Consider the following 122,262-nt stretch of genomic DNA (forward strand, 5'->3'; position numbering starts at 1 on the left):
CGACACGTTGGACACATTAGCTGGAAGTAAATTGTTTTCTACGTTGGACTTGAAGTCTGGATATTGGCAGGTAGAAATGGATCCAGTGGACAAAGAGAAGACGGCCTTTACGACAGGATCTGGATTATGGGAATTCAACGTTATGCCGTTTGGACTCTGTAATACTCCTACGACATTTGAGAGGCTGATGGAAAATGTGTTGGGAGGGTTATCTTGGAAAACATTCCTGGTGTATTTAGACGACATAATCGTTTTGGGGGAGACGTTTGAAGACCACCTGAAGAATTTAGAAGACGTTTTTAATCGACTTAAAGCTGCCCAGTTAATGTTAAATCCCAAGAAATGCCAGCTATTTCAAAGTAAAGTCAATTATTTAGGCCATATAGTCAGCAAAGAAGGAGTGGCCGTGGACAAAGGAAAAATCGATTCCATTAAGGAATGGCCTGAACCAACTGATAAACATCAAGTGAGAAGTTTTCTGGGACTATGTACTTACTACCGGAGGTTCATTAAGAAGTTTGCAGATATCGCTAAGCCATTAACGCGACTTACAGAGGAAGCAAGAGATTATTGCTGGGATGGAAACTGCCAAACGGCCTTTGAAACTTTGAAGAGGCATTTAATTACAGCGCCAATATTAGGGTATCCACTGCCAGAAGGAGAATTCATCTTAGATACGGATGCAAGTAATGTGGGAATTGGAGGAGTGCTGTCGCAGATCCAAGGAGGACAGGAACGAGTCCTTGGATATTTTAGTAAAGTGCTTTCAAAACCTGAACGAAATTATTGCGTCACGAGAAGAGAACTTCTAGCAGTAGTAAAATCAGTGGAACACTTCTATCAATACCTCTACGGAAGGAAGTTTCTAATCCGAACCGACCATGCCGCCCTTAAATGGTTAATGCAGTTTAAGAATCCAGAGGGTCAGATAGCCAGATGGATTGAACGACTTCAAAATATGATTTCAAGATCGAGCATCGGGCCGGAGTTAGCCACAGAAACGCTGATTCTCTATCTAGAAGACCGTGTTCAGCAGAATGTTCCCATTGCAACAAAACAGAGTCGAAGGAAGCAGCAGTACTAAGAACAACAGTGGTCAACGACGAGTGGACGCCTACCAAGATCAAGGAAGAACAAGAAAAAGATCCAGTTTTACAAAAGATTCGAAAATGGAAAGAAGAAAATCGTCGACCATCTTGGCAAGAAATATCAAGCCTAGGCTCAGTAGTTAAGACGTATTGGGCCCAGTGGGACTCATTTATCTTGGAAGACAGCTTGCTTAAACGAGTAATAGAAAATGATGATGGTTCGGTGAGAAGAACACAGTTGGTGATTCCAAAGAGCAGAGTAGCCGAAGTACTTAGTCAGTTACACGACAGTCCATCAGGAGGGTATTTTGGTGTAAAGAAGACCCTTCAGAGAATTCGGGAACGATTTTATTGGATGAATAGTTCCGACGATGTGAAGGACTGGTGTAAGAAATGTACTACCTGTGCTACAAGTAACGGACCCTACCGGAAAAGAAAGGCTCCTATGAGACAGTACAATGTTGGAAGTCCGTTTGAAAGAATAGCTTTGGATATTGCCGGGCCATTTCCAGAAAGTGACAATGGATGCAAATACATGTTGGTGGTAATGGATTACTTCACGAAGTGGGTGGAGATCTACGCAATTCCAGACCAGAAGGCCGCCACTATTGCAGATGTGTTAATCAAAGACTGCATCAGCCGATTTGGAGTACCTCTGGAGATCCATAGTGACCAAGGAAGGAACTTTGAGAGTGATCTATTTCAAGGAATCTGTGATAAACTAGGCATGAAGAAGACAAGAACCACGGCCTATCACCCGCAATCGGATGGAATGGTGGAGCGTATGAATAGGACAGTCGGCAAGTATTTGACAAAGATGGTGTCCAATCATCAACGAGACTGGGACCAGTACCTTCCGTTCTTCGCAATGGCCTATAGATCTGCTGTTAATGAATCAACTGGCCAAACACCAGCAAAAGTCCTATTTCGACGTGAGATGCGTCTACCCTGTGATCTAGAGTTTGGATGTCGACCTGGAGAAGATGTTGCTGGTGAGGATTACGTGAATGAATTACGAAGAAGAATGGACGATATACATGAGTTGGTCCGTTCTAATCTTCAGATCGCTAGCGACCGAATGAAGAAACGATACGATACCCAAGCTGAGAAGGGATGTTTCAAGGAGAACGACAAAGTCTGGCTTTATAATCCAAAGAAGCGAACAGGTTGCTCTCCCAAGTTGCAGCAGTTCTGGGAAGGTCCGTACCTCATTGTCAAGAAAATCAATGACGTTATCTACCGAATAAGCAAGATTCCTAGGGGAAAGCCGATGATAGTCCACCATAACCGGTTGGCGCCGTACGAGGGAGACCACGACGTAGATGAAGAAGCGGAAGTCAACCAAGTTCGAGAAATACCTGACCTTACCTTTGAAGAGTTCATGGGTGCCTACGGAGGTACCGGTAAAGCAAGACATGGTATTACCACTGAAGAAAAGCGAGATCTTCTCGCACTTCCCGATGACTATTCGCTGGCCCATACCATCCCGGCCAGTATCAAAGACGCACGAGGATTGGCATCCGCCTTCCGAAGGAAGTTTGGTCGAGTTGCAGAACTTCAATGCCAACTGCCAGCTCCTGGCAAAGCATTGAAACTCCAAGATGCATCACGTTACCTATTCTATCTGGTAACAAAAGACACTGTCCGTGACCAACCTACCTACCAAGATGTATGGGATGCATTAATTCAATTGAGAGAGCACGTGTTGGAGTCCGACGTGCAAAAGTTAGCCATACCAAAGTTAGAATGCAGCCAATTAGACTGGAGAGTTATCCGAAATATGGTAGAAGAAATTTTCCAAGACACCGAGGTCCAGGTGTTAGTCTGTTGCAATCCGCATAGTTACTGGTGCGGAAAGAAGACCGTCCCCTGTCACTTTTATACAACTGGGAGTTGTAAAAGAGGGTCCAGTTGCCGATACCAGCATCCAGTTCCAGTCCTGACAAGGTTCCAGGAGGAACCATCTTTTAAGGAGGGGGCAATGTGACGAATTTCTAACTGAGGCCGGCCCTGCCCCTAGTAGTCAACAAACAACAGCGACACGTCATCGACGAGTATTGTCTCCGCTAATCCAGAAGTTTCCCCGATGATAGGCGTGGACCCGCCTCAGGCCTTCCTGACTGTTCTCGAAGCAGAGCCGTATCTATATAAGCGGATGATTTTTAAGCAGCAGTCAGTCAGTTAATATATTCGACGCGATATATTGTTTTATTGTTTGATCGGGTTGCTGAAATGTATGTATTTGTAAAGTAGATAAGTCGTATTTGTAAATAAATTAAATGTTAGAAAGTGTAAAATAAATTAGATATTGTTGTTAAATAAGTGTTAATTGTAAGTGTTATAAATAAACAATTTCAAGTAAGTCTTTATTTATTTAATAATAATTAAAAGTCAATTCGCGTAATATTTCCTAAAAAAAAACGTAACACTATATAGAATGTCATTCTACTGGAAAATGTCATCATTGACTTAAAGAGATGGCTTTTGAATGTTCTTGGATAACTGCTATTTGTATAATTGCAAATTATTAATTCAGTTAATAAATGTTAAAATTTTTTCACCAACTATGTATTCAGTGATTGTAATAATTTATAAGTAAAACAAAAACTAATACTCAATCTAGAAAATAGGAAAAGTGTTAAAGTGATTTTTTAATAATATATTGTTACTATGGAACGCTTACAATTTTGAACATCTTTAACAACAAAATAATTGGATCACAGAATATTATTATCCTGATGTATTCTCTGCTTGGATTTCCCCAAATAATACACAATAAATAACTTTTTATTAAGTTTACGTCTTAAATCAATTATTTATCAAATACACTATATATTAATATTATTTAATACACAACTCAAAATATTCCCGATGCCATGTCAAATATTTAAAACTGTCACTGATTGTCACTGACAATATGCTGACAATAGTCTATTCGACTGAGTGCGTTGTAAGACAAAGATAGATTTGGAAAATATTACCACGGACATTGTGTTCATTTTTTTCGAATCCTGAAAAAACTAATAAATACTTTTGAAAAATTTAAACGCAAAATGAAAGACTAAATTATTACCGAGGGCCGAAAGTTCCTTAGAATAAATAAAAATATTATTTTGAATGAGATTTTTGAAATTAAAAATCACACTAAATTTTCTCTTAGTTTTTCACCCCTGTAACTTATTAAAATAAACATTATAGAAGTTCTCAGGGACTTTCGGCCCTCGCTAATAACGTAATCTTTCATTCTGCGTTTAAATTTTTCAAAAATACTTATTAGTTTTCTCAGGATTCGAAAAAAATGAATCCCCATTTGAATAGCATTGCAGCCGAAAATACGTACCCATCCTCTTAACAAGATAGTGAACATTTTGAATTACAAATTTTATTGTTTGCACGACATGCACACTTATTATTTTTACAACCACCTTTGCATATGCAACGCTTGTAACTTTGATTCCCTAAAATGCTATATTCCGTTGCACCCTGTCTGAGAGTTGTTTTCTTATCTTTTATTAAATGAATAATATTTTCAAATAAAAATGCAAACTGAAAATCAAACTGTAGTTTGATTTTCATCCATCCATTTCCCTAATATTTCTTCTATTTCTTTGTTAATTATATAACTGACCCCTGACTTTGGCTCTGTCTGATTTTTCCGTGAAAAATTTTTACTTCCGGTCGCATAGTGTGTAATTCAGTTATAACAGAGTTAACGAATTCTCGTCGATTATCAGAATGTAAAATAAGAGGTGCACCAAACGTTGAGTAGATTTCCAACAAGTTTAGTGCAATTTTTCAGCCTTTTTCGCTTTTAAAAGTTTCAAGATTATAAATTTCGTAAGATGGTTTTGATATACCATTAAAAATCCAAAATCATTATAATTATAATTTTGTGACTGCATATCAATCAAATCGATTTGAGCGCGTAAATTAAATTTTTTAATGCAAAATTGTCTTTTAAACCAAACCTTTTCTTGGGTTATTACTCTTCTTCTGACACTACACAGAAGTCCCATATATTGCACCATTATTGATTCGTTAGTTACATTACAATAAAGTTTATTTATTTCGGAAACCGTAGGATTGAGTCCACCATGCCAAATTGCTAAATTGGCATTATGAATTATATCAAATAATTCATCAGTTGTTGTAGCATAATATTATAATACTTTAGTTACACTGAGCGTTTTCGTCAACTGTCATAATGAGTCGCTGTGTAAGTCTTATTGTAATTACATCAACAACTTTTATACGACGAGTTCTACCCTGGGCACCAGGTACCTCGGAAACCATCGCCGTCATAAAGTTCATGCTCAGCCACCCCAAAACCCACGAGTAATGGTAATTGACTAATTTTGAATGATTATAACATAAAACTCCAGGCGACGAGTTTCACCCTGGACACCAGGTACCTTGGAGACCATCGCCGTCATGAAATTCGTGCTCAGTGACCCCCAAAATCCCCCGAGTAATGGTTATTGACCGATTTTGAATGATTATAACATAATACTCCAGGCGACGAGTTTCACCCTGGGCACCAGGTACCTTGGAGACCATCGCCGTCATGAAATTCGTGCTCAGTGACCCCCAAAACCCCCCGAGTAATGGTTATTGACCGATTTTGAATGATTATAACATAATACTCCAGGCGACAAGTTCCACCCTGGGCATCAGGTATTTTGGAGACTATCGCCGTCATGAAATTCGTGGCAGTGGCCCCCAAAACCCCCCGAGTAATGGGTATTGACCGATTTTGAATGATTATAACATAATACTCCAGGCGACAAGTTCCACACTGGGTAACTTGGAGACCCTGAGTACATAGAAGACAAAATATACATAATACTTAATACATAAACTAATACATACTAATAATACATACATAAGACATAAATAAGATAAGAATAAAATCAAGGCTTGAATACGTCAAATACAAGCAAATCTAATCCAATGAGAGTCTTTGCCCTTTTCCTTAAGGAGCACGAGTATTTTATGGACTGAACGGATGTGGGGATGTGTATTGTCAGACTTCTGACGTCTGGTTTATTGTCAAACTTATTAAATTCTGGCAATTAACCAAAACTGCAACGAGAAATTACTAGCCACTGAGATGGATTTTTGGAGAAAGTCAGCAAGAAGATCTAGACTAGAATACATAAACAACGACGATATTAGACAACAACTAGCAGTTGCGTGCTGGAACTTTTCAAGCGGCCCGGTGATTTTATAGAAAAGCGACCTCCCATCCTCATTTTACCTTCTATTATCAGGATGTTTTATTCGGTATTTAAAAAAACAAAAAAAACAAAAATATAAATTATTTTTGAATCAAACATAAAATTTTGAATTCAATGATTTTTTTCTTTATTTGCTATATTTTTTCATTTAAGAATAATAAATCTTACAAATAATAATTGACATTTATGACATTATTGTATGCAGTAAGGCAGTAACCATAATTCCCTAATTCAATATAATATGAATTTGATGTAATTAAGGTACAAGTAAAATAAAATTGAGAATTTTTTAATTATGTGTATTAAGTTGCATTTTAGTAAATCAATTATAAAAGAGAGTACAAATACTTTAATTTCACAATATTGAAAATGGTAATATAACGCAATAATCCAAATATTCTTTTGGAATTATTTTATAAAATGATTACTTAACTCTCGATCAATAATCTCCGCATTAAAATAGATTTTTGAGCAAATTGGTCGATTATTTCATCATTTTTAAGCTCACACAAAGCTTATTTTTCTATAGCCATTAACATAAAAGTGATCTTGTGTTAAAGTACTTCTTAACTAGATAGATTCTTAAGATACTTGTGTCACTGAAAGAGTTAATAAATGCTTTACATTATACTATTTAGATTTGGATAAGCACGCACTGATATAAGTTGTATGTAATTTGCAAAACAGCGTAACAGCGTGACTATACATACAATCTTTACACTTTTTAGTACCACACGGAGGTGAGGTTTTTACGATATCAACATTTTCATTTGTTACTTCATGTTCAATATCACTTGGATTAATAATATCATCCTGCATATTTTCTGTAGGCTGAACATATTCATCATTAACTCCATCTTGTATAATCTCAGTATTTTGCAAAATCCTATTTTAATACACTCCATTTATCAGCAAAATCCATGAGTTCTTCTCTAATTGCAATCGCAGATAAGGTAGGATAAAACTTTCTTAATTGTTCAGTAAATGATTTAAATGCTATCAAAGGTATACCATTTTTTTATTGTATCAAAATTTCTAGGATATAGAATGATTATATCATCATAAAACGATTTGATTTGTCTTGATCAAATCGTGTTTAGATACTTTCAATAATTCGGTCAAAAATGAGCAAGACGTTTTTCCATTTTTTAATTCTGCAGAGTACATACATGTTTGAAGGAAATTGGAAAACCATAAATATACTTGTATGTATGAAAATAAATAATATTATCTGTAGCAATATATTTATGTATATAGACTATAATCTTCTCATTTACTTAAACTGTATTTCACAATAAAAAAAATTTGATTTTTTAAATGTTTTATTAATATTATTAGCAAAATTAGCATCCGATTAGAAATTAAAAAAATATTTTTTGTTACATCTAAAAATTTTTGTGAAAACCTATTTGACCGGCCCCAAGAGGCCGCGGCCTCTCGGTGATTGCACCGATTCATTTATATGGCCAGCACTCCACTGACAATTAGTATAGTATGGACACGTTACATGAATGGTGGAAAGAAGATTCCCAAAAGAGTATTAGAATGGACCTCCACAGAAAAACGAAAACTAGGAAGACCAGAAACCACATGAATAAAAGACATCTTCAAGGTTGTGCATTAAACATCGATATACGAATGGATGTGATTAACATCTTACCTTCGGACAAGCTGTATCTGATGCATCTAAAAGGCTGAAATAGTACAGTGATAAGTAAACAAGGTGTAAATATACCACGCAGCATTGACTACGTTCCTCATCTGCTGCGATCGGTGAATGTAAGCATAGTTGTTATTTTCACTAGTACAGCCCCATATCTCTAGACTAGGTATACTACCATACTTGTTCCAGCATTTGTTTGTAAACTAACATGTACCTTGTTTTTGATTGTTGTGAGCTTCTACCCAATTACCAGAGAACGGTAGTTGCCTGCAGAAAAAATAGCCGCGGAATAATAGCCCGCCGACAAAATAGCCCCGACAAAAAGCTCCCTTCAGAATTCATCATGAAATAATCCCTTAAAAATACATTTTTTCAGAAATGGTAATTATCCTCTATTCAGATGTTTATCTTAACCACATTAAATAAAAATGGTCTTTTCAGAGAACTCGAGTCCTGTCTTCTCTGCCTCTTGGAAGTTTGAACATTTAATTTAAGCGAAAATCAATGTTTATTTGTGATATAAACATTTTTTAAAATAAATAAATTACATACATTCTTCATTTTTTTTAATAATTTAAATTAAAAAAAGTTTCTGGACACCTTGTATAAATTACTATGTAATTATTTATATTACTAAATAGAGAATTAAATAACCTTTCAAATGAGCTAGCACACGACCCCTATTTTCATTTAAAAAATCATCGATTACGTCATCACGCCCAGATGGACGACGTCACTAGTATGACATATATAACAGAATATCGTAATTTAAAAATAAAAATCGATGTATTTCAGGATTTTTCGTCAACGTCGCGGGTTTGCGAAATAACGAATTTATTTCTCCATTTGCACCATACTGTACGTCTGAATTGCAGATATGAATGAGTCAGATTAAATTAAATTATTAGAAGAGCAACAACATTTTTTTACTGAGCAACAACATTTTTGTTTAATTTATTAATATTTTGTATTTTGACAACGACGTCCGAAGTTGAAGTCGAAACGTTAATAAAATATTTTTTTAAGTAAATTATGGCTTATTTCCCAATTAGAATAGTAATTTAAAATAAATGGTACTCCGGTAAAAGGTACCTAAAACTTTTTATTGGAGGTGTTTTCTAAGAGACTCCTTTAGCCGGGGCTATTTTGTGTGCGATCTATTTTGTCGGGGCTATTTTGTTTGCGGACTATTTTGTCGAGGCTATTTTGTGTCCGGGCTATTTTGACGGGGCTTTTTTGACGAGGATGTTCTGACCGGGGTATTTTGACTGGTCACGACACGCGACACTATATATACCTACACGAAATTTCCGATTTTCTAAATCTGACTGAATTGAAATTAAGCCAACTCTCATCTTAAAGTTCAGGAAAAGACTCACCCATCCATATGTCAACTATCCATTTTGGTCCAAGGCTGTGGATTTTACGGCCTATTTAGGGTCTGTTTTTCGTTGTCGTCCCCAAAACTCCCAAAAATTTCGAAAATTTAAGTCCAACCTTTGCGGCTTCTGATAGTACTGATCATTACCTTTCCAATGCATGTCTAATTTTGAAAATCGGTTATACCAGTCAAAAGTTACCGAGCTCAGAAGTATGACTCAATTTTTATTTAAAAAGGGGAAAATGTTTGTGGATATGTATATGTATGTGGGAAAAATACACCGATTTGAATTTTTTTCTGTGTTTGAAGAGGGGGCGAGGGCCGATTCAGAACCGGTGTAGTTTGTGACTTTTGACCACCCATAAGCCAGCTATAGGACTTAGTAGGTACAAAACCGCATATTTTTTTGGGGTATATCTTCGGTTCAAGAAGAGACAGGGGAATCGCAAATACACCAAATGAATAGTGTTGAGTTATGCTTTCAAACAGTGTATAAGCCGTCAGGATCAGACATACAGACGGCTCAGTATAGCCGAAAATCTGAAGAACTAAATTTTGAAAATTTGGGTTTTTCGACAATTACTCAAAATTTCAACATACGAACTGCGCCAATAACTGAGCGTCTGTAGAAGGACTCTAGACGAATCTAACGATGTGTACCTCATATCCAGGAAAATTCTAATTTTTAAGTTATAGGCTTCATAAATATGATCAAATCTATTTCCTATGGGAAAACGGTTTTTCAAGCTCAATAATTCCTGTAATAGCTTCAGTTATCATACGTGACCTTAGATGCATCAGATACTACTTGTCAATACGTTTCAAACTCATATTTAGTGATCAAAATCGGATAAGCCGTTTAGAAGTTATTAAGCTACAAAAGTATAATACAATTAACGATTATTCCCGAAATGGTTTATGTAGTTGTAGTGATTACGACGCTAAATTTGATCTGGCAACGGGCAATTCGAGCTCATTTACCGGCCATCCCAATATTTTTTTTCAATCTATTTCGAATAGAAAAAAAATCTAGTGTACATTCGATGGACAAAATTAAGAATTATTTAAACAAATTACTGTTTATTAATTAATAAATTTATAAACAAATTACATATTTGTAATGTACGTAGAAATTACATACAAATTAAAATGAGAAAGATCAAAATCCATTGAGTTGATCCGGATATACAGAAATTTGTATTAGTTTGAAATTGATATTTCGGTATTTTAACTCGGTGTTTGTAGTTTGAACTACATTTTTGAAAAATCGTTGAGGGTGCTGTGAAGGTACAATATTTGTGAAAATTTTTTAACAAAAAATAAAAATCCCAATCTTTAAAATGGCATTAATGAGATTCCTTGACTATTATAAACAAATTAGCTGTGAATTAAAAAAACACATGGCTAACTTTGTCCCAAATGAACACATGCTAAATTTTTTTAGTTTAAAATTTGTGTTAAAATACTAGCTTTTCGAACATATAAAAAGATTGTTTCTACGGACAATATTTTTGAACTTGTTCTAAATGTTTATAAACTACAAAATTTCAAAAATTTGGCATTAGGGTTTTTGACTAGGTATATTAATTAAGTTTTTTATCTTTTTTTAATTCATTTTGATACTATCACTCTTCTACTTTAATTTGGCATACTCAGAATGTGGCAAGTCTACTTGCATAGCCTCTTTGATAAGGGGTAGAGACCCCGAAACACGGTGTCAGAGGATGGCAAGAGACTCGAATTGAATCAAAACGAAAACGATTATTTTATTTTCTTTTTCATACCTTACTCGGTTTAGAGTACAAAATAACCACGTTTCGTTAAAGTATTCTGAGACGCATTGATTGGAGTGCTCCTCCTAGCGGCGCCGCTTGGTACTATCGTATCTCGGTTAACAGGATCCTGACTCAGGACCTCATTATACTCAGAATTGCCCAATGTTTATTATTTTCTGTATGTTATTGCAAAATAAAGGTTTCTGGGATAAACAAATAGAATAACTTTTAAACTAATTAATGGATTGATCTCAAATTTGGAGGGTTTGTTAAGTACGAAAATACCAAACTTTGGGTGAAACGTTAAAATTCTAAGTTAAGTTTAGTAAAAGTTATTAACAAATATCGATTTTGATTTATTTTGCAATTTGCGAAGCAACAAATTGACTTTTAACATTCAAAAATCGGTAGTAATCCAGAAAGCCACTGCGCATCCGCTAGGAAAAATATTCTAATTCGGATTTTTTGCACAATCTTACTCAAAAAGGACTCCTTTTAACAAATTTGCATGTTGCCAGGACCAAAAGGTGGTTAAAAATTTTTTAAACGTTTTTTTTTGTTTTTTTCCTAAAATTATTTTTTTTGCATGGAAAAAAGTTTTTTTAGGTTTTTGGATCATTCCAAACAGAAAAGCTCTTTAGTGACTTTTCTCTAAAAATGATAGTTTTTGACATATAAGCGATTAAAAATAGAAAAATTGCAAAATCGGCCATTTTTAACCCTCAAAAACTAGGTGAAAAACTAAAAATTTGAATGTTGCCAAGATAGGTAGATATTCTTTAAACATCGATTGATGAAATCCCGAAGAGGTTTTTGCAATACAATATTCAAAACTCCTTTGTTTTTTAATTGCTAATCAAGTGTGCGCGACACTATTTTCCACCGACAGTATGGTGCAAATGAAAGGAATAAATTCGTTGTTTCGTAAACCGGCGACTTTAAGGAAAAATCCCGAAACCAGTCGATTTGTATTTTTAAGTTATGATATTGTGGCATATATGGTATACTAGTGACGTCATCCATCAGGACGTGATGACGTAATCGATGATTTTTTTACATAAGAATAGGGGTCGTGTGCTAGCTCATTTGAAAGGTTATTCAATTCTCTATTCCGTAGTATAAACACTTACATAATTATTTATACAGGGTGTCCAAAAAATTTTTATTAAATTAAATTATTTGACAAAAAAAGAAGTAGAAGGACACACTGTATAAATAATTATGTAAATGTTTACATTATTGGATAGAGAATTGAAGAACCTTTCAAATGAGCTACCACACGATCCCTATTCTCATTTAAAAAAATCATCGATTACGTCATCACGCCCAGACGGATGACGTCACTAGTATACCATATATGCCACAATATCATAACTTAAAAATAAAAATCGACCATTTGCACCATACTGTCGGTGGAAAATAGTGTCGCGCACGCTTGATTAGCAATTAAAAAACAAAGGAGTTTTGAATATTGTAGTGCAAAAAACTCTTTGGGATTTCATCAATCGATGTTTATAGAATATCTACCTACCTTGGCAACATTAAAATTTTCAGTTTTTCACATAGTTTTTGAGGGTTAAAAATGGCTGATTTCCCAATTTTTCAATTTTTAATCGCTTATATGTCAAAAACTACCATTTTTAGAAAAAAGTCACTAAAGACATTTTCTGTTTGGAATGATCCAAAAAACCTAAAAAAACTTTTTTCCATGTAAAAAAAATAATTTTAGGATAAAAAAAAACGTTTAAAAAATTTTTGACCACCTTTTGGTCCTGGCAACATGAAAATTTGTTAAAAGGAGTCCTTTTTGAGTAAGATTGTGCAAAAAATCCGAATTAGAATATTTTTCCTAGCGGATGCGCAGTGGCTTTCTGGACTAAATATTTTTGAACTTGTTCTAAAGGTTTATAAACTACAAAATTTCAAAAATTTGGCATTAGGGTTTTTGACTAGGTATATTAATTAAGTTTTTTATCTTTTTTTAATTCATTTTGATACTATCACTCTTCTACTTTAATTTGGCATACTCAGAATTGCCCAATGTTTATTATTTTCTGCAAAATAAAGGTTTCTGGGAAAAACAAACTTAACTTAAGTTAACTTTTAAACTAATTAATGGATTGATCTCAAATTTTGAGGGTTTGTTAAGTACCAAAATACCAAACTTTGGGTGAAACCTTAAAATTCTAAGTTAAATTTAGTAAAAGTTATTAACAAATATCGATTTTGATATATTTTGCAATTTGCGAAGCAACAAATTGACTTTTAACATTCAAAAATCGGTAGGTATTTTGAAGCTTTTTCAGTGTTCTAAAAAATCAAATTTTGTAATTTTATGTCAACTATTTAGCTTTTTAATCGTGTGCAAAAAATCGAAAAAATTGCGTTTTTTGCACTAAATTGTTAATAATTAAAAAACTGACGCGAACTCTAGGCAGGAAACAGGTAGGTTTTCTTCTTAAAGATTTACAATAACTTAAAAAGTAGTCTGCTACCTGGATCTTCGATTGCCCTGAGAAAATCCTTATTTAGACGAAGCAACGAAGCATTAAACCTAGGAATTTTGTGCAGTAAGGTGAATCGTCATGCAACTTTTTGCATTTTATTAGAGAGAGTGTCAGACAACTTTGTGAACTAAATCCATCTAGGGCAAAAATTTTTGTGCATAAGCAAATGCATTTTAAAAGTGCATCTCGAATAGGTGAAAATGAAAAATTTAGAACTCGGGCAATATTGATGGAAATGAGTTGAATTTTTATAATCGGAGGTTTTGGGGAACGCTGAGCACGAATTTCATATCGGCGATGGTCTCCAAGGTACCTGGTGCCCACGGTGGAACTGGTCGCCTAGAGATTTACGTTATAATTATTAAAAATCAGTCAATATCCATTACACGGGGGGTTTTTGCGGTCGCCGGCCACGAATTTAGTGTTGGCGATGGTCTCCAAGATACCTGGTGCCCAGGGTGGAACTCGTCGCCTGAGTTTTATGTTAAATTCATTCAAAATCAGTCAATAACCATTACTCTGAGGGTTTTGGGGGTCGCTGAACAAGTGTTTCATGTGGTCGATGGTCACCTGTGTACCTGGTGCCCACGGTGGATCTCGTCGCCTGGAGTTTTATGTTATAATCATTAAAAATCAGTCAATAACCATTACTCTGAGGATTTTTGGGGTCGCTGAAAAATAATTTCATGCGTTCGATGGTCTCCAAGGTACCTGGTGCCCAAAGTGGAACTCGTCGTCTGGAGTTTTATGTTATAATTATTACAAATCATTTAAAACCATTACTCGGGGAATTTTGGGGGTTGCTGAACATGAATTTCATGACGGTGATGGTCTTTAAAGTACCTGGTGCCCAGGATAGAACCCGTCGCCCGGAGTTTTATGCTATAATCATACAAAATCAGTCAATAACCATTACTATGAAGGTTTTAGGGGTCGCTGGGCACCAATTTTATGTTGGTGATGGTCTTCTCTCTTCCGCAATTTCGAAAACCAAAATTATAAAATAGCGCAGCTATAGACTGTAGATAATGAAAATTCCTTTAATACCAATCTTAAACGGCTTGATATTATAATATTATTTATTCTGTAATTAACAAAACTAATAAGTATAAAATATATGACTTTTTCAAAACACCAACATTAAAAACTTACTTTGCTTTAAATACGGTATCACTTTATAGATGTTTCTTTTTGTAATTAATTAAACATTTTTAAAAGAACAGAACTACATAAAAGTGTAGCTTGGAGGTATTCACATATATACTATGCTTTGTTTTTAAACCAGGAGCAGTAAAATAAAAACACAGATTCACACCCAAGAAAGTCAATAGAAAAATCACCATATACATATTCTTTTTTGGTTGATCATATCGGCCTTCGACGGTAATCCGTCAACATTATATTATACTAATACGTCGCTAAAGAGTTCTAAAAACCACTGTCTTTTTATATAAAAGCAGACTAGAAATCTAAAAATTAAAATAATACCGCAGAAAACACAAAAAATCGGTGATATAACTTAATTACCCTTGAAATGCCAATTATGCCAAAATTTCATAAATGTCATTAGTGACAAAATTTAACGACTGCTTTAAATGCGACAAAATTTTAAAATAATTTTTAAATTGGTAATTTTTTAGGATATAATATAAAAGTGTTTTAAGAAAAATGATTAATGAAAAATATATTTAGCGACCCCCAAAACACCGAAGTAATTTTTTTTATTTATTTATTTATTTATTTATTTATTTATTATTTATACATATGACCTGACCTCTAGTGACTAATCCAGGTCGTTTTTTCCTGATGGGATTACAGATATTTTTTTTTATATTTTTACATTTTTTACTCAACTATTAAATCTATTTTTACAATAACAATTTGCCATAATCTCTTAATTACGTATAACAAACAAATTTAAATAAACAATTTAAAATATTTTTGGTACTATCAACTCCCTTCTAAGTTATAAAGACAGTCCCTCTATTTTCAGAAGAGAATTGGTAGTTTTTTTTTTTTTTATTTTTTTTTATTTTTATGAATTATGTATTGAATTATTATTTTTATTTATTTATTTTATATTGAATTATTATTATTATAATTGTAAATATCTATTTTTGAATTTATATTTTATTTTATTTATTTTAACTTTATCTTACTCAACTTCATCAGGGTTGGATTATTGGTTGTCTTCTTCTATTATTATAGATTTCTTGTTGTTTTTTAGATATTATTTGTGCGAGATTGTTTAATATTTCAAAATATTCTTCATTTTGTAATATATCTCTTATTTCAATTCTTTCTAATCTTCTTCTCATTTCTCTGTGTTCTTCATTTTCTATAGTATTTTCACAATGTAACACTATATGTTCTGGTGTACCTAGTTCTCCACATTCACAATATGCATCATCTTTTAAGTTAAATCTTTCCAAATATGTTGGGTACGGTCCATGTCCTGTTAAAAAGTGTATTAAACCTTGTTTTGGATTAAAATAATTTGGAATGTTTTCTAATATTGGTATAAAATTGTATAAACGTCTAGATTTTGTTGAATTTTCCCATTCATTTTGTCTTTTTCTATTTATTATTTCTTTTAATTCTCTTTTATTTCTTATATCTAATCCTATTATTTGTATTATTTTTTCATGTTTTTCGTTTTTTAGCCAATAATTACATGCTCTTTTTTGTGTTTCTAAATGCATTGGCATTACTCCAGTTAAAACTGTGAGTGCCTGTGTTGCAGTTGTTCCAAATGCTCCCGTCATTCTTACAAGAAATCCTCTCTGAGCTCTATTTAATTTTTCTGCGTTTTTTTTATTTATTAATCTATGTGCCCATACACTTGAACCGTACCCTACAATTGATGCAAGTATTGTACTTAGGTATATTCTCATCTGTCGGAACGAAATTCTATATTCCTTCTGTGCTAGACTAGCAATGCTATGCATGATCTTTGTTGCCTTTTCACAGACACAATTCATGTGTTTTGTAAATAATTTTTGTTCGTCTATTATAATACCTAAATATCTTGTTTCCATTTTTCTTTTTATTGTTTTCCCTCTAATTTTTATAATTGGATCTCTTTCTAAATTTCCTTTTATTAAACTATATGTTGTTTTTGAATCTGATATTGTTAATTTTACTTTATTCATCCAATCATTTACTCTTATTAATACTTCATTTGATTTATTTTCTAATTCTCTTCTTGAGTTTGCATCTATGATCAACAACAAATCATCTGCATATGCTATGCTTCCAAGCACTTCAGGATCTATAGTCAATTGTTCCAGCAGTTCCTCTAGCATTACATCCCAGAACATAGGTCCACAAACTGATCCTTGTGGACATCCTTTTGTGATATGTTTTGTCTTTTTTCCTGTTGGACAGCTTAGGCTTGCATATCGGTCTTGACAGTAGTTTCTGAGACTTCCGTACAGATTCTTTGGACATCTCATTCTTCGAAGTCTTTCAAAGAATGACGGCCACCAAAGATTGTCAAAAGCCCCAGACACGTCTATAAAGATCATTAAAACATACTTTTTTATGCTTTCGTTTACTATTTCAAATACTTTATTTATTGCATCTTCTGTTGATCTACCTTTCCTAAAACCATACTGACCAGGATGTAATCCAATTTCTGTTCTTATTTGATTTAATTTTTTACATAGTAATTTTTCTTGTAATTTTCCCATTGTATTCAATAAACATACCGGTCTATATGATTTCGGTAAGGCAGGATCTTTATCTTCCCCTTTATGTATTATTATAACTTCTGCTTGTTTAAAATTATTGGGAAACCTTCTTTGTCTAAGACATTCATTATATAATGATGTTAGTACTGGAATTATTTGTTCCGACAATGCTTGAAGTATTTCAACATGAATATTATCCGGTCCAGGTGCCTTCTTTCTTTTCATTTCTCTCATACTTTCATATACTTTGTAATTTTTCATTACCGAAGTAATGGATATTGACTGATTTTGAATGAATATAACATAAAACTACAGGCGACGAGTTCCACCCTAGGCACCAGGTACTTTGGAGACCATCGCCGACATGAAGTTCATACTCAGAGACCCCATAAACCCCCGAGTAATGGTTATTGACTGGTTTTGAATGGTTACAACATAAAACTTCAGGCGACGAGTTTCTCCCTGGGCACCAGGTAACTTAGAGACCATCGCCGACATGAAATTCGTACTAAGCGACCCCCAAAACCCCCAGATTAATGGTTTTCACTGATTTTGAATAATTATGACATAAAACTCCAGGCGACGAGTTGCACCCTGGGAACCAGGTACCTTGGAGACCACCGCGAACATTAAATTGTGTTTAGCGACTCCAAAAACCCACCGAGTAATGGTTATTGACTGATTTTGGATGGTTATAACAAAAAACGCTAGGCAACGAGTTCCAACCCTTGGCACCAGGAACCTTGGGCACCATCGCCGACATGAAATTCGTACTCAGGGTTCCTCAAAACCACCAGGGTAATAGTTTTTGACTAATTTTGAATAAGTATAACTAAAAACTCCTGGCGAGGAGTTCCACTTTAGGCACCAGGTATCTTGGAGACCATCGCCGACAATAAATTCGTGGTCAGCGACCCCAAAAACCGCCGTTTAATGGATATTGACTGATTTTTAATTATTATAACATAAAACTCCAGGCGACGAGTTCCATACTAGGCACCAGGTACCTTGGAGACCATCGCCGACATGAAATTCGTACTCAGCGACCCCCAAACCCCCCAGGGTAATAGTTTTTGGCTGATTTTGGATAATTATAACTGAAAATTCTAGGCGACGAGTTCCACCGTGGGCACCAGGTACCTTGGAGACTATCGCCGATATGAAATTCGTGCTCAGCGATCCCCAAAACCCCTGAGTATAAAAATTCAACTCATTTCCGTCAATATTTCTTAAGTTCTAAATTTTTCATTTTCACCTCATCGAGACGCACTTTTAAAATGCATTTTCTTATGCACAAAAATTTTTGCCCTAGATGAATTTAGTTCACAAAGTTGCCTGACACTCTCTCTCTCTAACCGCATGCAAAAAGTTCCATGACGATTCATCTTACTGCACAAAATTCCTAGGTTTTGGGCTTTTTAGTGCTTCGTTGCTTCGTCTAATTTCTCTGGTCTAAAAATGGAGATGAGCAGCATACATAGCCAAAATTACAGATGGGCAGTGGACAAAGAAGTTATTGGAATGGAAACCAAGGGAAGACAAGAGAATCGTCGGTCGACCACTTACAAGATGGACTGACATTTAAGAAGGCTAAATAACAACTGGATGAGAGCGCCACAAGATAGACGGGGTTGGAAACACGAGATCTATGATCCAGCAGTGGACTTTTTAGGCTGAATGATGATGATTGAGTATGATAATAAATTATTCTACAAATTTGTCTATCACAAGATTTCTTTATTTTTAACAATAATTTCTATAAACAACCAGATGGTTTAGCAATGGGTAGCTGCTTATCCCCCTTTCTAGCTGATGTTTTTATGGATCATTTAGAATCCAATTATATCATGAAAAATCCTGAAATCCTACATTGGTTCCGTTACGTAGATGATTGACTCATTTTTGTGGATGGTCAGCAAGACTCAGCTAATCACCTTTTATTCAAAATCAATCAAATCCATCCCAATATCAAATTCACTATGGAACTAGAATACCTATCTAATGCCATTAACTTTCTAGACCTATTTATTACCAGACTCAACAACCAGTTCAACTTTGGTATTTACCGCAAGCCTACTCAAACTGATCATGTTATCCATTCTTCATCCAACCATCCACTGTCTCATAAATATTCTGCTTTTAGGAGTTTCATCCATAGACTACATACACTACCTCTATCTACAGCTGAATTTAACAAGGAACTTAATATAATCAAACAAATAGCAGTTAACAATGATTAAAACCCCAATATAATCGACAAGCTCATCCGGAAAAGAGAATCCAATCGCCTTCAGCAACTAGCTTACAATTCAAATCCAGTCATCACACCAATCTATAGGTCCCTACCGTTTCACAATTCTGTCATATCTGAGAAGATCAAACACATTCTCTGTTCTTCGGACAATGCCCACATATCATTTAAAGTCAATAACACTCTCAATAAAATATTATCTAATACTAAAGATCCAATCAACTATATAAATCGTAGTGGTGTTTATAGATTATCTTGTTCTGATTGTAATGCCTCTTATGTAGGAAGAACCTCTATAGATCACTATCTACTAGAGCAGCAGAACACACCAATCGTGACAACACATCTGCTTTCTCTCACCATCTCAAAGTCAACAAACACCACCTTATCATCCCCGATGGTGTGACTTTGATTCATAACATCCAAGATAAAAATACCCTCCGTTTAGATCTATATGAAGATTTAGAGATTGTCAGAGACACAAGGACAAGTCCAAACTGTGTCAACCGTCAACTTTCTCTTAAACGTAACTTCACCCCCATTCATAGACAATTATTTCCGTAATTCTATATTTCTATCCACCTTCACATTGACCTCCTTTTCTATACATACCACTACAAACCTTAACTAAATATAAATCCCAACAATATACTCATTCAAATAATCTTTTAGTATCTTTCAGTTTCTTTCACTCTGTGCTTCTGACAATACTCTATTTCTTTCATCTCATTCTCTAATTATTTTCACTTAACATAATCATTTTCTCATTATATCAAAATCACACCCTGCAACCCTTGATCTTTTCGGATATGACATTCTAATATAGACAATAACCAAAAAATTTTTGTTGAATTTCCAACATTTTTTCACTGATTCACCCTGCTTTTCATTTATATTAAAATTAAAAATAAATCTCAGCTATCAACATTTAGATAATAAATTTTACTTACTCTCAGCATGGATCAATACAATATTCAAATCTAGAATTTCAATAGTGCAATATGTGACATACTTTTTTACATTTACAGCTAACAATCAACAGTTTTCTTTCATTTTTGATTTAAACATGTACATTTCTTTCAGCACAATTTTCCTAATTTAATATCAGTATTAATTCATTTACTACTTCACACAATTTATATTTTTAATAGTATTTCTATTTTATTTATTAGTCCTCTGAAACATATGCAACTAACCTAATCATCAATTTTCAATAATGTTCTAATTTTAAATTTTCAATAATTCAAAATGCAGCAAACTTTTTAATACATAACAAATTTTTTTTAAAGATTGTTCGATTAAGATTTGTACATTTTTATTTAGACTTCCTTCATTTAATATCAGCTCCTTTTCTTTTAATACCTATCATAATTTACATTACAGAACTATAGATTGGTATTTTCTTATTATGTTCGTTAGTTCCCCGGAAGCGTATGCAACCAACTACTCCTTAGTGACAATTCTTTTAAATTCTACTGATGTTACTCAATTAAAATACCATGTTTTTTAAAAATTTTCTTAATATTTCCAGATAATTTCAGTAATATTCATTCATCACAACTCTACATAACTAAATATAATTATTTTCAGTCAGTTACATTTGAAAAACAGTCTATGACGTCACAGCATATGAGTAGATTTTTGCCTTTGATTTCGGTCCACTGATGAATATATTACAGCTCTTTAACCTTTATTTACAACTTAGAATTCACAACTAACATTTTTAATAATTGCATATTTCCAATCTAACAATTCAGTTAAATATAAATTCACTTTGTCAAAAAAAAAAAAAAAAAAATTCGGGTGACATTTGAAAAATCCACCTAACTTCCTTGACATCTTGTCATAAAATTTCAGGCACCATTCTGTCTAATCAGTTGGTTGTTAACCTCTCACCTGAGCACATTAACCTTGTGCAATTTCCGAGCAAGGATGACATACATCTACATGTGATAATATATAATCTTAAGACATCGACTTAAGGTCGATTATTATATAGCTTATAATGTAGCAATAATGTTATTTAGAGGTTTTTACACCTTTTGAAGTGGCTAGTTTCAACTACTTGTACACTGGACGTAAGTAACCACATTTTCTTTTTTCTAACTGTCAAAATTTCACCCTTTTGCATTTCAATCTAAGTGGTTCACTTATATTTCCAGGTTTACACTGATGATGGTCATTTTGACCGAAAACGTTTTGTACTTCCACTCCCTTGTGGATAAATTTTAAGAATTTTAATAAATTAATATACCTACATACAACAGAAGTGTTTACTTCATTCTACGTTGTTTTAACGAAGGTATACAGCCAACTACAGGGTTTACCCCTTTTAAGTTATAATGAATTAGTACTAGAAGAAAATATAGAGAGTGAGGGAGGTCTAAAATGTGAACAGATGAAATCCACAGTTGTTATGAAATGCTTAGAAATCCTCACTATCAACATCTCACAAGACAATGTTCGGTGGACGTGTATTCGAGAGTTATCAAGTAACTCTATGAGAATACGGTAACGTTATAAATAACATGTAAAGTATACAGTAAAATAGCGTTACCGTATTCTCCTAGGGTTACTTGATAACTCTCTATTGAAGAAATGCACGGCAGCTTAAGAAAAAGATGGTTTTGTTTTATTTCCAAGAGAGCAAAGTTTAATAAAGTGAAGCGATAAAGTTGTCAATTTTAATTTAAAAACAAAAATATTATTTATTGTCTTCTAAATCATTGTATTATTTTTATATTGTTTTTATTTTACATTTGTTAAGATATCAAATAATATAAAGACCGCTCGAAATGTACTTAATATATAGGGTGAGGCAGATAACTGGCCTATCAGAAATATCTCGAGAACTAAAGGCAACAGAATCATGAAAATTGGAATAAAGGAGTTTTGAAGGATGATCTATTAAATGAAAATATTTTCATCTCTCTGCAACTTGCGGTTATACCGGAAGTTGCTTATACCTTCGTTTTTTTTAATGGGACACCCTGAATATTTTTACATTTTTGGATTCTCTTCGATATCTTCTTTCTTAAAATATGAAGTTTTGTAATATTATACAGGATATTTTAAGATATATTTACGTTTTTTTATTAATTTCGTAGCAACATTCACACCCTGTAGCATTGTAATAGGTTGACAATAAAAATAATGCGGTTAGGCAAATACAAACTGGACGAGGAAATCTACTGACCAACCGAACGGTTCAACTGGCCGCTTATGGTGATGATATTAATATTATGAGTAGAACATCAACAGGAGCACAGGAAACATATGCAGAGTTAAAAACACAAACAAAAATACTATGTCTGGAAATTAACACAGAAAAAACAAAAATAATGACTCAGACGAGAAGAAATATAGTCCCAGAAAACATTATACATGAAGATGACATTGAAACGGTTGAAAAGTTTACATAACTGGGAGTAAAAATATATGCCGACGGATCAGAAGATGGAGAAATACGGAAGAGAATAACGCAGGCAAACAGAGCTTATTTTGCCCTCTCCCATATATTTCGGTCTAAAAGTGTCCACCGAAATACAAAGATGAGAATCTATAAAACCTTAATTCGACCAATAACATGCTATGGCAGTGAAGCCTGGGTGCTGAAAGAAACATCCAAAAACAAACTCGACACATGGAAAGGAAAGTACTTAGGAGAATACTAGGACCTGTGAGGGAAAACGGAATCTTCAGAAGTCGATACAACAACGAGCTTTATCAACTTTATAAGGAAACGCCCCTGTCAAACTTCATTAGATTACAAAGATTGCAATGGGCCGGACATGTGATAAGAATGGGAGAGGATAGGCTACCAAAACGAGCACTGAATGCTAGAATGCAAGGAAAGAGACCGGTTGGGAAGCCACGAAAGCGCTGGGAAGACACAGTAAACAGCGACGCTCAAGCCCTTTTAGGAGTCCGTGTATGGAGAAGAGCAGCCACAGACAGGCAAGGGTGGAGGCAAAAAATAAAGGAGGCCAAGGCTCAATTTGGGCTGTAGTGCCGTAGAAGAAGAAGACAATAAAAACTCTGCTTACGTTCAAGTGATTTTTAATATAGTCTATTATTGTAAAGAATCATTAGTATAGCTAATTTTGAAATTTTAATATATAGGATTGGTCAAAACTCGGAATGAATATTTTCTGAGTTTTCTTAAATGGAACACCCTGTATTTTAGTACTATAATGAAATCATATTTCATAGTACTTTTTTATTTTATAAGTATTTCCTATACCTAACTGCTTTAATTTGTGAGTTATTGGTGATTCAAGCTAAACATTAATTGCAACAAAAAATACGTAAAATTTTATTAGGTTGGCCGTGAAAATATTCAATCACAAATAATTTTTCAGAAATTAATACATATTAATCCAGACTGATCCTTAAAATTACCAATAATGGTTTAGCTATCAAAATACCTACGTAGTTAAGATTGTTGAGGCGATTAACAATTAAGCACAAATTAAAGCAGTTAGGTATAGGTAATGCTGAAGAAATAAAAAAGTACCATAAAATATCATTTCATTACAATACTAAAATACAGGGTGTTCCATTTAAGAAAACTCAGAAAATACTCATTCCGGGTTTCGACCAACCCTGTATACTAAAATTAAAAATTTAGCTATATTAATGATTCTTAACAATAGTAGACTATATTGAAAACCATTTGAACGTAAGTAGAGTTTTAGATGTCAAACTACTACAATTCTACAGGGTGTGAAAATTGCTACGAAATTATTAAAAAAACGTAATTATCTTTTTTGCACGATTGATCATTTTTGACTGTTTACCGTGACAGATTTTACGTCAGTAGGTGACATTTACTAGCAACTCGACGGTAAGTAATCCAACTCGACGGTAAGTACTCCAACTCGACGGTAAGTACTCCAACTCGACGGTAAGTAATTCACTTACCGTCGATTTAAAAAATCTCTTAATTTTAATTTATTTTTTGAAAGAATAAAAAATAATTTTGAAAGAAACTTATGGTACAATTTGTTAAATTATTTAATGAAATCCCACTTGTTTGGGCTGTGGTTTCACTTCTAACAGAAACTCCTACAGAATCGCATACATTAGTAGTATCCAACATTTTTTCTCTTCAAATACGCGATCAAAGTTGAAAACTTGGAAATATCAATGCCATCATAAAGAAAAACGGTGGATTTAATCATTGAATATTCTGCCCAGAGGCTTCCAGGAGCTTTCAACTGCATATGTCTTTGAACGAAATATGCCAACAGAGTCTTTTCTTCGATTCTTAAATTCTTGCCTTCGCACCATTTTTTAAAACTTTGGTAGGTATTTTGATAACGGATTTTGGATTTTTTGGGAATAACTGCGGAACACCCTTCTTCCCAAACCCGTTCAATTTCTTCAAATTCACTTTCGCTCATATTTTAATTTATAATAATCAAAATTGTACTTAAAATTATTGACATCTAAATAAAAACTCAATTCTCCATTGTTGTTATGCACCCTAGTTACTACCTAACAACCAAAATATATATCTTGATAAAATGAATGAAACTAGTCAATATGACGAAAATGTTTAATTTTATAATTTATAATGGTATCAACCGTGCAAAAAACGTTATAAGCATGTCGAACGTTAAGGGTAACCGATCTCAGACAATAATTGGAGTCGTCGCTCCGCTCCTCCTCCAAACAATTGTCTTCGATCGGTATAAAACCCTTACCGTTCTCCATACTTAAAATACCCTGCATAACATTACAAAACCTTATATTTTAAGAAAGAAGACATCGAAGAGAATCCAAAAATGTAAAAATATACAGGGTGTCCCATTTTAAAAAACGAAGTTATAAGCAACTTCCGGTATAACCGGAAGTAGTAAATAGATGAAAATATTTTCATTAAACAGATGACCCTTCAAAACCCCTTAAATCAAATTTTCATGATTCTGTTGCCTTTAGTTCTCGAGATATTTCTAATAGGCCCTTTATTTGCCTCACCCTGTTTATTTATTTATTTCAGTGAACCGAACAGATTTGTTTTGTGGATTGAGGGTTAACCTCATGGGTTATCTTTGGCTTGATATTATTTTCTAGTAAAATTTCGGTATATTTAAAAAATAGATAAGTTGACCAAAAGTCACATTAATGATTGGAGTTCGACGTTTTTGTCCTGGCTTGTAGTCGGTACGTAGAATCGTTGATTTCTTATCACTAATAGAGGTAAGGTAAAAGCGGTTTTTTATTTAAATTGGTTTAGGTTTTTCTATGTCGCAAACCAAACTGCCTTCACTTCGACAAAATTTTGATCTGTAGTCGGTCAACCTTTGAGGTGAAGTGTCTATTAACAGGTAAAGATTTTACTTAAAAATTATAATTTTATTAGTTGTTTTATATAACTGTTTTAAATTTTTTTGAAATTGTCGTTTATCTAATATAACGGAAACAAGTTATTTGTTTTAACAAGATCAATTAAAAATGTTATACTTTTTCATTAATTTAAGGTAAATTTTCCTCATAAACTATGATTTTATTAACGTTTCGACGCCCAAATCGGGTGTCGTTGTCAAAAAACAAAAAATATTAATAAACTAAACAAAAATGTTGTTGCTTAGTAAAAATAATTATTCTCTAATTTTTTTTTACTAAGCAACAACATTTTTGTTTAATTCATTAATATCTTTTGTATTTTGACAACGACACCCGATTTGGGCGTCAAAACGTTAATAAAATCATTTTTTTAGTAAAAAAGCCTTTAGTAAAAAAGTGGCTTATTTCCCATCAAAACTAGATAATTGCAAAAATGCCACAAGAAAATAATTTCAGAACATCATAAACTATGGTTTTTATCTAGTTTTTTGTCTTACAAATACAGCTTCTGAGTTTGTTCTTTTTATCAAGTTCTATCTTTTGTTCTTATCTTGTACGTCTATTATTTGATTATTATTTTAATTTTTCACGATTAATTTAATTTGCTATTTAGTTGCTTTTTGTATCTTATGTGGACGGTGGTATATAGGTACATATTTAGAAAAAACAATGTATCATAAAAATCTAAATATCACAGGTCAATGTTAGCATTTAAAGTATTCTGATAAATTGAGGATATCAGTTTTATTATCTGATTTTTTTTTCGGATGTACATATAGCTAGATTTTTGTGAGTTATGGTTTTCACTTCATTTATATCGCATTGCAAAGTCAAAAAATTGAAAAAAAAAGTGCTTGTTTTTCGCCACTAAAAATTATGTTGATAGTCTAATAAAATAAAGTTACACTACATATAAATTAAAAGGTAAATTCGTACAGGTTGAAACAAATTTTATATCAAAGTTTAGGTGGGTACAAAAGGTATTTTCAAGAAAGTATCCAAATCATACAAGGGGAACATTGTTTAAATAATTAAAAAGGGGTCATTTTTGCAAAAAAATTACTTTTTTAGCGGCTGAGGTCATTAAATTACTAATGAAGGTCTACAGGATTGCAACACTTTGCAACAACATAAAACTTTAAAAACAAATTTGCAAAAAATTATTTTTAGCGTTTTAAATAAGCACTATAAAATATCTTATTTTACAGGACAAGTTGCACTATTTTATCAGTATTAATTAAAAAAAAATGGTCCAAAAATATTTAATATTTTTTGAGATATTGAATTTGTTTATTAAATGTTACTCTATTTTCAATTGCAAAAACGCGGTTGTTGCCAAAGAAATATTCACCTGTATTAAATCTTATTATTTTTATTTTTATGTATGTTTTCGATAAATGTATTGATAAATTCAAATTTCAATTAAACTTCCCCCTAAAATGGCATTTGAGAATTATTCAAATTTGTTTATATTTTGTTTTTTTTTTTAATAACGTCGCGGAGATCAAATATTTTGAAATGCCGTTTCGATAATTGCGTTCCTGGGATTTTTTCACTAATTAACAAATTTTTTTGTCTTTTTTTCCTCCTCTTCTTTTCTTGGAGTTATATTACTACGGGCCCTTTTAGGGTTAAGTGTCATTAAGAATGTCGAATCTCTAAGTTGTAGATTCTAGACCTAAAAATATTAAGATTTAACTAAAATCACTTAAATAAAATGTGGCTAACCCTGGATAACGGTGGGGCTGATATCGTCAATCAAACGACGAGATTTTCTTAAAAAGAAATTATTAAAACAATTTTCACCAGCACTTAATGCTGAATATAAAAATTATAGGAACAAACTAAATAGTCTACTAAAAAAAAAACAAGAATGACTTTGATCAAAATAAAATTCATGAAGCTGGTGGAAACACAAAAAAAGTGAAATATTATAAATGATATCTCTGGTCGGAATCAAAAATCTAAAAACATTGAACACATATCAATTGTTAATGACAATATAACTGTAAGTAATAACAAAAAAAAGCAGATATGTTTAATAATTTCTTTTCTAATATTGGTGCTGATATGGCAAATAGAATACCGGTGACAAGTATACCTGATAATTTTATTGCTAATGATAAGGTTGAATCTAGCTTATTCTTAAAACCAGTAACTAAAAGTGAAGTAACAACACTAATATCAAAGTTAAAAAATAACTGTGCTCCTGGACCAGATAAATTGTATGCTAAAACAATAAAAAATATCCATGATCTAATCTCGCAGCCTTTAACTCATATTATAAATTTGTGTTTTCAAAGTGGTAAAATACCACTACAATGGAAAGAATCTACAGTCACCCCCATTTTTAAATCCGAAAATTCGAGTAAACTGAACAACTATAGGCCCATTTCTTTAATAAATAATTTTGCTAAAATATTTGAAATGGCCCTAAAAGAAAGGTTGCTTGAATTTTTTCATATAAATAAGGTATCAGATAAGCAATTTGGTTTTGTAAAAAAATCAAGTACAGAAAGGGCTGTAGTTGACCAACTGGAGAAAGTGATAGGAGCTGTGAATGAATCATTGAAATGCTTAGTGGTTTTCCTTGATTTAGCTAAGGCGTTTGACACGGTCTCTCATAAAATTCTCTTAGATAAACTAAGTAATTATGGGGTAGAGGAATTGCACTAAATCTAATAGCAGATTATTTGTCGGAAAGAGCTAAACGAGTAAAAATTGGCCCAGAATTGAGTTCTGAATCTATAATAAAATTCGGAGTATTACAAGGAACAGTATTAGGACCACTTTTATTTAATATTTATTTGAACAATATCACAAGAATTAATACTTTCAACGGCCACATTGTTTGTTATGCTGATGACTCGGCAATATTATTTATGGGGAAACATGGGAGGAGGTTAAAACCAGCTCTGAAATGAACCTAAAACAGCTAAACTTATGGCTAAAATTTAACAAACTGACATTAAATATTAATAAAACAAAATATATCGCCTTTAGCCCAACAATTGTTGACCAAACTACAAATTTTCATATAAAATTGCATAACGCAAAATGTCAAGGACAAAATTGTGACTGTTCTTCAATAGAAAAAGTTTTCTCTATAAAGTATTTGGGTGTCTTCATAGATCAACATTTACGTTGGTCAGACCATATCACTCATGTCAGTAAACGAATAAGGGCTCTAATGCATAAATTTTATATCTTGAGAGATATTCTACCCAGGAAAAAATTAATCATGGTTTATAACTCGCTTGCAGAATCACTCTTAAGATATTGTATTGTAGCATGGGGTGGCGCGTTTAACAAAACTCTTAACATTTTAGAAACAGTTCAAAATACTCTATTAAAAATAATTTTTAAAAAGAAAACTGTATCCAACAAAAAAATTATATGATGAATTCGTTATTTAAAAAGACTAAGTTTTCACTCTAATGGCATATAACATATCCCACCAGAATGAAAACAATGGGAACCTTCTCTGGTTACACCTCCGAGGCTTCTACAATTTGCAAGCCATACGGATGCTGAGACTAAGGAAGATGAGGGAATTCCACAATTTACAATTCACGTCACATCTGCTCAGCGCGGTAAAGTTCCAACGAGACTGGTTCCCTTCATACTCCACACAGAGTAAATGTAAATCAAAAATGAATAACCATTTTCAATTTCGTTGCAAAACGAAAATACAGTCGAACCATATTCCAGTCCAATCAGAGAGTGCCGCAAGCACCTCTACCGGTTTCGAAACTTATGCGAGATTCCTGATGAGAGACTAATAAGTTTCGAAACCGGTAGAGGTGCTTGCGGCACTCTCTGATTGGACTGGAATATGGTTCGGCTGTATTTTCGTTTTGCAACGAAATTGAAAATGGTTATTCATTTTTGATTTACATTTACTCTGTGTGGAGTATGAAGGGAACCAGTCTCGTTGGAACTTTACCGCGCTGAGCAGATGTGACGTGAATTGTAAATTGTGGAATTCCCTCATCTTCCTTAGTCTCAGCATCCGTATGGCTTGCAAATTGTAGAAGCCTCGGAGGTGTAACCAGAGAAGGTTCCCATTGTTTTCATTCTGGTGGGATATGTTATATGCCATTAGAGTGAAAACTTAGTCTTTTGCTAGCAGTTTCCGCTAGGGCATCTATGCCATTTCGTTCGTTGCAATTCGGGACTGCACGCTGGGGTTTGTTTTGGTTGGATCAGGGAGAGCAGCATATGTGCCTCCTGATGAGAGACTAATAAGTTTCGAAACCGGTAGAGGTGCTTGCGGCACTCTCTGATTGGACTGGAATATGGTTCGGCTGTAAATGTTTTGCAACGAAATTGAAAATGGTTATTCATTTTTCAAGATATTTAGTGTCAAATCACTCTACATCTACAACTCTGTTTTAAATGTTTATTTAAACTCAAATAAATTTAAATTTCAAAACAACCGATTAACTCGATCAGTAACAAATATGGATATTAGTATTCAGCAGTTCAAAAAATCAGTAACACAAAGATCCCTAATGTTCTTTGGACCTAAATTTTATAACATAATTCCTATACATATCAAACAAGAACCTAAATTATTTAAATTTAAAAAATACATAAAAACCTATCTAAAAACCCACTTACAATTATTTTTGGACGCAATGTCTTAAGGTGATACAGTAGCGATCACCAGGTAGCAAAAACGCGTTCCAAGATTGCGGCTGTAATTTTGAATATTTTTTCGAGATATTTGGCACACGTATACGTAATATAGTAAAGATGGCGGTACATAGCCCAATTTGAAAAATATATTAATATGTGGATATTACTCTGTAATTAAATACAATATTAAAAAAACGAGCCTGTACCGCCATTAAGAAGAACAAAAAAATACACTTTCTTCAAATAAACTTTTTTATCCGATGCCTAGATTTTGTGTCATTTTGGAACTACTAAAATTTTTTATTTCATTAGCCGGTTACGCCATACTAGTGTAGGAAACAAAGGTTGAACCTTGCAAAATGGACACAAGTCCGGTTTTATTTTTTTTTCTGGTATATCAAGGGGTGCTTATTATAAGACTAACTTTTTTTTAAAAAATTTCTCCCCGGAACCCCCTTTTTCACCCCTTTAAAGGGGGTAATTTGTGGTTTTTGCAGAAGGTAACCCTTCCTGTACCTTTTACAAAAAATTTCTTTTATAGAAATATGAAGAGGACTATATTTTCTACGATTTATTTCCTGACAGTATCTGTCTATCATCCACCGTTTAGCGTGGGTGGCGCCCCAAATTTGACAAGTTTTTAAAAAAGATGTTTTAAAAAAATATATATTTTTCCCTAATTGTGACTGAAATTAAGAAGAAATCCTATGGCGTTTATTCACAAATAATTTACTGATTTTTTGGTATAGGTTTCACTTAGGGTAATTGCCCTTTTTTTAATTACAGGGTGTTACATTTTAAAAAAACCCTTTTTATACCATTTGAACCGTTTATGCTAGAGTAAAAAGACTTTCAGCGATTACCCATGTACTGGTGCTATTTACAAATTTGTATAATGCACCCCCATTTTTCCCCGGAACCACCCAAAAAAAAAGAAGAATTAATAAATAAAGTGATTTTCTTGGAATCCTTCACAAACAATACCCTTTATTAATATGCTTCATATATAATTTTGTGCACCCATGCATGGACACCAAAAGCGATTTCCTAGTGCAACACCTGTAGCCAAAAATAAATAAAATAGGAGGTTGAATTTTTTTTTTGTTTTTTGCTTTTTGATCCATAAGGGCATATGCTTCATCAATAGTGCTTTTCAAAAATATATATGGTTATTGCAATATCCCTGCGGAAACCACCCCTATCCTTGAAAATATACTTCAGAAACTACCCCTATCCCTTGGCGAGGATGTTTTTTACGATTTTCTCATTACCTATGCATTCTTTTTAAACAAAACTTATACAAGGTTAAAGACCACTGTTTACTCTAAAAATTAGGTCCTATTCATTTTTTTCGTATAAGCAACCGTTACGGCACAGTGGCGCCGTAAACCTCATATATGTTTTGGCGGGCTCCAGTTTTTGTTTTTTTTTTCGTCATATGTACGTTTTATTGATAAAGTACTTATGTAAAATAAAACAACACAGTGTAACCTACAAATTATGACCTATGCACATTTTATAATATTTGCGCCGGAACCACCCTAAAAAAAGAAGAATTAATAAATAAAGTGATTTTCTTGGAATCTTTCACACACAATGCCCTTTATTAATATGCTTCATATATCATTTTGTGCACTTTATTATTACCCATGCATGGACACTAAAAGCGATTTCCTAGTGCAACCCCTGTAGCCAAAAAAAAATAAATAAAATGGGGGATTAAAATTTTTTTTTGTTTTTTGCTTTTTGATCCATATGGGCATATGCTTCATCAATAGTGCTTTTCAAAAATATATATGGTTATTGCAACATTCCTGCGGAAACTACCCCTATCCTTGAAAATATATTGCAGAAACTACCCCTATCCCTTGGCGAGCATGTTTTTACGATTTTCTCATTACCTATGCATTCTTTTTAAACAAAACTTATACAAGGTTAAAGACCACTACTTACTCTAAAAATTAGGTCCTATTCATTTTTTTCGTATAAGCAACCGTTGCGGCACAGTGTCGCCGTAAACCTCATATGAAGGGTGTCGGGAGAAAATCATGGATATCACCAATTGGGTGATATTTAGGTAAATACGTCATTCTCCAGATTTTATCGAATACTATCACATCATTCCTTCAAATAGGTAGAAAACGTCGAATGTTCAGAGATTTTAAGCCTTTTAAATTGACCATGTCGGGAGAAAACGATATTTGTCTACGCGTAATTGGGTGAAAACAATGATTGTCACCCAAGCAAATTGCTTGCCACGTCGGCACGCTGCGTGGTAAAATGTATATTTTTCCGTTGATTTGTAATACACACGTGTTTAGATAGGTTAGTCGTTAGTTTGTTTGCAAATTATAACAAAAGAGCAGCAGATTGTTTCATAACTACAAAAACTGTACAGTATTGTTTAGTGTGAGTTTAATATAATATTATCTCATAATGGCTAATAGTGAAAAGAGTGACGGAAAAAAGAAAAAAATGGGAAGGATGTACGAGGTTATGAAGAAAATAATTAAAAAATACGATTTTTTAACTAAAATGTTTTATTTTGTTTTAGATGAAAAGCAAAGAACAAAAAAGCAAAAACAAAGCAGGAATAATCCTGTGACTAAACGCCTGTACTTGGTGACATCCATTGTTTTCTTCTTTAAAAAGTGGACATTACGCGACTAATTTTTTATTTTCTTAAAAACAATTTAACTCTTATGCTTTGTTTACATTAGTTTATATTATCAATACATTTTTCTATCATTACTTTTATCTTTAATACCTTCCAACACATTTTTTTTGTCGTAAATAGTCTTAAAACTTTAAAATTCGTTTTTCTCAAAATCATTTCTTGGTGAAATCAGTGATTTTCTCCCGACACCCTTCATATATGCTTTGGCGGGCTCCAGTTTTTGTTTTTTTTTTCGTCATCTGTTCGTTTTATGGATAAAGTACTTATGTAAAATAAAACAACACAGTATAACCTACAAATTATGACTCATGCACATTTTACAATCTTTGCGCCCCAAAGCCACAGTGGTGGCCCAAAATCAATTTTTGGTTATTTTCACCTCCTACACGCATTTTATTGCATTAATGCTACCTTAATAGCACAATATTCACCCTTAAGTGGTCGCTGAGCAGTGGCGGATCCAGGGAGGGGTGATGGGGGCGATTGTCCCCCCTCTTAAACCAAGTGATCTTATATTTAACGATTATAAAAATATTCATTTATTTTTATAGAAATACTTATATTATTATTTTTATAAGAATGGCGTACTTTTTTGCTTTAGCAACAGTGGCGGACCCAGCATCGTTAGGAGGGGGGTGCCAATTGGCTAAATTTCTATAAGAATAAATGAATACTTTTATAATTTTTCACTCTAATGGCATATAAAACAACATAATGCTATTCTACACCCCACCAGAATGAAAACAATGGGAACCTTCTCTGGTTACACCTCCGAGGCTTCTACAATTTGCAAGCCATACGGATGCTGAGACTAAGGAAGATGAGGGAATTCCACAATTTACAATTCACGTCCCATCTGCTCAGCACGGTAAAGTTCCAACGAGAATGGTTCCCTTCATACTCCACACAGAGTAAATGTAAATCAAAAATAAATAACCATTTTCAATTTCGTTGCAAAACGAAAACACAGCCGAACCATATTCTAGTCCAATCAGAGAGTGCTGCAAGCACCCCTACCGGTTTCGAAACTTATTAGTCTCTCATCAGGAGGCACATATGCTGCTCTCCCCGATCCAACCAAAACAAACCCCAGCGTGCAGTCCCGGATTGCAACGAACGAAATGGCATAGATGCCCTAGCGGCAACTACTCTCGTTGGAACTTTACCGTGCTGAGCAGATGGGACGTGAATTGTAAATTGTGGAATTCCCTCATCTTCCTTAGTCTCAGCATCCGTATGGCTTGCAAATTGTAGAAGCCTCGGAGGTGTAACCAGAGAAGGTTCCCATTGTTTTCATTCTGGTGGGGTGTAGAATAGCATTATGTTGTTTTATATGCCATTAGAGTGAAAACTTAGTCTTTTTGCTAGCAGTTGCCGCTAGGGCATCTATGCCATTTCGTTCGTTGCAATCCGGGACTGCACGCTGGGGTTTGTTTTGGTTGGATCGGGGAGAGCAGCATATGTGCCTCCTGATGAGAGACTAATAAGTTTCGAAACCGGTAGGGGTGCTTGCAGCACTCTCTGATTGGACTAGAATATGGTTCGGCTGTGTTTTCGTTTTGCAACGAAATTGAAAATGGTTATTTATTTTTTTTTACTTTTATAATCTTTAAATATAATATCACTTGGTTAAGAGGGGGGGCAATCGCCCCCATCACCTCTCCCTGAATCAGCGACCACTTAAGGGTGAATATTGTGCTATTAAAGTAGCATTAATGCAATAAAATGCGTGTAGGAGGCGAAAATATGCAAAAATTTGTTGGGCCACCACTGTGGCTTTGGGGCGCAAAGAACGTAAAATGTGCATAGGTCATAATTTGTAGGTTACACTGTGTTGTTTTATTTTACATAAGTACTTTATCAATAAAACGAACAGATGAACAAAAACTGGAGCCAGCCAAAGCATATATGAGGTTTACGGCGCCACGGTGCCGTAACGGTTGCTTATACGAAAAAAATGAATAGGACTTAATTTTTAGAGTAAGTAGTGGTCTTTAACCTTGTATAAGTTTTGTTTAAAAATAGTGCATAGGTAATGAGAGAACCTTAAAAATTTGCTCGCCAAGGGATAGGGATGGTTTCTGCAGTATATTTTCAAGGATAGGGCTGGTTTCCGCAGGGATGTTGCAATAACCATATATATTTTTAAAAAGCACTATTGATGAAGCATATGGCCATATGGATCAAAAAACAAAAAAAAATCAACCCCCCATTTTATTAATTTTTTTTGGCTACAGGGTTTGCACTAGGAAATCGCTTTTGGTGTCCATGCATGGGTAATAATAACGTGCACAAAATTATGTATGAAGTATATTAATAAAGTGCATTGTGTGTGAAGGATTCCAAGAAAATCACTTTATTTAATAATTTTTCTTTTTTTGGGGTGGTTCCGGCGAAAAAATGGGGATGTATTATACAAATTTGTAAATAGCACCAGTACGTGGGTAATCGCTGAAAGTCTTTTTACTCTAGCATAAATGGTTCAGATAGTATAAAAAGGGGTTTTTTAAAATGTAACACCCTGTAATTAAAAATAGGGCAATTACCCTTAAGTTAAACCTATACCAAAAAATCAGTCACTTATTTGTGAATAATTGCCGCAGGATTTCTTCTTAATTGCCGTTACAGTTAGGGAAAAATATATATTTTTTAAAAACATCTTTTTTAAAAACTTGTCAATTTTGGGGCGCCACCCCCGCTAAACGGTGGATGATAGTCATATGCTGTCGGGAAATAAATCGTAGAAAATATAGTGCTCTTCATATTTCTATAAAAAAATTTTTTTGTAAAAGGTACAGGAAGGGCTAGGTTCCGCAAAAACCACAAATTACCCCCTTTAAAGGGGTGAAAAGGGGGGTTCCGGGGCGAAATTTTTTCAGAAAAAGTTAGTCTTATAATAAGCACCCCTTGATATAACAGAAAAAAAATAAAACCGGACTTGTGTCCATTTTGCAAGGTTCAACCTCTATTTCCTACACTATACTGTCATTAAGGCATCCTTCTAATATGTCTATCTGCTCTTTCATTACTTTATTTCCATTACTTCATGGACGGTTTATCGATCGTTTAATGTTAACTTCATCGACTTTCAGTTTAGATCTTACTAATTCTTGACGGATTACAATTGTTTTAGTTTTCTGAATGTTTCTGAATTTTAGTCATGTATTAAATTTTGAGTCGGTCACGACGTCTCAGTTGCAGAGGCGCAGTCGATCAACAAGTTTAGTGGATTTGCGATCGACGGTTCGAGCCTCAGCCAGGTCATTAAATTAATAAAAGACCAACGTCGGTAGTATACAATTCAACAGAATCTACGACTTGGTCTGGAATAAACTGGAGTCTGATCGGTCTATGGAGTAGCGGCACGGCAAGAGTTAAGGGCTTGCGGCTTGGTGATACTCTTCCATAGATCCGTAACGAAGGGCGTTGAAGATTAATAACGGTGTATATATACGAGTATATATTAAATTTTTAAACTAGTTTAATTTCATGATTCCCTATTCCATCCATTTAATTTCATCCCAGGGAAAAAGATCCATCGGAAGGAAACGTAACTCTTGGCTGAAGAACCTTAGAGACTGATTTGGATGTAGCAATAACGAGAAGAAGATTTCCTGTTATGTATCCCCTTCCTTTATTGACGATATATATAATCCACGATTAGATTAAATAGCATCAAATGGCTTAGTGAATCCTCCTGTGTTATTCCATTGCCTGGAAATATAAGCTCCGTAAGTTTTCCACCTTTACTGACTTCCATCTTATTGTTTTGATAGACGTTTTCAATTATTGTTTTTATAATATCCAGCAGTATCTCTTTAGTATAAACGAAATCTATTACATCTTATAGACTAACTTAGTTAAATGCCTTCCTCAAGTCGATCAAACATAGGAATGCGAGTCCATTGTATTCTAATACCGCTCCATTTTAAACCATTTAACGAAGAATCTTCTTCTTCTAGTGCCGACTCCAATAATGAAGGTTGGCTATAACCATTGCAAATTCGTCTCTATCTTCTGCTTTTCTGCAAATCGTGTGTGTATGTTTAACTCGATCCAGTTGCGAATGTTTTTCAGCCAGGATATTTACCGTCTACCAGGACCCCTTTTTCCTTCGATTTTACCCTTCATAATCAGCTGCAATAACTCGCACTTATCATTTTTAAGCATGTGCCCCAAATATACTGTTTTTTTCTTTTTCATGGTGGTCAAATGTTCTCTGTCTCTTCCTATTCTATGCAACACCATTTCGTTCGTAATATGATCAGTCCTGACCAGTCCAAAAAATTCTCCTGAAAAGCCACATCGCAAAAGCTTCAAGCTTTCTCATTATGTCAACATTAATAGTCCAAGCTTCGACACTATAAAGACGAATAAAGTGGATATAACATTTTACCATCCGATATCGGATTTGCAGATCGAGTCTTTGGTTACTCAGAAATTTCCTCATCATCAAAAAGGCTACTCTTGATTGCTCTATTCTTGATCTAATTTCTGATTTCGAATTTAGATCTTCCGTAATCCAGACCCATAAAAGCATTTCCTTTTGTCCACTTGTTCGATATCTTCTTTTTTTATCTGGATCCTTATGATGACTTTACCCCTTTTGCTGATCACCAGGGTTTTTGATTTCTTTTTGTTTTTTTTCTTAAACCAAACTGTTCCCCATCTCCAGTATCACAAATTGTGTTTAGAAGCGTCTTCAGTTCTTTCTTACTTTCAGCGATAATGACTGTATCGTCAGCATAATGAATGTTATTTATATTTTGACCATTTATCTTGATTCCATCTGTGTTGTTTTCAATTACTTGTGTAAATAATTCTTCTCAGTAAATGTTAAATAGTAATGGTGAAAGTACACAGCCCTGTCTCACTCATCTATTGCGCATCCGTGCTATTTTCATCTAATATTGCAACAGCCTGTTGGTTCCAATAAAGGTGTTTCACTATGTCAATATTATTTGTGTCGAGTCCTCTTCGCTTTAGACATTACTTGAGTATGTTTTATTTAACTTTATCGAAAGCTTTCTCATAGTCTATAAATGCGACGAAAAGATCTTTTTGTTGGTGTTGACACTTTTGGTCAAGAGTTGTGAAACTATACAGAGCTTCTATTGTTCCGAAGCCATAACGATAGCCAAAATGTCTATTATTCATATTCGCTTCACACTTTCTCAATATTCTTGCATGTACAACTTTTAAAAATGTTTTCAATAATTGTGACATCAAGCTGATCAATCTATAGTCACTACAGTATTTGGGGTTCTTTGTCTTTGGCAGTGGAACAAAGGTCGATAGTAGCCAATCTCTAGGTGTCTCACCAGATTTGTATATTTTATTAAAGAGTATAGTTATTGCACTTAAATGTTCCCCATCTATAAGTTTAATCAGCTCAATGTGAACTTCATCTGGCCCATGGGCCAGGGCCAGATCAAAGAACGAATAATAATCCCCATTTGTCCTTAACACGTTGACGGACAGTGCGCCAAATGTATAAGCAAGTGTTGTGACACTATATAGGGTGAGGCAAATAATATTGCAATGAAATAATATTTTATGGTACTTTTTTATTTCTTAAGCATTCCCTATTCCTAAATGCATTAATTTCTGCTTAATTGTTAATTGAATCAACAATCTTAACTACGTAGGTATTTTAATAGATCAACCATTATGGCTAATTTTAAGGATCAGTCTAGAATAATATGTATTTATTTCCGAAAAATTATTTGTGATTGAATATATTCACGGCCAACCTAATAAAATTTCATGTATTTTTTGTTGCAATTAATATTTGGCTTAAATCACCAATAACTCACAAACTGAAGAAGTTAGGTATAGGGGATGCTTAAGAAATAAAAAGTACCATAAAATATCATTTCCTTATAATTCTAAAATATCATTAAGAAAAAGTTCCATTTAAGAAAACTCAGAAAATACTCATTACGAGTTTCGACCAACCATGTATACTAAAATTTAAAAAATCAGCTTTACTAACAATTATTATTAACTTAACAATAGTAGACTATATTAAAAACCATTTGAACATAAATAGAGTTTTCGATGTCAAACTAATACAATTCTACAGGTTGTGAATATTGCTACGAAATTAAGAAAAAGAAACGCAATTATCTTTTAAACTACCCTTGTATAATATTACAAAACCTCGTATTTTAAGAAAGAAGACATCGGGGAGAAATCAAAAATTAAAAAATATACAGGGTGTCCCATTAAAAAAACGAAGATATAGGCAACTTCCGGTATAATCGGAAGTAGCAAATAGATGAAAATATTTTCATTGAATAGATCACTCTTCAAACCCTCTTTATTCCAATTTTCATGTTTTTGTTGCCTTTAGTTCTCGAGATATTTCTAATAGAACTTTTATCTGCCTCGCCCATAATATGTATTTTGCAAAGTAGAATAGGGAAATTGCTCTATTTCTTTTAGCGCTTAAAATTTATGAAAACAATGACTTTTATCATTTTTGTAAACATGTGGGTGATGACCATGGACATCGTGACACATTTAGTATGATCTGTAGATGTAATGACACCGAGTTTTGGTCACAACTCGTTATTGTAAAAATGTCTTCTAATAGACGTCGTGTAACATTACACCAATTGAAATTAGACGTCTATGGACGTTATGTCCGCCAACGTGTAGGCTGATTTTATAGAACACAATAGTTCTATAGCTGTTACACTTAGTTGACCCTGTTTCTTAAAAATTGGTGTGATTTGTCCGTTTTTCCTTTCTACATGCATGTTTTCTTCCTTCCAAACTTTAACCATTAATTTGTACATCCGTTTCAGCAGCTCCTCTCCTCCGTTTATGATAACTTCGTTGTTAATTTTTACTGGCTACGGTATTTTGTTAGTTTTATTTACTTTAGGGTATCTATCTATAAATTCTGGATAGACAAGTGCGTATTTCTTTGCCTCTCTAAGTATTCCCTGTTATTCGTTCCTCTTCTGCATATATTATATGTCTCTTGCTCTTGTCTGATTTTGTAGAGATCCGTAATAGCTATTTGTATAACAAGGGAGGAAAGTGCTACTTTTCCTGCCGAGAATGAAGTTTACTGTCCGGCAGTAATCATTCAAGGGAGGAAAAGGCACTTTACCCCCATGTTATAAATATAGTTTTTCCACCTTCCTCAAATTAGTAACAAGTCATTTTTCATTTTTACTTAATTTATTTATGTAACTAACCAACAAAATTTATTAAAACTAAAACTAACAAGTAGGTACAATATAACTACCAACTGTCAAATATAAGTCAAATTATTAATGTAAACATTGTTAAATCAAAATAACAATTTACTGTTTTTTACCATTCTGCAAAATACAGGGTGTTTTATAAATAAACGTTAAAATGTATAGATACTTACGTAATAGAAAATAGATATTGTACAGGGCGTCAGTAAGTTATATTTCATGAATGAAATACCATGACGTCACTTTTACTTTTCCTCCCTAGGGAGGAAAAATATTTTCCTTCCTAGGGAAGAAAAGTACAACTTTGCTCCCTACAATCAGGTCCGGAAAAGTATACTTTCGGTAGAGGTAGGTGGAAAAATGTTTTCCCCAATCTGTTGTGTTTATATTTATAGTTGTTATATTTTTGTTTTATATATTCAAACAGCCTTTTGTTTTCCTTATTATTTATTTCTTACTGTTGCATTTGTTCTAAGATCGATGCATTTTGTTTTGTCTATGGAGTTTCTTTTGACTATAGAGTTGGTTTTCTGTTCGGTACCTATTGTTCTAGTTGTTCCTACCTTCCATTTACCATCCATTTATTTCTCGCGAGATTTTTTTTGTGGCATTCTTCATCAAACCGCCCTTCTATTATTTGTTCTTTATTTTCTATTATGATGATGAGTCTCTTCTTTTCCTTCTTTTCTTTTTTCTTTTCCTCTTTTTCATTTCTTCTTCTTTACATTTTCTTACTTTCCTTTTTCTTTTATTTCCCATCTTCTTTCACATTTATTTTCTATTCCTTTAGTTGTGTGTTTTTCTTGTCTTACCTCATGTTTCTGTCATTTCAGGTCCTACAGCTCTTATATCACAAATTTTTATCTTAATTTATTTAGACTCTCATTTTCTTATTGATAATAGCCCTTAAATCTTGATCTGGTTTACTTGTCTCTCTTTGGAATATTCTCTCTCTTACCACACAATCACTTTGTTTTGTTGCCTGTTATGTCACCTTCGCTTCATTCATCTCATTTAATAACTACTATAGTCAATTCCTTTGGTCTGCTACACATTTTACTATATTTTCTTATTATTTTTTTTATGTTACCTTTTTCTCTTTCAAAATAATTTATTAGACTATACTAAACAATAGGGTACTGCAAACCTAAATCTATTAGCTTAAATTCAGTCTGTTACCTTTTTCATTTTTCCACCTACATATCAGGCAACCCACAATACTTAGCTATTCTAATTTAATTCCATATTAGTTCTTTTACATCATTCTTAATTCTGGTTAACATCTCTGTAATTTAAGATTATAAACTTGCACTAAAATTACATCAAACTTGGTTGAGTTTGTTCACTCCCCTACCATATACCACATCAAACTCATAGTTCGCTATCTCAGATACTCAGTCATTCTAGATTCTCCATTACAAATTGACACTAACAGATAATTTATCCTATATTAGTTAGATATCATTCCATTATTCACCCACACATTAACCACTACTGATGGAAGCCTTCATGGTATTTTTCCTTGAATGATTTTATTCCATCCTAAACAACATAAAGTGTAATTAGATTTTTCTGTCACATATTTTATTTTCCTTTTCGTTGCTAATTCATTACTATTTTATTAATTCCATTGTTTACAATTATTTCTTTAATATTGTCATCTACTCTTGATCTGTATTCTTTTAGTTATTTTAACTTTAATTTTTCCACAATTTCCTTTACAATTTTAACAGACAGAATCATCATTACAACAGTATACAGCCAAATTTAAACATTCCTCATCATGTTAGGCAACCAACAGTACATATATCTATAACATTTAAAATTAAAATCTGCTTTATTTACCATCCAATCTCTCCACTTCAGGTCATTTATTGTTTACATATAGTATATATCTCATTCTATTATACTAAATTAAACTTTCACCTTTAAATTTTACAATCGATGACGTCACGCTTCTAACCGTGAAATATACCAATCTTATTTCCAACAAACCAAAAGTTTTTTCTGGATTAGAGAGTTGCTATTTTAGACTTTACAATAGATTCTCAACATATTTTTTAAACAGTTTTAATTATATTTTCAATCAGTTATTACCTACCTTTACATTTTAATTAAAATCCAAAAATTAAAACTACACTTTTTGAAGTTCGTAACCAAAAATTGACTTTACCTTGTCTTGTCATGTCACTCTTTGTCATTCCTTTTCCTTTTATATCAGTTGGTCTGTGCTAATTGAAATGGCAAGTACCTAGTTTTTTCGAGCAGAGAAGCATGTTGCTCTTTAGGCACATACATAATTTAATCTTGTAACATCGACTTGTCACAATATTTTATCAAAATTTATAATGTAAGCCATATATTATGAAGTTACCACCTTCATTGGTGTGCTAGTTACAACTACTTTGCGGAATGTAAGTATTCTCCACATATTTTTCTCATTAACAGTCACAATTTTAACCTTTTTGCCTTAATCTAACGTGGAAATACTTCATTCCAGGCACTGAAGATGTTCTGTTCAGAACGAAAACGTTTTGCAATCCATGTGGATGACTTTTAGATAGTTTTTAAATAAACGATTTTATACCAAAATACAATTTGAAGTTTTTACTTCTTTATAGGTTTTTTTAAACTATGGTATACAGCCAACTATTGGGATTTTCCCATTGATTTTTTTTTAAATTACTTTACTTTTTTACTTAGTCCTAAGTCTTTCTACCTTTAGTTGTAAGGCTAGTGAAGTTGAGTTTGGCATTGTAGTCTCCATACTTTCCGATCTTGCGTTAGGTTTCTTGCACTTTCCGATGTCAATCCCTTCTTCTCGACTTCTTTCCTGATTTCATCTGCCCACATAACTCTTGGTCTTCCTCTTTTGTTTTTCCCCTGCACTCTCGTTTCGAACACTCGTTTTGTAAGCCTCTCGTTCGACATTCTACACACGTGCCCGAACCATCTAAGTTGTCCCTCCACTATTTTTTCATTAACTGGTTCCCGTTTTAGGTTTTGTCTAATTGTTTCGTTTCGTATTTTGTCTGTCCTCTTTCTGTTTGCTATTTTCCTCAGGAACCTCATTTCCATAGCATTGACTCTGGATTTTTGTCTCCCCGTCAATGTCCATGTCTCGCTGCTATACATGATTGTTGGTCTAACTACTGATTTAACGACTACCCTTTTTACTTTCTCCGGTATCTCTTTTTTCCCCAAAAATGTTGTTTTCATAGCGTTAAATAAGCTTCCTGTTCCTCCCATTCTCTCGTTTATTTCCATGTCTTGTTTACCATTTGCTTCGATTATTACTCCTAGGCATTTAAAATATTCCACTTGTTCTAGTTGTATCCCGTCTAATTCTATTGCATGTGTCTTCCTCGCATTTGAAATTATCATTGTTTTTGTTTTCTCTGTATTAATTTTCATATTTATGTTTGATAGTAGTTCTTCTTCTAGGATTTCAAGATTGTTCTGTAGGTCTTCTCTGTTTTCTGCTATCAATACCATGTCGTCTGCGAATAGTAGCTCCGATAGTTGAGTCCGTTTCATTTGCCAGTATCCTAATGTTAGTTTTCTCATTCATCTCTTGGCTTTCTTTATCGCTTCATCCAGTACCACTGAAAATAGCAGTAGACTCAGCACGCATCCCTGTTTGACGCCTTGACTTGTAGTAAATTCTCTGGATTCCTCGTTATTGGTTCTTATTGTATTTGTATTATTTTTGTACATATCCTTTATTACTTCTATTATGTGTCTGTCGACTCCCCTTTCTTTTAGTGTCTTCCATACGTCCTTTCTTCGGATTCTGTCAAACGCCTTTTCCAGGTCAATGAAGCACATATGTATCTCTCTATTCTTCTTGATTACCTTCTCATTTACTTGTCTTAATGTGAATATTAGGTCTTGCGTGCTTCTGTCCTTCCTGAATCCACACTGTGTGTCTTCCATAGTTGTTTCTATTTGGGTTTTTATTCTTGTCTCTATTATTCTTGCGAATACCTTCCCAGGGATACTTGATATGGTGATACCTCGGTAATTATTACAGTTTCTCTTGTCTCCCTTTTTGTGTATTGGTAGTATAATATCTTTCTTCCAGTCCTTTGGTAATTCTGCTCTATTTATGATATCATTCATTAGTTCTTTCATGCTATCCATTCCCTCTGTCCCCATGAATTTTATCATTTCCGGGGTGATATGATCCTTGCCTGGTGCTTTGCCCAATTTTACTCTTTCTATTGCTTTCTCTAATTCCTCTCTTGTTATGGATTCCACTTGTTGTTCTTCATTCCTTTCTTGTATCTCCCCTATGTTGTCCGCGTCTGCATGAGTTAGCTCTTTGAAATGTTCTCTCCATCTTTCCATTATTTGTTTTTCTTCTGTTAGTACGTTTCCATTCTTGTCTTTTATATTCGGCATCGTGTGCTCTTTCTTTTGTCTGAGTTGTTTTAATGCGCCGTAGAAGAGTTTTTGGTTTTCCCTATAGTTTTTTGTCATTTTTTGTCCAAATCTCTCCCATGACCTTTCCTTTCCTGCTTTCACCGCTATTTTAACCTCTTTCCTTTTTTCTTTATATGCCTCGTAATCTTCCGGGTGTTTTGCACTTAGGTATCTCTTCCATTTTTCTTTTTTGTTCTTTATTTTCTCTCGTATTTCTTCCGTCCACCATTCCGTTCTCCTCATGTTAGTATTTGCTATTTTTGCTTTCCCACAAGTTTCCTCAGCTGCTTTGATTATGCTGGTTTTTAGATATTCCCCTTTTTCTTCTATATTTGTGTTTTTTGCCCTACCTTTCAGAGTATTATCTAATTTTTCTTGGAATTTCTTCTTATATCTTTCCTCTTTTAATTTGTAACTTCTTATTTTTTCGTTTACTACCTTTCTTCTCTTTTCTTCTTTTTCTTCTGTTGTTCTAATTCTCAATATTACTAGATGGTGGTCACTGCCAATCTCTGAGCCTCTTTTCACTTTCGTATCCTGTACTCTTTTCCATTTGTTGCTGCTTACCAAAAAGTAATCTATGATTGATTTTTCGTTTTTGCTGTCTTGTACTCTCGTGTATTTGTGTACTTCTTTATGTTTAAACTTTTTATTTGTTATAACTAGTTTGTTCTCCATACATATTTCTATTATTCTTTCACCATTTCTGTTTAGTATTTCTTCTCCTTCTTTTCCCATGCACTCCTCTATTCCGCTGTTGTTGTTTCCGACTCTACCGTTTAGATCTCCCATTACAATTATGTTTTCTTCCCCATTATCAATTTGCATTTGGAGCTCCTCGAAAAATTTTTCTTTCTCTTCCTTTCTTGCATCTTCATTTACTCCGTAGGCTGTTATTATTGTCCATATTTCTTCGTCCATCAGTTTCATTTTCACCGATAATATTCTCTGGTTAACATATGTTTCTTCTATAACGTGTTGTAGTCTATTCGGTGCAATTATTATCCCGACTCCTTCTTTTGCTCTCTCTTTTGTATCCGCTCCTACCCAAAGTAACCAATATCCTTTGTGTATTTTCTTAAGACCTTTTCCTTTCATCTTCCTTTCCTTTATTCTCAGTATTTCTATTTTTTGTTTTATCATTTCTTCTACCTCTTTTCCGTTGATGCTTCTCACATTCCATGTTCCTATTTTTATCTCTCCTTTCTTCTGCAATCTAGCTTTCCCCTTCTTTTTTATTTTCATCCTTGTTTACTTGTGCATCATCTTTTTCCCTATCGCTTTTCCCATTCATTGTCTTGGTCGTGATTGTTGTGTGTCCGGTCTCATTATTTTCTATTACTTTTTTGGAGTCCTTTCCCCGATGTTTCTGTGAATTTGTATAATTTTCTCATTATTATGGTCCCATTTCCACTCCTTCCCATTAATCTCCAGTTTCATATATCTTATCTTCGTAGTATTACCTTTGTCTTTTTCTTCTTTTGCCATTTTCCTAATTTTTGCTTGTATTTCCCTTTCCTTTCTTGTTAAATCTGATTCTATATACACCTTTTGTCCCTGTAGATTCTTCAGTTTTCCTTTGTTTTTTAGTACACTTAGCTTATCCGTTAGGTTTTCCATTTCTGCTACAAAAATTTGGTCCCCGATCTTCATCGCTCCTCTAAGTTTGACCTGTAATTTCAGATTTCTTCCTATGAAGTGTTCTACTGACTCTACTGGTTTTATGTCGTTAGGATCCAGTGTTAGGCCCTTTAATACTATATTATTTCTTCGTCTATCTTTTTCCAATTGTTCTATTCTTTTGTTTGCCATTTTCAAACCTTCTTCCAATTTTTTGTTGTTTTCTTTTAGCTCTTTAATATATTCCATCGTTTCCTTTTGGTCTTTCCGTATGGTTCTTATTTCTGCCAGCATTTCATCATTTTTCCACATAACTTCCCGCATCATTTTAATCATCTCTTCATTTGTATCGTTGCTTTTATTCGGTGTTCGTCTCGTCATATTACTTTTTTCAAAATGCAATTCATCCCTTTTATATTTTTTATTCTTCGATTCTTCGTCGCTACTATATTCGTTCCTTCTATTGGTTTCCTTTCGAATTGTTATAGATGAAAATATTGTCATTAAATAGATCGCTCTTCAAAACCACTTCATTCCAATTTTCATGATTCTGTTACCTTTAGTTCTCGAGATATTGTATAAATGAATAAAAAACAATGTAAATTAATAAAAACAATATTCAATACAAGTCCAATCAGATTAAAGAGCCAATAAAAGCCTAGATAAGCAGTTGTGTGCATAGGCGTAACCAGGGGGGTTTGGGGGGTTATAACCCCCCCCCCCATTGGGATCTACTTTGAGCTCTATACGCTTAACACCATACCCCCCAGAGACCTTTCAGTATTCTTAACCCCCCCTTAGGATCATCCTGGTTACGCCGTTGGTTGTGACAAGTCGCTACAAATGATTATCTGTGATTTAACAGTATTGTTACTCTAAACTACACGTAAATTGAAATTAAGTTCAAGACGACCACTTAAAATATACTTCACCATTATAACACCGTATACACAATAGATTTAGATACATGGTCAAGTAATTTCATTCAAATACAATTTATCGCCTCCATTTAATTATCTCTATGATAGTAATAAAGTATGTATTTTATAAAAACTCATAGACAAAAGTATTACATATTTTGAAATTATCATGTGAAGTGAAATTTTTGGTGCTGCAATCTTTACCCCCCCCCGTGTCATATGAGTAGTATTTATTTTCCTAATACGATGTTTTAAAGTGTCATATATGTAAATGCTCGATACGATTTTAATCTGTTATGGACTATATAGTGACCAATATCATTTTTAAATTAAATCTTATCAAGGTAAGTATTCACTGTTCTAGCGACATACGCACGTGCGTTAGTCCACTATGACTGGCACATGGCAAAACATGATCTGAAACATTTTTAATGTACAGCTGGTTCCTAAAAAACTGATACGACTCTTAGTAAGATTTGATCATTTTGAGCAGTTTATTTGATTGGTTTGACGTTATATTGTATTTGTTATGACAGACAAATAATAAAATAAACAAGCAAACAACAAACAACTTATTACATATTCATAAATTGTAATAATTATTAAGGTTTAATTTTTGATATTATTTTGAATTCTTGCAGTTTTCGCATCTTCAAAAGGATTCTCTTCTAATCTCTCCAAAAGCGTACGATCTTCATGAGCGGTATTTTTTTAGATAGGTATTTTTGGTCTTTTAGAACCTTGCTTTCTTTCGACAGTTTCTTGTTCTCTCTATCTTTTATTAATATTAAAAACTGTTGTTCTGCTTACGTTAAAATGGCTCTTTACGGCAGATTGTGATCAACCATCTTCTAATTTCGTTACAATTATTGCTTTAGTTCTTTGCTAGCATGTGGAGCCATTTTTTGAGGTTGAACAGAATAAGTTATCTGACAAATTTTTTTGGCAGTGCCAGTGACAGTATGTAAATAATAAGTATCCTTCAAAATACACTGCCTAATTTTCTACAAAATACGCTTTAAGAGTTTTTTTAGGAACCAGCTGTACATGTCAGCTCGCATTCGCTTACTCACCTCCACATTTTCCATAGGCGTAACGAGGGGGTTTTGGGGGTTATAACCCCCCCCCCTATTTGGATGTACTTTGAGCTCTCTACGTAACACCATTACTATTCCATACCCCCCAGAGACCATCAAGTAGTTCTAACCCACCCCCCCCCCTTAGGATCATCCTGGTTACACCTCTGACAGTTTCAGTATGCTCTTTCAAAGCAATATTACTCTAACACTATGCCGCCACCACCAAAATTAACGCTCTGTATGAGGTTACAACTGGCATACCATATTGAAGTTCACCATATTGAAGCAAGATTGACAAAACTTCGTCTATAAAAGAGTTGTCGAACGGTATGCCAGTTGTAACCTCATACAGAGCGTTAGTTTTAGTGGTGGCGATACAGTGCTAAGCAGCGGTATTGCTTTGAAAGAGCATACCTACCGAAAATGTGGAGGTGATTGGGCGAAAGCGAGCTGACATTTACATTGAAAACATTTGAGAAGATAATGTTTTACGATTTGCCAGCCACATCGAATATGAAAGCTTAGTTCTCATGCATGATAACGTAGGTACTTTATGTCACTAGAATAGTGAGTACTTATCTTGATGAGATTAAATTGAAAAGATTTATTGGCGACCATATAAGCCACCATATATATATATCAGATTTAAATCCGATCCAGATGACTGACTGATAATAACATACACAGCGGAAACAAGAGCAGATATAGCGAAAACACAAATACTGCTGGAAACAGCAGAAATCGAAGTCTTACGAAAAATAACAAACCGTACTCTAAAAGACAGAGTAAGAAGTGAGGAAAAACAGAAAAATAAAATAGAATCAACACATAGAAAGAATGACGGAAAATATAATATGTAGTATGAATAGCAAGAGACAAATCGCCAAATGGAAGAAGATCATTGGGACGACCGAGGAAACCCGTAGTAAAACAGGCATTGAGCTTATTTATAAAGTAGCAAGAAGAAGAAGAAGAATCCGATCCAGCACTCTAAAACATAAATTTCACTTCAATAATATGCAACTTTGTCCATGAGTGTATAAGTATTATTATATTGAAATGGTTATTATTTTAGCTATAACCTTTACACGAAGCACGTCGACAGCCATTATGGAACCTGGCCTTAGCCTTCTACGAAGACACTCCGATATTCCTCTTAGCAACTCAACTCTTATTCAACTAATAGATAATAGTCTTAACAGGTTTAAATATAACACCTATATAATTTCCAAAGAACAAAGACTACATGTGACTTACGAAAAAGCCGTAAATGATGCCGACAATCTAGCTGCAGGATTGATAGAACTTGGCATGGAACCGAAGGACAGAATCGGAATGATCATTCACAATTCTGTTGAAAGTATTGTTGCCAATTTTGCATGTATCAGAGGCGGGTTTGTAGCGGTAAGTAGTCATTTTTTAAATGTTACTGTCTGCAAGGTCTTTTTGTAACCCGTGTTGAGCTGCCCCCCCCCCCCACTTGCAAAAATTAAAAAACAAATAGCTCTGATTTATGAGCTATTTATGAGCTTTCATATTCCGCAAACTAAAAATTTTGAGCTCGTTCCACTGAGCAGGAATTTAATACTTTAGTGGGGGGGCTGAGTTACTTAAAAATAGGAATATTGAATCGGTTTTTGCGGCAGAATTACGAGCTATTTATGAGCTCTTGAAATTATATAGTTTCGATTTTTGAGCTCATCCCCTTCACCCCCAAATAACCCTTTATTGATTTAACTTAAGAGAAAAATGCTGAGAAAACTTAAAATATATCGTATTGCGGATATAATTCCTATAGCTTATATACTCTAAGAATAAACTATTAAATCACGTGCATTTCGATTATTGAGCTACAACCCCTTCGCAAGAAAACCACCCTATCTTCCCGGCTTAAGAGAAAGTTGTACTTAAATGCATTAAATTAATTATTTGGCGACTACATATCACTTAATAATTTATAAGCTTCCAAATTACGCGCATTTAGATCAGTAAATTGCAATTTATTTTGCATAGTGCAGTCACTGAAGGTAAAAATCAACGATTACCCTCAATTTCGGTGAACCTTCATCGATTTTCACGAAAATTGGTCAGTGGTTAGAGGATACCTCAAGAAACAAAGGTGACATGGTACCATCTTGCGCCTTTACCCTGGGGGTGGATACCGCCCCTTCTCGGGGGTGAAAATTATTTTATAAAAAATAACTGCACAAATCTATAAAAGAACAAATTATAAGCAAAATTTATAATATAAAGTTATTAAAATAAGTCAATACTTTTTAAGTTATTAAAGATCAAAAATTTTAATTATTCGTGAAAAAAATGCATGTTTTGAAGCGGTTTTTCGTAAATCACTGAAAAAGTGTAAGTTTTTACAAAAAAGTTAATAGTAGTTTAATTCGTATAGCTTATATTCTAAGAATAAACTCTTAAATCACGCGCCTTTCGATTATTGAGCTACAACCCCTTCGCAAGAAAACCATCCCATATTCCCGGCTTAAGAGAGAGTTGTACTTAAAATAATTTAAATTAATTATTTGGCGACTAGATATCGTTTAATCATTTATGAGCTCGCAAAATATACGCATCTCAATTATTGAATTGCCAGTTTCTTTCTATAGTGCAGTCACTGAAGGTAAAAATCAACTATGACCTTCAATTTCGGTAAATCTCCATTCATTTTCACGAAAATTGGTGAGCGGATTTTGATGCTATCAACTTTTTCTGGAGCTCATTTTTGATAGGTATTTCTCAGTACTTTGACAAGTATTTAGTACCTAAGTGTTATAAAATGCACCTCTTTCCCGTTATTTAAGCTTGAATTCTTAGATTTGAACAGTCGCAGAAAAAAATATACATTTAATTACCAATAACTTACTTTAAATTAACATTAAAGGGTTTTTCAAGTAAGCTATTTATTATATTTCTTATTAGCTTCAATTCTAGTGATAAAAACTTTTTTGTAAAAACTTACAATTTTTGAGTTATTTATGAAAAATCGCTTTAAATCGTGCATTTTCTTTCACAAAAATTAAAATATTTGATCTTTAATAACTCAAAAAGTATTGATTTATTAATAACCATTATATAAAAAAATTTACTTACAATTTGTCCCTCTCTCGATTTGTGGGGTTATTTTTAATAAAGTAATTTTCACCCCCGAGAATGGGTGACATATACCCCAAGCTAAAACCGCAAGTTGTTATTGTCAATTCGTGAAAATGAATGGAGATTTACCGAAATCGAAGGTCATAATTGATTTTTACCTTCAGTGACTGCATTATAGAAAGAAAATGGCAATTCAATAATTGAAATGCGTATATTTTGCGAGCTCATAAATTATTAAACGATATGTAGTCGCCAAATAATTAATTTAAATTATTTTAAGTACAACTCTCTCTTAAGCCGGGAATATGGGATGGTTTTCTTGCGAAGGGGTTGTAGCTCTATAATCGAAAGGCGCTTGATTTAAGAGTTTATTCTTAGAATATAAGCTATACGAATTAAACTACTATTAACTTTTTTGTAAAAACTTACAGTTTTTCAATGATTTACGAAAAACCGCTTCAAAACATACATTTTTTTTCACGAATAATTAAAATCTTTGATCTTTAATAACTTAAAAAGTATTGACTTATTTTAATAACTGTATATAATAAATTTTGCTTTTAATTTGTTCTTTTATTGATTTGTGCAGTTATTTTTTATAAAATAATTTTCACCCCCGAGAAGGGGCGGTATCCACCCTCAGGGTAAAGGCGCAAGGTGGTACTATGTCACCTTTGTTTCTTGACGTATCCTCTAACCCCTGTTAATCGTTAATTAAAGTTAATCGTTGATTTTTACCTTCAGTGACTGCACTATGCAAAATAAATTGCAATTTACTGATCTAAATGCGCGTAATTTGGAAGCTTATAAATTATTAAGTGATATGTAGTCGCCAAATAATTAATTTAATGCATTTAAGTACAACTTTCTCTTAAGCCGGGAAGATAGGGTGGTTTTCTTACGAAGGGGTTGTAGCTCAATAATCGAAATGCACGTGATTTAATAGTTTATTCTTAGAGTATATAAGCTATAGGAATTATATCCGCAATACGATATATTTTAAGTTTTCTCAGCATTTTTCTCTTAAGTTAAATCCATTAAAGGGTTGTTTGGGGGTGAAGGGGATGAGCTCAAAAATCGAAACTATATAATTTCAAGAGCTCATAAATAGTTCGTAATTCTGCCGCAAAAATCGATTCAATATTCCTATTTTTAAGTAGTGGGGGTGGCTGACTCAGGCCCCCCCCCCCACTAAAGTATTAAATTCCTGCTCAGTTGAACGAGCTCAAAATTTTTAGTTTGCGGAATATGAAAGCTCATAAATAGCTCATAAATCAGGGCTATTTATTTTTTTATTTTTGCAAGTGGGGGGGGGGGGGCAGCTCAACACGGGTCTTTTTGTACACGTGAGCAGTTAATTTATCATCATCATCATGCAACCCCTTCCGTCCACTGCTCTTCAATTTTTGCCACTCTCCACGGTTCTGTGTGCCTTGTTGCCATTTCTTAGACATTCGTTTAATGTTCGTCCATCGAGCGTGTTGGTGGTCGTCCTGTACTGCGTTTGTCTTCTCTTGGGCGCCAGTCAATTAGTTTTCTGATCCATCTTGAGTCTTTTGGTCTCGCTACTAGTGCAGTCAATGAGGGTACTTGGCTCCGAATTCCATCCTCCTACATCGATTTACTTGATTGGTATTTTTACCAGTAAGTAGACAATATCATATCTCAAGAAACAAAGTTTACCCTATATACTATTGCGCTTTTATCTTGGGGGGCGGTTCTTACCCCTCCAATGAGGTGGAAAATTTTTTTATCAAAATAACCACGGAAGTGGCTAGAAGACCTAATTCTAAACAAAAACTGTTCTACAATAATTTTTTTTCGGAAACTCAATACTTTTTGAGTTATTCGTGGTTGCAAATTGGCCATTTTCATTAAAAAATGACACGGTTTTTTGCGAATACCTAAAAAAGTATGCATCTCACTAAAAAACCTATATAAACCATTTTTGTAGCTTATAAAAAAACAGAGATTCCTTTCCTCATAAATCTTCTAGTTATAATACAAAAAGAGATATGGTAAGTGAAAAGAGTTGTTTTTTAATGGTTACTCAAATCGGTGTATTCAACTTGAAATAACAGAGAAACGGTCGATTTTAGGTGTATAATGCTACCAATACCTTTTGTAGTGCTTAAAAATACCTTTAAAATATGTAATATTAAATGTCGATTACATTTAAACTAAGCGAGATATCCTGCAAAAAAATTGTAGACTAATGTATTTTAAGAAAAAATGAGAAGTATATTTAACCCCAATATAGAAAACAAAAAGGACTCTACTATATGCAGTCACATTCCGTTTTCATTCGTCCAGGAAAAGGATAGAAAGAAACTTCCTAGTTCTCCAATCTGAGTAAAGATAGAAAAGTAAAAGAAGGTTTTGCTTGTTTTCGATTCAGAGGGATGCACAATCGCTGGACAGCTGTTTCTGCCATTGCAGGTTTCCTCAACAGCGCTAGAGTGCACACCTCTAAATCGAAAAACCGCTAGCCCATCTATTTAAGGGAAATTTCAAACATCTTTGAAATCCCCATTGGGGTGCGATCCAGCGACATCTTTTAAACAAATTGAAAAGTCTCAGTTGCAGAATTCACCATTATAATAAAATTAAAATGGTAAATAGTTATTTAAATCTGAAATTTTTCTTGTTGAAAGTTCTTTCTGGTACACCCTTAATCTGCGACTTTTACAATTTATAAGACAGCAGACGACGAATATAGAAAACAAAAAGGACTCTACTATAATATGCAGTCACATTCCGTTTTCATTCGTCTAGAAAAAGGACAGAAAGATAGTTTTTTAGTTAGGTCCATAGTTTTTAAGGTATTCGCAAAAAACCGTTCGAGAAGGTGTTATGTTTCAATGAAAATGGCCAATTTTTACCACGAAAAACTCAAAAACTATTGAGTTTTCAAAAAAAAAATATAGAACAGTTTTTGCTTAGAATTAGGTTCTCTAGCCACTTCCGTAGTTATTTTGACCAAAAAAATTTTCCACCTCCGAGATGGGGTTGGAACCGCTCCCTCAAGATAAAAGCGCCATAGTATATAGGGAAGACTTTGAATTAGGAGATAAGTAGAGGCTATTCCCAAAATTTCATTAAAATCCATACAGTAGGATAAAATTCGCCGGTAATATCCTGTTCTTGCTCTCATTGACTGCCTTATACGTGACCTGCCCAATTCCATTTCAGCATGGCTATGCGTTCTACGACATCAGTGATACCTGTACATTTCCTCAGATCTTGGTTCCCTATTTTGTATTTTTTTGTCACGCTGAGAATCGATCTTTACATAGTCATTCGTGCCACTCGCATTTTAAAGTGTTGTTGTTTTTGTGAACGTGAGAGTTTCTGCTCCGTATGTCATAATGGCAAGAATGCATTGGTCAAATGTCTTGCGTTTCATAGCTATCGGGATGTTACTCTTAAAGATGTCTCCTATTGAACCATACGTACATTTATGTACAGTCCCATTTTCTTCGCTGCTTTTACTATTTTTTGTACTATCTGCTGTAGCTCTTTTTCCTGTAGGAAATCTGTTGATTTTCTCTTCTCGCATTATTTTTTCTAGGCAACTTGAAGCTCTTATGATGACAACAAATGATGATAAAAAGTCCTTCGTTTGCTAGAAATTTGTCCAATGGTTGATTGTTTATTTTTACCCCGTTTTCTCTAAAGAAAACTTGTATTTTCCTAGTTCTTCAAGCGCCTGTTTTAATTTTTTCCTCTTTATTCGATCCTATGCTTGCTGGAAGTCGATGAATAGCGCTATCATTGGTAAGTCGTATTCACAGCTTTCTGCTTGAAATAATTAGAAAATAAAATTAAAATAATTCTCTGATTAGAAATACTTGATCCGTTGTTCTTCTCCCTCGTCTAAATCTGCACTCATATTCGCCTATTATATCTTCAACTCCTTTTTCATGTTGGTTTCATTGATTTTGATAGGATTTTATTTACGGTAGGCGCCATATCATAGGCTGACTTAAAATCAATGAAGAGGTGGTAGAAATCCATATTAAATTTTCGTAATTTCGTAAAATTCATAAATAATCGTATTATTAATATTTATAGTATTAAAAAAGTATATTGTCTAGGTTAACCTGAATCCCGCACTTCAACCCAGAGAACTGGAACACTGCATGAAAATCACACAAATGAAATGCCTGATAATAGTAGACCGCTATAAGGTTTTTAACATTCTTGGTATACTACAAAAAGTTATTCCTGAGATCGAGGACACAGTTTATAACCCAATTGAAGCCAAAGAGTTCCCCCACTTCAAACGGGTGGTTATGATTGATGATCAACTCCACAAGTAAGTATTCAAAACTGTTACATATTTATATTGTACATAATTGTCCTAAAATTAGCGCGTAATATCGATTTCTTCTTCCCTTGTATAAGCAGTTTTGAAGCAGAAAAATTCGTTAACAGGGTACAGGCAAGCGTCAGTCAACTATCAATATTCGTTAAAAGCACACGCAAAGATCTTTTTTCATACGCCGGCTTCTTCCTTCCTCACGCGCCAATTTGCAAATAAAGCGGGAGAGTGTGGAAAAATGTGTTGTGACGGTTTTATGGTAGTTGTTAACTCAAATGTTCATATATAAAGTTCTATTTCTTGCCCTTTTAACTTCATTACGGTCATAGCAAAATAGAAAGTGTTTTATTTACATAACCAATTTAACAGGCCAGAATTACAGCATCTTTCGGTTCATTAAAAGTTTCTCCACTTAGTAATCGAAGGCTTAGCGGCACATTGAACTTAATGCAAGTGAAAACCGCTGGAAAGAGAAACTGGTAACTACTCCAGACTCTCCATGAAGGGATGTTTAGACACCGGCATCCCTCCACCATCTATGGAAGATTATCACTCCATATCTTGCGCGGTAGGTCGATAATTCTTCTACCATTTTTTAATTTGTTCCTTGATATTTTAACGACTCTTGTGACCGCCATTCTATAGATATGATTGTCCCATTCATTTTTTATTTAGTGTCCACTCGTTTGTAGCCTTAACATTACATTTGGTTTTGATCTCGTCAGTGTTTATTCGGCCTCTCACCAGGTTTTCTGTAATTCTTCTGGGTATTCTCAAGGCTGCTGTTTCCAGCATTCTGGGTATTCTCCAGTCAAACTTTGTATGACTTCATCCATGATTAGATTGAATATTATAGGTCTTTTAGAAATCAAACAGAGCAAAAATGGGAAATCTCCAGGCCCTGACCAAATACCACCAGACTGGCTCAAACTTCTGGATGACGACAATGTCTCACAACTAACAAACATTTATAACCATATATACGAGACTGGAATAATTCCACAGATATGGTTAGAGTCTACATTTATTCCACTCCCAAAAAAAACCTAATACATCATCATGTAAAGACTTTAGACTAATTAGTCTCATGAGCCACTCTCTCAAGCTACTTCTTAAGATAATTTTTAATAGAATCAAGCAGAAATGTAAAGAGACAATGGGAAACAAACAATTCGGTTTCAGAGAAGGATTGGGAACAAGGGAAGCTTTGTTCTCAATGTTAACATTACTTCAACGATCATGGGAAGTACAGAAACCAATAATTTACGTCTGCTTTATAGATTTTGAGAAGGCGTTCGATAGAGTTCAACATGATAGGTTGTTTGAAAATCTAGAAATGATTGGAATAGATGATAAAGATCTGAGACTTTTACAACATCTATATTGGAATCAAGAAGCTTCTATTCTGGTAGACGGCAAAGAAACAGACAAAATTTGCATTCAAAGAGGTGTCAGACAGGGTTGTGTGTTATCCCCAACTTTGTTTAACGTATACTCAGAAATAATTTTTAATGAAGCCTTGGAAGGACAATGTGGAGTTCGAATCGGGGGAGAAACTATTAATAACATCCGATATGCAGACGACACCGCGATCATGGCTGAAAATATCGAAGATCTTCAATTTCTTATAGGTCGAGTCACTAGAGAATGCTCCAATAACGGACTTAACATAAATGCAACAAAGACAAAGTTACTTGTGGTTAGTAAACAAGACGTCGGCCCTATGCAACTAATTGTCAGTGATGAGTCAATAACAAAAGTTAACCATTTTAAATACCTAGGATGTTGGATAAACGAGACACTAAATCCGGATGAAGAAATTAAAACTCGTATAGAAATTGCAAGAGGAGCATTTATGAAACTTAGCTCTATTCTGAGCAACTCTCAGCTGAACTGACAACTAAGAATCAAGTTCCTAAAATGTTATGTGTATCCTGTATTACTATATGGATCTGAAACCTGGATCATGAAGGTTAACATGATGAACAAATTAGAAGCCTTTGAGATTGGTCGATCGTAGAATGCTCAGAATATCTTGGGTTCAACGCATTTCAAACAGAGAAGTCTTAAACAGAGTAGGTCAAGGCGAAGGTGACTTAATGAAGATGATAAAAAAGAGAAAACTTGAATGTCTGGGGCATATAATGAGAGGTAGCAGATACAGGATGCTGCAGTTAATACTCAATGGAAAGATCGACGGAAAAAGAGGAATTGGTCGAAAGAAATATTCATGGCTCCAAAACCTTCGTCAATGGACTGGCTTATCAGCAGATCAATTGTTACATGCCGCACAAGATCGAGAAAGATATCGGCAAATTGTTATGGAAGCTACCCGCGCCTAAAAATTTGGGCACGGTACTTAAAGAAGAAGAAGAAATCCCTTGTCTGTCTTATTCCATTGCCTGTGTCTATAGGTTCCATCAGCTGTCCATCTATTCTGTGTGTCCCCAGTAAGTTATCATTCCATAGATTTCGTGGTCTTTCCACTGATCATATTTTTATTGGGAACCGTCTCTCACCGTATTTACTACTCTATTTGCTGTCATTTGGCTAATACTTCTTCTTACCTAGTTCTTGATATTCTTCATTTTGCATTTCCGCCCTATATCTCTACTTATAGTTCTGTACAATAGTTGTCGCCGATTTTTCTAAGCAATTTCATCTCTGCTCTTTTTAGCATTCTTTTTGTTCTCTCTCACTGTTTCGAGTTTCACAATCGAGTTTTGTCTCTGCTGCTTAGATCCTTACAGATCTGATGACTAATCATGCGACATTGTTTGCTGGTTTTACTTGTTCTTCCTTTTCTCTTTCGAGCTTTCCTTATCTAGATAGATAGATAAATGGTCGAAAGACCCTTTACATGAATAAAATCTTTTGATAATATTTCAAACACACTACTTCTTATTTAAAGTATAGGAATTAAAGATAGAAAGATTGGAAAAAAATATAGAATAATTAATTGAAGATCCACAGAAGGAGAAAATACAAAACGTAGATATAGAAAGATATCGGCAAAATAACCACATACAGAATTGCCGAGATAGTACAGAACAAAATTTATGCGAATAAAGCGCTGCTGAGGCATCTTCAAATTGCGATTACTTACCAGTTGTCAATCAATTTCATAGAAGTTACTGCAAAGAAGCCGCAACTATTCAGGCAACGCTTTCTTACATTTTTTTTTCCAAAGAACAATTTTTGCACAGATTTCTAAACTATTTTCGACTCACTGAAAACAATCTGAACAAATAAATATAGATATAGATAGAATAAATACCAATATTATATTTTAGGGGAACTTGCTGCTTCAAATCAGTAATAGCGATGGGAAAAGCTACCGCCAAAAATAAACTAAAGGAATATCAAGCACAGGTTAAACCAGAAGATTTATCCCATATCATATTTACATCGGTAAGTAACTAGATTTATTACTTGGTGCATTAAAAGGAGAGTTAATGTTGTATTTATAACAAGATTGAGTTTTTTTGTAATAATACTTCTTACACTGCTTCTTCTTTTGGCTAAATTTGCTCCAGTTGACACTAGTTGCTTCAGTACATACCGAAATTGTCAGAAGGCAAAAATACAGCTCCTGGTCCAGATACCATACACACTAGATGCCTTAAACACCTTCCGGATACCGTCTTCCCGCTGCTAGTCAAAATTATCAATGCTAGTCTTCAGCTGGAATATTTTCCTACTTCTCGAAAAATAGCCAGCATGTTCATGCTCCCTATACCAGAGAAACCTCTCACTAGTACTGAATCCTATAGACCAATTTTCTGCTAAGCACTCTGGGCAAGATCTACGAGAGAATCCTTAAGGAGGAACACCAAGAGAAATAGCACATCATCCTTTGGATTTTGGATTTGAAGCTGGTTACTCCACACACAACACATTAATAAAAGTAGCAACTTTCACGTCTCAGGCAGTCAATGAACACCACAAGGTCTGATACCATATTCCAAATTGTATTAGTTCCTTTCATGTTCAAACACATTTTTTCTGTTATACTTATTCTGAATAGATCTTTTCTCTCATCTCTTATCATCCACCACTTGATTTGTTGTAGTTCTCTCCGATATTTTGGTTTAGTTTTAACTTTTTATTTCGATGTCGAGTACAAGCAAATTCAATCCAGTGTTTTCTATTTTGAGCCACTTGTTTCCAGTTGTGTCCTCCAAACTTCTTTATGTCATCAGCCCATCTCATTTGTGGCCTTCCTCTGCTTCTTCTTCCTAACCACGGTCTCCATTGTTGTATTTCGTGATTCCATCTTTTATCCTTAAGTCGGGGATTGTATCCCGCGAACTCCATTTTAATTTGGCAGCATGTTCTCTTTCGTATTTTACTTTGGTTTAGCTTCTAATCCATTTATTTGTTTTTTTTTGCCTATAAGCCTCACCTTGAGCATTGATATTTCCATCGCTCTTTGTGCATTTACTATTTTATCCATATTGGCATTGGTGAGTATCCACGTCTGTAAACCATAGGTAAGTATACATATAGACCTGGATCCCGCGTACCTGAAAATTTGTTAATAGCTTAACGGTGTCTAGCATAGGCGTAACCAGGGGGTTTGGGGGTTATAACGCCCCCCCATTTGGATGTACTTTGAGCTCTATACGCTTAACACTATTACTATTCCGTACTTCCGAGAGACCATCAAGTAGTTGTCACCCCCCCTTAAGACCATCCTGGTTACACCTCTGGTGTCTATTCGGACAAACTTCGATGTATGGGAACACTGGGACAGGGGAAGTTTTAATTGTGGAACAGGTTAAAAATTTGGAACGTCAGACAACGAAAACGTTCCATGTATTTTGTCGGACAGAACTTCCAATTGATTTGTTACCACTTTATTAAACTCTCATGCAAAAATCAGACTTGTATTTATCTTCAACTGGGTATTTTAATGAGTCCAACACGAAGAACATGTCAAATGACAGTTCAGTAGGTGATAATTTGCATGGGAGTTTAATGAAACGGGAACAAAGCGATTGGAAGTTTTGTTCGACAAAATACATGGGGCATTTTCGTAATCTGACGTTCCAAATTTTTAAACTGTTCCACAATTAAAACTTCCCCTGTTCCAGTGATCCCGTATATCAAAGTTTGTCCGACTAGACATCGTTAAGCTATTAACAAATTTTCAGCTTGATATTAATCAACTTTTTTTGGTACGCGGGATCCAGGCCTAATAGGGAGAATACACTGATCGTAAACTCTGGTTTTCAAATATTGTTCTATTTTAGTGTTTTTCAAGATCCAACTCAGTTTTCCAAAACCTGCCCACGCTAACCTTATTCTTCTGGTAATTGCCGCAGTTTTATTTTCTTTGTTGACTTTTATTATCTGTCCCAGGTAGATGTATTCACTTACTGTTTCTAAAATGTCATTCAACGTTATTTTTCTAATGTTGGGTGTATTCGTTATTATTTTTGTTTTTTCCAAGTTCATCTTAAGACCTACTCTTTCCGAAACTTGAAATAGCTGCGTCATCGTAGTCTGTAATTATTCGAAACTTGTAGCGAATAGTACAATGTCGTCAGCATACCTCAAATGACTAAGTTTTCTTCCATTAATATTTATTCCTTCGTCTACCCAGTTAATGTCTTTGAACACGTCTTCCAGTCCCAGTTTGAATAGCTTTGGTGAAATAACCTCTTTCTGGCGAACTCCTCTGTTGATTGGTATAGCTTTGGTTTTCTCATCATATTGTTAGCTTTTTCTTCTTCTACGGCACTACAGCCCAAATTGAGCCTTGGCCTTCTTTATTTTCTGCCTCCACCCTTGTTTGTCTGTGGCTGCTCTTCTCCATACACGGACTCCTAAAAGAGCTTGTGCGTCGCTGGTTATTGTGTCTTTCCAGAGCTTTCTTGGCTTTCCAACCGGTCTCTTTCCCTGCATCTAGCATTCAGTGCTCTTTTTGGTAGCCTATCCTCTCCCATTCTTATCACATGCCCGGCCCATTGCAATCTTTGTATTCTAATGAAGTCTGACGGGGGTGTTGCCTTTTAAAGTTGATACAGATCGTTGTTGTGTCGACTTCTGAAGATTCCGTTTTCCCTCACAGGTCCTAGTATTCTCCTCAATACTTTCCTTTCGAATGTGCCGAGTTTGTTTTTGGATGTTTCTTTCAGGACCCATGTTTCACTGCCATAGCATGCTATTGGTCAAATTAAGGTTTTATAGATGCTGATCTTTGTATTTCGGTGGATGTATTGTTACTGTTTCATTATTTTCATGAAATAATCACAAGATTACACAAGTACGATAAACTTAAAACCTTGGATTTGAAAAAATGTAGTTGTCCATATTATTAAATTTAAATATATCGCAAAAAATACATTTTTCTACGAGCGTGCAAAAATGTCTACTTTTGCGCACGCATTTTAGTTTAGAAAGTTTCACTTTCCCGCACGCGTGTTACTTTTCCGCACGCGTGTTACTTTTCCGCACGCGGTTTTTACTTTTTCGCACGCGTGTTAATTTAGATATGTTAATATGGCCTTAAAGTAATTATAATACATGCAATAAACTAATATTTAGATATTATTTACTAATTTATTTCAAATATATCTTATTGTGTTCCTGTTTTAATGAAATTAACGCGACAATTCGATGAAATAAAATTATTTTGACATAATATTCGAAAGTCAAATCGGTAGACAATAACAGTCGTTTTGAATAATCGTCATGGAAACCAAGATCGTCGTCATGCTAACTAATTATATTGAAAGTTTGGTTTTGACAACCTTGTCAAAGAATTAATTTGTGTATGTATATTCATATTAATTAAATTAATTGATTAAGATTTGGTAATTTTTTAAAGACTCTTAGAAAAAAGATTGTTCCTAACTCTTGCAGAAAGTCTCTTTTCCGCACTCGACTGCTTGCCGAACTCCCGCTTGGCGTCGTTCGGCAAACTGCAGTCGCCTGCGGAAAAGAATGACTTTCTGCACTTGTTAGGAAAATAACTATTTTCTACAACCGTGTTAAAAATGCAATTTATAGCACTCTATAAGGAGCGTTAAAAATGCTACTTTAAAGCACTAGTGCTTTAAAATTTTTAGGGCACTGCAGTTAAAAGTGGATTGTCAAATTGTGAAACGTCAAAATATTTATTTTTCATTTATTAACATTAATATTAATAGTACAACTTGCGCAATTTGAAAAAGGTGGTTTAAAAGGTTTTTTAAAATTTAATTTAAACTGTATTATTGCATGTTTAAAATGTTTGTAGAAAAAAACTATTAAAATTTGTTAGAATATACAACAATAAAAGTAAGATGTTATTCTATAGTTGTTATGATTTACGTATTGACAGTATAGGCAGTTTTGATGTAATGTCAAGAAAAATATAAAAATGGAATGTCAGTCAAGTTCAGGTAAAAGTTTTTGTAGATATTTTCGTGTAATTGAGAATGAATAAATTATAATTGTTGATATACAAGACGTTTGTAGAAAAAATATTGTATGATATACGTGTTAAAAAGTACATTTTTAAGGCACTCATGTGAATTGCAGAATTCGCTTCGCTCATTCTGCAAACTTTCACATGCGTGCCTTAAAATTGTACTTTTAACACTTATATCATAAATGACTATTAAGTGGCAAAATGTTTTTGTGTTTTATTTAAATTCATGCAAAAATCCAAAAATAGTTATAAACCTTCTCTTATAATTCTCAAAGACTAATTTTGTACTTACTCTTCAGGGAACCACCGGCAATCCAAAACCAGTTGGTTTGACACATTTCCAAATTTATAATACAGTCATATTTTTTGGTATGAGAGTTGCTTCAGACCGAAGACCAACAAGAGTTTGCTTCGTCTTACCCCAATTCCATGTATTTGGCATGGGATTCACCTTAATCAGCCTCAATTACGGCAACACATTGGTGCTGCCCTCTTTTTATTACAACTCAGAGAGTACATTAGAGGCGATTAGCATCGATCAGTAAGTTTTTTAATAATTATATTTATTTATTTAGCGCACGGCTTACATCACCGAGTAGGTAAATAAATTTAGATTGATTTATGCATTATAAAATACATCACAAACAGATTCAGGGGCGGTCCGTCAGGGTAGGCAAGGTAGGCGCTGCCCAACCTCTTCAAATGCACAATAATAAATTATTTATTAATGTAAATTACTTATTTCAAACTGTAATTTATAAATTTTGATACAATACCTAAGTATCTAAAAATCTAAAATAAAACAAAGCTACTTTTTAATTCATCTCCGAAGTTGTAATAATTTTTGTACGCTCCCCGTAGCGTAGCGCTACTACGACGGCTCTACCCTAGGACAGGCGCTTTTAAAAGTAGCCGAACAGAATTCGCATTTGTCTCACTCTTTACGCTAAGCACAGCGCTGTAATATTGTCGCTTGCCTGGCCGTGGTGGCGAGCATTTCCAATATTTTCGGGCTATAGGTAGGCTAGATTTTTTTGCCCCTTTGACATTGGTTGTGCCGAGCTGCATTTCGGACTGCCAATTGCATATTTTAGAATCCTAACTACCAATTCTGAAAAGAACGAAAAGTTCGAATTTTGTCATGAAATTTCGTATGTGGGGTTAGAATAATATTTATAACAATTTTCCGAATAATTTTTTGCGATATCTCTAACGCGAAACAAAATATTGAAAATTCGTCCTGTTTGTGAATTCGTAGTAGGCCGGGTTTACAATTAAATTTCAGTTGACTATCTTAAAAAATGTATATATATATATATATATATATATATATATATATATATATATATATATATATATATATATATATATATATATATATATATATATATATATAATAATCGGTTTATAACGTTCTACGACGTCTTCCGATTCCCAATCGCCATTGCTCTCGATCGTAGCACATGTCTTCGTTCAAGCCTCTTTCTCCGATTTCCCTATGGATTCCTTCTATCCAGCTTTTCCTAGGTCTTCCTCTCTTCCGCCGTCCTTTTGGTGCCCATCGTAGCACTTGCTTGGGTAATCTGTCTTCTTCCATACGTTGTACGTGGCCAAACCATCTTAGTTGCTTTGTTTTTATATCGTCCATTATTGTATGCTTTACATCCATTATCTCCAATATTCTTGTATTTCTGATTTTTTGTATTCTTGATATACCAGCAGATCTTCTCCAGAAGTCCATTTCAGTTGTTCTGAGCATATTTTCGGATTTTTCTTTAAGTGGCCAAACTTCGCTGCTGTATGTTATAATGCTCTTAACAATGCTGTTATAGATGTTACGTTTATTTTCTTTGGAGATACTTTGGTCCCATAGGATTTTGTTCAATAATGCGATAGCTTTCCTTCCTTGTGTGCACCTTTCTTGGATATTCTTGTCCAACGTTCCATCTTGTGTAATTGTAAGACCCAAGTATTTATATTCCTGACAGTGATTAATAGTTATTTCATTTTCCAACGCTAGATCCTGCTGTATACCTCCAACGCACATATATTCCGTTTTCTTGGTATTCACTTCTAAACCCCAGTTCCGGTACTCTTCTATGATTTTTCGGGTCATATATTCAATATCGTGATAATCCTGGGCCATAAGAATCTGATCATCCGCAAAACATAGAGTGTATAGCATGTTATCATCATTTAGCGGTATACCCATATTCTTACATCTCTTAAAAAATGTAAACCATCAAAATGAATGACTGCAAAATTTCAAATCTGTATTTATTTTGATAGCCGAAATATAAGGGTGTCTTCATCTTAAATGCGACACACTGTATACAGGGTGTTTGGCTTAACCCTAGATTCCTGTGGTCAAAATATGTCGATTTAAGCTAACTTACCTTAGTACGAAAGTTGATAATAACCGAAATACAGGGTATCAAAATTAAACTTTTATTTTATTTATTCTTGAATATTTCCTAACAGACATGGGATAATAATACAAAATTTGGAAAGCGGGGATTTTTTGGGACAAGAAATCTAAATTCGCCACCAAAAATGATGTATTATCCAGAGGGCGCCACATACGCCTTTCAGCGCTCATTTAATAGGTTCAATTTTTTTATTACCCACTCTACATACTTTTTAAATCAAAAATTTTATTCTGTTAATATTTTTACTTAAAAAAGGTATACTATATTCATCTCGCTAAACTCAACCGTTTTCGAGATAAACGCATTTTAAATCTGCGAGGCAACATAATTTTTTGCATAATATCAGTGTCGTTACACCCGAAAAATAAATTAAAATCATAAAAATTTACAAAAATGTATCTCAAATTTCTTCAAATGGAATTTACGATGCAATGACATAAATATGAGAACTGGCACAATTATTATGGTTTCAAGTTTATTTTTCGGGTCTAACTACAATGATATGCAAAAATTATGTTATATCGCAGACTTAAAATGCGTTTATCTCGAAAACAGTTGAGATTAGCGAAATTAATGTAGTCTTCTTCTTCTTGACTGGCTTTACAACTCGGGGTGAGTCTTCGCCGCATCCACTATGGCCCTCCATCGTCTGCGATCTTGCGCTTCGATTTGCCATTGTTGTACCCCAATCCTAGATAGATTGGTTTCAACATCATCCTTCCATCTTTTTCTGGGACGGCCCACTGATCTTCTACCGTCTGGTCTCTCGAAGAACACTGTCTTTAGCACTCTGTCTTCCTCTGATCTTACTACATGACCTGCCCATCTTATCCGATTAGCTTTTATATGTCTGACGATGTTTTCAGTACCATATAGAGTCACCAATTCAGCATTGCGGCGCCTTCTTCATTCTCCTGTCAATTTATCTCTTTGAGGACCAAATATCATTATGAGGACTTTCCTTTCAAATATCAGCAATTTATTTACTTCCCGCTGATGTGGAGTCCATGTACAGTCTTAATTTAGATTGTCTTTTCAGCAGCTTAGATCTTAATAATGATGATAGGGAGTATAATGCTATATTTCCCGCAGCTATTCTTGCTGAGACCTCTTTTTCTATGTGATTGTCCTCTGTGATTACTGCTCCCAGATATTTAAACTCTTTTACTACTTCAAAGTTGTGGTCATTAATAGTTACGTTCTGCCTAACTCTTGGTCTTGGATTTTTGGTCACCAGCATATATTTCGTCTTCTCTTCATTTATTCGAAGGTCCAGGTTACCTGTTTCCTCCTCGAGCTGTGAAAACACCTCTCTTACGTCTCTTGTAGAATGAGCGACTGCATCTAGATCATGATGAATGTAGTATACCTTTTAAAAATATTAAGAGAATAAAAATGTTGAGTCAAAAAGTACATGGAGTGGGAGATAAAAAAATTGAACGTATTAAATGAGCGCTGAAAGACGTATGTAGCGCCCTCTGGGTAATACATCATTTTTGGTGGCAAATTTAGATTTTCTCATCCCAAAAAACCCCCGCTTACCAAATTTCGTGTTGTTATCCCATGTTTGCAGCAAATGTTCAAGAATAAAAATAAAATAAAAGTTTAAGTTTGACACCCTGTATTTCGGTTATTATCAACTTTGGTACTAAGGTAAGTTAGCTTAAATCGACCAATTTTAAGCTCAGGAATGTAAGGTTAAGCTATGGCCCATTATTTACCAAACACCTTGTACCTATATAGGTACGTACTGTTATATTCCTATTTGACATAAGAAATAAAAGTCTATAGTTATATTTAAAATTCAAATAAAAATAAAGGTTTTCGTTTTTCTCGACCGCGGTCATGTAAATTTGGAACACCCTGTATAAAACAAATTTTGTATAGGTAGTTTTTAAGAAAGTGTTTCGGAGAAGTGTTTACGAACCCCAGGAACAATACGACTCAAGAAAACAATTAGAGTGATGTTTAAAAAGAAAGTGTTCTTGGAAAGGTTGTCAATAACCACCGATAACTCATATTCTAGTAAATAAGATAATAGGTTATTAAATTTGTAAAGAGGATTAATGTGGAAAGTAAAATTGAAATGGGGAATATTATTTTTTCTTGAAATCCATTAAAATATTTAGAAAAAGGAAAGTTTGTGTTGGTAAATACGGATAATTGAAAGTTGCTTGGGATTGGTTGATTTTTGAATGCTGGAAGGGGTATTTTGGAAGGAGGAGAATGAATGAGCAATGAGAGTCAGTGTGTTTTTAGCGATGGAGAGGCGAAGTCCAGTTTTCGAGAAGAGTGTACAAAAAAGTGAAACGCCGGGTTGGTTAGTTTTGTCTTTAAAAAAATAAAAAGTAAGATATCGTGGAACGAGTGATAGGCCGAGTCGAGATAGTATATAACTTCTTGAGTCTAGAGTATCCCGGTTTTGTTGAAGTGTTTGAAAAAGGTAGAACACGGCATCAGGAGAAGGCAGGAACGAGGGCTGTACGAGGCTTAGTTTTCAAAGGAGCAGAGGCATTACTGGAAGACTTGGACGAGTCTTTGGATCGCGACCCAAGCCAATAGGAAACGTGTTTTGTGTGAAGACATTGTCAAATCATCAGTAAAGGTCAGTCTATTTTGTTATGACATGAATGTATGGTTTGTGTATTAAATAACACATTGAAAATTGAGCTACACAATCACTATAAAAATTTCATCAAACCTCAATCAATTTGTTACTGATAAATCATAATAGTTCATTATAAATAAAATAAATTTGGAGACAAAAAGAATTAAGATTCCTATTTTTGTAATTGTTGTATTAAATAAAGATAAAAAGATAAGATATTAGAAATATTAAGCAGTTATTGCCATTTAGAAAAAAAAACGATTTTTATAATTTCTAATTGAAATCCGTATGTGTGTATTATTTTCCTCTCTTTTATCTATCCCGATTAGGAACCCACTGAGAAATACTTTGAAGCCACGAAAGTAAGTAATTGATATTATAATTTAGCCCTGAGATTGACACTAGATTGGTATTTGATCTGTTTGATTAATGAGATAATTATTGATTAATTAATTAAAATAAATTACATCTGAGAACATCATTAGATTTCAAAAGTAAGATCACAACAGTACATATATTATACACTATATGTGTCGCCTACCCGTATACTGAGGTCACGAGCCGCCACTGAAACAGATATCCAGTTTTTTATACATTCTATTGACCCTTGGGTGTCATTACAAAGTCTGTAGGGTCGCCTGTATATGCTCTACGTGCGCAGTCCTGTACTATGTGCCTGATCATCTGTCTTGTGGCACCACAGTCACAAGAAGACGAAGGAATTTTACCCTATCTGTAGAGGAAGTTCGCAAATCTTCCACAGTTTGTTCTGATGTTCTGATGAAGGACGTTTAAATTCGCCATGTTCATCTATGATGTCCGGTAGACTATGATAATGTGCATCTGTCTTACTTTCCTATTCTTCTCTTTATCGGGCATTTAAGTCAAAATTGGATTGCTGCAGAGCTTGAATGGATTTCAGAGGAGGTAACCTGGTTCTGAGACGGCTTCCAAGAATATCGGGGATGTCGATGTGGACTAGAAGCTGAATATCGACCAGGTGGGTACGCCTGCTATTTTTAACCGCACCGGTGCACAGGATTCTGCCACCGGATATATCAGGCTAAGAGTAGAGGATTTTAAGATTGATGTTAAGGAACAGATGCTTGTAGTGCCGCAGAGTTTCTGTAGGTAGAGTAAAACCTGTCATATGCGGATCAATGTGGTGACAGACCGATCCGGATATGAAAAAATCCGGATATCAAGACCACTACTTCTTTTACAGTCTCTGAAACGTTTTCTCCTTCATACATTCCAGTAATCAACGCCGTCAATAACTTTCGTCGATATACACGTTTTATAGATTTTATAATACATTATTTCGCCATCTCTTATATTTTTTTAGTGCGCTGTCCAACAGCAGGATTGCCTTTCTCGGTAGATTTCAGTAGATCCGGACGGCGCAGAACCGTCAGGATATGGGGAGGTCCGGATATGACAGGTCCGGATATGGCAGGTTGTACTGTATTATTTATATTGTTACGTGTTTTTAGTGTTGTTGCTGTATTCGTCTGGTACCTATTCTCTGAATGTGAGCGTTCTGTCTAGAGCCTAGAGTAACCCCAAGGTATTTCGGGTACATATTTATTGTGTTTGTGTTTCAATAGTTTGTTGTTAAAATACACTTTTAATTCTCTGTTTGCCAGCCTGTCGTTGAGATGAAAAGCTGGTACTTCAGTTTTTGTAGTACTAGATTTTAAAATGCTATCATATCAAATTTATTAATATAATTATTATTCTATATATTTATTGAGTATATTATAACCATATCATGTATTCGGAGTGATGTTATGTGGATAAAGAAAAACTAAGACTAAGTTGTTTTTGTTTCTCAAATGTACACTCAGGTGCAAAAAAATCAATCCACTTAAAAACTTGGTCATTTTTGATGTCTCCTTTTCCTAAACCTGTTGTCCGATTTAAGTGATTTTTTTAACATGCTGTAGCCATTCATTAACAATATCGTAATAATATGTATCTGTAATAATATTGTCGCTAGACAGGTAAACTGTCATTGCATACCGGGTGTACGAATCAAACTGTGTTTTTTTCTCAAAGTTGCATCACCCTGTGGACTATTCTAGCAATTATAAAATACTGAAACGTAATCCCAACTATAGCCTCAGGTTTTCATAACATTCTGTTTTTAGATTCACTCGCTTATATTGAACAATAAAAAAGTTACGTACTTTAACAACTGGCCATGTTCGTCATCAGTACAGTGTGTTTCTAAATAAGTGCGACAAACTTTAAGGGGTAATTTTACATAAGAGAATAATGACAGTTTGCTTAATGACGATTTATTTAATGCTTTAAAACCAGTTGAGATATGCAAATCAAATTTGGTGGGTTTTAAGACATAGTTATTGCACATTTTTGACATACAATTAAGAATTTAATATTCATCATTGGCGTGCAAACGGGTATTATGACGGTTCATATTACCCGTATGCACGCCAATGGTGAATATAAAATTCCTAATTGTATGTCAAAAAATGTGCAATAACTACGTCTTAAAACCCACCAATATGAACCGACATAATACCCGTTTGCACGCCAATGATGAATATTAAATTCTTAATTGTATGTCAAAAAATGTGCAATAACTACGTCTTAAAACCTACCAAATTTGATTTGCATATTTCAACTGGTGTTAAAGCAATAAATAAATCGTCAGCTTGTAAAAAAAATTGAACATCCCGTATCTCGGAAACGAAGCGTTTGCGGACATATTATTATAAAGCAAAATGTCATTATTTTCCCATGTAAAATTACCCCTTACAGTTTGTCGCATTTATTTAGGAACACCCTGTAGTGATGACGAACATGGCCAGTTGTTAAAGTACCTAACTTTTTTATTATCGAACATAAGCGAATGAATCTAAAAAAAGAATGTTAAAAAAACCTGAGGGTATAGTTGGGTTTTAATTTCAGTATTTTATAAATGCCAGAATAGTCCACAGGGTGATGCGAACTTTGAGAAAAAATCACAGTTTGATTCGTACACCCGGTATACAATGACAATTTACATGTCTAGCAACACTATTATTGTGGTGTCCACATCTAAGAATATTAAACAATTTAGACGGCATGAAAACCTTTATTCATTATACTAAATGAACATATGCTAATATCTGAATTACATATTGTAGGTTATCTGTGAAGTTGGTCATAGATAGATTTGTAGAGGTGGGAAGTAACATAACTGTTACAGGTAGCATACATTACATCCCTCCACACCAAGATCCGAATATAAAAACCACATTGTCATAGTCTTAATCATAAATCTAAACGATCAGGCGGTCTGATGGTTCTTCTCAATCTTTCCTTAATATTAGGTGACTGCAACCCAACGGTTGATTGTGATGCACTGTCTTTAATTGACGAAGGAACCGCACTGATATCTTCACTCGAAAATTCGGTTTCAACACTACCGGACACTCCTTGGGTCTCACTGGTATTTTTTAAGGTTACCAAAGCTTCAGTTTCACTTAAAGGTAATGGCGAACTTACAGAAGTACTTGGAACTGAACTTAGTGGATCACACGTATCTCTATCCTTTTCATCAGAAATTTTAGATATTTCTTCATCGTAAAAATGACCACATTTAACAATTTGGTCCAAATGTCTTTTCCATTCAAGACTTGGATTATCTAAAGGCTGACATAGAAATGTTTGATGTCCTAATTTTCTAACTATTTTACTCTTTGCCCATTTAGGCTTTTGTGCATTTACCCTGTAATCCCTAACATAAACATCTTCTCCTTCTATAAATTCTACCACCCTATTACCTTTATGGTATTTTATCTGTTGTTCTCTAGCTCTCAATGTCTTATCGTTAAATGTCAAAAAGTCAAATCTGGTTTTAATTTTACGCCCAAACATGAGATAGGCAGGAGTTTGAAATGTCACTGAATGAGGACTAGTTCTGTAAGAAAATAAATATTTTGAAATCAACTCAGATATACTCTTGCTCTGGGAGCCTGTTAACATTTTGTTTATTGCATATTTTAGGGTTTTAACTGAGTTTTCGGCCGCTCCGTTTGTCGCTGGATGATAAGGAGCTGAAGTTTTATGAATAATGCCATTATTTTTACAAAATCGCTGAAACTCCTCTGAATTAAACTGTGGACCATTATCTGAAATAATTTGATTTGGCAACCCAAATCGGGCAAAACAGTCTCGAAGTTTACCGATGGTATGTTCTGAGTCAGTCTTTGACATCTCATATACCTCGGGCCACTTCGAGTATGCATCTGTAATAACAAGATAATTCTTCCCATGATACGGTCCTAAAAAATCAATGTGAATTCTATCAAACACATGAGCTCCTTCTTGGAACTTAATTAAAGGTGCCTTCCGTGGAGTTGTAGTATTCTTTAAACATGCTTCACAAGATTTTACAAACAATTCAATATCTCCATCTAAGCCAGGCCACCAAAAATATTGCCTTGCTACTGTCTTCATTCGAACTATTCCGCTATGAGTACTATGCAATTCCTGTAAGATTTGTTTATGAAACTTGGAAGGTACCACTACCCTATACCCCCACATAATTAAATTATTATCAATGGTAAGCTCATTAGCCCTGTTAGCATATGCTTTCAATTCATCTGGAACTGTTTTTGGCCAGCCATCTCTTACATACTTAAAAACTTTGCTCAAACAGATGTCTGACCGTATTCCTTTAATTATTTCTACAGCGGTAACTGGTAATTTATCCTCTACCAGAAAATTAAAATAATCAAACTCAACATCACTTTGTACCTCCTTAGGTATGGAAAGAGGCAAGCGTGAAAGTCCATCAGATGTTTTATTCTCTACTCCCTTAATATGTTTAAAGGTGTAATGAAATCCACTTAAAAATAGTGCCCACCTCTGCAGTCTCCCTGCTGCCATTTGCGGAATGCCCTTTGTCTCTCCGAATAAGGCCATCAGTGGTTTGTGATCAGAACATAAAAAGAAATGCTTCCCTAATAAATATTGATAAAATTTTTGTACACCCCAATATATTGCCAAAGCCTCTTGGTGTATAACGGAATACTTAGCTTCATGTTTGCTTAACACTCTTGAAGCAAAACTGATTGGCTTCTCTGACCCATCTGGATACACATGCATTAAAACAGCACCTAAGCCCACGCTGGAAGCATCACAAACCAATTTTAAGTCCATCTGTGGATCATAGTGTGGAAGGCCCGCACCTGAAGAAATTTCCCTCTTTGCCTTTAAAAATGCATTCTCACACTCTGAAGTCCACTTAAAACGTTCATCTCTTCTTAATAACCTATACAATGGCTCCAGTACTGTTGATAAGTTGGCCACAAAACGACCATAATAATTGATCATCCCGACATATGCCCTAACTTCAGAGATATTTTGGGGTCTGGGGCACTCAATAATGGCTTTAATTTTTCCTGGATCTTTATGTAACCCTTCCTTATCAATAATATGCCCCAGATACCTTATTTCAGGCCGGAAAAACATGCACTTATCTAAATTTAATTTAAAGCCTGCCTTCTGAAGTCTATTAAAGACATTTTCCAAATTTTTTAGATGCTCCTCTCTATTAGGACCTGTTACCACAATATCATCTAAGAAATTAATAACATTTGGAATACCTAACAAAACTTTTTCTACAATTTTTTGAAAAATGCTACAGGCCGGTCTTGTACCATATGGTAGCCTGTTTACCTGATAAATACCTCTGTGTGTGCTCCAACTTAAAAGTTTTTTTGTCTCCTCCGTTAGCTCCAATTGGTTGTAAGCATTTTTGAAATCAAGTTTTGTAAAAAGGTGCCCACCCTGGAGGGCTGCAAATAACTCCTCCACTCTTGGCAATGGATGCTTGACATCAATTAGAAATTTATTTACGGTTATTTTGTAGTCAGCACATACACGGATTTTGCCTGTCTCCTTGACAATGGGAATCAGTGGGGTGCCCCATTCATCATTTTCAATCAAGGTAATGACACCCTTACTTTCAAGTTCATCTAATTCTGCATTAACATCCCTTTTAAAAGCAAAAGGTAATGGCCTTGGTTTGCAAAATATAGGTTTTGCATTTGGTTCCATTTTTAAGTCAACTTTTTCAAACCTATAATGCCCTAATTCATTACTAAAGAGAGAACTATATTTTTTTACTAACCTGGCTATCTCTGCATCCTGATCTATTTTATTTATATTAATGTTAGGAACTCCCGGTAATTTAATCTCGAAATTAAATGTCTTCATTAAATCTCTACCAATTAAGGCTGTTGTTCCATTTTTTATTATAATTAACCTACAGTTATCTACCCTAACATTATTATATTGAATAGTTACGAAAATCTCACCTAAAGGTGTAATAATACTTCCATCAAATGATCTGAGTCTAACTTTAGTTGGAAGTAATGCACTGGTTTTGAAATATCTGATATAAATATTTTCAGGAAGGACAGAGATACCTGCGCCTGAATCCAGTTCCATTAAAATAGTACATCATTAATTAACATATTTGCCTTGTGTGGTTTTATAAAACCATTATTAACATTATCAAAAGAGGTATGGTACATGTTTACAAAATCAAAATCTTGTACATTTTCTGAATCAGAATTTTCACTCTCTACAGGTTCTACATAATGAGTACTTTTTCCTTTGTTTTTATTACACATTTTAGCCAGATGGCCAACCTTCCGACAGATCTTACAACTATATTTTCGGTACTTACAATTTCTAAAGTCATGTTTTATTCCTCCACACGCATTACACTTGGACTCTCCATACAAACCTCCTGAACCTCCTTCTCGTGCTTCTCTATTTCTGCCTTGGTTAACACTGGTGCTTGATATCTTATTTACTGGAACTGAAGTGTTGGCTTCTACTGCTGCAGCTTCTTTTCTCAACGCCAACTCATATAGATGTTCTAAGGTTGTTTTATGATCCTCCTCACATAAGCGATCCAGGACTGGTCCCTTTCTCACACCACAAACGAATTTGTCTTTTAAAACATTGATTAATGTAGCCCCAAACTTGCAATCTATTGCTTTATTTTTAATTCTTACGTAAAAGTCTGCCACGGACTCCTTTTCAGCTTGTCTCAAAGAATAAAATTCTATTCGTTCCTTAAAAACAGAAACTTTTTTAGTGAATTGCTTTTGTAGAAGGATACATAGTTCATCGAAAGTCTTATTCTTAGGTAAAACTGGGTCACACAATCCTTTTAATATTTCATAGGCCTTATCACCAATTATTGTCAATAATACTGGAACCATTATATCATTCTCTACATAATTTGCAATAAAATATTGCTCTAACCTCTCCTGGTATATATTCCAATCAGTACCTATCCGGTACTCTTGTAAGCTGCCTATTGCGCCCCTTAGAACACTCACTTGAGTTGAAGGAAATACTGCACCTTCCATTTTGCACCTTGCAAATACTAAATAAAACGTTTATTCAAGCGCCTTGCTTGTAAAATTGTCTACTGCTTATTTATCCTCGTCGCCATATTATGTGGTGTCCACATCTAAGAATATTAAACAATTTAGACGGCATGAAAACCTTTATTCATTATACTAAATGAACATATGCTAATATCTGAATTACATATTGTAGGTTATCTGTGAAGTTGGTCATAGATAGATTTGTAGAGGTGGGAAGTAACATAACTGTTACAGGTAGCATACATTACAATTATTACATTGATATTGCTAATGAATAAGGCTATAACATAGTAAAATGGTCACTTAAATCGGACAACAGGTTTAGGAACTTAGACTCATCAAAAATGACCAAATTTTGTGTATAATCAACTAACTTTCTAACTTTTAGTTGCTCTGTGATCATGGGAACTCCCACCATGTTAGCAGATTTGGTCAAGTATCAAAGTCTTAAAAGCCTTCCAATTCAGATCGATGAATGCCATTGCGGAGGTGCACCAGGATCAGAAAAGCTGTTTAAAAAAGTAATCCAGATTCTAGATGTGGGAAGATTAGCTGTAAGTAAAAATTTAGTAAAACAACAAATACATTAAATACAAAATCCATTAAGGCCATCAGTACATAATTCGCAAATATTTTACGGCTATCCCTACTTTTTCTATCTTTACACGGCAAATTACGTGTAGTAAAATTCTCACTGGTATGGATATGTAAACTTTACTTGACAATATCATCATTAACTTTAAAGATGGCTTTTGGATTTTGAGTGTTCTTGGATAACTGTTACTTGTATAATTAATTGCCTTAATTATTAGTTCAGTTAATTAATATGATAATTTTTTCACTAACCATGTATTCAGTGATTGTAATAATTTATCTACTGTACAACAAAAACTAATAATCAATCGAGAAAAGAGGAAAAGTGATAAAGTGATTTTTTAATAATATATTGTTACTATGAAACGCTTACAATTTTGAACATCTTTAACAACAAAATACTTGAATCACTGAATATATCCTGGTGTATTCTCTGCTTGGATCTTCCATAAATAATACACAATAAATAACTTTTTATTAAATTCACGTCTTAAATCAATTATTTATCAAATACACTATCAATATTATTTAATGAACAACTGGAAAATATTCCCGATGCCATGTCAAATATTTAAAATTGTCTCTGTCTGACTCACAATATATATATATATATATATATATATATATATATATATATATATATATATATATATATATATATAATAGCACTAAAGGCCTTAGAGGCCCATGGCTTGAAAAGTTTGTTCGTTCTTCATTTTTACTTTTCTTTAGGTACCTAGATCTTCTCTGGCTTGGTATGTGATTTTTCTCCATTCCTTCCGGTTATTAATTTTTCTTCTCTGACCTTCTAACCCCATTTTTTCCATATCTTTTTCGACCTCTTGCTTCCATCTATTTTTCGGTCTTCCTTTTCTCTTTTTTGAGGCTATGTTGTAGTTTAGTACCCTTTTTGGAGTCCTCGCGTTCGGCATCCTTTCTATGTGACCTCGCCATCTAAGTCTCTGTGCCTTTATCACTCCTATTATATTAGGTTGATTGTATAATTCCTTTAACTCATTATTTGATCTTCTTAACCATAAACCGTCGCTTATTATTCCTCCATATATCTTCCTCAGGATTTTCCGTTCCCAGATCTCCAGTAAACTTTGTTCATTTTTTGTCATTGTCCATGTCTCACTGCAGTATGTTACTATTGGTTGGATAGTTGTTTTGTATAACTGTATTTTTGCCTTTCTTGATAAAAAACTTGCTTTTCAACATTCCATTAAGCGCATGTACACTTTTGTTGCCTGCCATTATTCGAGCTTGTATTTCTTCTTTAATATTCGGTTTACGTGATATTATTGCTCCTAGGTATGTAAATCTTTCTACCATTTCGAATTCGTATGATGTTCCTTCTTCTACTTCTACTTTAAGCTTTTGTCCATTCCTGAACTGACCATCTGTCCATTCCATACATTTTGTTTTAGTTTCATTTATGTGGAGTCCCATTTTCTTCGCTGCTTTTACTATTCTCTGTACTATTTCCTGTAGCTCTTTTTTTCCTCTTGCAAGCAACACCACATCATCCGCAAATGCCAAAACTTGGTGTCGTTTTTGATATAGGAGTGCTTCTCTATTGATTTTTGCTTCTCGCATTATTTTTTCTAGGCATAAGTTAAAGAGTAATGATGACAAAGGATCGCCCTGCCTTACTCCTTCATTTACTATAAATGTGTCTGATGATTGGTTGTTTATTTTGACTCTATTTTCTGTATTTTCTAACGTAATATGTATCATGTTGCGTAACTTTCTGCTAACTCCCAATTCCTCAAGCGCCTGCTTTAAATTCTTCCTCTTTATTCTATCGTACGCTTGCTGGAAATCGATGAATAGCGCTATCGTTGGTAGGTTGTGTTCATAGCTTTCTGCTTGTAATTCTCTGATTACGAATATTTGGTCCGTTGTGCTTCTTCCTCGTCTAAATCCGCACTGATATTCACCTATTATATTTTCAGCTTCTTTTTCAAGTTTATCTTTTATGGATTTTGATAAGATTTTATATATGGTATTTAGTAATGCTACTCCTCTGTAATTACTACATTCTGTTTTGTCTCCTTTTTTGTGTAATGGGCAAATAATTGCTTCCTTCCAATCTTTTGGTATCCGTTCTATTCTCCATATCTCTTTTATGATCTTGTATATCCACTCATGTAGCAATTTTCCACCATATTTCATCATCTCTGCTGTTATATTATCGCTTCCAGGACATTTGTTATTCTTCAAATCTTTTATGATTTCCTCGATTTGTTCTTTGCTGGGTGAATTATCTTCTATGTCTTCTAAGTTTTCATTTCCTTCTTCTGCCTCCATGTATTCTCTTTGGTTTGACTTATTCTTGCCATTTAGTAACTCGTCAAAATACTCTTTCCATCTCTCTACTATTTCTGCTTCACCGCTTATATTATTCCCCGCTTTGTTTTTAACGAATATTGGTTTTTGTTGGTATCCTCTTTTCTCATTTCTGGCACCTTGATACAGGTTTCTTATTTCTTTATTTCTGTAGTTCTCTTCTATTTATTTTAGCTTAATATCTACGTGTTTTCTCTTCTTTTCTCTCAGCAATCTCTTTACTTTATTTCTTTGCTCTATATATTTATTCTTCGTCTCTGTCGTTTCTTTCATTATCATTTCCATCCTTAATGATTTTCTTAGTTCTATTTCGTTTTGGCATTCTATGTCGAACCACTCCTTTCTCTTTTTATTCTCCTGTTTATTACACTCTTTTGCTGCTTTGTTCATTACTTGCTTTATGATGTCCCAGTTATTTTCTGTTCGTTCTTCTATTTGTATCTTTTTTAGTTCTCTTTCCATTGTTTCCCCATACGTTTCTTGCTCTTTCTTTGTTGCTAATCGAATTGGTTTATTTATATATTTCTTTACCTTTATTTTGTTTTTGTTTTCTGGTATCAGTTGTTTCATTTTGATGCCCACCATGTACTGATCGGAGTCGACATCTGGTCCTCTGTATGTTCTTATCTTCTTTATACATTGCTGTTCTTCTTTTTCAATCAGCACGTGATCTATTTGGTTTTTAGTCTTTCTATCTGGCGATATCCATGTTTCCTTATGTATTTCTTTTCTTTCAAAATATGTGCTCATTATGATCAAATTTTTTTCTCTTGCGAAATCTATGAGAAATTGTCCGTTCTTATTAGTTTCATTGTGTTTGCTATGCTTTCCTATTGTCGGTCTAAACACTTCTTCCTTCCCTATTTTGGCATTAGCGTCGCCTAAAATAATTTTCATATCATATCTGGGTATACTTTCGATTGTTCTGTTTAGTTCACTGTAGAAACATTCTTTAACATCATTATCTTTTTCTTCGGATGGAGCGTGAATATTTATGAGGGTGATTTTTTGGTATTTTCCTTTGATCCTGATAGTACATATGCGGTCTGATACCGGTTTAAACTCTACTATTGCTTCTTTTAGTTCTTTTCTTATCATAAAACCTGTGCCTAATATTCGATTCTTTCCACCGCTGTTAAAAAACAATGTATCTTCTATTTCTAATATATCATTTCCCAGCTGTTTCGTCTCCTGCAAGGCTACTATGTCAAATTGGAACTTTTCGATTTCTCTCGCAAGATGTTTAAGTTTACCTTCGCCATATGTGCCTCTTACGTTCCATGTTCCTAAAAGTAAGTATTCTTTTCGACATGTTTTCTTGTTTTTTGGTCCGGTTTTTGTTTTTTTCCTCTTGTTTCCTTTTTTTGTATTATCACTATCCTTTTTCTGCGCTTGTTTCGTCAACGTTATTCCTATGGTACAGTTATTTGTTAGTTTTTTGATGCTGTTTTGATCATTGTGCCTTCTTTGTCGTTCCACTTCCATTCGATGTTATTTACCCATATTTTTTTTACTCCAATTTTGACTTCATTTCCTTTATTTCTTTCTTCCTGGGCAATGTTTCTAATTGTTTTCTGTATATCTCGTTCTTTTATGGTTGTATCTTCATTGATATATACCTTGTGCTCTTTAATTTCTTTTAGCTTGTACTTTTTTTCCATTATTTTTCTTTTTCCCTCTTGGTTTTCTAATTCAATTAGACATGTTTTTTCGCCTAGCTTGTGAGCATTTCTTATTTTCACCTCTATTCCTAAGTGGTGTTTGATGAAATTGTTGATTTTTCCTTTTAACCGTGCTTGCTCATATGTGCCTATTGTTAGGCCGCTTATAACTACGTTGTTTATTCGTCGGTGTTTTTCCATAACTTCCATGTTTTTTGTTATTTCTCTGAGTCCCTCCTTGATCTCTTTATTTTCTTCTTTCAGTTCTGCATTTTCTTTTCTCAGCTCTCTGTTTTCCATAATGAGCTTTTCTATTGTTTCCTTACTTTCTTTTTGATTTCTTTTTATTTCCTTAATGTCATCGGTAAGGAGGCTCATCATTATTATTAATTGATCAATTTTTGACCCTCCTTCTGTATGTGTGTCCTCCTTCTGTATGTGTGTCATCACTCTCTAATTTTTCCATTTTCCGGCGCCAAACACTGTCTTCCACCTCAACAGTGCAGAGAAGACAGCGTCTACCGTATTTATTTTGTTTGTTTATTATCCGTTGTTATTTTCTGTGGTTATCCCGAAACTCTACTCACAACGGCAACGTCGCAATTTCAACGGTCAAGGTTTCGTTTCTACGCTTTGGTGTTAGACAAGCTTATCAATTATACAAAAACTAATAATCAATCGAGAAAAGAGGAAAAGTGATAAAGTGATTTTTTAATAATATATTGTTACTATGAAACGCTTACAATTTTGAACATCTTTAACAACAAAATACTTGAATCACTGAATATATCCAGGTGTATTCTCTGCTTGGATCTTCCATAAATAATACACAATAAATAACTTTTTATTAAATTCACGTCTTAAATCAATTATTTATCAAGTACACTATCAATATTATTTAATGAACAACTGGAAAATATTCCCGATGCCATGTCAAATATTTAAAATTGTCTCTGTCTGACTCACAATAAGCTGACAATATTCTATTCGACTAAGTGCGTTGTATGACAAAGATAGATTTGGAAAATATGACCACCGACATTGTGTTCATTTTTTCGAATCCTGAAAAAACCAATAAATATTTTTGAAAAATTTAAACGCAGAATGAAAGACTAAATTATTACTGAGGGCCAAAAGTCCCTTAGAATAAATAAAAAGTTTATTTCTAATGAGCTATTTGAAATTAAAAATCACACTAAATTTTCTCTTAGTTTTTCACCCCTGTAACTTATTAAAATAAACATTATAGAAGTTCTCAGGGACTTTCGGCCCTCGCTAATAATGTAATCTTTCATTATGCGTTTAATTTTTTCAAAAATACTTATTAGTTTTCTCAGGATTCGAAAAAGATGAATCCCATTTGAACAGCATTGGAGCAGAAACTACGTACCCATCCCCTTAAAGTACATCTTAATTATTCTTAATATGTATTTCTATTACAGATGTCTATCTCTGGCCATTACTACTACACATAGGTCGTTTGCAACTTCCTGTGATCTTTCTTAAATGATGAGTGTCTCCATATTGTCTATGTCCGACCTCATGACATATCCAAATATTTCAATTATTGTTATGGTAGGATGTTTCCTGAGAATATTTTACTCATATTTCGTTGTTGTTTAATATCAATATTTGTTCTACGGTCGGTCTATGGAATTCACAACATTCATCTCCAGCATAACATTCCCTTGACGTCTATCTTTCTTCTGTCTTACCTCTCTGACCAAAAATTCGCATCTATATGTCAGTACTGTAAAGAGTAATGTGTTGATCAATCTCATTTTTAGGGTTTTTAAAATATTGGATTCTTTCTATGTTTTGATCATCTTCTACATGGCGATATTGGCTACGGCTACATCACATCTACAATTTATCTCCTCCTGGAGCGTTCATGATTGTAATTAATGATCCCAGATACAAGAATCAGTTTACAACATCAAACCGGTCAGTTTTGGTTTATGTGGATGATTGACATGATTGTTGTGTTGTCTATCTACTATCGTGATTGTTTTCTTTGCTATATTCAATTCCAGAGCAAACCTTTTACTCTCACTTTCTACCAGATTTATGAGTTCAATCAGGTCTCCTTGGCTGTTGACAAGGAAACTAGTATATTGTTTATTTTGTGGCGATTTATTAAGATGTCTCAATAGATATTAAACAGTTGCGGAGATAGTATACATCGTTGTATAACAGCTGGGAACTGAAGAACTGATTTTGAAATCAAAATAGCCATACCACTGAAATTCTGGGACTCACTACCAGAGAAATATTATATAGTTGCCATTTTGTGTTTAGAAATTGACCTCTCCAAGCCAGTGTGTTTCAGCTAGTTCATCGATTTCAATGTTGTATCTTGTGAACTATCTTTCTAATTGAGAGTTTGCCAGTTTTAGTCCGGGATCCCAGGTCCATTTTCATAATTTATTACTAGCAAGCTAATTTTTTCTGAGGTGCTTCATTTTGACGAGACGCCCAACTTTTGTCCTTGCAACAATTTTTGTTTGTGGTAGGTAACAGGGGTAGCAGGGGTGAAATAGGTTGATATGACGATTCTCAAAAATTTATTGGGTTTTTTTGTTAAGATAATTATCTCAATTAACCGAAACAATATTTGTCCTACAAAATACAAGGTCTTATCAAAGAGTCCCCCTTTCCAACATGTATCATTAACGAGATCATGAAAAATAATTAATAACCAGCTGATTTTTTTTTCTGTTGATTAAATTTATATAATTTAACACGTTGTCCAACAAATTGCTTGGTCCGTTATTCCGGTCCTCCAATTAAATACATATTTGAAATTAATGAAATTAAAAATCAATTTATTTTCTGATGTTAAAACTGAGTTACACTGGTACAAGTAGGCATATACGCACAGCGTTGTTTACAGGGTGTTAGCAACGAATATAGACGCATAGGCCTTTTCATCACATTTGTTTGTGCGCATGACGATTCTTGTCGGACTAGCTATACATACTTGTTCTCTTGTAGGACATTGTTTTATTTGTATGAAAAATACACTTACCTACCTATCACGTGATACCTTTATCCCACAGTTACTACAATAATAAAAATATTGTCTTGTGGTATTAACAACTTTTGTAACGTAGGACTAACAACACAATTTGTAGGACAATAGAATAGAATAGAATAGAATAGAAATATGCTTTATTGTCACTGAAAATACAAATTTTATGGACAAAGCTTAATTAAAGTCAGAAAAAATAAATAAATAATATCTAACAATAACAATAACAAATACAATTTTCTGAAATTTGATAAATCGTCAATATAAAAAAAATATACATAAATACAAAATATAAGTTAATAAAGTAAAGAAAAAAAAACAAAATCGATATATTGCAACAATTTATAGAAATTGCAAAGTGAATATACAACAAAGTAAACTATTTATAGACATAGGAACTAATAAGTTTAAGCTGCTGCATGTGACACCCAAATATAGATAATTTTGGTTACTTGTACATTACTGTAATTTCTTAGTTAGTCATTAATGTAGGTGTTATTATATAAATATTAACTAATCAACACAAAAAAGATCAGATGGTTAGTAATGATTTTTCATGATCTCGTTAAATGCAAACTCTTCTGTCCACTACTGAACATAGGTCTCTCCCATTTTTCGCCACTCTCCACGGCTCTGTGCGTCTTATTGTTGCCATTTCATGGATATTCGTTTATTGTCGTCCATCCAGCGTTTTGGTGGTCGTCCTCTGCTGCATTTGTCTTCTCTTGGGCGCCAGTCAATTAGTTTTCTGGTCCATCCTGAGTCTTTTAGTCTCGCTATGTGACCCAAGTCAATTTCAGCTTGGCTATACGTTCGACATCAGTGATACCTGTTCTTTTCCTTAGGTCTTGGTTCCTTATTTTTGTCTTTTTTTTTTGTGACGCCGAGAATCGGTCTTTCCATACGCCTATGTGCTACTCGCACTTTAGTGCTGTTGTTTTTGTGAGCGTGAGAGTTTCTGCTCCGTATGTCATAATAGGAAGAACGCATTGGTCAAATGTCTTCCGTTTCATAGCTATCGGGATGTTGTTCTTAAAGATATCTCTTAGTGAATCATTTTTTCGGTTAATTGAGATAATTATCTTGAAAATAAACATAAAAACAACCAGTTAGTAATAAATTTTTGAGAATCGTCAAATCAACTTATTTATTTCATCCCTGCTACCCTTGTTAGCTACCACAACCGGAAATTGTTGTAAGGAAAAAAGTTGGGCACCTCGTCAAAATTAAACCACTCACGAAATATTAGCTTGTTAGTAATAAATGGTGAATATGGACCTGGGATCCCGGACTATTTGTGTTTTTAGCCCCTGCACGTTCTATATACAGACATTCACTGTGTACCTCATTTGTTATGTATTTGTATTTATTGTATTTACTCATTTAAATTACATAATCAACTAATTTTTTAGGATGGATACGGCGCTACAGAAGCTCTAGCCATTTCATGGCCGCTTAGAAATGATCAGATTGACTACACCTCCAGATGCGTCGGACATCTGATGGACCACCTAGAAGCTAAGGTAGTCGATCCAGAGGGCAGGATAGTGCCTTTTGGAACGGTTGGAGAACTCTACGTCAGGGGTTATTCCGTTGTAAAAAGCTACCTGGACGGCGAGAATTCGGACGTTTTTGATAAAGACGGATGGTACCATACTGGGTAAGACTATATCATAAGATTTGGCCATAAATTGGTTTTTCTACTTAAGTCTTAGGTCTCTAAAGCCTGGTTGCACCAACAGATTTTAAACTTAAGACGTACCTTAAGCTCAGCTAACGACACATACGCGAGGCACCATTGAGTCTTAAGGCGGATCCACATCAATAAAAATTTATGTTGTACGTTGTATTTGACACAAATTTGCTCGTGTGCGTTGAACTTTTTGTTGATGTGGATTGTGTGCCGCATGGACTAACGCAAAATATTTTCGCTACGAACAACACACGCTGTCCGTCGTGCTGTCGGTTTTTCAGACGACTTGAAAGAAATTTTCAGCGCACAGCAATGTTAATGTGGACTTGATTATCCACTTGTCGCTAAGTGGATTCGGCGGTACCACACACAAAACAAATATTTACGTCGTAAAAATACTTGACCAGATTTAAATTTGTGCCGCAAATATTTTTTCTGTATTTTAAAATGTTAGAATAACTGCCAATATTTGAACACACATTTCAAAGTTCTCTGCAAATTTTGTGATTTAAAGACATTCTTGAAACAGTTCGAATTCGTTATTCATACTGTTTGAGTTCGTCTTGACGTTTTGTATGATAATTAGGTTTATCTAACTTCAGCAGTTGAATCTGCAAAAAAATATATAATTATAAAATAAATAGTGAAGTGACAGTGACGTACCAAATTCTGTTTTTTCTACAATGAACAATTCACACATACGGAATACATACAACCAGTGTCTATTGTGGTATTAGCAGAAATTGTAGGTAAACAACAGGTCCACTATTAATATACATCCAGGAACATGTACTTAACTCCCAAACAATATCCGCCCCCAGAAAACACTTTCGAAAATGCACCAAATTCCGTTTACTACTGTCAAGAGGCAAATACTCCTATAGCAAACATTCCATAAAATCAATTCATTTTTCCAGCACAACTACAACAATTTCCACTACAATCACAACCAATGTGCTACGTCCAAAACAACCCATCCACTGCAGAGCAGACCTCAAAAAGACAGATAAATCTTGAAAATATACATTCAGAAAACTCGGATATTGAGTTTAGCGAAGACGAAGACAAAGAAGCCCAAAATAAGAACTCATGGCAAGTAGTCAAAAAACGTAAATTTAAAAATACCGATTCTAATTCGTCCAGTTCACCACCAACAAAAATACAAAATCGATACAGTGCATTATCAAACGACGAGAACACTGAACACGCTGAAACAGAAACACAATAGAAGGTACCGGTAGCAAGACCACCTCCAATATTCATAATATATGGTGTCAAAAACTTTAAAGATATGCTCGATAACTTTGCACAAATTATACAGAGAGAAACCTACTATACCAGAACCCTACCAAACGACACTGTCAAAGTTATAACACATACAATAGATACCTATCGTCAACTGGTAAGACATTTACGAGACGAAAAAATCGTTCACCACACTTACCAAATAAAGGAAGAAGTGCCTACAGAGTGGTAATAAGACATATCCATCACTCTAAACCCACAACAGATATAACAAAGGAGTTAGAAAATGCCGGCCATAAAGTTCGCAATATAACCAACGTCCGACACAAAAAAACAAAGGAACCCTTATCCTTATTTTTCATAGACCTTGAACCCAAGAGTAACAACAAAGACATATTTAATCTAGAATTTTTATGTCACACCAAAATAGCAGTGGAAGCACCAAAGAAGAGAAACTCAATCATCAAATGCATGCGTTGTCAAGCTTACGGCCATAGTAAAACATATTGCACTAAACCACACTACTGCGTCAAATGTGGAGAACAGCATGATACAAAATCTTGTAAAAAACCTAGAAACACTCCGGCCTAAGTGTGCACTATGCAAACAAGATCACCCTGCTAACTATAAGGGCTGTGTTTTCTACATGGGACTAGCAGAAAACAGAAATATGCCAAAAAGAGGAAACCAACAGCCCCAAAGAACAACATTTAACAACCCACATGTAAGTAATGAAACAAATCAGCTAAACACTACTCTACAAAATCATCATAGAACATATTATGCAAATGTGACAGCACATCAAATTAACCACAACCAAGAACCTAAAACTAACATAGAACTACAACTAAAATAACATTCCTTAACGAGTTCAAAATCATGTTCTCGCAACTCATGAGTCAAAATAGTATGATATTAAACTTACTCACACAAGTCATTAACCGAAGGAATTGTTAATGTTAAACATACTTAGAATTGCCACATGGAACGCTAATGGCCTGCTAAACCATAAGCAGGAAGTAGTCACTTTCTTAAACCAGAATAAAATCGATGTACTGCTTGTTTCAGAAACCCACTTTACTGATCTAACTACGTTCAATATTCCGCTCTATACTACATACAGTACACCTCACCCCCATGGTACAGCTCATGGTGGCTCGGCCATAATCATACGAAACTGTATATCACATCATGAATTGCCAAAATATATAACAGAAAAAATTCAAGCAGCAATTGTTCAAGTGAACGCAACGCCATGGCACTTTAACATATCTGCAGTCTACAGCCCACCTCGTCATGCAATCTCCACAGATGAATACAAAGCCTTCTTTCAATTACTTGGCAGTAAATTTGTAGTCGGGGGAGATTGGAATGCGAAACACACACATTGGGGCTCAAGACTCATAACAACAAAAGGTCGTAAACTTTTAACAGCAATTACCGACAACAACTATGATTGCCACACCAACGGAATCCCTACTTACTAGCCAAGTGACCCAGAAAACTTCCAGATGTGCTAGACTTTTACATAAGCAAAGGAGAATCCAGAAACAACTGTCTAATAGAATCCAGCTATGACCTCTCATCTGATCATACACCAGTTATTATGAACAAGAGTACCACAGTTATAAACAACACACCCCCTCCTCGACTAGCGTCAAAAAATACCAACTGGGCAGATTTTCAATACTACCTAAAAGAAAACATTAATCTTAATTTGCGAATCAAATCTCCAGACGAGATAGATACAGCAGCTCAATATTTCACCACCCTTGTGAAATAAGCGGCATGGCAATCTACACCACGAACTGAACGCAGACCGACACATACAACAAATGTTCCCCTACACATTCGGCAACTCATTGCTGAAAAACGTCGTGCGAGAAGAAACTGGCAAAGATCTAGAAACAACATAGATCAACATATATACAATAGACTACGTAGACAACTTGGAGTAGCCATCAAAGCTGCAAACAACGAAACCTTCGAACATTACGTTACAAACCTTACAGCAAATGATCAGACGCTATGGAAGGCGACTAAGAAACTCAAAAAACCATACACAACTATTCCTCCCCTCCATAAACCAAATGGTGAATGGGCTCGTTCCAACAAAGAAAAAGCGGACTACTTTACTGAACATCTTACGAGTGTATTTCAAACCGAGCCACCAGACCCTGATGAAGAAGTGGAAGAACTAATTAGCGCAGCATGTCAAATGTCCCTTCCAATCAAAAGTTTTACTCCTATAGAAGTCAAGAAAGAAATAACCAAACTCAAATCACGAAAAGCTCCAGGTTATGACTTAATCTCGGCACAAGTACTAAAACAACTTCCTCGTAAAGCCATTATTATGCTAACAGTAATATTTAATCGCATGATAAGTTTATCATACTTTCCAAAAATATGGAAATTTGCAGAAATCATAATGATCCTTGAGCCAGGCAAAGCGCCCAATGAAGTAACATCTTATCGACCTATCAGCCTACTCCCAATCGCCAGTAAAGTTTTTGAAAGATTGCTGCTACAAAGAATATACGCAGATCATGAATTCCTAACATTACTACCAGAACATCAGTTTGGTTTTCGGGAAAATCACTCTACTACACAACAAGTCCATCGACTAGTAAATGAAATATCAAAAACTCTCGAAGAAAAGAAATACTGCAACGCTGTATTCCTAGATACCTCACAAGCGTTTGACAAAGTTTGGCACAGAGGTCTCCTTTACAAAGTAAAATTAGCACTATCTAGTAACTATTTCCTCCTAATCAAATCCTACTTATCAAATAGATACTTCTCAGTAAAATTCAAAGACCAACAATCCAGGCTCTGTCCTATTAACTCCGGAGTTCCGCCAGGTAGTGTTCTCGGGCCGCTGCTTTTCTCACTCTACACAGCCGATATACCAGAGTCTCATAATACTACGATCGCTTCCTTTGCTGATGACGTAGCAATACTAGCGGTAAATGAAGATCACATACAAGCCTCACAAGACCTGCAACACCATCTGGACATACTCAGTAAATGGTACACAAAATGGCGAACAAAAGTAAATAAAACAAAATCATCTCAAATCACGTTTACAAACCGCCACAACACATGCCCACCTGTAAGAATGAAAAATGTACGAATACCAACAGTAACAGACGCTAAATACCTTGGCCTCCACCTTGACCAACGTCTTACTTGGAAAAATCATATACAGACTAAAAGAAGACAACTAGACTTAAAATTTCGGCAAATGTATTGGCTCCTTGGACGCAGATCAAAACTCAACATCCAAAACAAAATTCTTCTGTGCAAAGCAATACTCAAACCTATTTGGTACTACGAACTACACCTCTGGGGCTGTGCAAAGTTAACATCACTGAATATCATCCAAAGATTTCAGTCTAAGGTTCTAAGATCAATAGTGGATGCACCATGGTATGTAACTAATCAAACACTTCACGAAGACTTAAATATACCTTTCATCAGAGAAGAAATCCATCGAGCCTCGGAATCATAAAGCGAGCGTACCATTCACCATGACAATGAGTTAGTAAGGGAATTATTCCATAATGGTCCTGTCACAAGGAGACTAGATAGAACCTGGCCTCAGGACCTATTTTAAAACTTTAACATAAATAGAATAAGATGAGACATCATTGGAAGTCTCTTCTTTATGCCCAAAAACATGGAGCAAATTTACTTAATACTCTTTTAATGATGTGGATTGTAAATAAACATAATTACATAAAAAAAAATTTTAAAATGCAACACACACACACAAATTTTTATTGATGTGGATCCGCCTTTAGATCAATTCTCAGTATATCAAAATGGATTGCCACGTGTATTGCTTACGCCCGATTTCATTATAAAGTTAAAGGAGACTTTAAATTAAAGGAGACTTTAAATTAAAGGAGGCTTTAAATTAAAGGAGGCTTTAACTAATTGATTATGTATTGATTAAAGTCTCCTTTAATTTAAAGCCTCCTTTAACTTTATTATGAAATCGGGCGTTAACTAAGATTCGAAAATTATGGTGCAAAGTAAGTGAAACTTAAAGAGGCCCTATCTATAAGCTGAGCTGAGCTAAGCCGAAGCTTAAGATTTGTTGGTACATATATATATATATATATATATATATATATATATATATATATATATATATATATATATATATATATATATATATATATATACAGGGTGAGTCATGAGGAACTGTACATACTCCTACCTCGTGTAGAGGCTCCTATAGGGAATAACAAATGACCATTAAAAAATGTCTGCTCCCATTGTTTAATAATATACAGGGCGATTTTCGCATTTTGACAGAAATTTTTATTCGTCATAATTTTTGAACGGTCAGATCGATGTATCTCTTATTTTGGTCAATCGTTACACTATTACCACCTAATCAACTGATTTATTCAAACTAGAAAGAAATCAGGTCCGGCTTCAAAAAAATTAGGTCGTTTGGGTCTTAGAAAAAATTTCACCCTGTATACGCTTTTTGAAAACTATAATATGAATTTTACAAATTAGACAAATAGGCAATTAAAATGACATATTTATTTTTTTCCCCACACGATTACTTAATGTTTTATAAAAAAATCAAATTTGAGTATGAATTAAAAGTTTGGTAAAGTGAACCATAGATTTTAAAAAATTAACTTTTATTACAAAAATTAAATTTTTTTGAACAAATATTTAACTTATGTTACCACCCAATCAACTGATTTATAAAAACTAGAAAAAAATCAGGCGCGGATTTAAAAAATTAGTTCGTTTTGGTCTTAGAAAAAATTTCACCCTGTATACTTTTTCTGAAAACTGTAATATGAATTTTACAAATTAGACAAATGGGCAATTAAAATTCCGTATTAATTTTTTTCTCCACACGATTACTTAACTTTTTATTAAAAAATCAAATTTGTCAAAATCGAAATGTTAACCTAAAACTGAAAAAAAAAATGAAATCACGGTTTAACTCGCTACAACTCTGTTCCATTTTAATATTTTTTTCTGAAAATTTACAGCACATATCTCTTACCATTGTGAATATGAAAATTGTTGTAGACTTTCCGTATTCTTCTCATAAAAGTTATGAATTTTTAAAAATAAAAGGTGCAGATTCGTGAATTGCAAAGTTAAATCGCAAAAATTAAGTGAAAATATTTCAGTATTATCTATTTGATCACGTCTATGTTAAACTATAGAGTCCAAAGAGCAGTGTTATGGGTTTTAGATCTAGACGTGGTATAGAAAAAAAATGGTGAAGCTTTTAATTTTGAGAAAAACGTTGTTTAATTTTTTTTATTTTTATGGCAAAATTCCGATTTTGACAAATTTGATTTTTTAATAAAAAATTAAGTAATCGTGTGGGGAAAAAATAAGTAAGCCATTTTAATTGCCTATTTGTCTAATTTGTAAAATTCATACTAGAGTTTTCAAAAAGCGTATACAGGGTGAAATTTTTTCGAATACCAAAACGAACTAATTTTTTAAATCCGGGCCTGATTTTTTTCTAGTTTGAATAAATCAGTTGATTGGGTGGTAACATAAATTTAAATATTTGTTAAAAAAAAATGAATTTTTGTAATAAAAGTTAATTTTTTTAAATCTGGTTTCTAGTAAATATTGTTCACTTTACCAAACTTTTAATTATTAATAGTCAAATTTGATTTTTTTATAAAAAATTAAGTAATCGTGTGGGAAAAAAATAAATATGCCATTTTAATTGCCTATTTGTCTAATTTGTAAAATTCATATTGGAGTTTTCAAAAAGCGTATACAGGGTGAAATTTTTTTTAAGACCGAAACGAACAAATTTTTAAATCCGGGCCTGATGTTTTTCTAGTTTGTATAAATCAGTTGATTCGGTGGTAACATAAGTTAAATATTTGTTAAAAAAAAATTAATTTTTGTAATAAAAGTTATTTTTTTTAACTTATGGTTCACTTTACCAAACTTTTAATTCATACTCAAATTTGATTTTTTTATAAAAAATTAAGTAATAGTGTGGAGAAAAAAATAAATATGTCATTTTAATTGCCTATTTGTCTAATTTGTAAAATTCATATTATAGTTTTCAAAAAGCGTATACAGGGTGAAATTTTTTCTAAGACCCAAACGAACTAATTTTTTTGAAGCCGGAACTGATTTTTTTCTAGTTTGAATAAATCAGTTGATTAGGTGGTAATAGTGTAACGATTGACCAAAATAAAAGACACATCGATCTGACCGTTCAAAAATTATGACGAATACAAATTTCTGTCAAAATGCGAAACTCGCCCTGTATATTATTAAACAAAGAGAGTAGACACTTTTTAATGGTCATTTGTTATTCCCCATAGGGACCTCTATACAAGGTAGGAGTATGTACAGTTCCTCATGACTCACCCTGTATATCAGGCATATACGTGAATTTTCTACCGAGTTTTAGTTTATATAATTTGAGACATCAACTTCTATTGTATTTCCATTGATCTTCATTTCAAACCATCGATCTTCTCCGTTATTTCCTTCATGTTTTAATATCACTTGAATTAAACTTACAGACATAAGACTAAAGTAAGCTTTAAGAGCTGCGAAGATCTTCCTGGCGTTATTTAAGAACTTTTAGGTGACGTACCAATAAAGTATCAATTGTAAAAACCGTTTGTAGGCTGCTTTTGTCTATCAAATGTAATTTAAAAAAGATACTCTAAAATTATTTTCATCTTCATTTTCAATTACATATTATCCAATTATAGAAGAAAATATAAATGCAAGTCTTCTTCTTCCTCTTTATAAGGAATTCTGCTTGTTCATTGGCGGATTGATACCTCTATGGAAGGTTAGCATACCATCTTCTGCGCGGTCGGCCGATACTTCTTCTACCGGTTGGTGATTTATCTCTTGCTGATTTGACCACACGTGTCTCCTTCGTTCTGGTTATGTGGTTATTCCATTCTTTTTTCTATTTAATGTAAATTCGTTTATACACCGTGCGTTACATTGTCTTCTAATGTCTTCACTCCTCTTTCGATCTCTCATCTCTCAGCATGCTTCCTGTACCTAATTCTTCTCACTAATCTCATCTCTGCCGTTTCCAGTAGTCTTTGTGTTGTGGCTGTATCGGGTCTTGTTTCTGATGCATATGTCATTATTGGTCGTACACTGGCTTTATAAATTCTTGACTTCATCTCAGTGTTAATATGTCGGTTTCGCCATATAGTGTTATTAAGGCATCCTGCCAGTCTATTTGTTTTTTGTACGTGATTTCTCACTTCTTTGTCCAGGTCTCCGTAACTTGACAATGTAATTCCAAGGTCAACTATTTTCAATGGGAAATAAGCCACAATTTTACCAAAAAAATGATTTTATTAACCTTTCGACGCTCAAATCGGGTGTCGTCAAAATACAAAACAAATTTGTCAAATTTTGTATTTTGACAACGACACCCGACTTGGGCGTCGAAACGTTAATACAATCATTTTTTTTGCTAAAATTGTGGCTTATTTCCCATTGAAAATAGTTGATTATAAAAAATGCCACAAGAAAATAGCTTCAGAACAACAATAATTCCAAGTTATTTTACTTCCATTATAAACATGGCCTACTTTGCCCAGTGGGTTCAACCACAGAATAAGGAACAAGCAGAAGGCCCACTCTCTTTGGCGGGAGGAGTCCGCGCAACTCGTTTGCGTCTGAGGAATCGGCCATTTGTTGAGAGGAAGCAGTGCTGTTCAGTGGAATTTCACCTCGTGTGCATTAGAAAGTTCAGTGGTAGCGTGTATTGTGTATTCACTGTCATTAATTTGTGTTGTGTCACGTTGTGTTGTTATTGTGGAGTTATCGTGTGCTATACATAAATAAATATATTATATACATATATTATTAATAATATAATATAATTATTATTAAAAATATTTATATTTTTAATAATAATTATAAATGGTTTATCTAATTTTAGGCAAGATGGGCAAGTCACATCTAGTATGTGCAGCAATAAATTGCAACAGCAAAGCATATAATTGCAATTTGTCTTTTTTCGGTTTTCCGAAAGACAAGGAAAGATAAAAAATACTGAATATAATACAGATGGCAATTTAAGTTGAATTATCAAATAATTATTATTAGATTGAGGGCCGGTTGTTCGAACGCTAATCAACAATGATCACTATCAAATATTTAATTAGTGTCACCAACTGTGAATGTGAACTTTGATTGGGTTGTTGAAAACCTAATTGATTATAATTATGAGATTAGTTAATCAATTAACATAACAGTTATTAACATAATTGATTAACTAATTTCATAATTGTAATCCATAATTACGTTTTCAGCAACCCAAACAAAGTTGACATTGACAGTAATTAAATATTTAATAATGATCATTTTTGATTAGCGTTCGAATAACCGGCCCTTTCAAGTTTACTGCTGTAATTCTTAAATTTGTTTTAAATGTATATTTCAACTTCGAAGATCTGAATACATAAATACTATACTAAATTCACAATAAAGATGCACAATAGAAATAATCAAACCAAAATACATTGAATGTTACAAGGAGCACTCCCAAAACATGATTTACAATGTACATACATTGTAAATCCCAAATAATGATTCGGGAATGCTCCTAGTAACATTCAACGTGTCTTGGTTTGTTTATTTCTAGTTCATTTTTATTGTGATTTTAGTATAATTATTAATTTTCTCACCTTTCTGGATCCATCGGAAAAGTAAAAAACTTTCATTACATTTCAAACGGGTCTTTTTACAATTTTTAACAGCACATAATATGCGTCCACCCCTTTTTTCCACTTATATTCACTTTACTTCTAAAATAGTCAAAAAAACTTGCAATAGGGCTTTTCAACGATTCTCATTTGTTTCGAGCTTTTGTCAAGTGTCGTATAATCCGTGTATCTTATTCTTTGTATTTATTTATTACCTAATTATGTGAAAATTAAAATAAACAATTTATGAATGTCATTTGTTTTTTTTATACTAATTTTCCACTCAATTAATAAATTCAATTATCAGTTGTTTATTAACGGGGTAACAAAATGTTTTATTGTATTATTTATTATATTTTAATTCAGTACATTTCAATTATATGTTTATCCAGGAATGGAAAAATTAATTAAAATTGATTCAAATTAAATTTATTTACGGCAACCATACAGTCGGAAAAATGAAAGAATACCCATGAACGAACATATAAAACACGCTGTATTTTCCTGTCACCGTGTCACAAAGAAAATTGCCCAGCACAAGTACATGTAATAATAACTATTACATGTACTTGCGCTGGCCAATTTTTTGTGTGACACGGTGACAGGAAAATACAGCGTGTTTTATATGTTCGTTCATGGGTATACTTTCATTTTTCCTACTGTAGACATAATAATATACAATATTTCATGTCCTACTTTTACTTGAAGAATGCACATGAAATTATTTCAAATTTACTAAATTAACGTCTGAATATTTAAATTACGGTTCTGTCGTAGCTTGTCACAAATTTCTCAATCCGAACCTGTGCTTTTCCTCAATACAAATGGCGGGCGCGTACTCGCAAACATCAAAGGCGGCATCCGAGAGTGGGCCTTCTGCTTGTTTCCTATTCTGTGGTTCAACTTTGCCCACTGTAAAGGTTATAATATTTGTAAAAAAAATACTTGGCAACATAGCAAAGTACCACAGACGTTTACGCGCGCACTAAGAAACATGCAGAAATCAAGACCATAGATAAGGTATATATAAGTAGAATAGATAGGCAACTCTTTAATACGTAAAATTGCAATGTATACAGCGTCCTCTGTCCGGTTTAGTCATGAACTAAATGGACAATGGCGGGAATTTTAAACGTTCAAATAAGCTTTGTTGCTAATTATTGTAGTAAAACAAGATTCTATAACATAATGCAAATTATAAAAATAATCGACAATTGTTTCTTACATTAGCGATTATTTTTTGTAATTTGCATTACATTATGGAGTCTGTTACTGCAATTATAAATATATTTCATACAATAGGAAAGGTAGAAAAACAAAATTCAAAAATTAAAATATTTATTTAAAAAATTAACGGCACAATTTTACAGGAAAGTACCAAAATTAAAGCTCATAATAAAATTAAAATATTTCCAGTACCTATCTTTTTGTAACATTGCCGAGTTTATAAACACATCAATCCTGACATTAAGGTAGCGCCGAAATTAACACAAAATTTTTAAATTACATGGATGCAAAGTAACCAAAAAGAATATTCCTTACTTCTCAGTACTGTTTGGTACACAGCATTTAAACACCATTGATTCAAAAATTTGCACACAAACTGAATATTTTACTTTATAGTAAGAGAACAAAAGTCTTTGTTATATAGCTAATCTATAAGTAAAAAGTAAAAAAACAATTTAATAAAATAAATCCAAACCCGTATGTAAACAAACAACGATGTCATCAGATGCCATTGTCATTGACAAGACAAAATAAAATGACATTTCTGCACAGCGTTGCCACATTTTATTTAGAAAATCTACTGTAAGTCTGTAAGTTTAGCTAAAATCTACTAAATCAAAAACTAAAATATACTATAAAACTTTATTAACGTATTTGTATATAATTTAGGACTTTTTATAATAAAAACAACAGCTGACTAACTAGAAATTAATATAATATGAATATTTGTAAAAAAACCAAACTTTTTTAGATTTTAACTGGGAAAAAACTATAATTAATTTTTATCAGTTTCATATTTAATATTTGTATATAATATTTTGTCATCCACTGATATCTGCATGTCAGGATCAAATTCTTCACACAATTCTTTCGCATTTTACATTGGAAACACGTAAACACAACATTTTTTGTTTTGCAAAGTTACATATGCTTAGATATTTTAGTTTTCCATCGTTAGCTTCTAATAGGCTCACCGAATGCCATAACTCTTCAATAACACCTGATATACTGCTTGCACTGCTACTGGAAATCTGCAAGTTTGTTGAAACTGCACCAGAATCCAGTTTCATTTCTCTGTAAAAGCCGCGTCCCACCATCAAATAATTTGATCAAACTGGTTTGAGCAAACTGAAAGTGACAGTTAGTGACGTCACATCTTGAGTGTTCATTGTGGATAATAATGAAAAATTTTAATTTTAAATAAAGTACAAACAAGTTAGAAAACTCAATTCAAAAAATTTGATCAAACTAGACTGATAGTGACAGCACAGATTTTTAGAATTTCAAAAAAACTGCAATTGTGACGTCACTTTGACGTACTTCCCGAGTTTGCTCAAACTGTTTGTTCAAATTATTTGATGGTGAGACGCGGCCTTTAACCCGGGAGTAGTCGCGCTCACTTCTGTAACGTCGATAGTCGCGTGTGAGATTCTATCTCAAAATACGAATTTAAAACAAATTTTTATTTTGTACTATCTTTATCTTTTATATTGAAAATATATATTTCTAACAATTTTATTAAAAAAACCTTTGTTAACGGCCACCTGCCAACATCGGCCACCTGTCCTAACGGCCAGTTTAAAAATTTCCCAAACCAATTACATATAATGTAGACTACAAAAACTGGCAATACCGTCCACCTTTCTATATCGGCCAATAGTTATTTCATTTTTAGTGGCCGTTACCGACAAATTTTACTGTACAGTAAAACCTGTGTTAACGGCCACCTGCCAACATCGGCTACCTGTCCTAACAGCAAGTTTAAAATTTTCCCAAACCAATTATATGTAGACTACAAAAACTGGCAATAGCGGCCACCTTTCTATATCGGCCAATAGTTCTTTCATTTTTAGTGGCCGTTATTGACAGGTTGTACTGTATTACGAAAAAGGATGAAAAGTGAGATTTTATCTAACGGCGCGACTACTCGCGGGTTAAAACCAATTGGCTCTCCCCAAAGCCATAAATTCCACAAACAGAAAAAGAAAAAAAAATCCTACACATTACTACACCCTTCCTCAAGGCACTTAGGAAATTTTTTCAAAATTGCAAAATTTTTCATCAAGTTATCGCGAAAAAGAATAAAAATTGAGATTCTATCTCACCGCGCGACTACTCGCGGGTTAAATTCATCATCTACGTCCTGAATCTTATTTTCGGTAATGACATTGGGAAATTGTAACAAAATGTCTGAAAACTAATTTAGAAATGGGGTAAATTTAGAAATATACCAAAAATTTACTAAAAAATATTGCTTTTATACTAGAATTTTTTAAACAATATCAAAAATCTACCAAAAAAGTAGAAATCTACTAAATGTGGCAACGCTGTTGCAGTTTCTGCAGATGCGATGACATGCGCATTTGGAAAAGCCTTTAGTGGCGCCACCTTTCCAGTTTAGTCAAGAATTAAAGAGAATGAACCGTAATTGCCATTAAGGATAACCGTGCATGATCAAGACAGTGTGATCTAACCTGTGTGACTGAAGTGTAACGCTTTTAGTAAGGTAAGAAATTTGAACACGTGTTTGTAGTTTTTTTAGGGTAAAAGCTAAGCACTGCTGGGTATACACCAGTAGGAATATTAACTAAATATTTGTTTATACGTCTTATTCAGTATTGTTTTAACTGAATTTGCGATGAAACGTTTATCAAGGATTACATGTTTCTTCTTTATAAAATAAAATCCAAGTGGGCAATGCTGTCCTGTCATTTGTCTTTAATTTTTTATATAAAATGTTTTAGAGGCATTTAAAAGGAAACGGAAGTGTGCTTTTGAGTTTAACGTCACAAAGTATTAATTTTTACGTAAAACAGCATGTCAGTATTTACCTAATTGTTTTTTTTTCGTTCAAGGACCAATCAAAATGCCTAGAAAAAGCAGAAAAAAATTGGGAGCAAGGCAGTATGTAAACTACTCTGAAGCCATGCTTGAACGAGCTGTTGAAGCAGTGAGAGGAGGTTTAAGTTCCCGACAGGCAGAAGAACGTTTTAAGGTGCCACGCCGAACCATTCTGAATAAAATTAAACGAACGCATGGTTCCTCCATTGGCCATCCACTTGCACTCACTAAAATAGAAGAACGTCATTTAGTGGATGTTGTTATAACAAGTGCAGAATACGGTGCTCCTTTAACAAGCCTAGAGATTATAATGCTTGTCAAACAATATTTAGACGAACTCGAGTTGTTTATTTCTCTAACAACAATCTTCCTAGTTGTGACTGGGTCAAGGCTTTTTTGTCACGACATAAGCACATTTTAACTCAAAGGTAGGTACTGCCAAAACGTTAAACGTTCCAGGGCAGCCAACACTGAAGAAATCATAGAGGGATATTTTAATAATTTAAAAATAACACTTGAAAACATCGAACCTCAAAATATCCTAAAATATGACGAGACAAATCTGTCAGATGACCCTGGTACCCAAAAATGTGTATTTCGACGAGGGACAAAATACCCAGAAAGATACATGAATGCTACTAAAAGCGCAGTGTCTCTAATGTTCGCAGCTACCGCAACAGGAGAACGCCTACCACTGTATGTCGTTTATAAAGCTGAAATATTATATGATAGATGGATAACGGGTGGTCCCCCTCGTACATTGTATAATAGAACAAAATCTGGATGGTTTGATGCATCAACTTTCCAAGACTGGTTTTTTAAAGTTGTTTTACCTTGGACAAAACGGGATAATAGCACAAAGGTTTTGATTGGGGACAACTTGTCCTCACACTTGAATATTGAGATAATTAGGGCTTGTCAAAGGGCAAATATAAGGTTTGTATTTTTGCCACCTAATTCTACATGCCTTACACAACCACTTGATGTTGGATTTTCCCGGATTTAAAAACTAGTCAACCTAACTTAAATTCAGTTGAAAAAACCATCTTTCCTCAATTGCTAACAAAACTAATAGACGCGATTGAACCAAATTTTTAAAAAAATCTTCAAAGTTCATTTCGTGCAACTGGAATTTGTCCCTTTGACCCACATGAAGTGCTAAAAAAGATGCCAAATGAGAGATTTGCCAAAAGAGTAAGTTCTGAAATTGATAACGCATTATTAAATTTTTTACAACAAAAAAAGAAAGGGGATACCATTAAAAATCGAAAGAAAAAGTTGCTTAATACATACTGAACCCGGTCAATCAGTTCAATTTGAAGAAATTGGTCAGAATCAGGAGTGAAGTGGAACGAGGATTTAGAAGAAGAAATAGAGATGGAGACGAGTGACAACGAAAATTTAGCAGAAGAAATGGAGATGACTAACAGTGACGATGATATTGGTGGGGAGGCACATGAATTACATGAAGAAGAACAGGATGAAATGGTTGAAAATATCGAGTCTGATGAAAATATCGAAGTAGATGGAAATAATTTAAAAATTGGTACTTTTGTGGTGGTCCAATTCCTTACAAAAAAAAACCGTTAAACATTTCATCGGAATTATAGTAGAAATTAACGACGACAATACATACTACACCGTAAAATTTTTAAGAAAAAATAGAAATGGTTTTTTTTATCCAAACATATTAGACATATCGGACGTCAATTTTGAAGACATTATAAAAATATTAAAGGAACCTTCCAAAAGTAGAAGAGGATATTTTTCTTTTAAAGAAAATTTAAGTCGTTTTCAGTTATAAGTTTTCGTGTTTTTTTTAATAAAAGTGTAATATTTTTTTATATTTTTATAATAAAATTGTAATAATTATTTTTCTAATTGTTTAATAAAAGTTTCTCCGAAATTGAAGAAAACTCTGAAAAATAGAGCTTTTTTGTTCTAGTTTTTATTAAAAAATAAAATTAAAAACGTATATTGTGGGGATAGTAGACAAATTAAAACGTATGCCATGGGCAAAGTAGTCCTATTACGTTTTAATTTTGCCCTACAGTGAATTTAAAATAGGTGGGCAATGTTGAACTTTTCCGGGGAAACTTTGCCCACCTTGTATTTATTTTTTTTCTCGGCTGTGTTACAGATGTTTATAAAAAATGATAAGAACATTCTCGGTTAATATTTCGAGAGTTCTCAAAATAATTTTTGTATTTATTTATATGTGCTAAGAAAGGAAATATTTAAATAAAACTGAAATTTGCTGGGCAAAGTAGGCCATGTGTACTTGTTCAATACTGATACCATCAATTTCTATTTTACATCTGATTGGTTCTTTACTGATTACTATTGTTTTAGTTTTCTGCGATGAAATTGTCATATGGAATTCTTTTGCTCTTATGTTAAATCTGTGGACTAATCTTTGCAGACTATCTCCGTCTTGGGCTATCCTTTGGAAGAGGAAATGCAAAAGTGAAACCAATAATTTACAAATCTTCAGTGTGGAGAATCTGTAAGATATACTTCTCATCAAATACCGTTTAAAATTTGCTTCTGAACTCTGCTTACTTTCATCCTCATCATATGACATAACCATAGAATTAGTTGACCTTTAACTACCCCAGTTATACTACTTTCTTTGTATAACTCTTTTAACTCTTGGTTTGTTCTGCGTTTCCAAATAATTTTCCAATTCCTTATTCTTCTACACGTGCCGTCTTTTCCACGTAGGATGGCAATCAGCCTGGTTATCCTGATCTTAGATGCGGCTGCTCTGAATAGTTTGATTGATGTATATACATACCATATGAAGCATCCAAACTTTGATTCTTCAATAAAATATGAACATTTTAAGTGTGTATCAGGCTTAAGGTGGTGGTCGTTGAATTCTCTAGCGTTTTTATTTTTGGGAGACAAATAAATGTTGAGGTAAACCATTCGTTGGGTATGTCACCCAATTAATAAATTTCATTAAATAGTTTTACCAGGGCATCCATGTTACTTATTATGCTCTATTATCTGAACAATGTCTATAGGCAGTTGATCTGGCCCAGGGATTTTTCCGTTTCATGCACTCTTTAATGCATACAGTAATTTTTCATTGTAATTTCTTTACGTGTTTCTTAGTCTTCTAACTAAATGTGTCATAGGTTTTCTCTTTCGTCATTTCAATATACAACAGCTCTTCAATATGATTCTTATCGTATTACTTTTTCAGTCGTTGTCATGGTGTCCCGCTTTTATCTAAAAGAGTCGTTTTGTGGTTTCTTTATCGAAATCCTGCCATTTCTTCTGAAGATCTTCTACCTATATCTTTACCTTTTTTCTCCAACTAAGTTTGTTTTATCTCTCTTATCTCTTATCTTTTTTTTATTTTAATGTTAATAATTTTGTATTTATGATTGTCTTTGTTTTTGACTTGTCTCATTTAGTCCATCATGTCCAGAATCTCGTCGGTCATCTCATTATCGTTTTTTCTTTATTATTTATCATTGTTTGTTAATCTCATAGGTATTTGTGTCTAATTTTATTAAGATTTTCAGATTTTATCTGTTGGAGTTTCCCTTTTACACCATCTTCATTCAGTTTTTTAACTTCTACTTTTGGGGTTCTTTGGAGTTTTCTAGAAGATTCAAGTTTAATTATGATTTAAGAGAGTTAGGTATCTATTAGGCAAGTTTATTAGGCTGGCCTTGCGAGCTGTACAAGATTTTCTGGAAGTTTTGAACTATCTTTGTTATTTCAAATTTGTTCTTCATTCCTAATTATTGGTGTCTTCAATTTTGATTATTTTCAGAACGCTCAATATTGGCCTTGGACAGTTTAAGTCTCTGTTGTTTTCTATCACTTGCTCTATTAAGCTCCATTTATTGATATCACGTTTTAGTTCTTTTCTGTTTTTTTAGTTGTTCTCTTTCCCTCATTAGATGCTTATTTTGTCTCCTTTTAATTTTTGTTTTTTTTTGCGACCTGTAGTTCTGTTTTAAGGTTTTTATTTATTTTTGTCAACGTCGTAAATTTTGTCATGATAATGTGGAGGATCTGATTCGAACTTACTCACTAAGACCTTATAGAATTCTTCTCTATCTGTTCTTACTTTGAAGGAATTAATTTATCTGCGTTGTTTTTTTAAAGATCCTTTTTCTCGCTTCTTTCGTGTTAGTAGGTACCTATTGATTTTCGCCCGAACTATACGATGGTCACTAGGTACCAGTTGTTATATTTTTTGTTATTGCGACTTCAAATATTTTTTTGTTTTTGAGAGAAAATAGTCTATTTCATTTTTATTGGTATCGTTAGGTGCAACCCATGTATATTTTATATAAGGTTTCTTTTTGTAAAAGGTATTCACAGCATAGGTACATGTTTTCTTGTTCCAGGAATTATATTCCTTCTCCATTCCTAAAGTTTCTCTACCCTTATGTTTCATGTGCCGAATCCGAATTTTCCAATGTTGTTTTCAGAGTATTTACTCTTGTATTTTGGCGTCTCCCTTTTGGCCTCCCAATTTTGGCGTTAAAATCTCTCATTACTATTATTTTAGGTACTTTGTCTAGATTTTTAAATTGTAGCTCATAATGTATTTCTAGGGATACGATTTATATGACTGACGACGGCAGATTACATATAATGGGAAGATTGAAAGACATCATCAATAGAGGAGGCGAAAAGGTCAGCCCAGCAGAAGTTGAAGCAATTTTATCGAAGCATGATAATATTCAGGAAGTCTGCGTAAGTTGAAAATAATTTTATGTTAAACTTTTATATGAATTAATAAAATCACGAATCAAAAAATAACTGTGAAAGTTATTTTACCTTTTTAGTGCTCTCCCAAAAAAAAACATCAATTTTTGACGGGTTTTCACATTCCTTGGCTCCTAGTTATTTTGAAAGTACAATAAACTCAAGCAGCCATAATGTTGATGTTTCTCCAGAGTTGTATATTTTTGAAGTTATACTTCTTTAGGCGCGATGGGAGTGAAATTTAATATGCGCGAATTCATCAAAAACCTTGTTCCCCGGCACAGACGCATTGTACCTTTGCTCTGATTGGGTGTTCAAATGACATGACAATTAAATTGTTCAATATGGAGGTTATGATAAACAAATATTGTATATTAGTTTTTATTGTTGTGAGGACACAGACAAAAGCAAATTTATAATTGTAGTAACTTTTTAAATAGTTTTTAAAAGCAACAGGTACGTACTTTATTGTAAATGTTTCAGTATTGTAATAAAAAATTACATAGGTACTTACCTATTTGGAAAATGTATGTACCTATCTAGTAGGTAATGTTTTGATTTACATAATTTGATTACCAACAAAATTTCTACCACTCTTCATATAATATACCTATTGTTTTCTTACTCTATGTTTTGTTGTATTTTAAAATTTTAATTCCCTTTGTGAACACACACACACAAAAATCAAACTAATTTGATTAAATTCAGAACTGTCAGACAGTAAAACGTTCAGTTAGCCTACCTTCCCACATGACAAGTACGTGTAAGTGGTCAAGTCGGGTGACGGGTGTGCGTAAGTGGATTTCAACTCTAAGCACGCGGGTTCGAATCCCAATGTGAGTTTTTATTTTTTTATACATTTTATGATTCTGAATATATTTGTTATATAATTTTTTCCAGAAAATGGTATTTAGTTAAAATTTTTGCCAACAATTATTGTTCAGAAATCATTTCTTTGGTGCATTTTTCAATATGTTTGTGTGTGTTTTATTTTTTTTTTTTTATTTTTGGTATTGTTTTAATAAAAATGTTTGGAGAGTAGTAAGTGTTAAAATTATTTTAATATTTAAATAAAATATAAATAAACTGTTTAAAGTACATATATTAATTTCGTTGGAATCATATAATAGAAGTATAACTTCTTACGTGCGTACAAAGTACACACACATTCTTTTATTTGAGTAACTTTGTAATTATTGTTATTGATTCGTTGTATATTAGTTGTAGTAGTTCTGATTGTATACAGTGTGTCAATTTTAAAACTTACAATGGGCTATATCTTACCAACAAAAAGCTGATATCGAAAAATGCTTGAAACCGTTTCTAGGAAAGTACGGGGGAACTAAAATGATATGAAAGAGAACTCATCCCCATCAACCCCCTAGTCCCCACCCACCACAACCAACAAATTTTAAATTGCAAACCCCTACTTGTGATACATCATTTAAAATACTATAAAAATGCTATTCAATGGTATAAATAATAATTATTATACAGGGTGTTAATATCAGCCGGCTTACTACGACTTTTATATTTGTAATGCTATCTCCCGGACTATATTATTGTGAATGATAAATGTCCGTCGGTACATTTTTTTGTACAAAAACTTAATTTGCTGTTTTTGCAAAACAAGTTAAAAACATCTGTTTTTTGGTTTCTCTCAGATACAATAATTTTTGGTTTATTTGAGACCATTTAATCTAAGTTTGAGACCTTTAAATGTCGTTAGTTTTCATCATTTGTACGATCGGTACTGTCATTAAGCTGTAGTTGTCACGATGGTTTACAGTTTTACAGTACCTATACCTGAACGCGTGGAGATCATTTTCATATTTGCGTCCCAGAACCAATGTTATTTACGAACAGCTCAAATATTTAATGAAAGGCATCCGGACAAAAATTTAAGTCACGTGTACGTCCGCGATTTAGTTGAAAAGTTTAGAGAAACGGGATCAGTGCAAAATAAAAAAAGGTATGCCCCAAGATTACTGAATCCCAAATTGAGGTCCTTGGAAATTTTGCAATAGAGCCTACTGCATCAACACGTCAAGTATCTGCAATGAGAGGACTTTCACATGAGTCGGTTAGAAAGGTGTTGAAATTACATAAGTTTCACCCGTACAAAAGACAAATTCTTCAAAGACTAGGCGATGATGATCCAGACCGACGAATTGAGTTTTGTGAACTCACACTGAAAGAATTCGCGTTGAACCGAGATTGTTAAAAATATTTGTTTCACTGATAAATGTACTTTTATGCTGAATGGTAATGTAAATAAACAAAACTGTCGGTACTGGAGTGATTCGAACGCGCATCGATTCAGAGAAGGTCACACTCAATATTCTGAAAAATGAATGTTGGCGCAGGAATATTAGGCGATGCTATAATTGGCCCCTTGTTCATACCAGGCAATGTAAGTGGCGACATTTATCTCGATATACTGGAAAACACCATCGAACTTTAATTGTGCATGAATTAGAGAACTAAAGGGACGACCAAGGCAACCTAGCTCTAGACGAAGATTTGCTGCACTTCCAACAAGATGGAGCACCTCCTCTCTATGCAGCTCCAGTGAGGCACTGCACTGGTTAGATACTGATTATCCGAACAAATGGATTGGAAGGAGAGGTCCTATTGAGTGGCCACCGAGATCATCAGACTTACCGCCACCTGACTTTTTATATGGTGTTACCTCAAGTCAGTTGTTTATAAAACTAAACCTGCGTCACTTGAGGAATTGCGAGAAAGAATTACGCAAGCATGTCGCGCTATTACAAGAACAACATTTGCCAAAGTTCTTGCAGAATTTGAAAATAGGCTGTATTATTGTTTACAAAACAACAGAAGCCACTTTGAACATTTATTTAATTGACATTTTTAACAAATTTGTAGTTCAACAAAAACCTTATTAAATTTTTCATTTAAGCCAAAGTTTCACAATTACTGCTTCACCCTGTATAATTATTATTTATACCATTGGATAAAAATTTTTATAGTCTTTTTAATGATGTATCACAAGTAGGGGTTTGCAATTTAAACTTTTTTGGTTGTGGTGGGTGGGCCCTAGGGGGTTGATGAGGGTGAGTTCTCTTTCATGTCATTTTAGTTCCCCCTTACTATCCTAGAAACGGTTTCAAGCATTTTTCGATATCAGCTTTTGTTCGTGAGATATAGACCATTGTAAGTTTTAAAATTGACACACTGTATTATCGGGGCCTACCACTGCTGTATTATTGCAGAATAAACTTCGTTTTCACTTGACTCATTGCTTACATATTATACTCTCCTAATTCGAAGTGTGGTCTCTTTAGTCTTCAAACAGTTTCTCTGGGTATTCTTTCCATTTTTGCTATTCCCATGATTTAAATATGCATTCACTTCATCTCCTGTATTGCATTGTGGATTTTTCCTGATTTGTACAATACCTTAATATTCTTTCTGTACTTGAGTTCATCTTTTGATGAATTCAAAACTTTCCTTCATGGAGATCCGATCAGAGGAATTACTTAGGTAAATACCTATTTGGTATTGTGCATTGCCATGATTGAATGACTAGGGTGTATCACTGTGGATTTTTAATGGAGTGTTTGCCCTACTTGTGCTTCCCCATCCTGATGCGGTTGATACCACTCAAACACTGTCAAAAGGTCTTATCCGATACTTGGGGTGTGGGTGAGATAGGTTCGAGGATAGAGAATTGGGTAAGGTTAAGATGAAATTAGGACGGATTGGATGGATGGTTCGGATTAGAACAGTTGTCAGCTGTCCAGTTAGTCGTCTTTTACGACAATGTAGATCTTGAGGGTGTATTCTTTCTAAGTGGCCCACATCTCGCACAGGGCAATGATTTTGCTTTGTATATAAATTGGAACGAGTAGTGTATATAGTGATACATTATGCAGAATTTTTATTGTCTGTATCTATCTCAAAGTATCTGTAAAAATTTGGTTAGTTACTATGGCTTAACCTTCAATTGCAGGTCAATAAAACCATAGTCGTAACTGTGGTGTCCACATCTAAGAATATTAAACAATTTAGACGGCATGAAAACCTTTATTCATTATACTAAATGAACATATGCTAATATCTGAATTACATATTGTAGGTTATCTGTGAAGTTGGTCATAGATAGATTTGTAGAGGTGGGAAGTAACATAACTGTTACAGGTAGCATACATTACATCCCTCCACACCAAGATCCGAATATAAAACCCACATTGTCATAGTCTTAATTATAAATATAAACGATCAGGCGGTCTGATGGTTCTTCTCAATCTTTCCTTAATATTAGGTGACTGCAACCCAACGGTTGATTGTGATGCACTGTCTTTAATTGACGAAGGAACCGCACTGATATCTTCACTCGAAAATTCGGTTTCAACACTACCGGACACTCCTTGGGTCTCACTGGTATTTTTTAAGGTTACCAAAGCTTCAGTTTCACTTAAAGGTAATGGCGAACTTACAGAAGTACTTGGAACTGAACTCAGTGGATCACACGTATCTCTATCCTTGTCATCAGAAATTTTAGATATTTCTTCATCGTAAAAATGACCACATTTAACAATTTGGTCCAAATGTCTTTTCCATTCAAGACTTGGATTATCTAAAGGCTGACATAGAAATGTTTGATGTCCTAATTTTCTAACTATTTTACTCTTTGCCCATTTAGGCTTTTGTGCATTTACCCTGTAATCCCTAACATAAACATCTTCTCCTTCTATAAATTCTACCACCCTATTACCTTTATGGTATTTTATCTGTTGTTCTCTAGCTCTCAATGTCTTATCGTTAAATGTCAAAAAGTCAAATCTGGTTTTAATTTTACGCCCAAACATGAGATAGGCAGGAGTTTGAAATGTCACTGAATGAGGACTAGTTCTGTAAGAAAATAAATATTTTGAAATCAACTCAGATATACTCTTGCTCTGGGAGCCTGTTAACATTTTGTTTATTGCATATTTTAGGGTTTTAACTGAGTTTTCGGCCGCTCCGTTTGTCGCTGGATGATAAGGAGCTGAAGTTTTATGAATAATGCCATTATTTTTACAAAATCGCTGAAACTCCTCTGAATTAAACTGTGGACCATTATCTGAAATAATTTGATTTGGCAACCCAAATCGGGCAAAACAGTCTCGAAGTTTACCGATGGTATGTTCTGAGTCAGTCTTTGACATCTCATATACCTCGGGCCACTTCGAGTATGCATCTGTAATAACAAGATAATTCTTCCCATGATACGGTCCTAAAAAATCAATGTGAATTCTATCAAACACATGAGCTCCTTCTTGGAACTTAATTAAAGGTGCCTTCCGTGGAGTTGTAGTATTCTTTAAACATGCTTCACAAGATTTTACAAACAATTCAATATCTCCATCTAAGCCAGGCCACCAAAAATATTGCCTTGCTACTGTCTTCATTCGAACTATTCCGCTATGAGTACTATGCAATTCCTGTAAGATTTGTTTATGAAACTTGGAAGGTACCACTACCCTATACCCCCACATAATTAAATTATTATCAATGGTAAGCTCATTAGCCCTGTTAGCATATGCTTTCAATTCATCTGGAACTGTTTTTGGCCAGCCATCTCTTACATACTTAAAAACTTTGCTCAAACAGATGTCTGACCGTATTCCTTTAATTATTTCTACAGCGGTAACTGGTAATTTATCCTCTACCAGAAAATTAAAATAATCAAACTCAACATCACTTTGTACCTCCTTAGGTATGGAAAGAGGCAAGCGTGAAAGTCCATCAGCTGTTTTATTCTCTACTCCCTTAATATGTTTAAAGGTGTAATGAAATCCACTTAAAAATAGTGCCCACCTCTGCAGTCTCCCTGCTGCCATTTGCGGAATGCCCTTTGTCTCTCCGAATATGGCCATCAGTGGTTTGTGATCAGAACATAAAAAGAAATGCTTCCCTAATAAATATTGATAAAATTTTTGTACACCCCAATACATTGCCAAAGCCTCTTGGTGTATAACGGAATACTTAGCTTCATGTTTGCTCAACACTCCTGAAGCAAAACTGATTGGCTTCTCTGACCCATCTGGATACACATGCATTAAAACAGCACCTAAGCCCACGCTGGAAGCATCACAAACCAATTTTAAGTCCATCTGTGGATCATAGTGTGCAAGGCCCGCACCTGAAGAAATTTCCCTCTTTGCCTTTAAAAATGCATTCTCACACTCTGAAGTCCACTTAAAACGTTCATCTCTTCTTAATAACCTATACAATGGCTCCAGTACTGTTGATAAGTTGGCCACAAAACGACCATAATAATTGATCATCCCGACATATGCCCTAACTTCAGAGATATTTTGGGGTCTGGGGCACTCAATAATGGCTTTAATTTTTCCTGGATCTTTATGCAACCCTTCCTTATCAATAATATGCCCCAGATACCTTATTTCAGGCCGGAAAAACATGCACTTATCTAAATTTAATTTAAAGCCTGCCTTCTGAAGTCTATTAAAGACATTTTCCAAATTTTTTAGATGCTCCTCTCTATTAGGACCTGTTACCACAATATCATCTAAGAAATTAATAACATTTGGAATACCTAACAAAACTTTTTCTACAATTTTTTGAAAAATGCTACAGGCCGGTCTTGTACCATATGGTAGCCTGTTTACCTGATAAATACCTCTGTGTGTGCTCCAACTTAAAAGTTTTTTTTTCTCCTCCGTTAGCTCCAATTGGTTGTAAGCATTTTTGAAATCAAGTTTTGTAAAAAGGTGCCCACCCTGGAGGGCTGCAAATAACTCCTCCACTCTTGGCAATGGATGCTTGACATCAATTAGAAATTTATTTACGGTTATTTTGTAGTCAGCCAGCACATACACGGATTTTGCCTGTCTCCTTGACAATGGGAACCAGTGGGGTGCCCCATTCAGCATTTTCAATCAAGGTAATGACACCCTTACTTTCAAGTTCATCTAATTCTGCATTAACATCCCTTTTAAAAGCAAAAGGTAATGGCCTTGGTTTGCAAAATATAGGTTTTGCATTTGGTTCCATTTTTAAGTCAACTTTTTCAAACCTATAATGCCCTAATTCATTACTAAAGAGAGAACTATATTTTTTTACTAACCTGGCTATCTCTGCATCCTGATCTATTTTATTTATATTAATGTTAGGAACTCCCGGTAATTTAATCTCGAAATTAAATGTCTTCATTAAATCTCTACCAATTAAGGCTGTTGTTCCATTTTTTATTATAATTAACCTACAGTTATCTACCCTAACATTATTATATTGAATAGTTACGAAAATCTCACCTAAATGTGTAATAATACTTCCATCAAATGATCTGAGTCTAACTTTAGTTGGAAGTAATGCACTGGTTTTGAAATATCTGATATAAATATTTTCAGGAAGGACAGAGATACCTGCGCCTGAATCCAGTTCCATTAAAATAGTACAATCATTAATTAACATATTTGCCTTGTGTGGTTTTATAAAACCATTATTAACATTATCAAAAGAGGTATGGTACATGTTTACAAAATCAAAATCTTGTACATTTTCTGAATCAGAATTTTCACTCTCTACAGGTTCTACATAATGAGTACTTTTTCCTTTGTTTTTATTACACATTTTAGCCAGATGGCCAACCTTCCGACAGATCTTACAACTATATTTTCGGTACTTACAATTTCTAAAGTCATGTTTTATTCCTCCACACGCATTACACTTGGACTCTCCATACAAACCTCCTGAACCTCCTTCTCGTGCTTCTCTATTTCTGCCTTGGTTAACACTGGTGCTTGATATCTTATTTACTGGAACTGAAGTGTTGGCTTCTACTGCTGCAGCTTCTTTTCTCAACGCCAACTCATATAGATGTTCTAAGGTTGTTTTATGATCCTCCTCACATAAGCGATCCAGGACTGGTCCCTTTCTCACACCACAAACGAATTTGTCTTTTAAAACATTGTTTAATGTAGCCCCAAACTTGCAATCTATTGCTTTATTTTTAATTCTTACGTAAAAGTCTGCCACGGACTCCTTTTCAGCTTGTCTCAAAGAATAAAATTCTATTCGTTCCTTAAAAACAGAAACTTTTTTAGTGAATTGCTTTTGTAGAAGGATACATAGTTCATCGAAAGTCTTATTCTTAGGTAAAACTGGGTCACACAATCCTTTTAATATTTCATAGGCCTTATCACCAATTATTGTCAATAATACTGGAACCATTCTATCATTCTCTACATAATTTGCAATAAAATATTGCTCTAACCTCTCCTGGTATATATTCCAATCAGTACCTATCCGGTACTCTTGTAAGCTGCCTATTGCGCCCCTTAGAACACTCACTTGAGTTGAAGGAAATACTGCACCTTCCATTTTGCACCTTGCAAATACTAAATAAAACGTTTATTCAAGCGCCTTGCTTGTAAAATTGTCTACTGCTTATTTATCCTAGTCGCCATATTATGTGGTGTCCACATCTAAGAATATTAAACAATTTAGACGGCATGAAAACCTTTATTCATTATACTAAATGAACATATGCTAATATCTGAATTACATATTGTAGGTTATCTGTGAAGTTGGTCATAGATAGATTTGTAGAGGTGGGAAGTAACATAACTGTTACAGGTAGCATACATTACTGTAACCAGGGGGTTTAGGGGTTATAACCACCCCATTTGGATATACTTTGAGCTCTATACGTTTAACTTGCTTACTTAGTTTCGTGTCCGAAACACCAACAACTTTAAATTCTGTATTTTCAATGGTTGGCCACATAGATGGCCCTGTCATTTGCTAAAATTAAGTCTTCTTCTGTGCAGGTCTCTCTCATCTCTGTGCATGATAGTAGATGCCGGCTAGTCTGAACCGCGCCACAGTCGCAGGTATCGTCCTCCTGGTATCCCCATTTTTTCAGGTTACTAGCACAACGTGAAACGCCGGTTCTTAATCTGTTTAGAGCTTTCCAAGTCGGATACGGTAAATTGTGTCCAGCAGCCATTTCCTCTGAGGGAGGAAAATGTGTCGCGGTAGCTGACGCTTGCCATAGGTGTATTCGGCGCGTTTCTGGCGTTTCGGGGATGGATTTTGTTGTTTTTAGGAAGCTTTTCCGAGATCTTAGTCTGCTTGGCTGAGTTTGGTGGTCATATAAGGGGTGTCTTCGGTCCGTCTCCTGCTTTTTTCGTTCTACCTCTGACGTGACCTTCCTCCTGATAGGTGGTGGAGCAATTCCAGCTATGGGGTATACCTCTTCGATAGGTGTCGGTTTCAGGCAATCCGATATTATACGAACCGTTTCATTTAGAGCCACGTCGACGTTCTTTGCGCGAGCAGAGTTTGCCCATACTGGTGCTCCAAACTCCGCGGCCGAAAAACATAATGCTAAGGCAGAAGTGCGAAGAGTGTGTGATTGTGCTCCCCATTTTGTATTAGTTAGCTTGCGGATGATATTATTTCTGGCACTTACTTTCTTCTTGACATCTTGACAGTGGTATCGGTAAGAGAGTTCTATCCAGACGTACGCCAAGGTATTTTGGCGTCTCGTTGTGTTTCAGCATCTGACCACGCCATTCCACCTCCAGCGGCCTTCGGGCATGCTTGTTTCTAAGGTGGAAAGCACATACCTGGGTTTTTGTAGGATTGGGTTTCAGATGGTTTTCATCGTAGTATAGAGCTAAGTCTCCTAGGGCATCTATCAGTTTCACTTCTACTTCATTGAAAGTTCTTCCCTGAGCTGCCACAGCTGTAGCATCAGCGTAAATAAATTGCCTTGTTTGTTGGTGTTTGGGTTGGTCGTTGGTGTATATGTTGTAAAGAATCGGCGCGAGGACACTCCCTGTGGTAGCCCAATTTGTGGTCCCTTCACCGACTGTTCTTGGACTGGAGCGTTACGTAGAAGCGTCTATTCTGGAGGAGACATTTCACTAACCTTGTTAGTCGGAAATCCTTTGTGGTTTCATAGAGTTTTTCGAGTAGCCGTTGATGGTTACTGTGTCATAGGCGGCTGTTAGGTCTATGAACTCTACTCCTGTTATTTCTTTCCGTTCAAAACCATCTTCAATAGGTTGGGTGAGATTAAAAACCCACACTGCTCAAACAATTTGCCTTCCGGACCCTGAAAATCTAAATGAATACTTTGTTAATGTGAGTAAAAATATTACATAAACTATTTTGCCACAACAAGATCCCATTGCCTATCTCCCTAATTCAAGAAAGGTCTCGAATTCATTCTTTATAAAACCAGTCGATAAATCTGAACTGATTCAAACAATCAATAGTATCAAAAGCAAATCTTCCTGTAGTACTGATGGTCTATCGATAAAAATTTTTTCTAATCTCCCAGAAAATGTATTAGAAGTCCTCATCTCACTAATTAATGATTCCTTTGAGAAAGGTAAATTTCCAGAGTGCCTGAAGACAGCCATCATTATTCCTCTTCATAAGGGTGGTGAAATATCTAATACCTGCAATTATAGACCTATTGCACTACTACCGGTACTCTCCAAAATTATTGAGAGACTCATAAAAGCCCGACTTATGTCCTTTCTAGTTGAAAACAACATTTTATCACAAAATCAGTTCGGCTTTTTAAATAATAAATGCACCACTGATGCCATATTTTCTGTACTACATGAGGTTTATCAAGCACTGAACAATAATCTTCACACTGCCACCGTTTTTTGTGACTACGCCAAAGCTTTTGATTGTGTAGATCATAACATTTTGACAAAAAAACTAAATTTCTACGGAATTCGAGGTATTTCTTTAGAATGGTTCCAATCTTACTTGGATGATAGGAAAAAACTGGTTAGAGCAAATGATACAGACTCTAGTCTCAAAAACATTGTATGTGGGGTACCTCAAGGTTCAGTATTGGGTCCTCTACTTTTCCTTATCTTTATTAATGACATCACTAGTTTAAAAATCGATGGAAAAATCTTTCTTTTTGCTGATGATACCAGTATCACTTGGAGCAACTCAAATATTGCAACTCTTCATGCTACTATAACTTCTGATCTACTTACAATAAAAACCTGGTCTGACTCTAATTTACTCTCGTTTAACGTAGATAAAACAGAAGCATTGTCTTATAAAGGAGCTCTTCAACCCTTACCTCTTAATAACAGCCAGCTCAGTACCGTTGATTCTGTAAAATTTCTTGGTATTTTTTTAGACAGCAACCTTAAATGGTCCCACCATATCGATTTGTTAAGGAAGAAACTATCCTCAGCTTGCTATGCTATAAGATCTGTTTCGAATTAACTCAATTTAGCATCTTCCAAAATAACATATTTTTCTTTGTTCGAGTCACATCTTCGTTATGGTCTTCCTTTTTGGGGTTCTGGTACAGCTGCCCAATTCAATGTTATTTTCAAATTACAAAAAAGAGCAATTAGATATCTGTTTGGCCTTAGAAGAACAACACATTGCAGAAGTTACTTCAAAGATCACGGAATTTTAACCCTTCCATCTTTGTATATTTTAGAAACTGTTTGCTTAATTCGTAAACATCTACATGTCTTTCCACCAAGACCTAAGCATGACTACTTCACGAGAAATACTACGTTTGACGTCTTTATGCCAACCCCGTCCTCTGAGTTAGTAAAGAAATCTATATTATATTCCGCAAAAAAACTTTACAACCATCTCCCTCTACAACTTAAATCTGCAGCATCTTTCCCCAAATTCCGTAAACTGACAAAAGCCTACCTATCTGAAAGACCATATTATTCAGTAGAAGATTTTCTTAATCAATAACTAAGAAATTACAGTACCCTTTGCACAAGTAGTATTTTTATTACCATTTTTTTGTCTATATTTGGGTGTCATATGCAGCAGCTTAACTTTTAAACTTATTAATTACTAGGTAGACTATGCATTTGCAATTTACTTAAATTTTGCAATTGATTATTTCTGTTTAACTTCATTATTATTGTTATTATTGTAAATATATTGACGATTTATGTAATTTTAGTAAATTGGATTGTTATTGCTTTGTTTTCTTGACTTTTTATAAGCTTTGTCGATAAAATTGTACAATTTTTCATAACAATAAAGCATATTTCTATTCTATTCTATTCTAAGAATTTGACTGCAGCAGCACTTTCCGGGTCTGAATCCTGCTTGTTCTGGAATAATTTTAGTCTCCACATATTCAGCGATCCGGTTCAGTATCATTCTTTCAAATGCCTTGAAAAGGTGGCACAAAAGAGAGACAGGTCTAAAACTCTTTGTATCCGCCGGATCCGTCCCTGGTTTTAAGAGGGCTACCACTCTAGCTTTTCTCCAGATTTTGGGGATTTGTAATGTACGGATGCAGCAATTCATCATTTTTACGAGCCACTCTACGGTTTTTAGTCCAAAGTTCTTTATTTGTTCCGTTCGGATATCGTCCAGGCCAGCCGCTTTATTATCTTTCATTTGGTGGATTGCGCCTCTCATCTCCTCTAGACAAAAGGAAGCACCTAGAACATCTCTTTCTTCATCGATATTCCGTTGAGCTCTCACCTTGTTCTTTCTTGATGCCGTCTTACCGTTCATTAGAAGACGATGGGCTATCTGATCGGGCGTGACTGCCGGAGCAGCGGGATCGTTGCCAAGATTCCGAATCAGCTTCCAGGCACGTCTGCTGTTTTGTTTCATGTCCAGACTCGTGACCAGCTTGCACCACCTTTCCGTTCTGTTGGCGGATATCGCATGTAACATTTCCTTTCCAGCCTTTATTGTTTCTTCCGAGACCACCTTAACACCATTACTATTCCATACCCCCAGAGATCATCAAGTAGTTGTAACCCCCCTTCTTCTTTGATTACAATAAATCAAATACTAAAATCACGGATTTCGGACATGTTCCTTTTAAGTCCATGATATTGCGACACATTCCAAGTCCAGATGTTTTAACTCCACGACTCCAATACTGGTTCCTTTCAGTTCTTTTTTGTTTTAGATCGTTGGAACCAAAGATGAGAGATTGGGAGAAGAAGTATGCGCTTGTGTCGTTTTGGAAGATGATGACATCGATTTCACCTTATCAGATATCAGAAATTTCTGTTCTGGTCAACTTTCTCACTACAAGATCCCTTCCAGACTTGAAATCATGACCCATCTACCAAAAACACCAATGGGAAAAGTTAAGAAGGCCATGCTAGTCGATAGAATTAGTCACCCTCAAGCAAAAAAAGAATCTGACTAACCATTTGAAATTACTGGTAATTTTAACGTGTAACTTGAATGTTTTTACTTGTATTGTGTCTAAATTGTTAACATTGTAAAACTTTTAGTATTTTGTATGCTTTGTAATGTGTGAAATGTTTTTAAATTTAATGTTGTACCAGGTTTTTTATGAATAAAGAAAGATGCATGATATGTTCCACTTTCACATCCCTAATGACCAGTGACGCGTAATCACTTAATGTCTTGCGCAACAATGGGTAAACAATATGAAACTGACGAGAGTTTTCAGCGTCTATAAAAAAACAGGATAACTTAATGATGACGACAAACGCGAAAAGGGGGATAAGGAGTTAATTGAAAAAACAGACAGAGTCATGTCTATACAAAAAGAAGAAGAAGAAGAAGAAGATACAAAGAAAAAAAGGGCAAAAATAATCAAATTATGCTAGATAATGTGTGGTAGATAATGTTTACAGTTTTGTTACGAAAGAAACCGGAGCCAAAGAAGGAATCGATTTGCTGAACCATAGAAAGCTCATGCAAGGAGTACAAATACATATACATATTGTATTAATATGGGATTAGCTACTGTTAAATGTAATGACAAATACATTTGCACATAAAAAAGATTTGACGTTTCGATTTCCACTCCGGAAATTGTCTTCAAAAAAGATTATTAAGAAATTATGTTGGAAGAGTACCTGTATACGAGGTCTGGCTATTAAATAACGAGACTGCTTATGAAAAAGAGTTTTATTTTAAAAATTATTCTACAATCGAATGCTCTCCTTCAATATATTCCCCTTCCCTCGCCACACACCGTTCCATTCGTTTTTTCCATTGGTCAAAGAAATGCTGGAAGTCTTCTTTTGTTAGAGCTTTTAGGAGCTCCGCCGTTTTTCGCTTCACCTCTTCCATCGACTCGAACCGGATTCCTTTTAAGGCAGACTTGATCTTCGGAAACAGCAAATAGTCACAGGGTGCTACAACAGGCGAGTACGGTGGGTGTTCGAGCACTGGAATGCCTCTAGCGGCTAAATAACGCTTCACAGACAGCGCATTATGGGCAGGTGCGTTGTCCTGGTGCAAGATCCACGACTTGTTTTTCCACAACTCCGGCCGTTTCTTACGAACTCGCTCTCGCAGCGTTGCCAAAACTTTCAAATAGTAAATTTGGTTTACAGTTTGACCCTCTGGAACCCATTCAGTCATCACGATGCCGTTAATGTCGAAAAAACGATTAGCATGGCTTTAAATTTTGATTTCGACCTCCTTGCTTTTTTCATTCTTGGCGATGCAGGAGTTTTCCAGTGCATGAATTGTCGCTTAGTTTCAACATCGTATTTGAATATCCAGATTTCATCGCAAGTGATGATGTTTTCCATTAATTCAGGCTCTTCATGTAACCCCTCAAGAAAATCTGAGCAGATCTGTTGACGGACGAGCTTTTGGTCAGGGGTCAAATTTTTCGTACTGGAAGAGTAGACACTTCCAGCTATCCAATGCTGCATTCGTTTCCCACTCTTTCCCTCTAGGACGCCTTCTGCGCGCGCAGTCTCGTTATTTAATAGCCAGACCTCGTATATACCAGCAAACCCTCCTCGAAAACTCGACGTTTAGGAAGGATTTTTTCCAGTCAGAATTTTCGTAAATTCCAAAATTTATGCTTAACTTCTGAGTGGCATTTTTCTTTTATGGACGTGGACTATAATTTCAGTGTTTTTGTGGATAAACTTCTCTGTATCTTCAATATAGGCTATTGATTATATTCAAAATAAGATAGCTAAAAGGAACTACAACGTTAACGGGGTTTTATTATTTCATATAGTCAATGGACATCTATATATGAAAAAACCGCGGAGTGCTACCATTTAAAGTAGTGCGTTTTTGAGAAATGGGTGAATTAGTCTCTGGGCACAGGTTACATTAGGGTGAGTTCTATGCACTTTTGGTACAAACATATCTACATAAAAATTGTTCCTGGTTAAATTTCGTATCTAAATATCACTATTTAAAGTCAATGATACTTTTTTTTACAAAAATATATTCAAAAGAATAAGCACAAAATAACCCAAAAGAAAGAAATTTTGTTTTTTGTCCCATAACTTTTGTCCACGAGGATATAGGTATAGACATTGCTTTACAGAAAAAAAATCTACATATTTTTTCTTTAAAATGTTGTTTAGTAGAGGTAATTAGGATTTATAGTTTTCGAGATATGATTTTTCAAATTTCGCCACTCACAGCAATTTTGGGCAATTTTCCTTGTTATTTCGCAAATATTGTTCTGTAACTTTTTTCTACGTAACTTTAGGTATATGCAATGGTACACGTAATAGGAATAGAAATCAATTACCTTTAAGATGGTCTACTGTATAATGTTGTACGACTTTTTTTTTAAGAGATTATGGTTTTTAAATGTTTTATACTTTTAACGATTTTTTATAAAATAATATAAAAATAAAATAATATTATTATATAATATATTATATATTATATAATATTATATTATATATTATATATTATATATTATATATTATATATTATATATTATATATTATATATTATATATTATATATTATATATTATATATTATATATTATATATTATATTATAATACTTAATATAAAAAACATATCTATTATTTTTTACGATTATTTTTGAAATTTCTCATAACTTTTTTCTTCTACATTTAGGTATATATATTATATTATATAAAAAAAGCTTATTTTGTTTACTTTAAAATGGTGTATTACAAAAAATTCTAGGATTATTTTTGAATAAGATAATATTTTTCAAAATGTATTAAGTACTTGCAACGATTTTTGATTTTAGGTTTATTTTTTAAATTTCTCATTATACCTTTTTTTCTTGTACATGAATATACTATATATTGCTCAATAAAGATGGCTTACTTTCTGTTCTTTAAAATGGTGTATCATCTATATTTAAATAATGGAAACCGAGTGATTCGTTGGTATTTTTTACCTGTATTATTTAAAATTATTTCATTTACAAAAATTACAAAAACATTAGTCTTAGAAAACATCACTTTAGTTAAAATTATTTAAACGTTGACATTTAAAAAATTTTTAGAATCAAAGTCCATCTCTTCGTTAGCATTAGATTCAATATCTTCCTCTGACACCTCAGTTATCTTAGAGTTCCCACAATTAGTACCCATGCACATGCACCCTTTGCAGAATATTGAACAACTAATTCCTATCTTCCTACAACCGCAGTTTTTTGTACATTCTTTGGTACATTTACATGCTATTTTTTCAAGCAAAGCTTGTGGTGCAGGAGCTTCAAGTCAAGTCAAGTCCGACTCAAGTGGATCCAAAGTATTACCTATAAAAAATAAGATTCAATCATAACACACAATCACATAAAAAAATTACAATGAGAAATTTAAAAAATAATCCTAAAATCAAAAATCGTTGCAAGTACTTATTACATTTTGAAAAAGCATATCTTATTCAAAAATAATCCTAGAATTTTTTATAATACACCATTTTAAAGAAACCAAAATAAGCTTTCTTTTTATTATATAATATATACCTAAATGTAGAAAAAAAAGTTATAATGGAAAATTTAAAAAATAATCGCAAAAAATATAAAAACTCGTTAAAAGTATAAAATCTTGAAAAAGATAACCTCTTTAAAAGAAGTCGTACAACATTATACAGTAGAACATTTTAAAGGTAATTGATATCTATTACTCTTACGTGGACCATTGAATATGCCTAAAGTTACGTATAAAAAAGTTACAGAACAATATTTGCGAAATAACAAGGAAAATTGCCCAAAATTGCTGTGAGTGGCGAAATTTGAAAAATCATATTTCGGAAACTATAAATCCTAATGACCTCTACCAAACATCATTTTAAAGAGAAAATATGTAAGTTTTTTTTCTGTGAAGCAATGTCTATACCTATATACCCGTGGACAAAAGTTATGGGACAAGAAACAAAATTTCTTTCTTTTGGGTTTCTTTGTGCTTTTTCTTTTGAATATATTTTTGTAAAAAAAAGTATCTTTGACTTTAAAAAGTTATATTTAGATAGGAAATTTAACCAGGAACAATTTTTATGTAGACGTGTTTGTACCAAAAGTGCATAGAACTCACCTTAATGTAACCTGTGCCCAGGGACTAATTCACCCATTTCTCAAAAACGCACCCCTTTAAATGGTAGCACTCCGCGGTTTTTTCATATATAGAGATTCATTGACCATATGAGATAATAAAACCCCGTTAACGTTGTAGTTCCTTTCTATAGTACATAATCAATAGCCTAATAAGTCATTTCCGTTAATTACAATTAAGCCAAAACATCGTAAACCCTGGGTTACGAAAAATATACGCATATCAGCCAAGAATATGCGTTCACTACTATACATCCAGAAATTTACTCCAACGCTTCTATCACTGAATACATCACGAAGTACAGGGCAACGTATCTAAAACTTATCAAATCAGCTAAAAAAGCCTACTATCAAAATCATCTGGGAAGCTCTAAAAGTGTTGCAAAAGAAACTTGGTCCATAATAAACGATCTTCGAAATAAAACTCGCACAGCTCAATCATTTTCCCTTCCAAACCCTGAAAGTCTAAACGAATACTTCGTTAATGTGAGTAAAAATATAACATTAACTATTTTGCCGCAATAAGATCCAATTTTCTATCTTTCTAGTTTAAGAAAGGTCTCGAATTCATTATTTTTAAAACCAGCCGATAACTCTGAACTCATCCAAACAATCAATAGTATCAAAAGCAAATCATCCTGTAGTACCGATGGACTATCTATAAAAATTTTCTCTAATCTCACAGAAAATGTATTGGAAATCTCGTCTCACTAATTAATGATTCCTTCGAAAAAGGTAAATTTTCAGAGTGCCTAAAGACAGCCATTATTATTCCTCTTCATAAGGGTGGTAAAAAATCGAATGCTTGCAACTACAGACCTATTGCCTTACTACCGGTACTCTCCAAAATTATTGAGAGACTTATTAAAACTCGACTTATGTCCTTTCTTGTTGATAACATTTTATCACAAAATCAGTCCGGTTTTTTAACTAATAAATGTACCACTGATGCCATGTTTTCTGTACTACATGAGGTTTACCAAGCATTAAATAATAATCTTTATACTGCCACTGTTTTCTGCGACTATGCCAAAG

General features: G+C 34.0%; 1 protein-coding gene across 3 annotated transcripts; it reads left to right on the forward strand.

The window, feature by feature from the left end:
• Nucleotides 1-25,621: 25,621 nt before the first annotated feature.
• LOC126883101 (medium-chain acyl-CoA ligase ACSF2, mitochondrial-like) lies at nucleotides 25,622-117,273 on the forward strand. 3 transcript variants are annotated; one of them, XM_050648345.1, is made up of 9 exons: nucleotides 25,622-25,762; nucleotides 49,600-49,928; nucleotides 55,727-55,947; nucleotides 59,247-59,364; nucleotides 63,673-63,914; nucleotides 76,220-76,385; nucleotides 84,882-85,129; nucleotides 103,770-103,911; nucleotides 116,855-117,273. In XM_050648345.1, exons 2-9 carry the CDS (start codon nucleotides 49,635-49,637, stop codon nucleotides 117,098-117,100), a joined length of 1,677 nt encoding a protein of 558 aa, XP_050504302.1. In that variant the 5' UTR covers nucleotides 25,622-25,762; nucleotides 49,600-49,634; the 3' UTR covers nucleotides 117,101-117,273. The 3 variants fall into 3 exon arrangements, with proteins under 3 accessions (XP_050504302.1, XP_050504303.1, XP_050504300.1); XM_050648343.1 differs by lacking the exon at nucleotides 25,622-25,762 and adding an exon at nucleotides 25,818-25,926; XM_050648346.1 differs by lacking the exons at nucleotides 25,622-25,762; nucleotides 103,770-103,911; nucleotides 116,855-117,273 and adding exons at nucleotides 25,817-25,926; nucleotides 101,539-101,566.
• Nucleotides 117,274-122,262: the final 4,989 nt, after the last annotated feature.

The sequence above is a fragment of the Diabrotica virgifera genome, chromosome 4, assembly GCF_917563875.1.
Source record: "Diabrotica virgifera virgifera chromosome 4, PGI_DIABVI_V3a".
Taxonomy (NCBI): domain Eukaryota; kingdom Metazoa; phylum Arthropoda; class Insecta; order Coleoptera; family Chrysomelidae; genus Diabrotica; species Diabrotica virgifera.

Bases quoted from the DNA above. Each gene is read 5' to 3' on its own strand.
- LOC126883101 (XM_050648345.1), top strand. From the start codon at position 49,635: ATGGAACCTGGCCTTAGCCTTCTACGAAGACACTCCGATATTCCTCTT. The intron at 59,365-63,672 runs GTAAGTAACTAG...CTTACTCTTCAG, and splicing joins CCCATATCATATTTACATCG to GGAACCACCGGCAATCCAAA. The intron at 63,915-76,219 runs GTAAGTTTTTTA...TCTAACTTTTAG, and splicing joins GAGGCGATTAGCATCGATCA to TTGCTCTGTGATCATGGGAA.